The sequence below is a fragment of the Coregonus lavaretus genome, assembly GCF_964263955.1.
Source record: "Coregonus lavaretus genome assembly, chromosome: 34".
Classification (NCBI taxonomy): Eukaryota; Metazoa; Chordata; class Actinopteri; order Salmoniformes; family Salmonidae; genus Coregonus; species Coregonus lavaretus.
In genome coordinates this window covers 3,512,472-3,656,650 of record NC_140021.1, presented here as the reverse complement: position 1 = coordinate 3,656,650, position 144,179 = coordinate 3,512,472, and the positions used below count along the sequence as shown (strand labels likewise).

The following is a 144,179-nucleotide window of genomic DNA, read 5'->3' as shown; positions in this document are numbered from 1 at the left end:
GAGAGAAGAGAGAAAGTATGGACTATTGGACACTACACTATGCTGATGCTGCAATATGGTGGGGATGGGGATATGGTGGGACTGACAGAAAAGGGACTAACAAGCTCATTTCAGTTTGGTGGAAACTGCTTTTCCTATATGTGGGTAAAATGTAAAATAAATAATAATAATTTGCCATTTAGCAGACGCTTTTATCCAAAGCGACTTACAGTCATGCGTGCATAATTTTTTTTGTGTATGGGTGGTCCTGGGGATCGAACCCACTACCTTGGCGTTACAAGCGCCGTGCTCTACCAGCTGAGCTACAGAGGACCACCAAATAATACGATGAAAAGACTTGTCTGTATGCAGTTCAGGCTACCGAACACTGTCAATGGATATGTGAGTAGGTATTAGGTGATAGATCAGAACAACGTTTAACAGCATCTTACTGACATCTTGCAATGAAGTATACAGTGCCTTCAGAAAGTATTGATACCCAATAATAACAAAGTGAAAATATGTTTTAGAAATGTTTGCACATTCATTGAAAATGAAATACAAAAATATCTGATTCATATAAGTATTCACACCCCTGAATCAATACATGACTGAATCACCTTTGGCAGCGATTACAGCTGTGAGTCTTTCTGGGTAAGTCTCTAAGAGCTTTGCACACCTGGATTGTACAATAGTTGCACATTATTTTCAATAATGAGCCCCGTGTAGCTCAGTTGGTAGAGCATGGCTCTTGCAATGCCAGGGTTGTGGGTTCGATTCCCACAGAGGGCCAGTATGAAAATAAAATAAAAATGTAAGCACTCACTAACTGTAAGTTGCTCTGGATAAGAGCGTCTGCTAAAAGACTGAAATATAAATAAATAAAATCTTCAAGCTCTGTCAAGTTGATTGTTTATCATTGCTAGACAGCCATTTTCAAGTCTTGCCATAGATTTTCAAGCCGATATAAGTCAAAACTGTAACTAGGCCACTCAGGAACATTCAATGTCATCTTGGTAAGCAACTTCACTGTATATTTGGCCTTGTGTTTTAGGTTATTGTCCTGCTGAAAGGTGAATTTTTTTACCAATGTCTTTTGAAAAGCAGACTGAACCAGGTTTTCCTCCAGCATTTTTCCTGTGCTTAGCATATTTCCTAAAATACTTGATGTCAAGCGTAGCTATAAAATGGTGCAGCCATCACCATGCTTGAAAATATGAGAGTGGTACTCAGTGATGTGTTGGATTTGCCCAAAACATAAGACTTTGTATTCAGGCCATATGGCCATCAGGCCATGTCTTTGCAGTTTTACTTTAGTGCTTTATTGCAAACAGAATGCATGTTTTGGGCCCTAGCTGCCCACACTGTGTGTGTTAGCCACTGATTGAACAGCTTTATATGGCCTATACATTTCATTTCTGCCAGATATGAAACAGTTATACATAAGATGTTTTTCATGGTGGGATGATCATAATAATAGCAGTTTATGTAGAGGGGGGGGGGGGGGGGGGTAAATGTCCCTTTTTGGGGGTAGAAGAACACCTCAACAGCATTTTGAAACAGGCCCCCAAATTGCTAAATCCGCCCCTGAGACATCTATAAATATAAAAAAGGAAACTTTAGGTAATATAACCATCTCCCTCTCCCCTGTCTCCCAGGCTTCAATGGGAATGTATGCGGATATTCTTTTTTAATTGAGCTAAATCATAAACCAAAATCCACTATTCATTTCACACAAGACAGAAAAAGAAAGTTACATTTGAGTTTGATACAAAACAAATTATTGTCACATCATTTTTCAACTGAAAAACAGACTTGGTATGAAACAAAGTAACTGTAATTGCATCTGACTGATTCTAACACACCACTCAACTTCTCCTTCAATAACTTCCTGTTTTTCTTGCTTCACTTCCTCTTTGGAGTCTATTTGCCAAGCAGAGCCTGGTGGGCTGGATACCACATAGAAACATTATTTTCACGCCACTTCGATACGGAATTGACTTTTTCGTTGTTTTCTGTCGTTTTCAAGTTAGGAGGATTACAGTTAAGGGTTATGGTTAGTGAAAATGCTCTCCTAACCAGGGCCGGACTACGGCATTTGGGGCACCGCGGCACAACCCCCCCCCCCCCTTTACTTACTGCATTTCAACCCATTTTGTCATGGTGCAGAGAGCATTTCAACCCATTTTGTCATGGTGCAGAGAGCATTTCAACCCATTTTGCCATGGTGCAGAGAGCATTTCAACCCATTTTGTCATGGTGCAGAGAGCATTTCAACCCATTTTGCCATGGTGCAGAGAGCATTTCAACACATTTTGCCATGGTGCAGAGAGCATTTCAACCCATTTCGTCATGGTGCAGAGAGCATTTCAACCCATTTTGTCATGGTGCAGAGAGCATTTCAACCCATTTTGTCATGGTGCAGAGAGCATTTCAACCCATTTTGCCATGGTGCAGAGAGCATTTCAACCCATTTTGTCATGGTGCAGAGAGCATTTCAACCCATTTTGTCATGGTGCAGAGAGCATTTCAACCCATTTTGTCATGGTGCAGAGAGCATTTCAACCCATTTTGTCATGGCGCAGAGAGCATTTCAACCCATTTTGTCATGGTGCAGAGAGCATTTCAACCCATTTTGTCATGGTGCAGAGAGCATTTCAACCCATTTTGTCATGGTGCAGAGAGCATTTCAACCCATTTTGTCATGGTGCAGAGAGCATTTCAACCCATTTTGTCATGGTGCAGAGAGCATTTCAACCCATGCAATATGGTGGGATGGGGATATGGTGGGACTGACAGAAAAGGGACTAACAAGCTAATTTCAGTTTTGTGGAAACTGCTTCGCCTATATGTGGTTAAAATGTATGAAATTACAATGAAACGACCTGTCTGCATGCAGTTCAGGCTACCACTCACTGTCAATGGATATATGAGTAGGTATTAGGTGATAGATCAGAACCAACGTTTAACAGTATCTTACTGCGCTTTCCATGACATAGACTGACCAGGTGAATCCAGGTTAAATCTATGATGCCTTATTGATGTCACTTGTTAAATCCACTTCAATCAGTGTAGATGAAGGGGAAGAGGCAAGTTCAAGAAGGATTTTTAATCCTTGAGACAATTGAGACATGGATTGTGTATGTGTGCCATTTAGATGGTGATTGGGCAAGACAAACATGTTTAAATGTCTTTGAACGACGTGTGGTAGTAGGTGCAAGGTGCACCGGTTTGTGTCAAGAACTGCAACACTGCTGGGTTTTTTCACACTAAACAGTATCCTGTGTGTATCAACAATGATCCTCCATCTAAAGGACATCCAACCAACTTGACACAACTGTGGGAAGCATTGGAGTCAACATGGGCCAGCATCTCTGTGGAACGCTTTCGACACCTTGTTGAGTCCATGCCCCGATGAATTGAGGCTGTTCTGAAGGCAAAAGGGGGTGCAACTCAATATTAGGAAGGTGTTCCTAATTTTTGGTATACTCAGTGCCTTCAGAAAGTATTCATACCCCTTGACTTATTCCACATTTTGTTGTGTTAATGCCTGAATAAAACATTGAGTAAATGGATTGGTTTTCTCACCCATTTACACACAATACCCCATAATAACAAAGTGAAAATATGTTTTTAGAAATGTTTGGAGATTTATTGAAAATGAAATACAGAAATATCTAACTTACATAGGTATTCACACCCCTGAGTCAATGCATTTTAGTGTCAAAGGCGGCTGATGTGGATGTGGTGGAGGAGTCACACGCAGGACACAAAAGCTCAGACTAACCAACTTTACTGATCACAAAATAAACAGATCCTGGCCTCAACAACATAGGAGGCGGACTATGCGCAACAGTGCGCAAAACACAGGATATCCAAGGCGCACGAAAACAAATACAGTGCTACGACCGGAATATAACAAAATACTAAATGACGAGCCGCACCAGTAGACAGGCGAACAATAACACACATGACTAACAAAACGAGAACTTATAGGAGACATAATCAACCAAAAAAGGAAACAGGTGTACACAATCAGACAAAACCAAACAAACATCGAAAACATCAAATGGTGATAGCTAGTACTCCGGGGACGACGACCGCCGAAGCCTGCCCGAGCAAGGAGGAGGAGCAGCCTCGGCCGAAACCGTGACAGTTAGAATCACTTTTTGCAGCGATTACAGCTGTGAGTCCTTCTGGGTAAGTCTAAGAGCTTTGCACACCTGGATTGTACAATGTTGTCTCAGTAAGTAACTCTGGTGTATATTTGGCCGTACAGTACCCCTCCCTTGATGCGCGGCTCCAGCCGTGCGCCGACCCCGGCCTCGGGGACGACCAGGAGGACGCGGAGCAGGGCGCGTAGGTTGTCCACGGTGGAACTCCGTCAGGAGGGACTGGTCTAGGATGTTCTGGGCCATCTCGGCCCAGGGGACATACCTCGCCCACTCCTCCGGCCGGCCCTGGCAATACAATCTAAGAAACCTTCCCACATCCTGGTTCACACGTTCCACCTGCCCATTACTCTCCGGGTGGTAACCCGAGGTCAGGCTCACCGAGACCCCCAAACGCTCCATAAACGCCCTCCAGACTCTGGAGGTAAACTGGGGACCTCGATCAGACACTATATCCTCGGGTACCCCGTAGTGCCGGAAAACGTGGGTGAATAGTGCTTCGGCGGTCTGTAGGGCAGTAGGAAGACCCGGCATTGGGAGCAGACGACAGGCCTTAGAGAACCGATCCACAACGACCAGTATATTAGTATTCCCCTGCGAAGGGGGAAGGTCTGTGACGAAATCCACCGAGAGGTGAGACCATGGTCGTTGTGGAACGGGCAGGGGTTGTAACTTTCCCCTGGGCAGGTGTCTAGGCGCCTTACACTGGGCGCACACCGAGCAGGAGGAGACATAAACCCTCACATCCCTGGCTAACGTTGGCCACCAGTACTTAGCGCTAAGGCAGTGCACAGTCCGGCCAATACCAGGATGTCCAGAGGAGGGTGACGTGTGAGCCCAATATATCAGTCGATCCCGAACCTCGAGCGGAACGTACGTCTGACCCACCGGGCACTGTGGAGGACTACGGTCGGTACGCAACGCCCACTCGATTTCAGCATCGACCTCCCACACTACTGGTGCCACCAGACAAGACTCCGGCAGTATGGGAGTGGGCTCAACGGACCTCTCCTCTGTGTCATACCGCCGAGACAGTGCGTCTGCCTTACCGTTCTGGGACCCAGGGATGTACGTGATCTTAAATACGAACCGGGCTAAAAACATGTTCCACCGCGCCTGGCGAGGGTTCAATCTCCTAGCTGCCCGGATGTACTCCAGGTTACGGTGGTCAGTCAAAATGAGAAAAGGGTGTTGAGCCCCCTCAAGCCAATGCCTCCACACCTTTAGGGCCTGTACCACGGCTAACAGCTCCCTGTCCCCTACGTCATAATTACGCTCCGCCGGGCTGAGCTTTTTGGAGTAAAAAGCACAGGGGCGGAGTTTAGGTGGCGTGCCGGACCGTTGCGAAAGTACGGCCCCAATACCGGCCTCTGACGCGTCAACCTCTACCTGAAATGGTAAAGCGGGATCCGGATGCGCCAGCACCGGAGCCGAAGTAAACAGGTCCTTCAGTCTCCCAAAAGCCCTGTCCGCCTCGGCTGACCACTGCAAACGCACCGGACCCCCCTTCAACAGAGACGTTATGGGAGCTGCCACCTGTCCAAAACCCCGGATAAACCTCCGGTAGTAATTTGCAAACCCCAAAAACTGCTGCACCTCTTTAACAGTGGTTGGAGTTTGCCAATTACGCACGGCTGACACTCGGTCAACCTCCATCTTCACCCCTGACGCAGACAACTGATAACCCAAAAAGGAGATCGACTCCTGGAAAAACAGACATTTCTCTGCCTTGACATACAGGTCGTGCTCCAACAGCCTCCTCAACACTCGGCGCACCAGGTCTACATGCTCGGCTCGGGTAGATGAGTACACAAGAATGTCATCTATGTACACGACCACACCCTGCCCCTGCATGTCCCTGAAGATCTCATCCACGAAGGATTGGAAGACTGAAGGAGCGTTCATCAACCCATAGGGCATGACGAGATACTCGTAATGACCTGAGGTGGTACTAAATGCTGTCTTCCATTCATCGCCCTCTCTAATGCGCACCAAGTTGTATGCGCTCCTGAGATCTAGTTTTGTGAAGAAACGCGCCCGTGCAATGACTCCGTCATAGTCGCAATCAGAGGGAGTGGATAACTGTATTTCACCGTGATCTGATTGAGACTACGGTAATCAATGCACGGGCGCAAACCTCCATCCTTTTTCTTCACAAAAAAGAAGCTCGAGGACGCAGGGGAAGTGGATGGCCGTATGTATCCTTGTCTCAGAGATTCGGCTATGTAAGTATCCATAGCTCTCTTCTCCTCTTGAGACAGAGGATACACATGGCTCCGTGGAAGCGCTGCTCCTGCCTGGAGATCTATCGCACAATCCCCCTGCCTATGAGGAGGCAACTGCGTCGCCCTCGATTTACTGAACACGATTGCCAAATCCTCATACTCAGGGGGAATGCGCAGTGCGGGCACCTGGTTTGGACTCTCCACCGAGGTCGCCCCCACGGAAACACCTAGACATCGCCCCACACACTGGGCAGACCACTCCTTAAGAGCCCTCTGTTGCCACGAAATAGAAGGATTATGGGTAATCAACCAGGGAAGCCCCAACACCACCGGATACGCAGGAGAGTCAATCAGATATAGCTGAATAGTTTCCTCATGACCCCCCTGCGTCCTCATCCTAAGTGGCGCGGTGACTTCCCTAATCAACCCCGATCCCAATGGACGGCTGTCTAAAGCATGGACAGGAAATGGGGCGTCGACAGGAAGAAGGGGAATTCCTAGTTTTACACAAAAATGTCGATCAACAAAATTCCCAGCTGCGCCTGAATCTACTAGCGCCTTATGCTGGGAATGAGGTGCAACCTGTGGAAAATGTACAGGTAAACAGACGTGCATAACAGAGAGCTCTGGGTAAGTGGGACGCCTACTCACCTGGAATGACTCCCCAGTGCGTGGCCTGTTGTCCTCTCCCCTAGGAGACCCTCCCCAGCACCTAGCCGCAGTGTGCCCTCCACGGCCACAGTTGGTGCAGGGGACAGCCCCCCTCGGGCTCCTCCTCCTCCTCTCTCTAGCGCCAGCACCTCCGAGCTCCATAGGGCTCGGCTCGGAGGTGCTGGAGGGTGGAATGGACGACCCCCACTCGGAACGTCCGCGGGTTGCCAGCAGGGTATCAACCCGGATGGACATGTCCACCAGCTGGTCGAAGGTGAGGTGGGCATCCCTGCAGGCCAACTCTCGACGGACGTCCTCCCGTAGACTACATCGATAGTGGTCGATGAGGGCCCGCTCATTCCACCCTGCATCCGCCGCTAGAGTCCAGAACTCGAGGGCGAACTCCTGTGCGCTCCTCTTCCCCTGTCGGAGGTAGAATAGACGCTCCCCCGCCGCTTTCCCCTCAGGTGGATGGTCGAACACGGCCCTGAAGCTGCGGGTGAACTCTGCGTAGGTGATGGTAGCAGCGTCTATCCTCCTCCATTTGGCGTTGGCCCACTCCAACGCCTTGCCGGTGAGACAGGAGATGAGGGCGGAGACGCTCTCGTGTCCCGAGGGCGCCGGGTGTACGGTGGCCAGGTAGAGTTCCACCTGCAGGAGGAACCCCTGACACCCGGCAGCAGTGCCATCATACGCCCTCGGGAGCGAGAGCCGAATCCCACTGGGTTCCGGAATACCGATGGGAGGACTGACCGATGGTGATGGTAGGGTAGGCGGAGGCGTGGGTACCCCTCTGGTCTCCCATCGGTGCAGAGTGTTAATTACGTCCTGCAGGGCAGTCCCGAGTTGATGGATCCGATCATCCTGCCCGCGGACGCGCTCCTCCAAAGACTCGGGTGCTGCTGCTGCTCCTGCTGACTCCATAAGGTGTGTTATTCTGTCAAAGGCGGCTGATGTGGATGTGGTGGAGGAGTCACACGCAGGACACAGAAGCTCAGACTAACCAACTTTACTGATCACAAAATAAACAGATCCTGGCCTCAACAACATAGGAGGCGGACTATGCGCAACAGTGCGCAAAACACAGGATATCGAAGGCGCACGAAAACAAATACAGTGCGACGACCGGAATATAACAAAATGACGAGCCGCACCAGTAGACAGGCGAACAATAACACACAACACATGACTAACAAAACAAGAACTTATAGGAGACATAATCAACCAAAAAAGGAAACAGGTGTACACAATCAGACAAAACCAAACAAACATCGAAAACATCAAACGGTGATAGCTAGTACTCCGGGGACGACGACCGCCGAAGCCTGCCCGAGCAAGGAGGAGGAGCAGCCTCGGCCGAAACCGTGACAGTTAGAATCACTTTTTGCAGCGATTACAGCTGTGAGTCCTTCTGGGTAAGTCTAAGAGCTTTGCACACCTGGATTGTACAATGTTGTCTCAGTAAGTAACTCTGGTGTATATTTGGCCTTGTGTTTTAGGTTATTGTCCTGCTGAAAAGTGAATTTGTCTCCGTGTCTTTTGAAAAGCAGACTGAACCAGGTTTTCCTCTAGCGTTTTGCCTCTGCTTAGCTCTATTCCATTTATTTTATCCTAAAAAACTTGATGACAAGCATAAACATAACATGGTGCAGCCATCACCATGCTTGAAAATATGAATAGTGGTATTCAGTTATGTGTTGTGTTGGATTTGCCCCAAACATAACACTTTGTATTCAGGACATGTAGTTAATTTCTTAGCAAAACGTTTTGCAGTTTTACTTCAGTGCCTTATTGCAAACAGAATGAATGTTTTGGAATATGTTTATTCTGTAAATGTTTCCTTCTTTTCACTCTGTCATTTAGGGTAGTATTGTGGAGTAACAACAACGTTGTTGATCCATCCTCAGCCATTAAACTTTGTAACTGTTTTAAAGTCACCAATGGCCTTATGGTGAAATCAGTGGAGGCTGCTGAGGGGAGGACGGCTCATAATAATGGCTGGAACGGTCCAAATGGAATGGCATGAAACACATTACCACGAGCGAAACTGAGTTAGGAATGAAGCCTGTATCTTTTTAGTGACTGGGTGTATTGATAAACAATCCAAAATGTAATTAATAACTTCACCATGCTCAAAGGGATACACCCATCTTCCAATAGGTGCCCTTCTTTGTGAGGCATTGGAAAAGCTCCCTGGTCTTCGTGGTTGAATCTGTTTGAAATTCGCTGCTCGACTGAGGGACATTACAGATAATTGTATGCGTTGGGTACAGAGATGAGGTAGTCATTCTAAAATCATGTTAAACACTAGTATTGCACACAGAGTGAATCAATGCAACTTATGTGACTTGTTATGCAAATCTTACTCCTGAACTTATTTAGGCTTGCCTTAAGAAAGGGGTTGAAAACATATTGACTTGAGAAAGTTCCGCTTTTCATTTTGTATTTTTTTTATGTCTAAAAACATTATGGGGTTGTGTGTAGGCCAGTGACACAACATCTCAATGTATTCCATTTTAATGAGATATGTAAAATGTTGGACCAATAAGACCAATAGATTTCATGGAAATTGATTGTAAATGTTTTGATTACAGTGCAATTAATAAACAACCTTAAATTCAGTCCCAATTGTTTGTCTGGTTTAACACTCAACATAAAAACTGACACAATAACTTCTAAATATATATAAAGTTAAAATAGATAATATTATTATTCTGGTAACTGCACAAAAGATGCAGAGAAACAGTGACTAGTAGATGTTAACACCATTCTGCCGTCATGTAGACTTACTTCACCAACTTCCTGTCTTGTATCAGACCACTGTCTCTCCAACTAACTGTGTCTTCTCTCCTCAGTCATCATTGACTTTATATGGTCTTAAACTGCCTTCAGTAAGATAGTTGAACTCAGCAGTTCCTCTATACTGGAACCCATTAAACGGATGCTCTGTGAACTCAACACTCAAAATGAATTGGCTAAAATAAATTATACAAAGTGCAGATAAACTAAGAGCACACAATTATAAATGTATCAAAAGTACCAACAGAAAACAAATACACAACGACAATACTGTATGTAAAAACATTTACTACACATTGGCAAAATACTTAAAATGTACCTATTTTATTCACTTGTGCATAAAGCCCATCTAATCAAATCAAATGAAATCAAATCAAATTTTATTGGTCACATGCGCCAAATACAACAGGTGCAGACATTGCAGTGAAATGCTTACTTACAGCACTTAACCAACAGTGCATTTATTTTAAACAAAAAAAGTAAGAATAAAACAACAACAACAAAAAAGTGTTGAGAAAAAAAGAGCAGAAGTAAAATAAAGTGACAGTAGGGAGGCTATTTGCTGTTATAACAGCCTCCACTGTAGCATTAAGATTTCCCTTCACTGGAACTAAGGGTTCTAGCCCGAACCATGAAAATCAGCTCCAGACCATTATTCCTCCTCCACCAAACTTTACAGTTGGACCTATGCATTGGGGAAGGTAGCGTTCTCCTGGCATCCGTCAAACCCAGATTTGTCCGTCGGACTGCCAGATGGTGAAGCAGGATTCATCACTCCAGAGAACCGGTTTCCTATTCTCCAGAGTCCAATGGCGGTGAGCCTTACACCACTCCAGACGATTCTTGGCATTGCGCTTGTTGATCTTAGGCTTGTGTGCGGCTGCTCGGCCATGGAAACCCATTTCATGAAGCTCCCCACAAATAGTTATAGTGCTGACGTTGCTTCCAGAGGCAGTTTGGAACTCGGTAGTAAATGTTGCAACTGAGGTCAGATGTTATTTACGAACTATGCGCTTCAGCACTCAGCTGTCCCGTTTTCTGAGCTTGTGTGGCTTACCGGTTCGCGGCTGAGATGTTGTTGCTCCTAGAACATTCCACTTCACAATAACAGCACTTACAGTGGACCGGGTTAGCCATAGCAGGGCAGAAATTTGACAAACTAACTTGTTGGAAAGGTGGAATCCTACGACAGTGCCTCGTTGAAAGTCACTGAGCTCTTGAGTAAGGCCATTCTACTACCAGTGTTTGAGTATGGAGATTGCATGGCTGTGTGTTCGATTTTATACACCTGTCAGCAACGGGTGTGGCTGAAATAACCAAATCTACTAATTTGAAGGGGTGTCCACATACTCTTGTATATATAGTGTATATCTAATCTAAGTTTGTGCCCGACATGCCCGTTTTACCTTTAATAGCCAGCTTCTCTTCCTCTGACTTCCCACGGCCGTGACTATTTATTGCTTCACAGTAGTACAGTCCTCCATCACCAACAGTCACATTGAGGGTGTAACTCTGTCCAGATGCTACCTGTGTTGGTTTACCCCCACTGATCTGGAACCAGGTGAAGTTTGTCACAGGAGGGTTGGCTGTACTGCTGCAGGTCAGATTAACACAGCTGCCCACTAATACTGGACCAGCTGGACTGATGGAGGCTGAGGTGTCCTTAGGAGAGACTGAGGGAGAAGTGTTCGTTTAGAATGTATCTGGATGTGGTATATTGAATAATCTAATTAAAACCACTCTATGACAATCATCAGTGAAAACATGATAGAATGATCTATTCTACAGGAAACTGTGACTAAATCTTACATGAAACGTTAAGCATCATGGTATGTTCAGCTGTCTTGTTGCTTGTCCCTACTGGGTAGACTGCAGTACAAGTGATGTTCTTCTCATGATGAAGGTATGATGGAGTGAAGTTCAACGTGGAGAGAACTGATTTGGTTTGGTCTGGATTCTCCTGCAGTTGGTTCTCAGGTGTGAACTGTGTTAGGAGAGTCCATATCAACTCAGGGGTGTGTTCGGGACAGGGAGCGACAGCAGAGCAGTTCAAACTGACAGGGGTCCCTTCCATCACCTCACCTGAGACAGTAATGATGGGACTGGGAGGCAAATCTGTAATACATTGAATATAAATATATTTTACTCTGACAGACACACTGCCTACTTGGTCTTATTCTACTCATATCATTTTAGAAAAGTTTATAAAAGTTAAATAGTCTCTGTCTTCTTACCCCTGACATCTATATTACTAATAGCTAAACTGTCCACTTGTTCTACTCTTATCTTTGATGCAAGGAATCTAAACTGGATAAAATAGTTGGTAAACAGTTAAATTGTCTCTTACCCCTGACATCTATATTAACAGACTTGTCTGGGTCTGTTGCACGGTATGGTTGACTTTCAATCCTGAAGAAGTATTTATCAGAGTAACTGGTGGTTACATTGAAGAAGACTGTGGTGCAGTTCTTCTGGGACATGTTTCCAGTTATGTTCCCTTGATATCTGTTAACCGTCTTACTACTGTGAAATATCACATTGTCCTGACCTTCACCAAATTTTGTTGATCCTTTCAACCACACTCCAGACGATTGTGCTGTTAAATTTATAGTCATTTTGGTCAGGAATATAAAATGCACATGGGATTTGCACACAGGAGCCAGTCAGTACATCCAGTCTATCTGGCATTGTGGCGATCAAATATCGTTGGCCAAAACAGGCCAAAACACCTGCAACATAAAGGACAACATCAGGGAGGTTATGTGATCTTTTCCGTACAGTCACTCTCTCCCAATATTCTGCCTCTGCAGCAAAAAATATGAACTCATTTCAATGTACAGGTGATTCCTGATGTTGTGACTCCATGCCCTAAACTGGAGCATGGATATATCTGGAGCAAATAATGTTTGAATCCAGAATATTAAACTGTACTTATCAGGAGTCAACTGTACACTTTTCTACACATTGAGACAGATGGGAATATAGCTCATACCATGAAATATCATGACTTGTGCTTATTCCTCTGTCTGATTCATAACTAGTTGTTGCTGTGTGGAAGACTCACCTGACATAAAGAGGCCAATGAGAAAAAACATGTTCTCAGGACAAGCCATGTGAGAACTCACACACTTCTGATCACCTGAAACAGGACAAACACACACTTACTGGTAGAATATCTTAACTCACACAACACATTGCATTGAACAATCCCCATATCAAATACAGTATGTCTTTCAGTTGTGAAGCTAATACATGAACGAATTGCAGTACTTTTACCATATTAAATCTAATTTCTTGTAAATAAGTTCCTTTAATTTATGTTGAACATTCAAATTAACAGAAAATATAGTGAAGAAGTCCATACTTGCCTTGGACGGTAACGTAAACTGTCTACAGAAGAGACTATCACACACCCATAGTGTGGTCTGACTAAAGTGATTAAATTCATGTGGCACATCTCACATCTAATCAGTGACGTACTTCATAATAAGAGTGTGAGAAACACTGTCTGAAAACATACAGTGGGGAGAACAAGTATTTGATGCACTGCCGATTTTGCAGGTTTTCCTACTTACAAAGCATGCAGAGGTCTGTAATTTTTATCATAGGTACACTTCAACTGTGAGAGACGGAATCTAAAACAAAAATCCAGAAAATCACATTGTATGATTTTTAAGTAATTCATTTGCATTTTAGTATTTGATATATCAGAAAAGCAGAACCTAATATTTGGTACAGAAACCTTTGTTTGCAATTACAGAGATCATACATTTCCTGTAGGTCTTGACCAGGTTTGCACACACTGCAGCAGGGATTTTGGCCCACTCCTCCATACAGACCTTCTCCAGATCCTTCAGGTTTCGGGGCTGTCGCTGGGCAATATGGACTTTCAGCTCCCTCCAAAGATTTTCTATTGGGTTCAGGTCTGGAGACTGGCTAGGCCACTCCAGGACCTTGAGATGCTTCTTACGGAGCCACTCCTTATCAAATCAAATCAAATTGTATTTGTCACATGCGCCGAATACAACAGGTGCAGACATTACAGTGAAATGCTTACTTACAGCCCTTAACCAACAGTGCATTTATTTTTAACAAAAAAAGTAAAAATAAAACAACAACAAAAAAAGTGTTGAGAAAAAAAGAGCAGAAGTAAAATAAAATAACAGTAGGGAGGCTATATATACAGGGGGGTACCGGTGCAGAGTCAATGTGCGGGGGCACCGGCTAGTTGAGATAGTTGAAGTAATATGTACATGTGGGTAGAGTTAAAGTGACTATGCATAAATAATTAACAGAGTTGCAGCAGCGTAAAAAGGATGGGGTGGGGGGGCAGTGCAAATAGTCCGGGTAGCCATGATTAGCTGTTCAGGAGTCTTATGGCTTGGGGGTAGAAGCTGTTGAGAAGTCTTTTGGACCTAGACTTGGCACTCCGGTACCGCTTGCCGTGCGGTAGCAGGGAGAACAGTCTATGACTAGGGTGGCTGGAGTCTTTGACAATTTTGAGGGCCTTCCTCTGACACCGCCTGGTATAGAGTTCCTGGATGGCAGGAAGCTTGGCCCCAGTGATGTACTGGGCCGTACGCACTACCCTCTGTAGTGCCTTGCGGTCGGAGGCCAAGCAGTTGCCATACCAGGCGGTGATGCAACCAGTCAGGATGCTCTCGATTGTGCAGTTGTATAATTTTTTGAGGATCTGAGGACCCATGCCAAATCTTTTCAGTCTCCTGAGGGGGAATAGGCTTTGTCGTGCCCTCTTCACGACTGTCTTGGTGTGTTTGGACCATGATAGTTCGTTGGTGATGTGGACACCAAGGAACTTGAAGCTCTCAACCTCTCAACCTCTTCAATGCTCTTACTGAGGGATGGAGGTTGTTGGCCAAGATCTCGCGATACATGGCCCCATCCATCTTCCCCTAAATACGGTGCAGTCATCCTGTCCCCTTTGCAGAAAAGCATCCCCAAAGAATGATGTTTCCACCTCCATGCTTCACGGTTGGGATGGTGTTCTTGGGGTTGTACTCATCCTTCTTCTTCCTCCAAACACGGCGAGTGGAGTTTAGACCAAAAAGCTCTATTTTTGTCTCATCAGACCACATGACCTTCTCCCATTCCTCCTCTGGATCATCCAGATGGTCATTGGCAAACTTCAGACGGGCCTGGACATGCGCTGGCTTGAGCAGGGGGACCTTGCGTGCGCTGCAGGATTTTAATCCATGACGGCGTAGTGTGTTACTAATGGTTTTCTTTGAGACTGTGGTCCCAGCTCTCTTCAGGTCATTGACCAGGTCCTGCCGAGTAGTTCTGGGCTGATCCCTCACCTTCCTCATGATCATTGATGCCCCACGAGGTGAGATCTTGCATGGAGCCCCGGACCGAGGGTGATTGACCGTCATCTTGAACTTCTTCTATTTTCTAATAATTGCGCCAACAGTTGTTGCCTTCTCACCAAGCTGCTTGCCTATTGTCCTGTAGCCCATCCCAGCCTTGTGCAGGTCTACAATTTTATCCCTGATGTCCTTACACAGCTCTCTGGTCTTGGCCATTGTGGAGAGGTTGGAGTCCGTTTGATTGAGTGTGTGGACAGGTGTCTTTTATACAGGTAACGAGTTCAAACAGGTGCAGTTAATACAGGTAATGAGTGGAGAACAGGAGGGCTTCTTAAAGAAAAACTAACAGGTCTGTGAGAGCCGGAATTCTTACTGGTTGGTAGGTGATCAAATACTTATGTCATGCAATAAAATGCAAATTAATGACTTAAAAATCATACAATGTGATTTTCTAGATTTTTGTTTTAGATTCCGTCTCTCACAGTTGAAGTGTACCTATGATAAAAATTACAGACCTCTACATGCTTTGTAAGTAGGAAAACCTGCAAAATCGGCAGTGTATCAAATACTTGTTCTCCCCATTGTAAGTGCTATGAACATTGACATTTTCTAATGAACCTTCTACTTTTGCACAATTTGTTTCAGTCACTTGAGACATTGGAGAGATGGCCTTAGCCATGTTTCACCAGTTTCAAATGAAATGGGCCTCAGCTGCCCACTGACTGATTCTTAACACAAAGTGGGGGGAGGGGGGAGGGGTAAATCCCTTTTTGGGGTTAGGACAAGACAACAGCTTTTTGAAACAGGACCCCAAATCGCTAAGTAAAAGGCAATTTTGACAAAACCTGTATCCCTTCTGAACAAAACCCTCTTGGACCTGCCCAAGGCCTTCTGGGAGAAGGAGACCCAGGAGCTGAGGGCGTACTTTACCCTGCAGTTGAGGGCCAACCTCCCCCAACAGGTGGAGGGAGAGCTGAAGGCTCTGGAGGACAGGGTCAGGAATTGAGAGGTGGAGGGACCAGATGATTCAGAGAGAGAAGAGAGAAAGTATGGACTATTGGACACTACACTATGCTGATGCTGCAATATGGTGGGGATGGGGATATGGTGAGACTGACAGAAAAGGGACTAACAAGCTCATTTCAGTTTGGTGGAAACTGCTTCTCCTATATGTGGGTAAAATGTAAAATAATACGATGAAAAGACTTGTCTGTATGCAGTTCAGGCTACCGAACACTGTCAATGGATATATGAGTAGGTATTAGGTGATAGATCAGAACAATGTTTAACAGCATCTTACTGACATCTTGCAATGAAGTATACAGTGCCTTCAGAAAGTATTGATACCCAATAATAACAAAGTGAAAATATGTTTTAGAAATGTTTGCACATTCATTGAAAATGAAATACAAAAATATCTGATTCATATAAGTATTCACACCCCTGAATCAATACATGACTGAATCACCTTTGGCAGCGATTACAGCTGTGAGTCTTTCTGGGTAAGTCTCTAAGAGCTTTGCACACCTGGATTGTACAATAGTTGCACATTATTTTCAATAATGAGCCCCGTGTAGCTCAGTTGGTAGAGCATGGCTCTTGCAACGCCAGGGTTATGGGTTCGATTCCCACGGAGGGCCAGTATGAAAATAAAATAAAAATGTAAGCACTCACTAACTGTAAGTTGCTCTGGATAAGAGCATCTGCTAAAAGACTGAAATATAAATAAATAAAATCCTCAAGCTCTGTCAAGTTGATTGTTTATCATTGCTAGACAGCCATTTTCAAGTCTTGCCATAGATTTTCAAGCCGATATAAGTCAAAACTGTAACTAGGCCACTCAGGAACATTCAATGTCATCTTGGTAAGCAACTTCACTGTATATTTGGCCTTGTGTTTTAGGTTAATGTCCTGCTGAAAGGTGAATTTTTTTACCAATGTCTTTTGAAAAGCAGACTGAACCAGGTTTTCCTCCAGCATTTTTCCTGTGCTTAGCATATTTCCTAAAATACTTGATGTCAAGCGTAGCTATAAAATGGTGCAGCCATCACCATGCTTGAAAATATGAGAGTGGTACTCAGTGATGTGTTGGATTTGCCCAAAACATAAGACTTTGTATTCAGGCCATATGGCCATCAGGCCATGTCTTTGCAGTTTTACTTTAGTGCTTTATTGCAAACAGAATGCATGTTTTGGGCCCTAGCTGCCCACACTGTGTGTGTTAGCCACTGATTGAACAGCTTTATATGGCCTATACATTTCATTTCTGCCAGAAATGAAACAGTTATACATAAGATGTTTTTCATGGTGGGATAATCATAATAATAGCAGTTTATGTAGAGGGGGGGGGGGGGGGGTAAATGTCCCTTTTTGGGGGTAGAAGAACACCTCAACAGCATGTTGAAACAGGCCCCCAAATTGCTAAGTCCTCCCCTGATACATCAATAAATTTAATAAAGGAAACTTTAGGTAATATAACCAACTCCCTCTCCCCTGTCTCCCAGGCTTCAATGGGAATGTATGTGGATATTTTTTTTTTAATTGAGCTAAATCATAAACCAAAATCCACTATTCATTTCACACAAGACAGAAAAAGAAAGTTACATTTGAGCTCAATACAAAACAAATTATTGTCACATCATTTTTCAACTGAAAAACAGACTTGGTATGAAACAAAGTAACTGTAATTGCATCTGACTGATTCTAACACACCACTCAACTTCTCCTTCAATAACTTCCTGTTTTTCTTGCTTCACTTCCTCTTTGGAGTCTATTTGCCAAGCAGAGTCTGGTGGGCTGGATACCACATAGAAACATTATTTTCACGCCACTTCGATACGGAATGGACTTTTTCGTAGTTTTCAGTCGTTTTCAAGTTAGGAGGATTACAGTTAAGGGTTATGGTTAGTGAAAATGCTCTCCTAAACAGGGCCGGACTACGGCATTTGGGGCCGCTGCCCCCCCACCCCCCCCCCCCCCCCCCTTTACTTACTGCATTTCAACCCATTTTGCCATGGTGCAGAGAGCATTTTGCCATGGTGCAGAGAGCATTTCAACCCATTTTGCCATGGTGCAGGGATAAGTATTTACAGTTTTATAATGCTATTCTACACATTTTGTCATGAAGCTGACAGAAAATGTTGCAGCTTTAAAGCTAATTTCCTGCTATTCTACACATTTTGCTATCATATGCTGTCTGGGGCCATTCAGTAATCCAGCCCTGCTCCTGACCTGCTACCAAAATCACTTCTTATTGAAGTGGCTTGAAAAGAGTGTCCCGGGTTCCACAGGAGAGAGCCAGCGACCTGCAGGGCATGAGCGGCAAAGTGGACATGGTCGCCCTTTCAGTAATGTCTAGATGGGATACAGCTTTTGTCAAATTGATGTCAAAAGTTGAATTTGTTTAGCATTTTAGCTAACCATAACCCTTTCTCTTACCTTAATCTCATTTTCCTAAACCTGCCACGTTAATTATCCGAACCTGCTGCATAAGTTCTCCTAAACCTGCTAGTAAAAGTCAATTTTGACAAAAGCTGTATCCTTTCTAGACAAAAACCTCATCAAACTTTTGGGAGAAGGAGACCTAGGAGCCGAGGGCGTACTTTACCCTGCTGTTGAGAGCCAACCTCCCCCAACAGGTGGAGGGAGAGCTGAAGGCTCTGGAGGACAGGGTCAGGAAATGAGAGGTGGAGGGACCAGATGATTCAGAGAGAGAAGAGAGAAAGTATGGACTATTGGACACTACACTATGCTGATGCTGCAATATGGTGGGGATGGGGATATGGTGGGACTGACAGAAAAGGGACTAACAAGCTAATTTCAGTTTTGTGGAAACTGCTTCTCCTATATGTGGGTAAAATGTATGAAATTACAATGAAACGTCTTGTCTGCATGCAGTTCAGGCAACCACTCACTGTCAATGGATATATGAGTAGGTATTAGTTGATAGATCAGAACCAACGTTTAGCAGTATCTTACTGCGCTTTTCATGACATAGACTGACAAGGTGAATCCAGGTTAAATCTATGATGCCTTATTGATGTCACTTGTTTAACCCACTTCAATCAGTGTAGATGAAGGGGAGGAGACAAGTTCAAGAAGGATTTTTAAGCCTTGAGACAACTGAGACATGGATTGTGTATGTGTGCCATTTATAGGGTGATCAGGCAAGACAAAAAAATGTAAGTGCCTTTGAACGACGTGTGGTAGTAGGTGCAAGGCGCACCAGTTTGTATCAAGAACTGCAACACTGTTGTTTTTTTTCGCACTTAACAGTTTCCTGTGTGTATCAACAATGATCCTCCATCTAAAGGACATCCAGCCAACTTGACACAACTGTGGGAAGCATTGGAGTCAACATGGGCCAGCAACCCTGTGGAACGCTTTCGACACCTTGTTGAGTCCATGCCCCGATGAATTGAGGCTGTTCTGAAGGCAAAAGGGGGTGCAACTCAATATTAGGAAGGTGTTCCTAATGTTTGGTATACTCAGGGCCTTCAGAAAGTATTCATACCCCTTGACTTATTCCACATTTTGTTGTGTTAATGCCTGAATAAAACATTGATTATGTATTTGTTTTCTCACCCATTTACACCCAATAACCCATAATAACAAAGTGAAAATATGTTTTTAGAAAAGTTTGGAGTTTTATTGAAAATGAAATACAGAAATATTTAATTTGCTTAAGCTTTCACACCCCTGAGTCAATGCACTTTTTGCAGCGATTACAGCTGTGAGTCTTTCTGGGTAAGTCTCTAAGAGCTTTGCACACCTGGATTGTACAACATTTGCACATCATTCTTAAAACAATTTTTCAAGCTCTTTCAATTTGGTTGTTAATCATTGCTAGACAGCCATTTTCAAGTCTTGCAATAGATTTTCATTCCGATCGAAACTGTAACAATGCCACTTAGGAACATTCAATGTTGTCTTAGTAAGCAACTCTGGTGTATATTTGGCCTTGTGTTTTAGGTTATTGTCCTGCTGAAAAGTGAATTTGTCTCCCAGTGTCTTTTGAAAAGCAGACTGAACCAGGTTGTAACTGCCTCTGTCGCCAGTTTATTTCATGTATTTGCACTTTTTATTATTTAATTTCTTCTGAATTGTAAGTTTACAGCAAGACGGAACTAATTATTGGTTCCGCCCGAGTGTTGTCACCCGAGCGCCTTTAGCGACGCACCGAGGAAACTTTACCGCAAAAAAAAGCGAATTATTTTTCCACTGTTATCGTGTTTAAGTGCATACTTACAAAGAAAGTTTACAGAAGAAGATAAAGGACATTTAAAAGGATGTTTAGCACCTCTGTGTGATAAGCAGCAATGATTTCTCACGGGTTGACCAGCATTAAAGCCCTGTATTCAAATCAAGACCTCTTGCCTCATGCCTGTCACTGGAGGAGCTACACAGGTTTTCCTCTTGCGTTTTGCATGTGCAAAAGTGTAATTAATAACTTCACCATGCTCAAAGGGATATTAAATGTCAGATTTGTTTTCTTTTTACCAATCTACCATTGGTGCCCTTTTTTGCGAGGCATTGGAAAAGCTCCCTGGTCTTTGTGGTTGAATCTGTTTGAAATTCGCTGCTCTACTGAGGGACCTTTTAAGATAATTGTATGCAGGGGCGGTGTGTTCAATAGGGCGATATGGGCGACGCACTGCCAAACGGGAAAAGGAAGGGATTTTTTTTCTAATCAATTATATCACGGCAACAGTAGTTATCAGTGTTGTAATCTAGACGTCTGATCTGCCACAGTGCCACACTGCCACTAAATGTCCAATCAGGCTAAAGTCGTGCTTCAAATGCCCCCCCCCCCCCCCCCCCTTTTGGGGCGATTTCAGTCAGGTTGAAAATCGCCCAGAAGTCTGTCATAGACTCCCATGTAAAATCTATTTTTTTCAAATTTCAGAGCTTTCAATACAATCTCTATGGGTTTCTGAGGGCTTGCACTTACGCGCTTTCGTCATACGTAACGTAACCATGAACGTAACTAAGAAAAGAGCGGGTATTAGCATCAATCAATTCACGTACTACTATCAAGATGGCTATAGCGTTCAGTGCAACTCGATTGTCTCTTTGAAAGAAGTTCACATCAAAGAGACAACCACAAAGTGCAGGAGCGCTTTTTTGAGTTCCTTCCCATCTCGGAATCAACCTCAGTCTCAATCGCCAGTGTGCTTTTGGAGAGACTGAACGGTCTTTTTGCCGACGACGTGAAAGTCAAACTCATTGCGCAAGCTTACGATGGAGCCAGTGTGATGAGGCGAGAGAAGGCAAAAGGTGCGTGAGCATTTCAAGAAAGGCCATTACGTGCATTGCTATGCGCATCAGCTGAATTTGATCATGCAGCAAGCTAAAAAGTAACTAGTAAACTAGTCCTCAGCATGCCTGATTTCAATGAGAAAGTCATTGACCGCTTTGCTGCATTGAAAGAGAGAAGAGAACAGTTTCAGTACAAGTAATGTAGCCTCTCTCTCTCTTTGTCCCTCCCTGTCTGTCTCTTTAACACACACACGCCCAAATCAGTTCACAGTTGATGTTGTTTAAAATAGTTATTTTTCATTTTAAAAAAAGTAAACAATTTTTTTTACAAATCTATACAATTGGCCAGAATATGGTTGTTCATATTTACAAAGCCATACAGATAGCTGTGTTTACCTTTTCTATAAATTATTTTCAAATTCTGTTTTCAGGCAAAATGTCTATCACTGTTCATTTTCACAAATCTATACAAGAGGGCAGAATATGGAAGTCTATAAAAATGTCTTATTACCAATAACTTGCATCAATGTTTTCAGTAGCCTCTATCAAAAGCTCCTGCTTGCTCAGGTGCACATATTTCCAATTCAACCATGAGGCCTTTTTGAAGCAAGTAATGTGTATATCAGTATTGACTTATATGCTGCCCCTGTCTTCATGTTGTTGCTGGACATATCTTTTTTAAAATGTGTGTAGGTCACCTAAATCATCAGAAAAATTGCCCCCCCTGAGAATTTTTTCAGGAGCCGCCACTGATTGTATGTGTGGGGTACAGAGATGAGGTAGTCATTCAAAAATCATGTTAAACACTATTATTGCACAGAGAGTGAGTGCATGCAACTTATTATGTGACTTGTTAAGCAAATCTTTACTCCGGAAAGAATTTAGGCTTGCCATAAGAAAGGGGTTGAGGAAAGGGGTTGAATACTTATTGACTTGTAAAAATGTTTTAAAACATAATTCCACATTATGGGGTATTGTGTGTAGGCCAGTGACACAAAATCTCAATGTAATCAATTTAAATTAGATATGTAAAAGGTTGGACCAATAAAATCCAAAAGAATTAGTTGAAGTTGAATGTTAAGTTTTATTTGTATGAATTAACAATAGTAAAATCAGCCTAAATTGTTTGTCTTGTTTAAAACTCAACATAAAACTGACACAATAACTTCTAAATAGATATAAAGTTAAAATAGATAATATTATTATTCTGGTAACTGCACAAAAGATGCAGAGAAATAGTGACTAGTAGATGTTAACACCATTCTGCCGTCATGTAGACATACTTCACCAACTTCCTGTCTTGTATCCGACCACTGGCTCTCCAACTAACTGTGTCTTCTCTCCTCAGTCATAATTTACTTTATATGGTCTTAAACTGCCTTCAGTAAGATAGTTGAACTCAGCAGTTCCTCTATACTGGAACCCATTAAACGGATGCTCTGTGAACTCAACACTCAAAATGAATTGGCTCAAAATAAATTCTACAAATATGCAGATAATCAAAGAGCACACAAATATAAAGTAACTAAAGTACCAATAGAAAACAGATACAATAATGACATTAATCTACATAAACACTTAATACCCTTTGGCAAAATACTTAAAATGCACCTCTTTTATTCACTTGTGCATCAAGCCCATCTAGGCAGTTAAGTGGTGGTTCCTGGTCCCCTCTCCCGACCGTGGCCTGGTTAGAGAACACCCTCCCAACCGGGGAGTTCTGAGGAGAGAACACAGAGAAAGGAACAGGTGTCAGGACAGACACTTCAGAAGAAGAATGACTTCATAGTTACAGTTGGTTATACAACACAGTATACATTCAATTCTTCCTTAAATGCACATTCTAGATGGGTTTTAAAAGATGACTCTAACATTCCCACCTGTCCCTATGAACTGTCTGTTGTTTCAAACCCATTGGAGAGTCTAGATGTTCTCCTCCTCCTGGAAGACAAGAATGAAGGTATTTTGACATAATTTAGGTTTTCATATACAAAAGCACAAACAGCATGATATATATGTTTGCAATGAGACTGGGAATAGCTTATTACCATGCAAAGAACACGATCAGGCTGAAAAGGAAAAACAACGGCAAGGTTTTTCCTATAATCTCATAAACCTTTGGGTTAACAGGCTCATCTTGCCCTGTAAATAAAGCACATATTATGGTCATCTGTTCCAAAAAGAGGAAACATTTTGCACATTGTCTAATATTACAAATTACACGTGTACTGTAGATGTACAGATGTAAGATCTTAATTTGACCAGTATTGTTGCAGCAAAATAATCCTGCAGCAAAAGTATTTTAACGTTTAGTCCATAATGTTGTTCCATTGGTGGTTAGGCTATTAGCTCTCCAAAATAAGGATACATGAAAAGTGCAATACTATTAATATAACCACTTTTTTTGGTGCAGGTGTTTAGTGAATTTATGTAAATCACAAAGCTTATCTGCGTTTCCCGCGGTGAAAGAAACTTCTCAGCAACAAAATAGTGATCAAATTAAGATCCTACAACTGTATCATACCTATATAGCAGGCATGCTTTATCTGGTCTGTTCCACAAAAACAAGTATATCTCTTCTTCATTATATATACATTTGGGGAAAAAAGTATTTAGTCAGCCATCAATTGTGCAAGTTCTCCCACTTAAAAAGATGAGAGAGGCCTGTAATTTTCATCATAGGTACACGTCAACTATGACAGACAAAATGAGATTTTTTTTCCTCCAGAAAATCACATTGTAGGATTTTTTATGAATTTATTTGCAAATTATGGTGGAAAATAAGTATTTGGTCAAGAACAAAAGTTTCTCAATAATTTGTTGTATACCCTTTGTTGGCAATGACACAGGTCAAACGTTTTCTGTAAGTCTTCACAAGGTTTTCACACACTGTTGCTGGTATTTTGGCCCATTCCTCCATGCATATCTCCTCTAGAGCAGTGATGTTTTGGGGCTGTCGCTGGGCAACACGGACTTTCAACTCCCAAGATTTTCTATGGGGTTGAGATCTGGAGACTGGCTAGGCCACTCCAGGATCTTGAAATGCTTCTTACGAAGCCACTCCTTCGTTGCCCGGGCGGTGTGTTTGGGATCATTGTCATGCTGAAAGACCCAGCCACGTTTCATCTTCAATGCCCTTGCTGATGGAAGGAGCTTTTCAGTCCCTTTTCCTGGTCCCTTTGCAGAAAAACAGCCCCAAAGCATGATGTTTCCACCCCCATGCTTCACAGTAGGTATGGTGTTCTTTGGATGCAACTCAGCATTCTTTGTCCTCCAAACACGACGAGTTGAGTTTTTACCAAAAAGTTCTATTTTGTTTTCATCTGACCATATGACATTCTCCCAATCCTCTTCTGGATCATCCAAATGCACTCTAGCAAACTTCAGACGGGCCTGGACATGTACTGGCTTAAGCAGGGGGACACCTCTGGCACTGCAGGATTTGAGTCCCTGGCGGCGTAGTGTGTTACTGATGGTAGGCTTTGTTACTTTGGTCCCAGCTCTCTGCAGGTCATTCACTAGGTCCCCCCGTGTGGTTCTGGGATTTTTGCTCACCGTTCTTGTGATCATTTTGACCCCACGGGGTGAGATCTTGCGTGGAGCCCCAGATCGAGGGAGATTATCAGTGGTCTTGTCAAGGTTGGCTGTAGGTGTGTGTATGGGTGGAATCAAGCGCAAGGACACCGAAGTCAATAATCCAAAAGACTTTAGTCAAAATACCAATAAGGCAAACAGGAAAACTCGCCCGAAGGCGGAACGACGCACGTAGGCGACCAAAATAAAGGCGCACGAAAACAGGTGCGTAAATACGCTCCAGCGCAGTGGAGTAGTAAGCTCAACCGAGCGAAATAGTCAAACGACCAGCAAATACGACAGTACACGAAACAATAACACACAACACCTGACAAACACAACGAGAACTAAATAGGACACCAATGACACTAAACGATAACAGGTGTGAACACAATCAGACAAAAGCAAACGAACATGAAACATACAACAGTGGCAGCTAGTATTCCGGAGACAACGAACGCCGAAGCCTGCCCGAACAAGGAAGAGAGGCAGCCTGATAGGCTTTCTTTTAAAAAAACATGTTACTGAATTGGGAAAAAAGCTCAAATTCAAGATAGGGTTCCTTTACAGAAACAGGGCTTGTCTGTCCTCCGTAAATAGAAAACAAATTGTGCAGGCTACTTTTATGTCCGTTTTAGATTATGGTGATATTATCTATATGCATGCATCGGCAAACACATTAAAACCACTGGATGCTATTTACCATTGTGCACTCAGGTTTATCACGGGTGATAGTTACAAAACTCATCACTGTATCCTATATCAACATGTGGGTTGGGGTCCTCTATCTGTGAGGCGAGAGCAACATGCTCTCTTGTTTATTTATAAAGCACTTCTTTTAAAATTACCTCCATATATATCATCATTAATGTCCACTAGATATACTAATTTTAAAACCAGATCACAGATGTGGATTACATTAGAGACTTCTGTGGTCTCCACAGAGTTGGGTAGGACTGCCTTCAGTTCCTTTGCACCTTATTTATGGAACAAACTGCAGATCCAACTTAAGTTAGACACTCTGGTATCCCTTGCCCATTTAAAAAATGTTATGGAGGATCAATATGATGTTGTCTGTGATTGTTTCTGTTGAATTGTGTTTTTCGTTTTGTATGTTTAAAATGTTCTTGTCTGTATGTCTAAAACTGTGCATGTCAACATGTTTACACAGGGCACAGCCGTAAAAGAGATTCACGTCTCAGTCTGTTTTTCCCTGTTAAAATAAATATTTAAAAAATATATATATATTGAATGTGCCACTGCTTCTACCTTTAATAGCCAGCTGCACTTCCGTTGACTTCCCACGGCCGTTACTATTTCTTGCTTCACAGTAGTACAGTCCTCCATCACCAACAGTCACATTGAGGGTGTAACTCAGTCCAGATGCTTCCTGTGTTGGTTTACCCCCACTGATCTGGAACCAGGTGAAGTTTGTCACAGGAGGGTTGGCTGTACTGCTGCAGGTCAGATTAACACAGCTGCCCACTAATACTGGACCAGCTGGACTGATGGAGGCTGAGGTCCTTAGGAGAGACTGAGGGAGAGGGGCTCATTTAGAATGTACAGTGAGGGAAAAAAGTATTTGATCCCCTACTGGTTTTGTACGTTTGCCCACTGACAAATAAATGATCAGTCTATAATTTTAATGGTAGGTTTATTTGAACAGTGAGAGACAGAATAACAACAAAAAAATCCAGAAAAACGCATGTCAAAAATGTTATAAATTGATTTGCATTTTAATGAGGGAAATAAGTATTTGACCACTCTGCAAAACATGACTTAGTACTTGGTGGCAAAACCCTTGTTGGCAACCACAGAGGTCAGACGTTTCTTGTTGGTCAGACGTTTCAGGTTTGCACACATCTCAGGAGGGATTTTGTCCCACTCCTCTTTGTAGATCTTCTCCAAGTCATTAAGGTTTTGAGTCTGACGTTTGGCAACTCAAACCTTCAGCTCCCTCCACAGATTTTCTACGGGATTAAGGTCTGGAGACTGGCTAGGCCACTCCAGGACCTTAATGTGCTTCTTCTTGAGCCACTCCTTTGTTGCCTTGGCCATGTGTTTTGGGTCATTGTCATGCTGGAATACCCATCCACAACCCATTTTCAATGCCCTGGCTGAGGGAAGGAGGTTCTCACCCAAGATTTGACGGTACATGGCCCCGTCCATCGTCCCTTTGATGCGGTAAAGTTGTCCTGTCCCCTTAGCAGAAAAACACCCCCAAAGCATAATGTTTCCACCTCCATGTTTGACGGTGGGGATGTTGTTCTTGGGGTCATAGGCAGCATTCCTCCTCCTCCAAACACGGCGAGTTGAGTTGATGCCATAGAGATCGATTTTGGTCTCATCTTACCACAACACTTTCACCCAGTTCTCCTCTGAATCATTCAGATGTTCATTGGCAAACTTCAGACGGGCATGTATATGTGCTTTCTTGAGCAGGGGGACCTTGCGGGCGCTGCAGGATTTCAGTCCTTCATGGCGTAGTGTGTTACCAATTGTTTTCTTGCTGACTATGGTCCCAGCTACCTTGAGATCATTGACAAGATCCAATGATATGTATTAACACTAGATGACTGACAGGGTCCGCTGTTTGGAAGCCACCGCACACCCATATTTTTACTCCTCTTTTGTAAAAAAGATTTTGGAAGCTATAGAAATGCATTTTTTAATGTCTACATTTGTTTTTGACAAGTATATTCTATTGCAGACAATGCAAACGTTTGTATTATATTTTTTGACCTGCAATACTTCCTTCAGCAGAGAGACCCTACCCTTGCTCCATCTAATGATTGCATCTTGCAACTCACTGAACTGGTATTATCCAATAACTGCTTCATCTTTGAGTCAGACTTTTTCCTTTAAATTCGGGGTGTAGTCATGGGTTCCCCCTTTGCCCAACTATGCGAACCTGTATGTGGGACAATTTGAGGAAGCACTCATTTACAAAATAGAGACACACCCCCTACTTTCTAGAACATCCTCCTATGGAAGAGATACATAGATGTCTTTGTGCTCTGGGAAGGAAGTCAGCAGGAACTAAATTAATTCTAAACTCTGCTAAACGAGAGCTCTGAATATCTCAAGTTCACCATGCAGTCTGATGAGAGAATAATAATCTACCTGGATGTATGGATCATCAAAGAGAATGATGCATTACATATAGACTTATACACAAAGCCAACAGACTGCAATACCTTGCTACGTGCGGATAGTATGCATCCTCCTCCCCTCAAGAATGGTCTACCATATAGCCAGTTATGCAGGGTTAAACGAATCAGATTTTGACAGCAATGCTAAGGAAATGACAGATAAATTCAAAATGAGAGGCTACAAGGACAAAACTCTTGATGCTGCAATGATGAAAATATCTCAAAAACCAAGAGAGGAATTGCTAAAAACTAAACCAAAGAAGAAAAACAACGCAACAGTGTTGACCCAAGTGTTCAGAGAAAATGAAAGCAATCCTGAAAAAGCACTGGCATATTCTGCAATCAGACAAAAAAATTGCACACCTCTTCAAGGAACCCCCACTGGTGGTCTGTAAGCGTGGTCGCAATATTGGGGATAGCTTGGTGAGATCTGACCTGCCCCCTGAGCCCACTCAGACACTCTTGACACCCCATTCCAAATGGGAACTACAAATGTGGCTCATGCGCACAGTGCAATAGCACTACAAAAACATCCATCTTCAGACACCCACATACAGGTCGAAAACTCCCTGTTAGGGTTATCATCTCATGCAAGACAAAGGGAGTAATCTATCTCATCACCTGTTCATGTTGGAAAGCCTACATAGGACAAACGAAAAGACAATTAAAACAACGCATAGCTGAACACCGCAGCTCATTCACGTGTAAGAACACTTTGTTGAAGCTAACCATCCCACCTCCTCCCTCAAATACACAGTCATTTTCTATGAACAAGTCTTATAAATGAATATATTCTTTCTACAGCTTATCAGCGTACACCCAATATGTTCCCCCTGTTGATGATGCTTATTATGCATTATGGTTGAACCAAAAGATTACATGTAACAACATTTAATGAAATTGGAAACAATTACATATATGTGAAATTAAATTAAACAATAATGTATGTTGATGCTAATGTTATGCTAAAGTTAATGATAACAATAGCCTAATATATTCAATATGCTGTAAACTATTGTCTTTTAACAGTTTCACTCAATTCATTCTATTTAACCTCATAATTATGACACACCCCTCACTATTGTCAATGGTTGCACTAATTGCGCTGTTTGTCTACATCACCTGGTTCAAACATTCATGACATTACCCTGAAGAAGGCACAGTAATGTTTTTAGAACTATTCAGACCCTTTACTCAGTACTTTGTTGAAGCACCTTTGGCAGCGATTACAGCATTGACTTATCTTGGGTATGACGCTACAAGTTTGGCACATCTGTATTTGGGGAGTGTCTCCCATTCTTCTCTGCAGATCCTCTCAAGCTCTGTCATGTTGGATGGGGAGCGTTGCTGCACAGCTATTTTCAGGTCTCTCCAGAGATGTTCAATCGGGTTCAAGTCCGAGCTCTGGCTGGGCCACTAAAGGACATTCAGCGACTTGTTCCGAAGCCACTCCTGCGTTGTCTTGGCTGTGTGCTTAGGGTCGTTGTTCTGTTGGAAGGTGAACCTTTGCCCCAGTCTGAGGTCCTGAGCACTCTTGAGAAGGTTTTAATCAAGCATCTCTCTGTACTTCGCTCTGTTAATCTTTGCCTCAGTCCTGAGTAGTCTCCCAGTCCCTGCCCCTGAAAAACATCCCCACAGCAATGATGCTGCCACCACTATGCTTCACCGTAGAGATGGTACAAGGTTTCCTCCAGGCGTGACGCTTGGCATTCAGGCCAAAGAGTTCAGTCTTGGTTTCATCAGACCAGAGACTCTTGTTTCTCATGGTCTGAGAGTCTTTAGTTGCCTTTTGGAAAACTCCAAGCAGGCTGTCATGTGCCTTTTACTGAGGAGTGGCTTCCGTCTGGCCACTCTACTATAAAGACCTTATTGGTGGGGTGCTGCAGAGATGGTTTTTCTTCTGGAAGTTTCTCCCATCTCCACAGAGGAACTCTAGAGCTCTGTCAGAGTGACCATATGGTTCTTGGTCACCTCCCTGACCAAGGCCCTTCTCCCCCGATCGCTCAGGTTGGCCGGGCGGTCAGCTCTAGGAAGAGTCTTGGTGGTTCCAAACTTCTTCCATTTAAGAATGATGGAGGCCACTGTGTTCTTGGGGACCTTGAATGCTGCAGACATTTTTCTTACCCTTCCCCAGATCTGTGCCTCGACACAATCTCGTCTCAGAGCTCTACGGACAATTTCTTCGACCTCATAGCTTGGTTTTTTCTATGACATGCACTGTCAACTGTGGGACCTTATATAGGCAGGTGTGTGTGCCTTTCCAAATCATGTCCAATGAATTGAATTTACCACAGGTGGACTCCAATCAAGTTGTAGAAACATCTCAAGGATGATCAATGGAAACAGGATGCACCTGAGCTCAATTTCGAGTCTCATAGCAAAGGGTCTGAATACTTACGCAAATAAGGTATTTCTGTTTTTAATTTTTAATACATTTGCTAAAATTTCGAAAAAACTGTTTCCGCTTTCTCATTATGGGGTATTGTTGTAACGTAACAAAATGTGAAAAAGTCAAAGGGTCTGAATACTTTCCGAAGGCACTGTATGTATAGTGTGAAACTCTATTTGTTTTTGTATCTTCCAGTTTATTCTCTGTTAGTCAGCACCTCAGTAATTCTCTCTGGGTGTGACAGCTCATGCTTTTTATATGACCTGAACATTAAAAATAAAAAAAGAAACATGTAAAGACATTAAAGTATTTTTTTTATAGAGTACTAATTTTACCGTCCCCTCTACAACAAAATAATTAAATACATGTAATTTTGTCCTTGAAACATATGATTTAAATAGTGTAGAATTTCATTAATTCTTATGGAGGATGCTTCTTCTGGGGGTACCAATATAGCGACCGGTGGTTTCAAAGCCTCTCATTGGCCGTTACATAGCATCAGCGATCCAGGTTTTTTATTTTTAATTTTTTTAATTTCACCTTTATTTAACCAGGTAGGCCAGTTGAAAACAAGTTCTCATTTACAACTGCGACCTGGCCAAGATAAAGCAAAGCAGTGCGATACACATCATTGCTACAGTTTCTCCCAATAATAATAACATTAACTTATTTCAATGTACAGGTGATTTTTCAATTTGTTGGTATGTTGTCAAGGAGTGCGATGACGTGTGTTTGCGAGCAGATGACCACTAGGTTGATCCCGGTATGGGGATAGGGACAGTGGAGGAAGCAATACTGTTAGCAGCATACTGACGTTGGTTTCACGTGTAGAATTTCATTAATTCTTATGGAGGATGCATAATATTAATATGATAATAATATTAACTTATTTCAATGTACAGGTGATTTTTCAATTGGTTAGTATGTTGTCAATTAGTGCGATGAATGCTATGGTGCAATGGACCTCTCTCTCCACCAGGAGGCTAAAGCACTGGTACACTTTTGTGTACAAAGTATTGATAGGACAACTCCCTTTGTATTTCTGTTCCTTACTGACCAGATCAGTCACTCAATACAGTCTTCGTTTACAGTCGCTGCTGTCCTTGTCTGTTCCTAAGGCTAGAACTGAGATGGGGAAACAGTATTTTTCCCATAATGCCCCTTCATCCTGGAACATGCTTCAAAAGATATTAAAGTTCAGGGAGTTAGTGTCCTTGCCTGTTTTTAAGACTCTGGTCGACAACACTGTTTGTGATAGCTGCAGTTGTTTCTAATCTTCAATTGTATCTGTAACTTGTGACACTTTGTCTTTTGTGTGTATTTTGTATTTTTCTGTACTATTTTATTTACACGCTGCTATTTCCCTGTTTTGCCTTCTTGCCAGGTCGCCCTCGCAAAATAGGTTTTTAACCTCAATGGGTCTTACCTGGTTAAATAAAGGTTAAATAAAATAAAATAAATTCTCCCTCTCCTCTATCTCCCAGGCTTGAATGGGAATGTGTGTGGGATTTTAACAAATGTAGCTAAATCATAAACCAAAATATATCCAATTTACCTAGTTAAATTTGAGTTCAGTAAATGATACCCAGTTCTCACATTATCTTTCAACACGTAAAATAGACTTTGTCAGAAACAGAGTAACTGTAATTGTAGCTGACGGATTATCACACACTCCTCAATTTCTCCTGCACACACTTCCTCTTTCATTGCTTCACTTCTATCTGCCAGGAAGAGCATGGTGGGCTGGGAGCCACAGGAGGGAGCCATCGACCTGCAGGGCCTGGTCAGCAAGGTGGACATGGGCACCCTCTTCAACGGTCATGTCTAGATGGGATACAGCTTTTGTCAAATTGACGTCAAAAGTTGATTACATTTTTTATTTTAGCTAACCATGAACCTTTTCCTTACCTTAATCTAAGTATCCTAACCTGCCACATAAATTATCCTAACCTGCTAAACAAGTTCTCCTAAATTTGCTAGGAAAAGAAAATTTTAACAAAAGCTGTATCCCTTCTATTTAAAAACCCTCTTCAACCTGCCCAAGGCCTTCTGGGAGAAGGAGACCCAGGAGCTGAGGGCGTACTTTACCCAGCAGGTGGGAGCTGACCTCCCCCAACACGAGGAGGGAGAGCTGAAGGCTCTGGAGGACAAGGTCAGGAATGAATTGAATCAGAAGGGAATGTTTGAAGAGAGAAAGCTATGACTATTGGACACTACATTACACACTGATGCTGCAATATGTTGGGGATGGGGATAGGGTGGGACTGATAAAAACAATCACTGACAAGCACATTGCAATTTTGCATTGAGTATATGTGGGTATTTAAATGTAAGAACATACAATGAAACAAGGTGTCTGCATGCAGTTCATGCTACCACTCACTGTCAGTGGCTATATGAGTAGATATTAGGTGATAGAGCAGAATCAGTGTTTAGCAGTACCTTAATGACATCGTGCAATGAAGTATAAAGGCATTGGATGTTTACAAGTTATAGCCCAAAGAATCATCTAATCATGACAAGCTTTAATATCCATATTAATTTCAACATTTCTTGCAGAATGTTACCTCAATATCCTTTTATTTGCTCACTAGTCCCTGGGATTACTGAATGACCATTGGCTTGGACCATGTGGAGGAAATACATCTGGTTGGCTCAGGGGGAAAGATTCATTAGCATTTCTTCTCACTTTTGTATTATTTCCAATAAAAATGATTATGATCTAATGATGCAACATGTTGGACCAATAAAACTGAGACTTCATGGAAATTTAATGTAAAGTTTTTATTACAGTGCAATTAATAAACAAACATCAATTTCAGCCTCAATTGTGTCTCTTGATCAACACAACATAAAAACTGACATAACTCCCCAAAATATATACATTAAAAATATGTATGTAATGGAATATTTAAGATGAATAAAGTTCACATTCAGGTTAGAGTACATTTACATTTACATTTACGTCATTTAGCAGACGCTCTTATCCAGAGCGACTTACAAATTGGTGCATTCACCCTATAGCCAGTGGGATAACCACTTTACAATTTTTTTTTTGGGGGGGGGGGGGGTAGAAGGATTACTTTATCCTATCCCAGGATAAGTAATTAACATAATAAGAGTAATTAACATAATGTTTGCAATATTGATATAGTTTCCCTTTCTGTAACACATGATTTCCAGTATTCTGTTTCTAACACTCGGGATGATGGTCACTAGAATCAATGCTGCATGTTATGGATTAAACTCATAACTGTTGATAGTGCTCGACTCCAGACTATAGGTCCAAGGACCGAGGACACACTGATTATTATTGTATTCTGTGAAACACTGATTCTGTAGTAGCTGACAAAGCCACTGCCTTTTCTTTTGACTTCCTACAAGCCTCTCAAGCTGGTGTTGACAGAACATTTGTGTGTCTGATTAGGATATAAAGGGCTGGACTCCAAGAGGCCAGTTAGACATTATCTCTGCTTCTATGCTGGAAGTTGTCTCCCTGTTGCAACTTGTATTAATCCAGATTGATTTATGATTGACTTTATCAATGATTTCTCTTCTCTTTTGTTCAGAGAGTCACAAATATCATACCCCCAAGACATGCTAACCTTTCACCATTGCAATAACATGGGAGGTTAGCATTTTGGGGGGGGGGGGGGGGGGGGGGGGGGGGTGGAGTATGATATTTTCTCACTCATCATTTTTCACAATTAATTTAGGATTATGCGTCATCGTGGTAGCATCCACATTAATGTACAGTAGAAGTGTTTAGAAACATATTCTATTCTTATTTACAATAAAAGTGACTGCAGAATGACACAATACATTATTTACCATTCATTTCTATTGGGCACAAAATAAGCTGAAACACAACCAAAACAAACAGCAAATGCATCCAAGAAGTTTGTAGAGTCACAGGCTTGATGATGTCATTGCTAATATGGGACCAAATACTACACTTTTTACTACTTTAATAAACATAAGTGAATTTGTCCCAATACTTTTGGTCCCCTAAAATGGGGGGACTATGTACAAAACGTGCTGTAATTTCTAAACAGTTCACCCGATATGGATTAAAATACCCTGGAATTAAAGCTGACAGTATACATTTTAACTTCATAGTCAATGTTTCATTTCAAATCAAAAGTTCTGGAGAACGGATTCTAAAAAGTTAAATAAATGGCACTGTCCCAGTACTGTTGGAGCTCAGTGCACACAAGACATACTGTATATACCCCAAATACTTAAAATGCACCTCTTTTATTCACTTGTGCATAAAGCCCATCTATGTAGTTAAGGTGTGGTTCCTGGGGCCCTCTCCTGGTCACATTGACTTCAGCGTACTCACTCTCCTGCCCCTGGACCCTGTTCCCGTCCTGGGCTGCAGCTGGGGTCTCTTTGGGCCGTAGTTTGGAGAAGTCTATGTCACCGTAGTGGATCTCTTCAGGCTGGTCTTCTGCAGGTTCCTCTGGTTTCTCTCCGGATCTGGTCTGGTTAACACACACCGTCCCAACCGGGGAGTTCTGTGGAGAGAACACAGAGAGAGGAACAGGTGTAAAGTTCTAAGCTCAGTCATTTGTAAAACTCTAAAGTCAGCAGGTTACACAACACATACTGAGAGGATGTCAATGACAATGTCAATTAAACTGACAGAAGAAAATAATTACATTTTGACAACAAATGAGCTCCAATCTACAGAAAACATTGTCAAAGTCCAACAGCTATTCTGTTATCATTTGATGTTCTCACAAGACGTAGCATTGCTATCAGTGTGGTCATCTCCCCGTGAACTTCCTCTAAAATGATGTTAACCTCATGGCTTTGGATAGTTTCATCATTAATTCAGTTCTTCCTTAGATACACTTTGTAGATGTGTTATGAAAGTTGAGCCTTATACCCACCTGTCCCTGTGGATTGTCCGTCCTTTCAAGTCCATCGGGGAGCCTAGAGTTTCTCCTCCTGGAAGACATTTAGAAAGGTATTCTGAATGCACTGAAAGGGTTTTCATATGCAAAAGCACAAACACAACATAAATAGATAGTTTTGAATTGATGCCAGGAATAGTTTTTACCATCCATAAAGACTGATCAGGCTGATAAGCAGAAAGACCCCCAGAGTTCCTGCTGCAACCCCAAAAACCATTCGGTTAACAGGCTCTTCTTGTCCTGAAAATACAGCACACATTATGGTCATTTCTAACTAAAAGATCACTAAAGTACACAACATGAACAAAAGTATGTGGACACCTGCTCGTCAAACATCTCATTCCAAAATCATGGGCATTAATATGGAGTTGGTCCCCCCTTTGCTGTTATAACAGCCTCCACTGTAGCATTAAGATTTCCCTTCACTGGAACTAAGGGTTCTAGCCCGAACCATGAAAATCAGCTCCAGACCATTATTCCTCCTCCACCAAACTTTACAGTTGGACCTATGCATTGGGGAAGGTAGCGTTCTCCTGGCATCCGTCAAACCCAGATTTGTCCGTCGGACTGCCAGATGGTGAAGCAGGATTCATCACTCCAGAGAACCGGTTTCCTATTCTCCAGAGTCCAATGGCGGTGAGCCTTACACCACTCCAGACGATTCTTGGCATTGCGCTTGTTGATCTTAGGCTTGTGTGCGGCTGCTCGGCCATGGAAACCCATTTCATGAAGCTCCCCACAAATAGTTATAGTGCTGACATTGCTTCCAGAGGCAGTTTGGAACTCGGTAGTGAATGTTGCAACTGAGGTCAGATGATATTTACGAACTATGCGCTTCAGCACTCAGCTGTCCCGTTTTCTGAGCTTGTGTGGCTTACCGCTTCGCGGCTGAGATGTTGTTGCTTCTAGAACATTCCACTTCACAATAACAGCACTTACAATTGACCGGGTTAGCTCTGGCAGGGCAGAAATCTGACGAACTAACTTGTTGGAAAGGTGGAATCCTACGACAGTGCCACGTTGAAAGTCACTGAGCTCTTGAGTAAGGCCATTCTACTACCAGTGTTTGAGTATGGAGATTGCATGGCTGTGTGCTCGATTTTATACACCTGTCAGCAACGGGTGTGGCTGAAATAACCAAATCTACTAATTTGAAGGGGTGTCCACATACTCTTGTATATACAGTGTATATCTAATCTAAGATTGTGCCCAACGAGCCCGTTTTACCTTTAATAGCCAGCTTCTCTTCCTTTGACTTCCCACGGCCTTGACTATTTCTTGCTTCACAGTAGTACAGTCCTCCATCACCAACAGTCACATTGATGGTGTAACTCTGTCCAGATGCTACCTGTGTTGGTTTACCCCCATTGATCTTGAACCAGGTGAAGTTTGTCACAGGAGGGTTGGCTGTACTGCTGCAGGTCAGATTAACACAGCTGCCCACTAATAATGGACCAGCTGGACTGATGGAGGCTGAGGTGTCCTTAGGAGAGACTGAGGGAGAGGGGTTCATTTAGAATGTATCTGGATGTGGTATATTGAATAATCTAATCAAAACCACTCTATGACAATCATCAGTGAAAACATGATAGAATGATCTATTCTACAGGAAACTGGGACTAAATCTTACATGAAACATTAAGCATCATGGTATGTTCAGCTGTCTTGTTGCTAGTCCCTACTGGGTAGACTGCAGTACAAGTGATGTTCTTCTCATGATGAAGGTATGACAGAGTGAAGGTCACCGTGGAGAGAACTGATTTGGTTTGGTCTGGAATCTCCTGCAGTTGGTTCTCAGGTGTGAACTGTGTTGGGAGAGTCCATATCAGCTCAGGGGGGTGTTTGGGACAGGGAGCGACAGCAGAGCAGTTCAAACTGATAGGGGTCCCTTCCTTCACCTCACCTGAGACAGTAATGATGGGACTGGGAGGCAAATCTGTAATACATTAAAAATAATTATATTTTACTCTGACAGACACACTGTCTACTTGGTCTTATTCTACTCATATCATTTTAGAAAAGTTGAAAAAAGTTAAATAGTCTCTGTCTTCTTACCCCTGACATCTATATTACTAATAGCTAAACTGTCCACTTGTTCTACTCTTATCTGTGATGCAAGGAATCTAAACTGGATAAAATAGTTGGTAAACAGTTAAATTGTCTCTTACCCCTGACATCTATATTAACAGACTTGTCTGGGTCTGTTGCACGGTATGGTTGACTTTCAATCCTGAAGAAGTATTTATCAGAGTAACTGGTGGTTACATTGAAGAAGACTGTGGTGCAGTTCTTCTGGGACATGTTTCCAGTTATGTTCCCTTGATATCTGTTAACCGTCTTACTACTGTGAAATATCACATTTTCCTGACCTTCACCAACTTTTGTTGATCCTTTCAACCACACTCCAGACGTAAGTATTGTGCTGTTAAATTTATAGTAATTTTGGTTTGCAATATCAAATGCACATGGGATTTGCACACAGGAGCCAGTCAGTACATTCAATTTGTCTGGCATTGTGGCGATCAAATGTCGTTGGCCAAAACAGGCCAAAACACCTGCAACATAAAGGACAACATCAGGGAGGTTATATGATCTTTTCAGTACAGTCACTCTCTCCCAATATTCTGCCTCTGCATCAAAACATATGAACTAATTTCAATGTACAGGTGATTCCTGATGTCCTGACTCCATGCCCTAAACTGGATTATGGACATATCTGGAGCAAAGAATGTTTGAATCCAGAATATTAAACTGTACTTATCAGGAGTCAACTGTACACTTTTCTACACATTGAGACAGATGGGAATATAGCTCATACCATGAAATATCATGACTTGTGCTTATTCCTCTGTCTGATTCATAGCTAGTTGTTGCTGTGTGGAAGACTCACCTGACATAAAGAGGCCAATGAGAAAAAACATTTTCTCAGGACAAGCCATGTGAGAACTCACACACTACTGATCACCTGAAACAGGTCAAACACACACTTACTGGTAGAATATCTTAACTCACACAACACATTGCATTGCACAATCCCCGTATCAAATACACTATATACACATAAGTATGTGGACACCCCAACAAATGAGTGGATTTGGCTATAAATTGAGCACACAACCATGCAATCTCCATAGACAAACGTTGGCAGTAGAATGGCAATGCTGAAGAGCTCAGTGTCTTTCAACGTGGCACCGTCATAGGTCCGTTGGACTCTGGAACAGTGGAAACGCGTTCTCTGGAGTGATGAATCACGCTTCACCATCTGGCAGTCTGACGGACGAATCTGGGTTTGACGGATGCCAGGAGAACGCTACCTGACCAAATGCCTAGTGCCAACTGTAAAGTTTGGTGGAGGAGTAATAAAGGTCTGGGGCTGTTTTTCATGGTTCGGGCTAGGCCCCTTAGTTCCAGTGAACAGAAATCTTAAAGCTACAGCATACAATGACGACTCTGTGCTTCCAACTTTGTGGCAACAGTTTGGGAATTGCCCTTTCCTTTTTCAGCATGACAATGCCCCCGTGCACAAAGCGAGGTCCATACAGAAATGGTTTGTTGAGATCGGTGTGGAAGAACTTGACTGACCTGCACAAAGCCCTGACCTCAAACCCATTGAAACCCTTTGGGATGAATTAGAACGCCGACTGCGAGCCAGGCCTAATTGCCTAACATCAATGCCCGACATCACTAATGATGTTGTTGCTGAATGGAAGCAAGTCCCCGCAACAATGTTCCAACATCTACTGGAAAGCCTTCCCAGAAGAGTGGAGGTTGTTATAACAGCAAAGGGGGGACCAACTCCATATTAATGCCCATGATTTTGGAATGAGATTTTTGATGAGCAGGTGTCCACATACTTTTGGTCATGTTGTGTATGTATTTCAGTTGTGAAGCTAAAACATGAACGGATAACAGTACTTTGAACATATTGAATCTCATTACTTGTAATTAATTTCCTAAATTTAATCTGAACATTAAAATGTAAAGATAAGATAGTGAAGAAGTCGACACTTGCCTTCCAATGATGTACACGGTCCACAGGAGAGACTATCACACACCCATAGTGTGGTCTGACAAGATAAAGTGCTGAAATATATGTGGCACATCTCACATCTCATCAGTGACGTACTTCCTAATAAGAGTGTGAGAAATTATTTCAAAAGAATACTACAGTATTTGTAAAACAGGATGCTTGAATAGTCTATGTACTGGGTGTCCTTATCAGCTGTGAAAACACTGTATGCATAAATAAGTGCTAAGAACATTTCCATTTTCTAATGAACCTTCTGCTCTGCTAATGAACCTTCTGTTTCTGTCACTTGAGACATTGCAGAGGTGGCCTTAATCATGTTCCACCAGTTTCAAATGAAATGGTTCTAAAGACAAATTATGTTTTATCCACTGATTCAACAGCTTCATATGGCGTATACATTTAATTAAATGTGACTTAATGGGGGTAGAAGAACACCTCAACAGCATTTTGAAACAGGCCCCCAAATTGCTAAGTCCGCCCCTGAGACATCTATAAATATAATAAAGGAAACTTTAGGTAATATAACCATCTCCCTCTCCCCTGTCTCCCAGGCTTCAATGCGAATGTATATTGATTTTTTATTTTATTTTAAATGAGCTAAATCATAAACCAAAATCCACTATTCATTTTACACAAGACAGAAAAAGAAAGTTACATTTGAGTTCGATACAAAACAAATTGTTGTCACATAATTTCTTCTAAATGAAAATCAGACTTGGTATGAAACAAAGTAACTGTAATTGTATCTGACTGATTCTCACACACCACTCAACTTCTCCTTCAATAACTTCCTATTTTTCTTGCTTCACTTCCTCTTTGGAGTCTATTTGCCAAGCAGAGCCTGGTGGGCTGGATGCCACATAGAAACACTCTTTTCACGCCACTTCGATATGGAATGGACATTTTCGTAGTTTTCAGTCGTTTTCAAGTTAGGAGGATTACAGTTAAGGGTTATGGTTAGTGAAAATGCTCTCCTAACCAGGGCCGGACTACGGCATTTGGGGCACCGCGGCACAACCCCCCCCCCTTTACTTACTGCATTTCAACCCATTTCGCCATGGTGCAGAGAGCATTTCAACCCATTTTACCATGGTGCAGAGAGCATTTCAACCCATTTTGCCATGGTGCAAAGAGCATTTCAACCCATTTTGCCATGGTGCAGAGAGCATTTCAACCCATTTTGCCATGGTGCAGAGAGCATTTCAACCCATTTTGCCATGGTGCAGAGTGCATTTCAACCCATTTTGCCATGGTACAGAGTGCATTTCAACCCATTTTGCCATGGTGCAGGGATAAGTATTTACAGTTTTATGATGCTATTCTACACATTTTGTCATGAAGCTGACAGAAAATGTTGCAGCTTTAAAGCTAATTTCCTGCTATTCTACACATTTTGCTATCATATGCTGTCTGGGGCCATTCAGTAATGCAGCCCTGCTCCTAACCTGCTACCAAAATCACTTCTTATTGAAGTGGCTTGAAAAGAGTGTCCCGGGTTCCACAGGTGAGAGCCAGCGACCTGCAGGGCATGAGCGGCAAGGTGGACATGGTCGCCCTTTCAGTAATGTCTAGATGGGATACAGCTTTTGTCAAATTGATGTCAAACGTTGAATTTGTTTAGCATTTTAGCTAACCATAACCCTTTCTCTTACCTTAATCTAATTTCCCTAACCTGCCACGTTAATTATCCGAACCTGCTGCATATGTTCTCCTAAACCTGCTAGTAAAAGTCAATTTTGACAAAAGCTGTATCCCTTCTAGAAAAAAACCTCATCAAACTTTTGGGAGAAGGAGACCCAGGAGCCGAGGGCGTACTTTACCCTGCAGTTGAGAGCCAACCTCCCCCAACAGGTGGAGGGAGAGCTGAAGGCTCTGGAGGACAGGGTCAGGAATTGAGAGGTGGAGGGACCAGATGATTCAGAGAGAGAAGAGAGAAAGTATGGACTATTGGACACTACACTATGCTGATGCTGCAATATGGTGGGGAGGGGGATATGGTGGGACTGACAGAAAAGGGACTAACAAGCTCATTTCAGTTTTGTGGAAACTGCTTTGCCTATATGTGAGTAAAATGTATGAAATTACAATAAAACGACTTGTCTGCATGCAGTTCAGGCTACCACTCACTGTCAATGGATATATGAGTAGGTATTAGGTGATAGATCAGAACCAACATTTAGAAGTATCTTACTGCGCTTTCCATGACATAGACTGACCAGGTGAATCCAGGTGAAATTTATAATGCCTTATTGATGTCACTTGTTAAATCCACTTCAATCAGTGTAGATGAAGGGGAAGAGACAAGTTCAAGAAGGATTTTTAATCCTTGAGACAATTGAGACATGGATTGTGTATGTGTGCCATTTATAGGGTGATTGGGCAAGACAAAAAAATGTAAGTGCCTTTGAACGACGTGTGGTAGTAGGTGCAAGGCGCACCGGTTTGTATCAAGAACTGCAACACCGCTGGGTTTTTTCACACTAAACAGTTTCCTGTGTGTATCAACAATGATCATCCATCTAAAGGACATCCAGACAACTTGACACGACTGTTGGAAGCATTGGAGTCAACATGGGCCAGCATCTCTGTGGAACGCTTTCGACACCTTGTTGAGTCCATGCCCCGATGAATTGAGGCTGTTCTGAAGGGAAAAGGGGGTGCAACTCAATATTAGGAAGGTGTTCCTAATTTTTGGTATACTCAGTGCCTTCAGAAAGTATTCATACCCCTTGACTTATTCCACATTTTGTTGTGTTAATGCCTGAATAAAACATTGATTAAATGGATTGGTTTTCTCACCCATTTACACACAATACCCCATAATAACAAAGTGAAAATATGTTTTTAGAAATGTTTGGAGATTTATTGAAAACGAAATACAGAAATTTCTAATTTACATAAGTATTCACACCCCTGAGTCAATGCATGTTAGAATCACTTTTTGCAGCGAATACAGCTGTGAGTCTTTCTGGGTAAGTCTCTAAGAGCTTTGCACACCTGGATTTTACAATGTTGTCTTAGTAATTAACTCTGGTGTATATTTGGCCCTGTGTTTTAGGTTATTGTCCTGCTGAAAAGTGAATTTGTCTCCCAGTGTCTTTTGAAAAGCAGACTGAACCAGGTTATCCTCTTGCGTTTTGCCTCTGCTTAGCTCTATTGCATTTATTTTATCCTAAAAAACTTGATGACAAGCATAACCATAACATGGTGCAGCCATCACCATGCTTGAAAATATGAATAGTGGTATTCAGTTATGTGTTGTGTTGGATTTGCCCCAAACATAACACTTTGTATTCAGGAAATATAGTTAATTTCTTAGCAAAACGTTTTGCAGTTTTACTTCAGTGCCTTATTGCAAACAGAATGAATGTTTTGGAATATGTTGATTCTGTAAATGTTTCCTTCTTTTCACTCTGTCATTTAGGGTAGTATTGTGGAGTAACAACAACGTTGTTGATCCATCCTCAGCCATTAAACTTTGCAACTGTTTTAAAGTCACCAATGGCCTAATGGTGAAATCAGTGGAGGCTGCTGAGGGGAGGACGGCTCATAATAATGGCTGGAACGGTCCAAATGGAATGGCATGAAACACATTACCACGAGCGAAACTGAGTTAGGAATGAAGCATGTATCTTTTTAGTGACTGGGTGTATTGATAAACGATCCAAAGTGTAATTAATAACTTCACCATGCTCAATGGGATACACCCATCTTCCAATAGGTGCCCTTCTTTGTGAGGCATTGGAAAAGCGCCCTGGTCTTCGTGGTTGAATCTGTTTGAAATTCGCTGCTCGACTGAGGGACATTACAGATAATTGTATGTGTGGGGTACAGAGATGAGGTAGTCATTCTAAAATCATGTTAAACACTAGTATTGCACACAGAGTGAATCAATGCAACTTATGTGACTTGTTATGCAAATCTTACTCCTGAACTTATTTAGGCTTGCCTTAAGAAAGGGGTTGAAATCATATTGACTCGAGAAAGTTTCGCTTTTCATTATGTATTTTTTTTATGTCTAAAAACATTATGGGGTTGTGTGTAGGCCAGTGACACAACATCTCAATGTATTCCATTTTAATGAGATATGTAAAATGTTGGACCAATAAGACCAAAAGATTTCATGGGAATTGAATGTAAAGGTTTTGATTACAGTGCAATTAATAAACAACCTTGAATTCAGTCCCAATTGTTTATCTGGTTTAACACTCAACATAAAACTGACACAATAACTTCTAAATATATATAAAGTTAAAATAGATAATATTATTATTCTGGTAACTGCACAAAAGATGCAGAGAAACAGTGACTAGTAGATGTTAACACCATTCTGCCGTCATGTAGACATACTTCACCAACTTCCTGTCTTGTATCAGACCACTGTCTCTCCAACTAACTGTGTCTTCTCTCCTCAGTCATCATTGACTTTATATGGTCTTAAACTGCCTTCAGTAAGATAGTTGAACTCAGCAGTTCCTCTATACTGGAACCCATTAAACGGATGCTCTGTGAACTCAACACTCAAAATGAATTGGCTCAAAATAAATTCTACAAATATGCAGATAATCAAAGAGCACACAAATATAAAAGTAACTAAAGTACCAATTGAAAACGGATACATAATGACATTAATCTACATAAACACTTAATACCTATTGGCAAAATACTTAAAATGCACCTCTTTTATTCACTTGTACATAAAGCCCATCTAGGCAGTTAAGTGGTGGTTCCTGGTCCCCTCTCCCGACCGTGGCCTGGTTAGAGAACACCGTCCCAACCGGGGAGTTCTGAGGAGAGAACACAGAGAAAGGAACAGGTGTCAGGACAGACACTTCAGAAGAAGAATGACTTCATAGTTACAGTTGGTTATACAACACATTTTTCATTCAATTCTTCCTTAAATGCACATTCTAGATGGGTTTTAAAAGATGACTCTAACATTCCCACCTGTCCCTATGAACGGTCTGTCATTTCAAACCCATTGGAGAGTCTAGATGTTCTCCTCCTCCTGGAAGACAATAATAAATAATTTAGGTTTTCATATACAAAAGCACAAACAGCATGATAAATATGTTTGCATTGAGGCTTGGAATAGCTTATTACCATGCAAAGAACACGATCAGGCTGAAAAGGAAAAGCAACGCCAAGGTTTTTCCTATAATCTCATAAACCTTTGGGTTAACATCTCGCCCTGTAAATAAAGCACATATTGTATGGTCATCTGTTCCAAAAAGAGGAAACATTTTGCACATTGTCTAATATTACAAATTACACGTGTACTGTAGATGTACAGATGTAAGATCTAAATTTGACCAGTATTGTTGCAGCAAAATAATCCTGCAGCAAAAGGAATTGAACGTTTAGTCCATAATGTTGTTCCATTGGTGGTTAGGCTATTAGCTGGCCAAAATAAGGCTACATGAAAAGTGCAATACTATTAATACAACCATGTTTTGGTGCAGGTGTTCTGTGAATTTATGTAAATCACAAAGCTTATCTGCATTTCCCACGGTGCAAGAAACTTCTCAGCAACAAAATAGTAATCAATTTAAGATCCTACAACTGTATCATGCCTAGATACATATAGCAGGCATGCTTTATCTGCTCTGTTCCACAAAAACAAGTATATCTCTTCTACATCATATCTATCTATCTCTATATTGTTCTTAATGTTGTGTCATATTGAATGTGCCACTGCTTCTACCTTTAATAGCCAGCTGCACTTCCTTTGACTTCCCACGGCCGTGACTATTTCTTGCTTCACAGTAGTACAGTCCTCCATCACCAACAGTCACATTGAGGGTGTAACTCTGTCCAGATGCTACCTGTGTTGGTTTACCCCCACTGATCTGGAACCAGGTGAAGTTTGTCACAGGAGGGTTGGCTGTACTGCTGCAGGTCAGATTAACACAGCTGCCCACTAATAATGGACCAGCTGGACTGATGGAGGCTGAGGTGTCCTTAGGAGAGACTGAGGGAGAGGGGTTCATTTAGAATGTATCTGGATGTGGTATATTGAATAATCTAATCAAAACCACTCTATGACAATCATCAGTGAATACATGATAGAATTTTCTATTCTACAGGAAACTTTGACTAAATCTTACATGAAATGTTAAGCATCATGGTATGTTCAGCTGTCTTGTTGCTTGTCCCTACTGGGTAGACTGCAATACAAGTGATGTTCTTCTCATGATGAAGGTATGATGGAGTGAAGATCACTGTGGAGAGAACTGATTTGGTTTGGTCTGGATTCTCCTGCAGTTGGTTCTCAGGTATGAAATGTGTTGGGAGAGTCCATATCAACTCAGGGGGGTGTTCGGGACAGGGAGCGACAGCAAAACAGTTCAAACTGACAGGGGTCCCTTCCTTCACCTCACCTGAGACAGTAATGATGGGACTGGGAGGCAAATCAATAATACATTAAAAATAAATATATTTTACTCTGACAGACACACTGTCTACTTGGTCTTATTCTACTCATATCATTTTAGAAAAGTTGATAAAAGTTAAATAGTCTCTGTCTTCTTACCCCTGACATCTATATTACTAATAGGTAAACTGTCCACTTGTTCTACTCTTATCTTTGATGCAAGGAATCTAAACTGGATAAAATAGTTGGTAAACAGTTAAATTGTCTCTTACCCCTGACATCTATATTAACAGACTTGTCTGGGTCTATTGCACGGTATGGTTGACTTTCAATCCTGAAGAAGTATTGATCAGAGTAACTGGTGGTTACATTGAAGAAGACTGTGGTGCAGTTCTTCTGGGACATGTTTCCAGTTATCTTCCCTTGATAGCTGTTAACCGTCTTACTACTGTTAAATATCACATTGGCCAGATTGTAACCAAACCGTGGTGATTCTTTAATCCACACTGCAGAGGTAAGTATTGAGCTGTTAAATCTATAGTCATTTTGGTCAGGAATATCAAATGCACATGGGATTTGCACACAGGAGCCAGTCAGTACATCCAGTCTATCTGGCATTGTGGTGATCAAACCTCGTTGGCCAAAACAGGCCAAAACACCTGCAACATAAAGGACAACATCAGGGAGGTTATGTGATCTTTTCAGTACAGTCACTCTCTCCCAATATTCTGCCTCTGCATCAAAACATATGAACTCATTTCAATGTACAGGTGATTCCTGATGTCGTGACTCCATGCCCTAAACTGGAGCATGGACATATCTGGAGCAAAGAATGTTTGAATCCAGAATATTAAACTGTACTTATCAGGAGTCAACTGTACACTTTTCTACACATTGAGACAGATGGGAATATAGCTCATACCATGAAATATCATCACTTGTGCTTATTCCTCTGTCTGATTCATAACTAGTTGTTGCTGTGTGGAAGACTCACCTGACATAAAGAGGCCAATGAGAAAAAACATGTTCTCAGGACAAGCCATGTGAGAACTCACACACTACTGATCACCTGAAACAGGACAAACACACACTTACTGGTAGAGTAGCTTAACTCACACAACACATTGCATTGAACAATCCCCATATCCTCATATCAGCTGTGAAGCTAATACATGAACGAATTGCAGTACTTTGAACATATTAAATCTAATTTCTTGTAAATAATTTCCTTTAATTTATTTTGAACATTCAAATTAACAGAAAATATAGTGAAGAAGTCGATACTTACCCTAGACGGTAACGTAAACTGTCTACAGGAGAGACTATCACACACCCATAAAGTGGTCTGACAAACTAATGTGATGAAATTCATGTGACACATCTCACGTCTCATCAGTGACGTACTTCCTGATAAGTGTATGAGACATTATTTCAAAAGAATGCTACAGTATTTCTATAACAGGATCCTTGAATAATCTATGTGCTGGGCTTCCTTATCAGTTGTGAAAGCATTGTTTTAACATTTAAGTGCTAAGAACATTGTCATTTTCTAATGAACCTTCTGCTCTTGCACAATTTGTTTCAGTCACTTGAAACATTGCAGAGGTGGCCTTAGCCATGTTTCACCAGTTTCAAATGAAATGGGCCCTAGCTGCCCACTGACTGATTCACAACACAAAGTGAGTGTTAGCCACTGATTCAACAGCTTTATATGGCCTATACATTTAATTACGCCAGGAATGAAACTGTTATACAAAATAGGTTTTTAATTGTGGGATAATCATAATAAAAGCAGTTTATTTGGGGTGGGGGGGTAAATGTCCCTTTTTGGGGTTAGGAAAGTCAACAGCATTTTGAAACAGGCCCCCAAATTGCTAAGTCCGCCCCTGATACATCTACAAATATAATAAAGGAAACTTTAGGTAATATAACCATCTCCCTCTCCCCTGTCTCCCAGGCTTCAATGGAAATATCTGTGGAATTTGTTGTTGATCTATCCCCAGCCATTAAACTTTGTAACTGTTTTAAAGTCACCAATGGCCTTATGGTGAAATCAGTGGAGGCTGCTGAGGGGAGGACAGCTCATAATAATGGCTGGAACGGACCAAATGGAATAGCATGAAACACATGGAAACCATGTGTTTCATGGATTTGATACCATTCCACCTATTCCACTCCAGCCATTACCACAAGCCCATTCTCCCCAATGAAGGTGCCACCAACCTCCTGGGGGTGAAATCCCTGAGCGGTTTCTTTCCTCTTCGGCAACTGAGTTAGGAAGGAGTTAAATTCAGTCCCAAATGTTTGTCTGGTTTAACACTCAACATAAAAACTGACACAATAACTTATAAATAGATATAAAGTTAAAATAGATAATATTATTATTCTGTTAATGTGACAGGTTAAAGGACATATTCATAGCTTGTTATACACTAAAAAGTATTAGTAAGTTCATGGTATGTAAGGATCTTAAAATATCTAAGGTTAAAAAGATCATGCATTCAGTACTAGTTCATAGAGATTGATAAAATTCATAATTGTGTTAGAATCCGTCAAGTGTAAAAGGGTAAATATTGTAAGAGGAATGTGTAAACGTTATATTGACTACTTTATTTTGTGGTGCCTAATTTAAGGGTAAAAGTGTTAATCTGTGATCTACTAAATGCTCTTAATCTATGAGCCTGAGATCGATTGCTCTGGTCTCCACCCAACTTCCTGGGGAAATCGCGGTCTTTTTTCCTCATTATACTAAAGTTTTCAGTGAGGAAACATAACTGCATCACTCTCGTGATTATTTCTCCCCTTTTTCAGGTACGTTATTGATATAAAACGAGTTAATTTGAATGTAATAACTTGCTAACATGTCAAGAGAGTTTAAGGTATGTGTTAGTAACATCTTGAGTAAGTTAGAGTTAAGTTGAAGAGAGTAATAGGTGCGTGTGTGAGTGAAACCTGCTTGGTTGCAGCGAAGAATAGCTTCGTACTGAGAGTAGCTGCCATTTAATGTTAATTGTGAATGAACATGTGCGCTGTTAATAATATATTTGGGGTTATTTGTATAATGTGTTTCGAATACTTTGTTGACATGGTTGATAAATGTAGTTATGGGTTACTGAGCTAAAGCTACTTTGTGTTTGACAGTTATATTGAAACATTTGTATATGTTTTAGTGAATTACAGTTTATGCTGTTGTGACTTGAATAAGCTTTGTACCCTACAAAACTCTGGTTCCTGTAGATCTGTTGTTCTGTAAAATGTGGTATTTTTGTAAAAGGATTATACTAAAGTTTTCAGTGAGGAAACATAACTGCATCAATCTCGTGATTATTTCTCCCCTTTTTCAGGGGCGTAACATTTTGGAGGCACCGCTGAGATTGCTGCTCAGATGTCCGGCTTCCACATCCTGGTCGCTGAATTCCGAGCCAGCTAAATCCCTACATAACAACCCAGGCAGGCTGCAATGAGGAAAGTGTTGCTGTTCGAGGGGAGCTGGAAGTTGGGGGTTAAGTACGTGTCAACTGAGGCCGTTGAGAGACCATCAGAGACAGTAAGGACCATCTAATTCAGAGTCAACTCCTGCACAGTAAAGGTTCCTCCTGTCCTGTCAACATGACAACCGCCTTGGAAGAACTACAGGAAGAGGTAGTAGGAGAATTGCACACCCTGACTAAAGACAAGTTACTAGACGTATGTGATTTCCTTGACATATCAGGCGAACAGAGAAGAGTTGTTCAAGACAAATCCTGCATATCATTGATGACTCACATTATGATGTTCCTTGAAAGAGAGGAAGTTGAAAGAGTTAGAAGATGGCGGCATGTCGGAATTATTGTTACTTAAAGACAAAATGACAGAGATGATCAGTGGCATAGATAGCAAGACAGGGCAAACTGACCATGACATTGAAACAGCCAGAACACATCACATAATCGAGGGACTGAGAACTGTAACCCCACAACAAGGGGTGGGAACTGAGCAGAGTACTGCAGACAAAGCCAGTGATTCTCTGCGCCAGCCCCAACCCCCTGCCCATCTTCAGAGGAGCATGCAGCCCGGCTCATACTGGCGCAAAGAGTTAAACATTTCTGGTCAGATAGGTGAACCGGGCCAGAAAGATAAACTGACTTTTTCCAGCCTTGCGCATCAGATTGAGAATGGACTTAACAGAGGCTATCCTGAGGTAGAAATAGTAGACGCAGTAATCAGGGCTATTTCTCCAGGCTCACAGCTACGCAGCTACTTGGAAGGTAAACCCCAGCTAACTCTTCCCACACTTAGATGCATCCTGCGTTCCCACTTCCAAGAGAAGAGTGCAACAGAGCTTTACAAACAGCTAGCTTCAGAAGCACAGCATAGCAAGGAGACCCCTCAAAGCTTCCTGATGCGCGTCTTAGATTTGAGGCAGAAAGTACTATTTGCGTCCCAGGAGTCAGAATCAGGGCTTAAGTATGACCCTGCTCTAGTCCAGCGCATGTGTTTACACACAGTCCTTACAGGTCTCCAGAGTGACAGTATCAGGATAGACATGCAGCCTCTCCTGCTTGATAGCGAAACATCAGATGAGGTTTTGCTAGAGAAGCTTAACATTGCTTGTGCTAATGAGATAGAAAGACGAAACAAAAAGCGTTTTAATGCCCCACAGCCTGCTACAACTGTAAGTGTAGTCCAGTTAGAAGATACGCCATCTGCAAAGTGTCCTGTGAAGGAAGCCAAAGCTAAGATACCCGCAGAACTGTTAACAGAGTTAGCTGAACTTAAGACAGGTGTAGCTTCCCTAAAAGGTCTCAGTGCAGAGATTGCTCAGATTAAGGAGACATTACAGCAGCCTATGTTTCAGTCATCGCCTTATGCCCATGCCCCACTTCCAGTTAGGAGGCCAGATAGGGACCCCCAGCCACCTGTTTCCCAGCAGCAGTATTACAGCAACTACAGTCAGCCCCAAGCACCTGACCCTGCGCAGTATCAATACGCACCTAACCTGTCTACCAACCGCTCTGCTCAAGCTCCAAGGAGGTGTTTTGTCTGCCAGCAGGCCAGAACAGATGCACGCTGCACACACTGCTTCCGATGTGGGAATGGAGAAAATTTTCAAGCTGGATGTAAAATCCGGGGAGTCAGACCATCAAAAGAGGCCCCTTTAAACGGGGAAGGGTTACCACTGAGGGACAAGTGTTAACCGTAGCTACCAAAAAGTCCCAGGAATGTGCAAATTGTGCAAGAGAAGATTCATTTGAGAACCTGAAACAATGTTCATCATGTAAAGAGACACTGTACTGTTCCAAAGGATGTCAAAACCAACATTGGACTAAACATAAGGAAAAATGCACTCACCTGAAAATTGACTCTACCTGTGAAAATATTTCCTGTACAGAAGAAAATGCTCACTCTTTACCATCCCTAGCTCAAGGTTGCCACCCCCATAAGGTCACCTCGCTAGTCGGTAGACAGTGCCTTGTTGAGTGTCACCTGAATCGCCACCACCTCCAAGCCCTATGGGACACAGGCTCTCAGGTATCGGTCATTGATGAACGATGGAAAGCGGAATCTCTCCCAAACGCAAGGCTGAGGGATGTTTCAGAAATTCTAGACTCACCTGATGATCTAAGATTGACGGCAGCAAATGGGACTGAAATGCCGTACCTGGGATGGATTGAAACAACTTTTCGGCTAGCCTCTGAAACTGACCAAACAAAGGAACTGATCATCCCAGTGCTGGTAATGAAAGGCTGTCACCTATCTCATCCCATCATAGGTTTCAATGTTATTGAGCACATCCTGACAAGGACCGAAAAGACTAAACGGTACAGTACAGTGAAAAAAGCTTTCCCAAGCCTCAAAATAAATAAGGTGAGGGCTTGTATACAGGCTGTTAGAGCAGAACAGACAGATGAATATGCAGTGAAAACCAAGAAAGAGAAGGTTGCTGTACCAAAACACAGTAGCATTCAGATTGAGTGCCGTGTAGCTTCCAAGCCTTTCAAAGACGACATGACAATGCTTTTCCAGCCAGACCTGAACCCGCAGTGGCCAGATGAACTTGAGTTCTTTGACACACTAGTCAGAGTTAGGAAAGGTGTTTTACCAGTTATCATGCTTGATGTCTCTAACCCCACTGACCACGACATTGCCCTGCTAGGACGCACCATAATCGGTACAGTACAAACCATTATGACTGTGTTACCTGCCCAAGTCTTTGAAAAAGCTGTCACCCCAGCCACAGTGAATCACACTAGTGTTCAAACCCCATGTACTGCTACTGAACAGTGGGATCCACCAGTAGGTTTAAGTCACCTAACTGAAGAACAGAGAGAGGTTGTTAGGAAAATGCTTAGAGAAGAGTGTCACTCCTTCTCCAGATCAGACAATGACATTGGCTGCATTGAACGATTGAAAATGACTATTTCTCTAAAGGACTATGAACCAGTCAAGCGCACATACATGTCCGTGCCCAGGCCACTGTATCAGGAGATGAAGGGTTACCTTCATGATCTCATAGCCCAGGGTTGGGTTAGGAAGTCAAACTCTTCATATTCTTCACCTGTCGTTTGCGTTAGGAAGAAGGACGGGACCCTCCGGTTGTGTATAGATTACAGAGACCTGAACAGAAAGACACATCCCGACCGCCAGCCCATCCCTCGGGTCCAGGACATCATGGACAGTTTAGGTGGTAATTCCTGGTTCTCCCTTTTAGATCAGGGAAAAGCATATCACCAAGGGTTCATCTCTGAAGAAAGCAGATCACTGACAGCATTTGTGACCCCATGGGGACTCTATGAGTGGATACGTATGCCATTCGGCCTCATGAACGCTCCTGCAGCTTTTCAGCGTTGTATGGAGGAATGTTTGGAAGGGCTCCGGGACAACATCTGCATTCCTTATCTGGACGACACGCTAGTTTTCAGTAAAACTTTCGACAGCCGTGTGAATGATGTGCAAAAGGTTTTGCAGCGTCTCAGAGAGTATGGCATCAAACTCAAGCCAAGTAAGTGTGATCTCTTTAAACCCCAGGTCCGTTATTTGGGCAGAATAGTGTCTGCAGACGGCAGCAAAGTTGACCCAGCCGATTTTGAAGCAGTAAGAGCATTGAAAGAGATCAGACCACAGACTGTGGGCCAGCTCAGAAAAATGCTTGGTTTACTCACTTACTACAGAGAGTACATCAAATACTTTTCTAGGAGGGCCAGCTGTCTGTATGACCTCCTGAAAGTAGATTCAGAGAAATTACCTGACCACCCACGGAAAGCAAAAACAAAGAAAGTAAGTAATGTGGTGCCCTCAAACAAGCCAATCCTGTGGACTGACCAGCATCAACAGGCACTTGAACAGCTGATTGAGTGTCTGCTTCACCCACCAGTCTTAGGTTTCCCTGACTTCACTCAGCCATTTGTTGTACACACTGATGCGTCACACCAAGGCTTGGGAGCAGTTCTTTATCAAGAGCAAAATGGGAAGCTTAGGGTCATTGCTTATGGCTCTCGAACCTTAACAGCAGCTGAGAAGAACTATCACTACCACTCTGGCAAGCTAGAATTTCTAGCTCTAAAATGGGCAATCACTGATAGGTTCCATGATTATTTGTACTATGCTCCGACCTTCACTGTATACAGCCGATAACAACCCGCTCAGCTACATTCTGTCTACTGCCAAACTGAACGCAACCACTTCCAGGTGGGTTGCAGAATTGGCTGATTTCCACTTTACAATAAAGTACAGGCCAGGCAGAGAGAACAGTGATGCAGATGCTTTTTCGAGGATGCCACTGGATGTAGAGTCACTGATGAGAGAATGTTCTGAGGAGCTTCCACCAGACACCATTGCAGCCACGATACAAGCAGTAGAGGTACAGAAAGAGCCTTTTGTGCCTTGGTCAATTTCAGCTGAATCTATGTCAGTATCAGCTGAAGGTGAGACAACTACAGCAACAATCAGCTCGATCCCAAAAGAGGGGATAAGAGAGGCACAAGAGTCTGATCCGGTCATCCGGTCATCCGTCCTGTGCTCGATTTCAAGCTGTCTGGTTCCAAACCGCCAGTTAAAGAGCAAAAGGAATTCAGTCCAAAGACAAAATGCCTATTCAGAGAATGGGACAAATTGACAATCGACAGTGATGGTATTCTTTACAGAATCACTACAGCCCGCAAGCAGTTAGTTCTACCAGAGCAGTACAAAGGTGAAGTGATGGAAGAGTTGCACAATAACATGGGACACCAAGGTACTGACCACACTGTATCACTAGTACGTGACCGCTTCTTCTGGCCAGATATGCAATCTGACATCGAGCACTATGTGACTAAAACTTGTAGCTGTGTCAAGCAGAAAAAGCCAGGCCATGAAACAAGAGCTCCTCTGACAAACATTGTGACAACACAGCCATTTGAACTGGTATGTATAGATTTCCTCCATCTCGACAGATGCAAAGGGGGATATGAGTACATCCTCGTGATTGTTGATCATTTTACACGTTTCACTCAAGCCTACGCCACCACATCAAAGTCAGGAAAAACTGCTGCAAATCTCATCTTCAATGACTTTGCCCTGAAGTTTGGGTTCCCCTCCCGCATCCACCATGACCAAGGGGGAGAATTCGAAAATCAGTTGTTCCATCAGTTAAAGAAACTCAGTGGCATGGCGGGGTCCAGAACAACACCCTACCATCCGATGGGAAACGGTCAAGTGGAACGAATGAACAGAACATTGTTGCAAATGCTAAAGACACTAACTGAGACACAAAAGTCAAACTGGAAGGAGTCTCTAAACAAACTGGTTTATGCCTATAACTGCACCCGTTGCGAAGTGACTGGCTATTCACCATTTTATCTTCTGTTTGGGAGATCACCCAGGCTTCCAGTTGATATGTTCTTTGGATTGTGCACAGAGGCAGGTTCCAGTAACCAGCGAGACTACGTGGAGAACTGGAAACGAGGAATGGAAGAAGCATACGCCATTGCAAATGAAAATGCTCAGAAAGCTGCTGAAAGAAGTAAGAAGTACTATGACACTAAAGTTAGGAGTTCAGTGCTACAGCCTGGCGAGCGAGTTCTGATTAAAAATCTGACACCAAGAGGAGGACCAGGCAAACTCCGTAACTATTGGGAAGATCAAATTCACACAGTAGTGAGACAAATGGGTTCGGACCTGCCGATTTATGAGTTGAGACCAGAAAAGGGTAGGGGACGCTCCAGGGTCCTGCACAGAAACCTGCTCATGTCCTGTGACTACTTACCTTTTGAGAGAAAACCAGAAATGACTAAAGATGACAAAAGTAAGAAAAAGAGACATCAGCCTGGATCACAGCCTCTAGATTCTGATGAAGACAGCGGGGATAAATATGATCTTCATCATGAGCCGCTACAGGTCCCCACATCTCCTACAGTACCTGAGAGGTATGCTGAACTAGCGAGAGAGTCGGAAAACAGGCCCCCACCAGTGAAACAGACAGTTGCGGTGCCAGTTCCTGATACGCTAACAGCACAGCCTCTTGTTGAAAATCAGCTGGAGGAGAAAACAACAGTTAAAGAACTGCCTGCTGAGGAGATGAACTTGCCTGCTGAAAATGTGCTTGATGATCGTCCACTAAGTGCCTTTCCTTCATTAACTGCTGCTGCTGAACCTGAGGAACCAGCTTACCAGCTGCCACAAAGAGAGAGACACCCTCCAAGACGTATCACCTATGATCAGCTTGGTATCCCTTCCTGCTACAGTATCCAGACACAGTTGTTCCCTGTCTACCCTGCACCAGGACTGGTTCCATGGCTGCCATCACTACAGCGATATTACCTTCAGCCACCCTACATGTATGGACTTCAGCAAACTTGAGGCTACAGAGTTGACATGTTTGACCATGGACTACTGACTGATTTCACAGACTTTCACGAGACAATTAGCAGACTGTGCATATAGATCATTAAAACTGATGGACTGTTGACAATAGTATGAGAAAAGACTGCTTATGGACTGTTTATACAGCTGGTCAACAGATATGGACTGTGAATATAACTTCTTGGTTCTATTTGAACTGTGAACTTTGACCTCTGCTCAAGGACTAGCTTACAGAAGAGGATTTTCTACGTCCAGTGCTTATAGACTGTTGAAGAAGACAATGTTGGTAATGTTGGGACAACATTTATTTTGTCGGGGAGAGTGTGACAGGTTAAAGGACATATTCATAGCCTGTTATACACTAAAAAGTATTAGTAAGTTCATGGTATGTAAGGATCTTAAAATATCTAAGGTTAAAAAGATCATGCATCCAGTACTAGTTCATAGAGATTGATAAAATTCATAAATGTGTTAAAATCCGTCAAGTGTAAAAGGGTAAATATTGTAAGAGGAATGTGTAAACGTTATATTGACTACTTTACTTTGTGGTGCCTAATTTAAGGGTAAAAGTGTTAATCTGTGATCTACTAAATGCTCTTAATCTATGAGCCTGAGATCGATTGCTCTGGTCTCCACCCAACATTCTGGGGAAATCGCAGTCTTTTTTCCTCATTATACTAAAGTTTTCAGTGAGGAAACAACTGCATCACTCTCGTGATTATTTCTCCCCTTTTTCAGGTACGTTATTGATATAAAACGAGTTAATTTGAATGTAATAACTTGCTAACATGTCAAGAGAGTTTAAGGTATGTGTTAGTAACATCTTGAGTAAGTTAGAGTTAAGTTGAAGAGAGTTATTAGGTGCGTGTGTGAGTGAAATCTGCTTGGTTGCAGCGAAGATTAGCTTCGTACTGAGAGTAGCTGCCATTTTATGCTAATTGTGAATGAACATGTGCGCTGTTAATAATATATTTGGGGTTATTTGTATAATGTGTTTCGAATACTTTGTTGACATGGTTGATAAATGTAGTTATGGGTTACTGAGCTAAAGCTACTTTGTGTTTGACAGTTATATTGAAACATTTGTATATGTTTTAGTGAATTACAGTTTATGCTGTTGTGACTGGAATAAGCTTTGTACCCTACAAAACTCTGGTTCCTGTAGATCTGTTGTTCTGTAAAATGTGGTATTTTTGTAAAAGCTCTTTATACTAAAGTTTTCAGTGAGGAAACAACTGCGTCACTCTCGTGATTATTTCTCCCCTTTTTCAGGGGCGTAACACTAATACATGAATGAATAGCAATACTATGAACACAATAAATCTAATTTCTTGTAAAGAATTTCCTTAAATTTATTTTGAACATTGAAATTAACAGAGAATATAGTGAAGAAGTCGATACTTACCCTAGACGGTAACGTAAACTGTCTACAGGAGAGACTATCACACACCCATAGTGTGGTGTTACAAACTAAAGTGCTGAAATTCATGTGGCACATCTCACATCTCATCAGTGACGTACTTCATAATAAGAGTGTGAGAAACACTGTCTGAAAACATACAGTGGGGAGAACAAGTATTTGATACACTGCCGATTTTGCAGGTTTTCCTACTTACAAAGCATGCAGAGGTCTGTAATTTTTATCATAGGTACACTTCAACTGTGAGAGACGGAATCTAAAACAAAAATCCAGAAAATCACATTGTATGATTTTTAAGTAATTCATTTGCATTTTATTGCATGACATAAGTATTTGATCACCTACCAACCAGTAAGAATTCCGGCTCTCACAGACCTGTTAGTTTTTCTTTAAGAAGCCCTCCTGTTCTCCACTCATTACCCCCCCCCCCCCTTTACTTACTGCATTTCAACCCATTTTGCCATGGTTCAGAGAGCATTTTGCCATGGTGCAGAGAGCATTTCAACCCATTTTGCCATGGTGCAGGGATAAGTATTTACAGTTTTATAATGCCATTCTACACATTTTGTCATGAAGCTGACAGAAAATGTTGCAGCTTTAAAGCTAATTTCCTGCTATTCTACACATTTTGCTATCATATGCTGTCTGGGGCCATTCAGTAATCCAGCCCTGCTCCTGACCTGCTACCAAAATCACTTCTTATTGAAGTGGCTTGAAAAGAGTGTCCCGGGTTCCACAGGAGAGAGCCAGCGACCTGCAGGGCATGAGCGGCAAGGTGAACATGGTCGCCCTTTCAGTAATGTCTAGATGGGATACAGCTTTTGTCAAATTGATGTCAAAAGTTGAATTTGTTTAGCATTTTAGCTAACCATAACCCTTTCTCTTACCTTAATCTCATTTTCCTAAACCTGCCACGTTAATTATCCGAACCTGCTGCATAAGTTCTCCTAAACCTGCTAGTAAAAGTCAATTTTGACAAAAGCTGTATCCTTTCTAGACAAAAACCTCATCAATCTTTTGGGAGAAGGAGACCCGGGAGCCGAGGGCGTACTTTACCCTGCAGTTGAGAGCCAACCTCCCCCAACAGGTGGAGGGAGAGCTGAAGGCTCTGGAGGACAAAGTCAGGAATTGAGAGGTGGAGGGACCAGATGATTCAGAGAGAGAAGAGAGAAAGTATGGACTATTGGACACTACACTATGCTGATGCTGCAATATGGTGGGGATGGGGATATGGTGGGACTGACAGAAAAGTGACTAACAAGCTCATTTCAGTTTTGTGGAAACTGCTTCTCCTATATGTGGGTAAAATGTATGAAATTACAATGAAACGTCTTGTCTGCATGCAGATCAGGCAACCACTCACTGTCAATGGATATATGAGTAGGTATTAGGTGATAGATCAGAACCAACGTTTAGCAGTATCTTACTGCGCTTTTCATGACATAGACTGACAAGGTGAATCCAGGTTAAAGCTATGATGCCTTATTGATGTCACTTGTTTAATCCACTTCAATCAGTGTAGATGAAGGGGAGGAGACAAGTTCAAGAAGGATTTTTAAGCCTTGAGACAACTGAGACATGGATTGTGTATGTGTGCCATTTATAGGTTGATCGGGCAAGACAAAAAAATGTAAGTGCCTTTGAACAAGGTGTGGTAGTAGGTGCAAGGCGTACCGGTTTGTATCAAGAACTGCAACACTGTTGGGTTTTTTCGCACTAAACAGTTTCCTGTGTGTATCAACAATGATCCTCCATCTAAAAGACATCCAGCCAACTTGACACAACTGTGGGAAGCATTGGAGTCAACATGGGCCAGCAACCCTGTGGAACGCTTTCGACACCTTGTTGAGTCCATGCCCCGATGAATTGAGGCTGTTCTGAAGGCAAAAGGGGGTGCAACTCAATATTAGGAAGGTGTTCCTAATGTTTGGTATACTCAGGGCCTTCAGAAAGTATTCATACCCCTTGACTTATTCCACATTTTGTTGTGTTAATGCCTGAATAAAACATTGATTATGTATTTGTTTTCTCACCCATTTACACACAATAACCCATAATAACAAAGTGAAAATATGTTTTTAGAAAAGTTTGGAGTTTTACTGAAAATGAAATACAGAAATATTTAATTTGCTTAAGCATTCACACCCCTGAGTCAATGCACTTTTTGCATCGATTACAGCTGTGAGTCTTTCTGGGTAAGTCTCTAAGAGCTTTGCACACCTGGATTGTACAACATTTGCACATCATTCTTAAAACAATTCTTCAAGCTCTTTCAATTTGGTTGTTAATCATTGCTAGACAGCTATTTTCAAGTCTTGCAATAGATTTTCATGCCGATCGAAACTGTAACAATGCCACTTAGGAACATTCAATGTTGTCTTAGTAAGCAACTCTGGTGTATATTTGGCCTTGTGTTTTAGGTTATTGTCCTGCTGAAAAGTGAATTTGTCTCCCAGTGTCTTTTGAAAAGCAGACTGAACCAGGTTGTAACTGCCTCTGTCGGCAGTTTATTTCATGTATTTGCACTTTTTATTATTTAATTTCTTCTGAATTGTACGTTTACAGCAAGACGGAACTAATTATTGGTTCCGCCCGAGTGTTGTCACCCGAGCGCCTTTAGCGACGCACCGAGGAAACTTTACCGCAAAAAAAAGCGAATTATTTTTCCACTGTTATCGTGTTTAAGTGCATACTTACAAAGAAAGTATACAGAAGAAGATAAAGGACATTTAAAAGGATGTTTAGCACCTCTGTGTGATAAGCAGCAATGAGTTCTCACGGGTTGACCAGCGTTAAAGCCCTGTATTCAAATCAAGACCTCTTGCCTCATGCCTGTCACTGGAGGAGCTACAGTGAGAACTCATCTGCTCTGCATGAGTAGACGAGGAAGACAGTACCAAAGAGCCGTGATCCATGGACAAGAAGGGACATCTCTACATCCAAGAGTGTGCATCTGCTCCTGACATTTACACAGCCGCAGCATCCACAGAAGAATCCAGGCGCCTTACCATGAATCCAGCTGATGCAAAGAAGCTTAAACTATTTCCCACAAGAGACTGACACATTTTTGCCTTCATATTCATACGGTATAGTTGTGTGTATGTTTAAGTGTTAACTAAGCTACAAACAAGAGACTGAATTTTGCATTTCATAGAACAACGTGATATTGATTGATGTGAATATGTTCTAAAAAATAATATTAGTGGTAAAAATAGTATAAATGTGAATAGCTAATGGGAGCTGAATCACTTAGCTACAGGCCAAATTAGATTTAACCCAAATTTAAGTACACCAAGTAACAATGTCAGAGCCTAGTCTTACCTCTGGGAGAAAGCAGGTTAATGTAGGTGAAAGTATAGAGCAGCAGTGCATAGACATGCAACCACAGGCTACTAGAGGCACAAGAGCTAATGACCACACTTCCTCACAAGAACCACGAAGAAGCCAAAGAGACCGAAAGTTAACAGAAAAGGGCCAAGAACTGTACAATGAGCAAATAAGAAGATTTGCTCACCGTTTCACTGTGAGCTATGAGGAGGGGAAGGCTATTGCCAAAGACGCCAAGCAAGCTTTGAGTGGACAATGCTCAAACAACCTGCTACATGAACACATAAGCAAAATAAGTGCTGCCTCAGAGAATCTGAACATTGCTTATGATGAGTTAAGGCGCATAGACAACCCTGACCATGACACACGTCGCAGAATTGACACCTGTGATGCAGTAACCAGGAAGATCATCCAAACTGCAAAAGATCGTTTGGAGACAGCAGATAACGGTGGAGGAGATGAACAACGAGGCAACAGGGCGACATCGTCTATATTCAAGTATGTAGCCTCAGACAAGATAAGTATCAAATCCCAATGCACTAAGTCCTCTCATGCTCAAAGCAGCTCCAGACATTCAAGTCGGATTTCTGTTAGCAGACAAGATGCCGCTGCTGAAGTTGCTGCCAATGAGGCTACTCTAGAAGTACTACTACAACAAGAGTGTTGCATTGAGGAATTGGAAAGGCTTGAAGCTGAAGCTGCAGAGAGACAAAATGTGCTAGATGCAAAGCGGAGACAACTGGAGCGACTAGAGACAGTTAAAAGGTTAAAGGCTGCTAAGGCACGTCAGCGAGTGTATGATCAGAGTGAGTGCTCAGATAAAGAAATAAGCAGTCTACTCCATCAAAGTGTCTGTATGAAGGAAAATGAAGAAGTTAAACATGAAAATAATCTGTTGCAGCACCATTCTTCACCACAAGACCGGGCACATTCAAAGCAGGATGACAGCACAGCAGCTCTTGTTAGAGCACTTGCAGAGTCCATCAGTGCAGGTCGTCTTCCTATACCTGAACCAACAATATTCAATGGCGACCCACTCAGATTCAATGACTGGAAGGTTTCATTTCAGACACTCATTGATCGGAAAAACATTCCAGCCGAAGAAAATATATATTACTTGCGAAAGTATGTGGGTGGACCTGCTAAAAAGGCTATAGAGAGCTACTTCCTGCTTGGTTCAGAGTCAGCCTATCACACAGCATGGAGGATTCTCGAGGAAAGATATGGAAATCCATTCCTCATAGCCAAAGCATTCAGAGATAAGCTGGAGGCATGGCCCAAGATAAGCTCCAAAGGCAGTATCGAACTTCAAGAGTTTGCTGATTTTCTTCGGAGCTGTGAGGCTGCTATGACTCAGATCAGAGGCCTCGAAGTACTTAATGACTGCAATGAGAACCAGAAGTTACTTGCAAAGCTTCCAGACTGGCTGACCTCGAGATGGAACAGAAAGGTCATAGAAGTGGAGGAAGAAAGTCACACATTCCCAAGCTTCCAGCAGTTTGTAAAGTTTCTCACACGTGAAGCTAAGATTGCTAATAACCCAATAACATCTCTCCATGCTCTGAAACCTGCTGAAGGTGAGCAGATCAAGGTTTTAAAGAACAGAGCTCTCGGAGCAAAGGTACTAGCAACTAACTCAGATGAAAAAGCTTCCTCCACAAGCTGTGTTTTTTGTGAGAAGTCAGGTCACAGTCTACACAAGTGTTGGAAATGTATGAATAAAACCATCTCTGAGCGAGTCAAGTTTGTTCAAGGGATGAAGTTGTGCTTTGGCTGTCTGAAGCCTGGCCATCGCTCAAAGGAGTGTGAAAATAGAAGGATCTGTGATACTTGTGAGAAAGGACATCCAACCTGCCTACACGATAATCGCAGCAAAGAAAGAGGAATGTCAACAAGGACTGATGGAGAAATGGAGAGTGACAAGTCAAGAGAAGGAACGACAGATCGTTCACAAGAGAGGGTGACAAAACCACCACGCGAGGTAACATCTAACAGAGTTATCCAGAATGTTAAAGGCACCCATACATCCTCAGTCATTCCTGTGTGGTTGTCCACTACAAGTAAGCCAAATCATGAAGTTCTTGTGTACGCTCTTCTAGATACACAGAGTGACACGACCTTCATCCTTGAAGAGACAGCAAAGGTGCTTCACACTAAAAATGAACCAGTCCAGTTAAAACTCTCCACAATGGCTTCAAGAAATACAGTGGTGCCTAGCAGAAGGCTGACTGATCTACAAATAAGAGGATTCTACTCCGATAAGATAATCTACCTGCCAGTAACTTACTCAAGAGAATTCATCCCTGCAAACAGAGATCATATTCCCACACCAGAGACTGCCAAGGCATGGTCTCATCTTGAGCACATTGCAGATGAAATTGCTCCTCTGCAGAGCTGTGACATCGGCCTACTAATTGGCTACAACTGTCCACTTGTACCAAGACAAGTGGTTGCTGGAGAAGAAAATGAGCCCTTTGCTCAGAGAACAGACTTGGGTTGGAGTGTAGTCGGCTATGGCAACCCATGTCTTGACTTTGGAGATGCCTTTGGAATAAGCCATCAAGTCATTGTGAAGCAAGTGACATCAGTTCTTCCAAATCTCCCAAACGAAGTGCACTATGTCTGTAGAACACAGATCAAAGAAGTAGTCCTTCCAACAGACGTCATCAAGGTGTTGGAATCTGATTTTGTAGAAAGGGCTTCAGAAGATGAACACCTTTCTCAAGAGGATCTCCAGTTCATGTCAATTATGGAGAGTGGCATCAGACTCAAGGATGATGGGCACTATGAAATGCCACTTCCCTTCAAGAAAGGAAGACCGAACTTACCAGATAACAAGGTATGTGGCATCCACCGTCTCAGATGTCTGGAGAAGAAGTTAAAGGGAAATGAGCAGTACTGCAGAGACTATAAGACCTTTATGGATGAGACATTAGCTTGTGGAGACGCCAAGCTTGTCCCTGAAGAGGATATTAGCAAGACCCCAGCGTGGTACATCCCCCACCATGGGGTGTATCATCCCCAAAAGCCTGGTAAGATCCGTGTCATTTTTGACTGCTCTGTAAGGTTTCAAGGGACAGCCTTGAATGACCATCTCCTGACTGGCCCAGAGTTAACAAACACCTTGGTGGGAGTTTTGTGTCGGTTCAGAAAGGGTCGTGTGGCAGTTATGTGTGACATAGAACGTATGTTCCACCAGTTCCATGTTAAGCCAGAGGACCAAGATTACCTCAGATTCTTGTGATGGAAGGATGGAGATCTTAAAGCCCAGCCCTCCATCTATCGAATGAAGGTCCACTTGTTCGGTGCAGCTTCATCACCTGGATGTGCTAACTATGGCCTGAAGCACCTTGCCGCTCAAGGACAAGGACGCTTTAGAGAAGAAACCATCAGGTTCATCCAGAAGAACTTCTACGTCGATGATGGATTGGCAAGTGTAGAATCTGAAAACCAAGCAATCCAACTAGTGAAGGAAGCAAGAGAGCTTTGTCGCACAGGCAAACTTCGATTGCACAAGTTCATCTCCAACAGCAAAGAAGTCTTAGCCACAATTCCTGAGGAAGAGTGTGCTAAAGCCGTCAAGGACCTGACCATGATGTTGGGAGAACCACACATGGAAAGAGCACTAGGAGTACAGTGGTGTGTAACTTCTGATGAGCTGCAGTTCAGAGTGGTTGTCAAAGAAAATCCACAATCATTCTCCCTCCTCCTGGAAAGTTTGTCAAGGAGGATCTCTACCTCCGCAAAAGATGGCGCAGAGTTCAACTCTTAACCAACAACTTTTGGGTACGATGGAAAAAGAAGTATCTCCTGAATCTCCAACACAGACAGAAGTGGACCAAAGATCGCAGAAATGCAAAGGTCGGTGACATTGTTCTGTTACAAGATGCTGCCACACCACGAAACCAATGGAAGCTAGCAAGAGTCATCGAGGTGTATCCTGGAAGTGATGAAAGAGTGAGGAGACTCAAGTTACTCATCAGTGACTCCTCCCTGGATGGAAGAGGAAAGCGTACAGCCAAACCTGTTTACCTGGAGAGACCCATTCAGAAAACAGTTACATTGCTAGAAGCAGACTGATGGTTTTATCATACACTCACACACAGTTTATTAGTTGTTTATTAGGACAGAGTTTCATTTAATTTATTCATGCAGTAGGTTTGTCTCCAAGTTTTAAGAAATCACTTGTGATTTGGTGGGAGTGTAACTGCCTCTGTCGCCAGTTTATTTAATGTATTAGCACTTTAGTTATTTCATGTATTTGCACGTTTTATTATTTAATTTCTTCTGAATTGTACGTTTACAGCAAGACGGAACTAATTATTGGTTCCGCCCGAGTGTTGTCACCCGAGCGCCTTTAGCGACGCACCGAGGAAACTTTACCGCAAAAAAAAGCGAATTATTTTTCCACTGTTATCGTGTTTAAGTGCATACTTACAAAGAAAGTATACAGAAGAAGATAAAGGACATTTAAAAGGATGTTTAACACCTCTGTGTGATAAGCAGCAATGATTTCTCACGGGTTGACCAGCATTAAAGCCCTGTATTCAAATCAAGACCTCTTGCCTCATGCCTGTCACTGGAGGAGCTACACAGGTTTTCCTCTTGCGTTTTGCATGTGCAAAAGTGTAATTAATAACTTCACCATGCTCAAACGGATATTAAATGTCAGATTTGTTTTCTTTTTACCAATCTACCATTGGTGCCCTTTTTTGTGAGGCATTGGAAAAGCTCCCTGGTCTTTGTGGTTGAATCTGTTTGAAATTCGCTGCTCTACTGAGGGACCTTTAAGATAATTGTATGTGTGGGGTACAGAGATGAGGTAGTCATTCAAAAATCATGTTAAACACTATTATTGCACAGACAGTGAGTGCATGCAACTTATTATGTGACTTGTTAAGCAAATCTTTACTCCGGAAAGAATTTAGGCTTGCCATAAGAAAGGGGTTGAGGAAAGGGGTTGAATACTTATTGACTTGTAAAAATGTTTTAAAACATAATTCCACATTATGGGGTATTGTGTGTAGGCCAGTGACACAAAATCTCAATTTAATCAATTTAAATTAGATATGTAAAAGGTTGGACCAATAAAATCCAAAAGATTTAATTGAAGTTGAATGTTACGTTTTTATTTGTATGAATTAACAATATTAAAATCAGCCTAAATTGTTTGTCTTGTTTAAAATTCAACATAAAACTGACACAATAACTTCTAAATAGATATAAAGTTAAAATAGATAATATTATTATTCTGGTAACTGCACAAAAGATGCAGAGAAACAGTGACTAGTAGATGTTAACACCATTCTGCCGTCATGTAGACTTACTTCACCAACTTCCTGTCTTGTATCCGACCACTGTCTCTCCAACTAACTGTGTCTTCTCTCCTCAGTCATCATTGACTTTATATGGTCTTAAACTGCCTTCAGTAAGATAGTTGAACTCAGCAGTTCCTCTATACTGGAACCCATTAAACGGATGCTCTGTGAACTCAACACTCAAAATGAATTGGCTCAAAATAAATTCTACAAATATGCAGATAATCAAAGAGCACACAAATATAAAAGTAACTAAAGTACCAATAGAAAACAGATACAATAATGACATTAATCTACATAAACACTTAACACCCATTGGCAAAATACTTAACATGCACCTCTTTTATTCACTTGTACATAAAGCCCATCTAGGTAGTTAAGTGGTGGTTCCTGGTCCCCTCTCCCGACCGTGGCCTGGTTAGAGAACACCGTACCAACCGGGGAGTTCGGAGGAGAGAACACAGAGAAAGGAACAGGTGTCAGGACAGACACTTCAGAAGAAGAATGACTTCATAGTTACAGTTGGTTATACAACACAGTATTCAATCAATTCTTCCTTAAATGCACATTCTAGATGGGTTTTAAAAGATGACTCTAACATTCCCACCTGTCCCTATGAACTCTCTGTCATTTCAAACCCATTGGAGAGTCTAGATGTTCTCCTCCTCCTGGAAGACAAGAATGAAGGTATTTTGACATCATTTAGGTTTTCATATGCAAAAGCACAAACAGCATGATATATATGTTTGCAATGAGACTGGGAATAGCTTATTACCAGTGGCGGCTCCTGAAAAAATTCTCAGGAGGGGCAATTTTTCTGATGATTTAGGTGACCTACACACATTTAAAAAAAGATATGTCCAGCAACAACATGAAGACAGGGGCAGCATATAAGTCAATACCAGAAGCATTTATTGACTGATCTGGGGAGATGGATTCCAGTTTCTGTGACAGATTATAAATAATCTCTGATGCCTTTGTTATATTAGCTTTTGGTTGAATGTACTGTCGTAGTAAATATATAATGTTATAGCTTGGTCTGACTAAAATCTTGTGCATGACCCATTTTGTGTTGGGCCTTTGTATTCAATACAATGAACAAGAGTCCTATCTTGTCAGCCTTGTCAGCAGGTGGCTAAGGATAACACCCACGCCATAGGTCTCTCAGTTCTTCCAACTCACGAGTTCTTGCCCTGAGGACACACACACACACACACACACACACACATCATCACTGATAAACACACACACACACACACACACACACATCATCACTGATAACAAACACACACACACACACACACACACACACACACACACACACACACACACTGATAACAAACACACACACACACACACACACACACAAATCCTCTTCTCTTAGGCTGAACATCTGAAGACAGAGAACCCGACTCAGAGCCAATGCAACAGTGACACTAGCCTGGAGGTGACCTCGCCCAACTCATCAGGACCAATCAGAAGATCAGAACTACTAGATTCAACCTACTTCATTTTATTGTCTAAAATGTCAGCACACAATGTTTAGGGGCTCTTCTGATAAACTCCCTACGAGTTTGACGAACGGGTCCGTGCACGCGATTCCAGATATCTTTACCTCTGAATAAACTGCCTTATATTATACAATTATCCACCTTGTCCAAAAGTCTCTACTTGGTCTCCGTTCTCCAGTAAACTTGTTTTATCAACAATAGTAAGGTTCAATGACACAGAAAGCAGTTCAATGTCGGGGTACAGAGTCGCTCTCTTACCAGGATCGCGGTCCGCTCTGACCAGGGTGAAGGTGGCCGGCTCCACCTCTCTGTCCGGGACTCTGTCATCCAGCCAAGTCTCCCAGCTGTATTGGGATTCCGCTGCCAGCAGCGTTTTCATTATTTAGTCCGTTCGTAGCGGGTATGTACACGATCAACAAGATCAGTCCAAAACCGAAGATCAGTCCAAAGCAGAATGTTTGCAGAATGTTTGTAAACTAAGTCTACAAATTAAAAACATAAAATAACGCCACACTGCAGGTCGCAACATAGACGCTGCTAGCCGCCATTGTCTTAGTTACGTTCAACGTTACGTCACGTATGACGAAAGCGCGTAAGTGCATGCCCACAGACACCCATAGAGAATGTATTGAAAGCTTTGAAATGTGAAAAAAATAGATTTTACATGACAGGCTATGAGAGACTTCTGGGCGATTTTCAACTTGACTGAAATCGCCCCAAAAACGGGTGGGGCCATTTGAAGCACGACTTTAGCCTGATTTGACATTTAGTGGCTGGCAGATCAGACGTGAACACTGATAACTACTGTTGCCGTGATATAATTGATTAGAAAAAAAATCCCTTCCTTTTCCCGTTTGGCAGTGCGTCGCCCATATCGCCCTATTGAACAGGCCGCCCATGCTTATTACCATGCAAAGAAAACGATCAGGCTGAAAAGGAAAAACAACGGCAAGGTTTTTCCTATAATCTCATAAACCTTTGGGTTAACAGGCTCATCTTGCCCTGTAAATAAAGCACATATTATGGTCATCTGTTCCAAAAAGAGGAAACATTTTGCACATTGTCTAATATTACAAATTACACGTGTACTGTAGATGTACAGATGTAAGATCTTAATTTGACCAGTATTGTTGCAGCAAAATAATCCTGCAGCAAAAGTATTTTAACGTTTAGTCCATAATGTTGTTCCATTGGTGGTTAGGCTATTAGCTCTCCAAAATAAGGCTACATGAAAAGTGCAATACTATTAATATAACCACTTTTTTGGTGCAGGTGTTTAGTGAATTTATGTAAATAACAAAGCTTATCTGCATTTCCCGCGGTGCAAGAAACTTCTCAGCATCAAAATAGTGATCAAATTAAGATCCTACAACGGTATCATGCCTAGATACATATAGCAGGCATTTTTTATCTGGTCTGTTCCACAAAAACAAGTATATCTCTTCTTCATTATATATACAGTGGGGGAAAAAAGTATTTAGTCAGCCATCATTTGTGCAAGTTCTCCCACTTAAAAAGATGAGAGAGGCCTGTAATTTTCATCATAGGTACACGTCAACTATGACAGACAAAATGAGATTTTTTTTCTCCAGAAAATCACATTATAGGATTTTTTATGAATTTATTTGCAAATTATGGTGGAAAATAAGTATTTGGTCAATAACAAACGTTTCTCAATACTTTGTTGTATACCCTTTGTTGGCAATGACACAGGTCAAACGTTTTCTGTAAGTCTTCACAAGGTTTTCACACACTGTTGCTGGTATTTTGGCCCATTCCTCCATGCATATCTCCTCTAGAGCAGTGATATTTTGGGGCTGTCGCTGGGCAACACGGACTTTCAACTCCCTCCAAAGATTTTCTATGGGGTTGAGATCTGGAGACTGGCTAGGCCACTCCAGGACCTTGAAATGCTTCTTACGAAGCCACTCCTTCGTTGCCCGGGCGGTGTGTTTGGGATCATTGTCATGCTGAAAGTCCCAGCCACGTTTCATCTTCAATGCCCTTGCTGATGGAAGGAGGTTTTCAGTCCCTTTTCCTGGTCCCTTTGCAGAAAAACAGCCCCAAAGCATGATGTTTCCACCCCCATGCTTCACAGTAGGTATGGTGTTCTTTGGATGCAACTCAGCATTCTTTGTCCTCCAAACACGACGAGTTGAGTTTTTACCAAAAAGTTCTATTTTGGTTTCATCTGACCATATGACATTCTCCCAATCCTCTTCTGGATCATCCAAATGCACTCTAGCAAACTTCAGACGGGCCTGGTCATGTACTGGCTTAAGCAGGGGGACACCTCTGGCACTGCAGGATTTGAGACCCTGGCGGCGTAGTGTGTTACTGATGGTAGGCTTTGTTACTTTGGTCCCAGCTCTCTGCAGGTCATTCACTAGGTCCCCCCGTGTGGTTCTGGGATTTTTGCTCACCGTTCTTGTGATCATTTTGACCCCACGGGGTGAGATCTTGCGTGGAGCCCCAGATCGAGGGAGATTATCAGTGGTCTTGTATGTCTTCCATTTCCTAATAATTGCTCCCACAGTTGATTTCTTCAAACCAAGCTGCTTACCTATTGCAGATTCAGTCTTCCCAGGCTGGTGCAGGTCTACAATTTTGTTTCTGGTGTCCTTTGACAGCTCTTTGGTCTTGGCCATAGTGGAGTTTGGAGTGTGACTGTTTGAGGTTGTGGACAGGTGTCTTTTATACTGATAACAAGTTCAAACAGGTCCCATTAATACAGGTAACGAGTGGAGGACAGAGGAGCCTCTTAAAGAAGAAGTTACAGGTCTGTGAGAGCCAGAAATCTTGCTTGTTTGTAGGTGACCAAATACTTATTTTCCACCATAATCCACCATGATTCATTAAAAATCCTACAATGTGATTTTCTGGATTTTTTTCCCTCAATTTGTCTGTCATAGTTGACGTGTACCTATGATGAAAATTACTGGCCTCTCTCATCTTTTTAAGTGGGAGAACTTGCACAATTGGTGGCTGACTAAATACTTTTTTTCCCCACTGTATCTATCTCTATATTGTTCTTAATGTTGTGCCATTGGTGATGATGTCAGATATTGTAAATTCCATTTATATGCAGATGACACAGTGATGTACTCTATTGCTCCAACAGCGGACCAAGCTTTAATGCAGTTGGAGTCTGATTTTAGGATACTACAGGGGTCTCTTTTACAGCTTAAACTTGTTTTAAACGCTAAGAAAACAAATGTCATGTTTTTTTCTAGGTCTAAACTCTCAATTAGAAACACTTTTGTAATCACTAGCTTGGATGGTACTCAAATCAAACAGGTCTCTGCATATAAATACTTAGGGGTATGGTTAGATGATAGGCTTTCTGTTAAAAAACATGTTACTGAATTGGGAAAAAAGCTCAAATTCAAGATAGGGTTCCTTTACAGAAACAGGGCTTGTCTGTCCTCCGTAAATAGAAAACAAATTGTGCAGGCTACTTTTATGTCCGTTTTAGATTATGGTGATATTATCTATATGCATGCATCGGCAAACACATTAAAACCACTGGATGCTATTTACCATTGTGCACTCAGGTTTATCACGGGTGATAGTTACAAAACTCATCACTGTATCCTATATCAACATGTGGGTTGGGCCTCTCTATCTGTGAGGCGAGAGCAACATGCTCTCTTGTTTATTTATAAAGCACTTCTTTTAAAACTACCTCCATATATATCATCATTAATGTCCACTAGATATACTAATTTTAAAACCAGATCACAGATGTGGATTACATTAGAGACTTCTGTGGTCTCCACAGAGTTGGGTAGGACTGCCTTCAGTTCCTTTGCACCTTATTTATGGAACAAACTGCAGATCCAACTTAAGTTAGACACTCTGGTGTCCCTTGCCCATTTTAAAAATGTTATGGAGGATCAATATGATGTTGTCTGTGATTGTTTCTGTTGAATTGTGTTTTTCGTTTTGTATGTTTGAAATGTTCTCGTCTGTATGTCTAAAACTGTACATGTCAACATGTTTACACAGGGCACAGCCGTAAAAGAGATCCACGTCTCAGTCTGTTTTTCCCTGTTAAAATAAAGATAAAAATATATATATATATTGAATGTGCCACTGCTTCTACCTTTAATTGCCAGCTGCACTTCCGTTGACTTCCCACGGCCGTGACTATTTCTTGCTTCACAGTAGTACAGTCCTCCATCACCAACAGTCACATTGAGGGTGTAACTCAGTCCAGATGCTTCCTATGTTGGTTTACCCCCACTGATCTGGAACCAGGTGAAGTTTGTCACAGGAGGGTTGGCTGTACTGCTGCAGGTCAGATTAACACAGCTGCCCACTAATACTGGATCAGCTGGACTGATGGAGGCTGAGGTGTCCTTAGGAGAGACTGAGGGAGAGGGGCTCATTTAGAATGTACAGTGAGGGAAAAAAGTATTTGATCCCCTGCTGGTTTTGTACGTTTGCCCACTGACAAAGAAATGATCAGTCTATAATTTTAATGGTAGGTTTATTTGAACAGTGAGAGACAGAATAACAACAAAAAAATCCAGAAAAACGCATGTCAAAAATGTTATAAATTGATTTGCATTTTAATGAGGGAAATAAGTATTTGACCACTCTGCAAAACATGACTTAGTACTTGGTGGCAAAACCCTTGTTGGCAACCACAGAGGTCAGACGTTTCTTGTTGGTCAGACGTTTCAGGTTAGCACACATCTCAGGAGGGATTTTGTCCCACTCCTCTTTGTAGATCTTCTCCAAGTCATTAAGGTTTCGAGTCTGACGTTTGGCAACTCAAACCTTCAGCTCCCTCCACAGATTTTCTACGGGATTAAGGTCTGGAGACTGGCTAGGCCACTCCAGGACCTTAATGTGCTTCTTCTTGAGCCACTCCTTTGTTGCCTTGGCCGTGTGTTTTGGGTCATTGTCATGCTGGAATACCCATCCACAACCCATTTTCAATGCCCTGGCTGAGGGAAGGAGGTTCTCACCCAAGATTTGACGGTACATGGCCCCGTCCATCGTCCCTTTGATGCTGTAAAGTTGTCCTGTCCCCTTAGCAGAAAAACACCCCCAAAGCATAATGTTTCCACCTCCATGTTTGACGGTGGGGATGTTGTTCTTGGGGTCATAGGCAGCATTCCTCCTCCTCCTCCAAACACGGCGAGTTGAGTTGATGCCATAGAGCTCGATTTTGGTCTCATCTTACCACAACACTTTCACCCAGTTCTCCTCTGACTCATTCAGATGTTCATTGGCAAACTTCAGATGGGCATGTATATGTGCTTTCTTGAGCAGGGGGACCTTGCGGGCACTGCAGAATTTCAGTCCTTCATGGCGTAGTGTATTACCAATTGTTTTCTTGGTGACTATGGTCCCAGCTGCCTTGAGATCATTGACAAGATCCAATGATATGTATTAACACTAGATGACTGACAGGGTCCGCTGTTTGGAAGCCACTGCACACCCATATTTTTACTCCTCTATTGTAAAAAAGATTTTGGAAGCTACAGAAATGCATTTTTTTATGTTTACATTTGTTTTTGACAAGTATATTCTATTGCAGACAATGCAAACGTTTGTATTATATTTTTTGACCTGCAATACTTCCTTCAGCAGAGAGACCCTACCCTTGCTCCATCTAATGATTGCATCTTGCAACTCACTGAACTGGTATTATCCAATAACTGCTTCATCTTTGAGTCAGACTTTTTCCTTTAAATTCGGGGTGTGGTCATGTGTTCCCCCTTTGCCCAACTATGCGAACCTGTATGTGGGACAATTTGAGGAAGCACTCATTTACAAAATAGAGACACACCCCCTACTTTCTAGAACATTCTCCTATGGAAGAGATACATAGATGTCTTTGTGCTCTGGGAAGGAAGTCAGCAGGAACTAAATGAATTCTAAACTCTGCTAAACGAGAGCTCTGAATATCTCAAGTTCACCATGCAGACTGATGAGAGAAAAATAATCTACCTGGATTTATGGATCCTCAAAGAGAATGATGCATTACATACAGACTTATACACAAAGCCAACAGACCGCAATACCTTGCTACGTGCGGATAGTATGCATCCTCCTCCCCTCAAGAATGGTCTACCATATAGCCAGTTATGCAGGGTTAAACAAATCTGATTTTGACAGCAATGCTAAGAAAATGACAGATAAATTCAAAATGAGAGGCTACAAGGACAAAACTCTTGATGCTGCAATGATGAAAATATCTCAAAAACCAAGAGAGGAATTGCTAAAAACTAAACCAAAGAAGAAAAACAACGCAACAGTGTTTTGTACTAAGTACACCAAGTGTTCAGAGAAAATGAAAGCAATCCTGAAAAAGCACTGGCATATTCTGCAATCAGACAAAAAAATTGCACACCTCTTCAAGGAACCCCCACTGGTGGTCTGTAAGCGTGGTCGCAATATTGGGGGTAGCTTGGTGAGATCTGACCTGCCCCCTGAGCCCACTCAGACACTCTTGACACCCCATTCCAAATGGGAACTACAAATGTGGCTCATGCGCACAGTGCAATAGCACTACAAAAACATCCATCTTCAGACACCCACATACAGGTCGGAATCTCCCTGTTAGGGTTATCATCTCTTGCAAGACAAAGGGAGTAATCTATCTCATCACCTGTTCATGTTGGAAAGCCTACATAGGACAAACGAAAAGACAATTAAAACAACGCATAGCTGAACACCGCAGCTCATTCACGTGTAAGAACACTTTGTTGAAGCTAACCATCCCACCTCCTCCCTCAAATACACAGTCATTTTCTATGAACAAGTCTTATAAATGAATATATTCTTTCTACAGCTTGTCAGCGTACACCCAATATGTTCCCCCTGTTGATGATGCTTATTATGCATTATGGTTAAACCAAAAGATTACATGTAACAACATTTAATGAAATTGGAAACAATTACATATATGTGAAATTAAATTAAACAATAATGTATGTTGATGCAAATTTTATGCTAAAGTTAATGATAACAATAGCCTTATATATTCAATATGCTGCAAACTATTGTCTTTTAACAGTTTCACTCAATTAATTCTATTTAACCTCATAATTATGACACACCCCTCACTATTGTCAATGGTTGCACTAATTGCGTTGTTTGTCTACATCACCTGGTTCAAACATTCATGACATTACCCTGAAGAAGGCACAGTAATATTTTTTAGAACTATTCAGACCCTTTACTCAGTACTTTGTTGAAGCACCTTTGGCCGCGATTACAGCATTGAGTTATATTGGGTATGACGCTACAAGTTTGGCACATCTGTATTTGGGGAGTGTCTCCCATTCTTCTCTGCAGATCCTCTCAAGCTCTGTCATGTTGGATGGGGAGCGTTGCTGCACAGCTATTTTCAGGTCTCTCCAGAGATGTTCAATCGGGTTCAAGTCCGAGCTCTGGCTGGGCCACTAAAGGACATTCAGAGACTTGTTCCGAAGCCACTCCTGCGTTGTCTTGGCTGTGTGCTTAGGGTCGTTGTTCTGTTGGAAGGTGAACCTTTGCCCCAGTCTGAGGTCCTGAGCGCTCTTGAGAAGGTTTTAATCAAGGATCTCTCTTTACTTCACTCTGTTAATCTTTGCCTCAATCCTGTCTCCCAGTCCCTGCCCCTGAAAAACATCCCCACAGCAATGATGCTGCCACCACTATGCTTCACCGTAGAGATGGTACAAGGTTTCCTCCAGACATGACGCTTGGCATTCAGGCCAAAGAGTTCAGTCTTGTTTTCATCAGACCAGAGACTCTTGTTTCTCATGGTCTGAGAGTCTTTAGTTGCCTTTTGGCAAACTCCAAGCAGGCTGTCATGTGCCTTTTACTGAGGAGTGGCTTCCGTCTGGCCACTCTACTATAAAGACTTTATTGGTGGAGTGCTGCAGAGATGGTTGTTCTTCTGGAGGTTTCTCCCATCTCCACAGAGGAACTCTAGAGCTCTGTCAGAGTGACCATTGGGTTCTTGGTCACCTCCCTGACCAAGGCCCTTCTCCCCCGATCGCTCAGGTTGGCCGGGCGGTCAGCTCTAGGAAGAGTCTTGGTGGTTCCAAACTTCTTTCATTTAAGAATGATGGAGGCCACTGTGTTCTTGGGGACCTTGAATGCTGCAGACATTTTTCTTACCCTTCCCCAGATCTGTGCCTCGACACAATCTCGTCTCAGAGCTCTACGGACAATTTCTTCGACCTCATAGCTTGGTTTTTGCTATGACATGCACTGTCAACTGTGGGACCTTACATAGGCAGGTGTGTGTGCCTTTCCAAATCATGTCCATTGAATTGAATTTACCACAGGTGGACTCCAATCAAGTTGTAGAAACATCTCAAGGATGATCAATGGAAACAGGATGCACCTGAGCTCAATTTCGAGTCTCATAGCAAAGGGTCTGAATTCTTACGCAAATAAGGTATTTCTGTTTTTAATTTTTAATACATTTGCAAAAATTTCTAAAAAACTGTTTCCGCTTTCTCATTATGGGGTATTGTTGTAACGCAACAAAATGTGAAAAAGTCAAAGGGTCTGAATACTTTCCGAAGGCACTGTATGTATAGTATGAAACTCTATATTTGTTTTTGTATCTTCCAGTTTATTCTCTGTTAGTCAGCACCTCAGTAATTCTCTCTGGGTGTGACAGCTCATGCTTTGTATATGACCTGAACATTAAAAATAAAAAAATAAACATGTAAAGACATTTAAGTATTTTTTTTATAGAGTACTAATTTTACCGTCCCCTCTACAACAAAATATTTAAAAACATGTAATTTTGTCCTTGAAACACAACAAATAGTGTAGAATTTCATTAATTCTTATGGAGGATGCTTCTTCTGGGGGTACCAATATAGCAACCGGTGGTTTCAAAGCCTCTCATTGGCCGTTACATAGCATCAGCGATCCAGGTTTTTTATTTTTTATTTTTTTATTTCACCTTTATTTAACCAGGGTAGGCCAGTTGAAAACAAGCTCTCATTTACAACTGCGACCTGGCCAAGATAAAGCAAAGCAGTGCGATACACATCATTGCTACAGTTTCTCCCAATAATAATAACATTAACTTATTTCAATGTACAGGTGATTTTTCAATTGGTTGGTATGTTGTCAAGGAGTGCGATGACGTGTGTTTGGGAGCAGATGACCACTAGGTTGATCCCGGTATGGGGATAGGGACAGTGGAGGAAGCTATACTGTTAGCAGCATACTGACGTTGGTTTCACGTGTAGAATTTCATTAATTCTTATGGAGGATGCATAATATTAATATGATAATAACATTAACTTATTTCAATGTACAGGTGATTTTTCAATTGGTTAGTATGTTGTCAATTAGTGCGATGAATGCTATGGTGCAATGGACCTCTCTCTCCACCAGGAGGCTAAAACACTGGTTCACTTTTGTGTACAAAGTATTGATAGGACAACTCCCTTTGTATTTCTGTTCCTTACTGACCAGATCAGTCACTCAATACAGTCTTCGTTCACAGTCGCTGCTGTCCTTGACTGTTCCAAAGGCTAGAACTGAGATGGGGAAACAGTATTTTTCCCATAATGCCCCTTCATCCTGGAACATGCTTCAAAAGATATTAAAGTTCAGGGAGATAGTGTCCTTGCCTGTTTTTAAGACTCTGATCGACAACACTGTTTGTGATAGCTGCAGTTGTTTCTAATCTTCAATTGTATCTGGAACTTGTGACACTTTGTCTTTTGTGTGTATTTTGTATTTTTCTGTAATATTTTATGCACACGCTGCTATTTCCCTGTTTTGCCTTCTTGCCAGGTCGCCCTCGCAAAAGAGGTTTTTAACCTCAATGGGTCTTACCTGGTTAAATAAAGGTTAAATCAAATAAATTAAAATAAAATCTCCCTCTCCTCTATCTCCCAGGCTTGAATGGGAATGTGTGTGGGATTTTAACAAATGTAGCTAAATCATAATCCAAAATATATCCAATTTACCTAGTTAAATTTGAGTTCAGTAAAAGATACCCAGTTCTCACATTATCTCTCAACACGTAAAATAGACTTTGTCAGAAACAGAGTAACTGTAATTGTAGCTGAAGGATTATCACACACTCCTCAATTTCTCCTGCACACACTTCCTCTTTCATTGCTTCACTTCTATCTGCCAGGAAGAGCATGGTGGGCTGGGAGCCACAGGAGGGAGCCATCGACCTGCAGGGCCTGGTCAGCAAGGTGGACATGGGCACCCTCTTCAACGGTCATGTCTAGATGGGAAACAGCTTTTGTCAAATTGACGTCAAAAGTTGATTACATGTTTTATTTTAGCTAACCATGAACCTTTTCCTTACCTTAATCTAAGTATCCTAACCTGCCACATAAATTATCCTAACCTGCTAAACAAGTTCTCCTAAATTTGCTAGGAAAAGTCAATTTTAACAAAAGCTGTATCCCTTCTATTTAAAAACCCTCTTCAACCTGCCCAAGGCCTTCTGGGAGAAGGAGACCCAGGAGCTGAGGGCGTACTTTACCCAGCAGGTGGGAGCTGACCTCCCCCAACAGGAGGAGGGAGAGCTGAAGGCTCTGGAGGACAAGGTCAGGAATGAATTGAATCAGAAGGGAATGTTTGAAGAGAGAAAGCTATGACTATTGGACACTACATTACACACTGATGCTGCAATATGTTGGGGATGGGGATAGGGTGGGACTGATAAAAACAATCACTGACAAGCACATTACAATTTTGCGTTGAGTATATGTGGGTATTTAACCCAAAGATTCTAAAATGTAAGAACATACAATGAAACGAGGTGTCTGCATGCAGTTCATGCTACCACACACTGTCAGTGGCTATATGAGTAGATATTAGGTGATAGAGCAGAATCAGAGTTTAGCAGTACCTTACTGACATCTTGCAATGAAGTATAAAGGCATTGGATGTTTACAAGCCATAGCCCAAAGAATCATATCTAATCATGACAAGCTTTAATATCCATATTAATTTCAACATTTCTTGCAGAATGTTACCTCAATATCCTTTTATTTGCTCACATGTCCCTGGGATTACTAAATGGCCATTGGCTACGAACATGTGGAGGAAATACATCTGGTTGGCTCAGGGGGAAAGATTCATTAGCATTTCTTTTCACTTTTGTATTATTTCCAATAAAAATCATTATGATCTAATGAGACATGCAACATGTTGGACCAATAAAACTGAGACTTCAGTGTAGTTAAGGTGTGGTTCCTGGGGCCCTCTCCTGGTCACATTGACTTCAGCGTACTCACTCTCCTGCCCCTGGACCCTGTTTTTGTCCTGGGCTGCAGCTGGGGTCTCTTTGGGCCGTAGTTTGGAGAAGTCTATGTCACCATAGTGGATCTCTTCAGGCTGGTCTTCTGCAGGTTCCTCTGGTTTCTCTCCGGCTGTGGTCTGGTTAACACACAGCGTCCCAACCGGGGAGTTCTGTGGAGAGAACACAGAGAGAGGAACAGGTGTAAAGTTCTAAGCTCAGTCATTTGTAAAACTCTAAAGTCAGCAGGTTACACAACACATACTGAGGGGATGTCAATGACAATGTCAATTAAACTGACAGAAGAAAATAATTACATTTTGACAACAAATGAGCTCCAATGTACAGAAAACATTGTCAAAGTCCAACAGCTATTCTGTTCTCACAAGACGTAGCATTGCCATCAGTGTGGTCATCTCCCCGTGAACTTCCTCTAAAATGATGTTAACCTCATGGCTTTGGATAGTTTCATCATTAATTTAGTACTTCCTTAGATACACTTTGTAGATGTGTTTTGAAAGTTGAGCCTTATACCCACCTGTCCCTGTGGATTGTCCGTCCTTTCAAGTCCATCGGGGAGCCTAGAGTTTCTCCTCCTGGAAGACATTTAGAAAGGTATTCTGAATGCACTGAGAGGGTTTTCATATGCAAAAGCACAAACACAACATAAATAAATAGTTTTGCATTGATGCCAGGAATAGTTTTTACCATCCATAAAGACTGATCAGGCTGATAAGCAGAAAGACCCCCAGAGTTCCTGCTGCAACCCCAAACACCATTGGGTTAACAGGCTCTTCTTGTCCTGAAAATACAGCACACATTATGGTCATTTCTAACTAAAAGATCTCTAAAGTACACAACATGAACAAAAGTATGTGGACACCTGCTCGTCGAACATCTCATTCCAAAATCATGGGCATTAATATTAATTTGGAGTTGGTCCCCCCTTTGCTTTTATAACAGCCTCCACTGTAGCATTAAGATGTTCCTTCACTGAAACTAAGGGATCTAGCCCAAACCATGAAAATCAGCTCCAGACCATTATTCCTCCTCCACCAAAACGTAACAGCTGGACCTATGCATTGGGGAAGGTAGCGTTCTCCTGGCATCCGTCAAACCCAGATTTGTCCGTCGGACTGCCAGATGGTGAAGCAGGATTCATCACTCCAGAGAACCGGTTTCCTATTCTCCTGAGTCCAATGGCGGTGAGCCTTACACCACTCCAGACGATTCTTGGCATTGCGCTTGTTGATCTTAGGCTTGTGTGCGGCTGCTCGGCCATGGAAACCCATTTCATGAAGCTCCCCACAAATAGTTATAGTGCTGCCGTTGCTTCCAGAGGCAGTTTGGAACTCGGTAGTGAATGTTGCAACTGAGGTCAGATGATATTTACGAACTATGCGCTTCAGCACTCAGCTGTCCTGTTTCCTGAGCTTGTGTGGCTTACCGCTTCGCGGCTGAGATGTTGTTGCTCCTAGAAGATTCCACTTCACAATAACAGCACTTACAGTGTACCGGGTTAGCTCTGGCAGGGCATAAATTTAACAAACTGACTTGTTGGAAAGGTGGAATCCTATGACAGTGCCTCGTTGAAAGTCACTGAGCTCTTGAGTAAGGCCATTCTACTACCAGTGTTTGAGTATGGAGATTGCATGGCTGTGTGCTCGATTTTATACACCTGTCAGCAACGGGTGTGGCTGAAATAACCAAATCTACTAATTTGAAGGGGTGTCCACATACTCTTGTATATATAGTATATATCTAATCTAAGATTGTGCCCGACATGCCCGTTTTACCTTTAATAGCCAGCTTCTCTTCCTCTGACTTCCCACGGCCGTGACTATTTATTGCTTCACAGTAGTACAGTCCTCCATCACCAACAGTCACATTGAGGGTGTAACTCAGTCCAGATGCTACCTGTGTTGGCAATAGGCAATATGGACTTTCAGCTCCCTCCAAAGATTTTCTATTGGGTTCAGGTCTGGAGACTGGCTAGGCCACTCCAGGACCTTGAGATGCTTCTTACGGAGCCACTCCTTAGTTGCCCTGGCTGTGTGTTTCGGGTCGTTGTCATGCTGGAAGACCCAGCCATGACCCATCTTCAATGCTCTTACTGAGGGAAGGAGGTTGTTGGCCAAGATCTCGCGATACATGGCCCCATCCATCCTCCCCTAAATACGGTGCAGTCGTCCTGTCCCCTTTGCAGAAAAGCATCCCCAAAGAATGATGTTTCCACCTCCATGCTTCACGGTTGGGATGGTGTTCTTGGGGTTGTACTCATCCTTCTTCTTCCAAACACGGCGAGTGGAGTTTAGACCAAAAAGCTCTATTTTTGTCTCATCAGACCACATGACCTTCTCCCATTCCTCCTCTGGATCATCCAGATGGTCATTGGCAAACTTCAGACGGGCCTGGACATGCGCTGGCTTGAGCAGGGGGACCTTGCGTGCGCTGCAGGATTTTAATCCATGACGGCGTAGTGTGTTACTAATGGTTTTCTTTGAGACTGTGGTCCCAGCTCTCTTCAGGTCATTGACCAGGTCCTGCCGAGTAGTTCTGGGCTGATCCCTCACCTTCCTCATGATCATTGATGCCCCACGAGGTGAGATCTTGCATGGAGCCCCAGACCGAGGGTGATTTTTTAAAATATTTTTTTTATTTCACCTTTATTTAACCAGGTAAGCCAGTTGAGAACAAGTTCTCATTTACAACTGCGACCTGGCCAAGATAAAGCAAAGCAGTGCGATAAAAACAACACAGAGTTACATATGGGGTAAAAAACATAAAGTCAAAAATACAACAGAAAATATATATACAGTGTGTGCAAATGTAGCAAGTTATGGAGGTAAGGCAATAAATAGGCTATAGTGCAAAAGAATTACAATAGTATTAACACTGGAATGCTAGATGTGCAAGAGATTATGTGCAAATAGAGATACTGGGGTGCAAAAGAGCAAAATAAATAACAATAGAGGGATGAGGTAGTTGGGTGGGCTAATTTCAGATGGGCTGTGTACAGGTGCAGTGATCAGTAAGGTGCTCTGACAACTGATGCTTAAAGTTAGTGAGGGAGATAAGAGTCTCCAGCTTCAGAGATTTTTGCAATTCATCCAGTCATTGGCAGCAGAGAACTGGAAGGAATGGCGGCCAAAGGAGGTGTTGGCTTTGGGAATGACCAGTGAGATATACCTGCTGGAGCGCAGACTACGGGTGGGTGCTGCTATGGTGACCAATGAGCTAAGATAAGGCGGGGATTTGCCTAGCAGTGATTTATAGATGGCCTGGAGCCAGTGGGTTTGACGACGAACATGTAGTGAGGACCAGCCAACAAGAGTGTACAGGTCACAGTGGTGGGTAGCGTATGGGGCTTTGGAGACAAAACGGATGGCACTGTGATAGACTACATCCAATTTGCTGAGTAGAGTGTTGGAGGCTATTTTGTAAATGACATCGCCGAAGTCAAGGATCGGTAGGATAGTCAGTTTTACGAGGGCATGTTTGGCAGCATGAGTGAAGGAGGCTTTGTTGCGAAATAGGAAGCCGATTCTAGATTTAACTTTGGATTGGAGATTCTTTATGTGAGTCTGGAAGGAGAGTTTACAGTCTAACCAGACACCTAGGTATTTGTAGTTGTCCACATACTCTAGGTCAGACCCGTCGAGAGTGGTGATTCTAGTCGGGTGGGCGGGTGCCAGCAGCGTTCGATTGAAAAGCATGCATTTAGTTTTACTAGTGTTTAAGAGCAGTTGGAGGCTACTGAAGGAGTGTTGTATGGCATTGAAGCTTGTTTGGAGGTTTGTTAACACAGTGTCCAATGAAGGGCCAGATGTATACAAAATGGTGTCGTCTGCGTAGAGGTGGATCTGAGAGTCACCAGCAGCAAGAGCGACATCATTGATATACACAGAGAAAAGTGTCGGCCCAAGAATTGAACCCTGTGGCACCCCCATAGAGACTGCCATAGGTCCAGACAACAGGCCCTCCGATTTGACACACTGAACTCTATCTGAGAAGTAGTTGGTGAACCAGGCGAGGCAGTCATTTGAGAAACCAAGGCTATTTAGTCTGCCAATAAGAATGCGGTGGTTGACAGAGTCGAAAGCCTTGGCCAGGTCGATGAAGACGGCTGCACAGTACTGTCTATTATCAATCGCGGTTATAATATCGTTTAGGAACTTGAGCGTGGCTGAAGTGCACCCATGACCACCTCGGAAACCGGATTGCATAGCGGAGAAGGTACGGTGGTATTCGAAATGGTCGGTGATCTGTTTGTTAACTTGGCTTTCAAATACTTTCAAAAGGCAGGGCAGGATGGATATAGGTCTGTAGCAGTTTGGATCTAGAGTGTCACCCCCTTTCAAGAGGGGGATGACCGCGGCAGCTTTCCAATCTCTGGGGATCTCAGACGTTATGAAAGAGAGGTTGAACAGACTAGTAATAGGGGTTGCGACAATTTCGGCGGCTAGTTTTAGAAAGAAAGGGTCCAGATTGTCTAGCCCGGCTGATTTGTAGGGGTCCAGATTTTGCAGCTCTTTCAAAACGTCAGCTGTCTGAATTTGTGTGAAGGAGAAGCGGGGGGGGCATGGGCAAGTTTCATCGGAGGGTGCAGAGTTGGTGGCCGGGGTAGTGGTAGCCAGATGGAAAGCATGGCCAGCTGTAGCAAAATGCTTGTTGAAATTCTCGACTATTGTAGATTTATCGGTGGTGATAGTGTTTCCTAGCCTCAGTGCAGTGGGCAACTGGGAGGAAGTGCTCTTATTCTCCATGGACTTTACAGTGTCCCAAAACTTTTTGGAGTTAGTGCTACAGGATGCACATTTCTGTTTGAAAAAGTTTGCCTTTGCTTTCCTGACTGCTTGTGTATATTGGTTCCTAACTTCCCTGAAAAGTTGCATATCGCGGGGGCTATTTGATGCTAATGCAGTACGCCACAGGATGTTTTTGTGCTGGTCAAGGGCAGTCAAGTCTGAGGAGAACCAGGGGCTATATCGGTTCTTAGTTCTGTATTTTTTGAATGGGGCATGTTTATTTAAGATTGAGAGGAAATTACTTTTAAGGAACAACCAGGCATCCTCTACTGACGGAATGAGATCTATATCCATCCAGGATACCTGTGCCAGGTCAATTAGGAAGGCCTGCTCGCTAAAGTGTTTTAGGGAGCGTTTGACAGTGATGAGGGGTGGTCGTTTGACCGCGGACCCGTTACGGACGCAGGCAATAAGGCATTGATCGCTGAGATCCTGGTTGAAGACAGCTGAGGTGTATTTAGAGGGTATGTTAGTCAGGATGATATCTATGAGGGTACCCATGTTTACGGATTTAGGGTTGTACCTGGTAGGTTCGTTGATAATTTGCGTGAGGTTGAGGTAATCTAGTTTGGATTGTAGGATGGCCGGGGTATTAAGCATATCCCAATTTAGGTCACCAAGCAGTACGAACTCTGAGGATAAATGGGGGGCAATCAATTCACATATGGTGTCCAGGGCACATCTGGGGGCTGAGGGGGGTCTGTAGCAAGCGGCAACAGTGAGAGACTTATTTCTGGAAAGGTGGATTTTTTGAAGTAGAAGCTCAAACTGTTTGGGCACAGACCTGGATAGTATGATAGAGCTCTGCAGGCTATCTCTACAGTAGATTGCAACTCCACCCCCTTTGGCAGTTCTATCTAGACGGAAAATGTTATAGTTGGGGATGGAAATTTCAGAATTTTTGGTGGCCTTCCTGAGCCAGGATTCAGACACTACTAGAACATCAGGGTTGGCGGAGTGTGCTAACGCAGTGAATAACTCAAACTTAGGAAGTAGACTTCTGATGTTTACGTGCAAGAAACCAAGACTTTTGCGATTACAGAAGTCAGCAAATGATAGCACCTGGGGAGTAGGAGTGATACTGAGGGCTGCAGGGCCTGGGTTAGCCTCTACATCACCAGAGGAACAGAGGAGGACTAGAATAAGGATACGGCTAAAGGCTTTAAGAACTGGTCTTCTAGTGCGTTGGGTACATAGAATAAAGGGGGCAGATTTCCGGGTGTTGTAGAAAAGATTCAGGGCATTATGTACAGACAAGGATATGGAAGGATATGAGTAAAGTGGGGGTAAACCTAAGCGTTGGGTAACAATGAAAGAGATAGTATCACTAGAGGCACCAATTGAGTCGGTCTCTGCGTGTATATGGGGTGGGACAAAGGAGCTATCTAAGGCAGGTTTAGCTGGGCTGGGGGATCTACAGTGAAATAGTACAATTAGAAATAACCGAAACAACAATAAGCTAACCATGTTTGGGCTGAGGCTAAACATAAACAGGATGTAGTACCGTAAAAAGGAACAGTCCAGCAGACATCAGCTGTATAGCTGAGTTATCATAAGGTCCGGTGAACAGCAATAGGATAGTTCGGAGGCTGCTAAAGCACTAGCAGGTAAGAGGCCACGGCTAGCGTGTGCTAGCGGGCCGGGGCTAGCAGATGGAATCTTCGTGGTCGACGTCGTCTAACCACATCAGACGATTTCGTCGGCAGACCAGTCGTGTAGGATCGGCGGGGCTCCGTGTCAACACTAGGTGGTCCCGTCCGGTTGACAGAGAGGTAGATAGCCGGGAGATGGGCCTAGCTCAGGATGATTAGCCAGACCACAGCGTCCATTTAGTTGAAGCTAGCTGGTAGCGATGAATCCGGAGTTAAAGGTCCAGTGATTCAGTGATTCCGGCAGAAAAACTGATATGTTCTGGGTCGATAACGCGCTGTGCAGACTGGCCGAATATCCGGTGATTAATATCCAGTGATTAAATTAATCCCGCGGGAAAAAAATCCAATGTTCTGGGTGAAATACCGCTAACTGTGGCTAATAGCAAGTAGCTAGTTAGCTGGCTAGCTAGTTTCAACTGGAGATTCTAGATAAAAGGTAAGTCAATAATAGAATCCGTTCCACATTGAGTGAGGCAGGTTGCAGGAAAGTATATTTTGTAGAAGGATGAAAAGTCTGATAGGGAAATATGTACGAAAAATACAAAAAAAACTGGGTATTTACAGGCTATTTACAGACACACGACAAAAACAGAACTGCACTACTTCGTCATCTTGAACTTCTTCCATTTTCGAATAATTGCGCCAACAGTTGTTGCCTTCTCACCAAGCTGCATGCCTATTGTCCTGTAGCCCATCCCAGCCTTGTGCAGGTCTACAATTTTATCCCTGATGTACTTACACAGCTCTCTGGTCTTGGCCATTGTGGAGAGGTTGGAGTCCGTTTGATTGAGTGTGTGGACAGGTGTCTTTTATACAGGTAACGAGTTCAAACAGGTGCAGTTAATACAGGTAATGAGTGGAGAACAGAAAAACTAACAGTTCTGTGAGAGCCGGAATTCTTACTGGTTGGTAGGTGATCAAATACTTATGTCATGCAATAAAATGCAAATGAATTACTTAAAAATCATATAATGTGATTTTCTGGATTTTTAGATTCCGTATCTCACAGTTGAAGTGTACCTATGATAAAAATTACAGACCTCTACATGCTTTGTAAGTGGGAAAACCTGCAAAATCGGCAGTGTATCAAATACTTGTTCTCCCCACTGTAAGTGCTATGAACATTGACATTTTCTAATTAACCTTCTACTTTTGCACAATTTGTTTCAGTCACTTGAGACATTGCAGAGGTGGCCTTAGCCATGTTTCACCAGTTTCAAATGAAATGGGCCTCAGCTGCCCACTGACTGAATCTTAACACAAAGTGGGGGGAGGGGGGAGGGGTAAATCCCTTTTTGGGGTTAGGACAAGACAACAGCTTTTTGAAACGGGACCCCAAATCGCTAAGTAAAAGGCAATTTTGACAAAAGCTGTATCCCTTCTGAACAAAACCCTCTTGGACCTGCCCAAGCCCTTCTGGGAGAAGGAGACCCAGGAGCTGAGGGTGTCCTTTACCCAGCAGGTGAAAGCCGACCTCCCCCAACAGATGGAGGGAGAGCTGAAGGCTCTGGAGGACAGGGTCAGGAATTGAGAGGTGGAGGGACCAGATGATTCAGAGAGAGAAGAGAGAAAGTATGGACTACTGGACACTACACTATGCTGATGCTGCAATATGGTGGGGATGGGGATATGGTGGGACTGACAGAAAAGGGACTAACAAGCTCATTTCAGTTTGGTGGAAACTGCTTTTCCTATATGTGGGTAAAATGTAAAATAATACGATGAAAAGACATGTCTGTATGCAGTTCAGGCTACCGAACACTGTCAATGGATATGTGAGTAGGTATTAGGTGATAGATCAGAACAGCATCTTACTGACATCTTGCAATGAAGTATACAGTGCCTTCAGAAAGTATTGATACCCAACAATAACAAAGTGAAAATATGTTTTTAGAAATGTTTGCACATTCATTGAAAATGAAATACAAAAATATCTGATTTATATAAGTATTCACACCCCTGAGTCAATACATGACTGAATCACCTTTGGCAGCGATTACAGCTGTGAGTCTTTCTGGGTAAGTCTCTAAGAGCTTTGCACACCTGGATTGTACAATAATTGCACATTATTTTCAATAATGAGCCCTGTGTAACTCAGTTGGTGGAGCATGGCACTTGCAACGCCAGGGTTGTGGGTTCGATTCCCATGGGGGGCCAGTATGAAAATAAATAAAAAATGTAAGCACTCACTAACTGTAAGTTGCTCTGGATAAGAGCGTCTGCTAAATGACTGAAATATAAATAAATAAAATCTTCAAGCTCTGTCAAGTTGATTGTTTATCATTGCTAGACAGCCATTTTCAAGTCTTGCCATAGATTTTCAAGCCGATATAAGTCAAAACTGTAACTAGGCCACTCAGGAACATTCAATGTCATCTTGGTAGCAACTTCACTGTATATTTGGCCTTGTGTTTTAGGTTATTGTCCTGCTGAAAGGTGAATTTGTCTCACAGTGTCTTTTGAAAAGCAGACTGAACCAGGTTTTCCTCCAGCATTTTTCCTGTGCTTAGCATAATAGCAGTTTATGTAGAGGGGGGGGGGGGGTAAATGTCCCTTTTTGGGGGTAGAAGAACACCTCAACAGCATGTTGAAACAGGCCCCCAAATTGCTAAGTCCTCCCCTGTTACATCAATAAATATAATAAAGGAAACTTTAGGTAATATAACCATCTCCCTCTTCCCTGTCTCCCAGGCTTCAATGGGAATGTATGTGGACTTTTTTTTTTAATTGAGCTAAATCATAAACCAAAATCCACTATTAATTTTACACAAGACAAAAAAAGAAAGTTAACTTTGAGTTCGATACAAAACACATTGTTCTCACATCATTTTTCAAACTGAAAAACAGACTTGGTATGAAACAAAGTAACTGTAATTGTATCTGACTGATTCTCACACACTCAACTTCTCCTTCAATAACTTCCTGTTTTTCTTGCTTCCCTTCCTCTTTGAAGTCTATTTGCAGAGCAGAGACTGGTGGGCTGGATGCCACATAGAAACACTCTTTTCACGCCACTTCGATATGGAATGGACATTTTCGTAGTTTTCAGTCGTTTTCAAGTTAGGAGGATTACAGTTAAGGGTTATGGTTAGTGAAAATGCTCTCCTAACCAGGGCTGGACTACGGCATTTGGGGCACCGCGGCACAACCCCCCCCCCCACCCATCCCTTTACTTACTGCATTTCAACCCATTTCGCCATGGTGCAGAGAGCATTTCAACCCATTTTGCCATGGTGCAGAGAGCATTTCAACCCATTTTGCCATGGTGCAAAGAGCATTTCAACCCATTTTGCCATGGTGCAGAGCATTTCAACCCATTTTGCCATGGTGCAGAGATAAGTATTTACAGTTTTATAATGCTATTCTACACATTTTGTCATGAAGCTGACAGAAAATGTTGCAGCTTTAAAGCTAATTTCCTGCTATTCTACACATTTTGCTATCATATGCTGTCTGGGGCCATTCAGTAATCCAGCCCTGCTCCTAACCTGCTACCAAAATCACTTCTTATTGAAGTGGCTTGAAAAGAGTGTCCCGGGTTCCACAGGAGAGAGCCAGCGACCTGCAGGGCATGAGCGGCAAGGTGGACATGGTCGCCCTTTCAGTAATGTCTAGATGGGATACAGCTTTTGTCAAATTGACGTCAAAAGTTGAATTTGTTTAGCATTTTAGCTAACCATAACCCTTTCTCTTACCTTAATCTCATTTTCCTAACCTGCCACGTTAATTATCCGAACCTGCTGCATATGTTCTCCTAAACCTGCTAGTAAAAGTCAATTTTGACAAAAGCTGTATCCCTTCTAGACAAAAACGTCATCAAACTTTTGGGAGAAGGAGACCCAGGAGCCGAGGGCATACTTTACCCTGCAGTTCAGAGCCAACCTCCCCCAACAGGTGGAGGGAGAGCTGAAGGCTCTGGAGGACAGGGTCAGGAATTGAGAGGTGGAGGGACCAGATGATTCAGAGAGAGAAGAGAGAAAGTATGGACTATTGGACACTACACTATGCTGATGCTGCAATATGGTGGGGATGGGGATATGGTGGGACTGACAGAAAAGGGACTAACTAGCTCATTTCAGTTTTGTGGAAACTGCTTCTCCTATATGTGGGTAAAATGTATGAAATGACAATGAAACGTCTTTTCTGCATGCAGTTCAGGCTACCACTCACTGTCAATGGATATATGAGTAGGTATTAGGTGATAGATCAGAACCAACGTTTAGCAGTATCTTACTGCGCTTTCCATGACATAGACTGACCAGGTGAATCCAGGTTAAATCTATGATGCCTTATTGATGTCACTTGTTTAATCCACTTCAATCAGTGTAGATGAAGGGGAGGAGACAAGTTCAAGAAGGATTTTTAATCCTTGAGACAATTGAGGCATGGATTGTGTATGTGTGCCATTTATAGGGTGATTGGGCAATACAAACATGTTTAAGTGCCTTTGAACGACGTGTGGTAGTAGGTGCAAGGCGCACCGGTTTGTGTCAAGAACTGCAACACTGCTGGGTTTTTTCACACAAACAGTTTCCTGTGTGTATCAACAATGATCCTCCATCTAAAGGACATCCAGCCAACTTGACACAACTGTGGGAAGCATTGGAGTCAACATGGGCCAGCATCTCTGTGGAACGCTTTCGACACGTTGTTGAGTCCATGCCCCGATGAATTGAGGCTGTTCTGAAGGCAAAAGGGGGTGCAACTCAATATTAGGAAGGTGTTCCTAATTTTTGGTATACTCAGTGCCTTCAGAAAGTATTCATACCCCTTGACTTATTCCACATTTTGTTGTGTTAATGCCTGAATAAAACATTGATTAAATAGATTGGTTTTCTCACCCATTTACACACAATAACCCATAATAACAAAGTGAAAATATGTTTTTAGAAATGTTTGGAGATTTATTGAAAATGAAATACAGAAATATCTAATTTACATAAGTATTCACACCCCTCAGTCAATGCATGTTAGAATCACTTTTTGCAGCGATTACAGCTGTGAGTCTTTCTGGGTAAGTCTCTAAGAACTTTGCACACCTGGATTGTACAATGTTGTCTTAGTAATTAACTCTGGTGTATATTTGGCCCTGTGTTTTAGGTTATTGTCCTGCTGAAAAGTGAATTTGTCTCCCAGTGTCTTTTGAAAAGCAGACTGAACCAGGTTTTCCTCTTGCGTTTTGCCTCTGCTTAGCTCTATTCCATTTATTTTATCCTAAAAAGCTTGATGACAAGCATACCCATAACATGGTGCAGCCATCACCATGCTTGAAAATATGAATAGTGGTATTCAGTTATGTGTTGTGTTGGATTTGCCTCAAACATAACACTTTGTATTCAGGACATATAGTTAATTTCTTAGCAAAACGTTTTGCAGTTTTACTTCAGTGCCTTATTGCAAACAGAATTAATGTTTTGGAAAATGTTGATTCTGTAAATGTTTCCTTCTTTTCACTCTATCATTTAGGGTAGTATTGTGGAGTAACAACAACGTTGTTGATCCATCCTCAGCCATTAAACTTTGTAACTGTTTTAAAGTCACCAATGGCCTTATGGTGAAATCAGTGGAGGCTGCTGAGGGGAGGACGGCTCATAATAATGGCTGGAACGGTCCAAATGGAATGGCATGAAACACATTACCACGAGCGAAACTGTGTTAGGAATGAAGCCTGTATCTTTTTAGTGACTGGGTGTATTGATAAACCATCCAAAGGGTAATTAATAACTTCACCATGCTCAAAGGGATACACCCATCTTCCAATAGGTGCCCTTCTTTGTGAGGCATTGGAAAAGCTCCCTGGTCTTCGTGGTTGAATCTGTTTGAAATTCGCTGCTCGACTGCGGGACATTACAGATAATTGTATGTGTGGGGTACAGAGATGAGGTAGTCATTCTAAAATCATGTTAAACACTAGTATTGCACACAGAGTGAATCAATGCAACTTATGTGACTTGTTATGCAAATCTTACTCCTGAACTTATTTAGGCTTGCCTTAAGAAAGGGGTTGAATACATATTGACTCGAGAAAGTTTCGCTTTTCATTTTGTATTTTTTTAATGTCTAAAAACATTGTGGGGTTGTGTGTAGGCCAGTGACACAACATCTCAATGTATTCCATTTTAATGAGATATGTAAAATGTTGGACCAATAAGACCAAAACATTTCATGGGAATTGAATGTAAAGGTTTTGATTACAGTGAAAATAATAAACAACCTTGAATTCAGTCCCAATTGTTTATCTGGTTTAACACTCAACATAAAACTGACACAATAACTTCTAAATAGATATAAAGTTAAAATAGATAATATTATTATTCTGGTAACTGCACAAAAGATGCAGAGAAACAGTGACTAGTAGATGTTAACACCATTCTGCCGTCATGTAGACATACTTCACCAACTTCCTGTCTTGTATCAGACCACTGTCTCTCCAACTAACTGTGTCTTCTCTCCTCAGTCATCATTGACTTTATATGGTCTTAAACTGCCTTCAGTAAGATAGTTGAACTCAGCAGTTCCTCTATACTGGAACCCATTAAACATATGCTCTGTGAACTCAACACTCAAAATAAATTGGCTCAAAATAAAGAGTAGCCTACATCATCGTATCACCACTATAGTAGCAGTTAAACACTTTTCATCCCAGCAAATTCTACAAATATGCAGATAATCAAAGAGCACACAAATATAAAAGTAACTAAAGTACCAATAGAAAACTGATACATAATGACATTTATCTACATAAACACTTAATACCTATTAGCAAAATACTTAAAATGCACCTCTTTTATTCACTTGTACATAAAGCCCATCTAGGTAGTTAAGTGGTGGTTCCTGGTCCCCTCTTCCGACCGTGGCCTGGTTAGAGCACACCGTCCCAACCGGGGATTTCTGAGGAGAGAACACAGAGAAAGGAACAGGTGTCAGGACAGACACTTCAGAAGAAGAATGACTTCATAGTTACAGTTGGTTATACAACACATTTTTCATTCAATTCTTCCTTAAATGCACATTCCAGATGGGTTTTAAAAGATGACTCTAACATTCCCACCTGTCCCTATGAACGGTCTGTCATTTCAAACCCATTGGAGAGTCTGGATGTTCTCCTCCTCCTGGAAGACAAGAATAAATAATTTAGGTTTTCATATACAAAAGCACAAACAGCATGATAAATATGTTTGCATTAAGGCTTGGAATAGCTTATTACCATGCAAAGAACACGATCAGGCTGAAAAGGAAAAGCAACGCCAAGGTTTTTCCTATAATCTCATAAACCTTTGGGTTAACAGGCTCATCTTGCCCTGTAAATAAAGAACATATTATGGTCATCTGTTCCAAAAAGAAGAAACATTTTGCACATTGTCTAATATTACAAATTACACGTGTACTGTAGATGTACAGATGTAAGATCTTAATTTGACCAGTATTGTTGCAGCAAAATAATCCTGCAGCAAAAGGATTTGAACGTTTAGTCCATAATGTTGTTCCATTGGCGGTTAGGCTATTAGCTGGCCAAAATAAGGCTACATGAAAAGTGCAATACTATTAATACAACAATGTTTTGGTACAGGTGTTCTGTGAATTTATGTAAATCACAAAGCTTATCTGTATTTCCCACGGTGCAAGAAACTTATCGGCAACAAAATAGTGATCAATTTAAGATCCTACAACTGTATCATACCTAGATACATATAGCAGGCATGCTTTATCTGGTCTGTTCCACAAAAACAAGTATATCTCTTCTACATAATATATATCTATCTCTATATTGTTCTTAATGTTGTGTCATATTGAATGTGCCACTGCTTCTACCTTTAATAGCCAGCTTCTCTTCCTCTGACTTCCCAAGGCCTTGACTATTTCTTGCTTCACAGTAGTACAGTCCTCCATCACCAACAGTCACATTGAGGGTGTAACTCTGTCCAGATGCTACCTGTGTTGGTTTACCCCCACTGATCTGGAACCAGGTGAAGTTTGTCACAGGAGGGTTGGCTGTACTGCTGCAGGTCAGATTAACACAGCTGCCCACTAATACTGGACCAGCTGGACTGATGGAGGCTGAGGTGTACTTAGGAGAGACTGAGGGAGAGGGGCTCATTTAGAATGTATCTGGATGTGGTATATTGAATAATCTAATTAAAACCACTCTATGACAATCATCAGTGAAAACATGATATAATTATCTATTGTACAGGAAACTGTGACTAAATCTTACATGAAACGTTAAGCATCATGGTATGTTCAGCTGTCTTGTTGCTTGTCCCTACTGGGTAGACTGCAGTACAAATGATGTTCTTCTCATGATGAAGGTATGACGGAGTGAAGGTCACTATGGAGATAACTGATTTGGTTTGGTCTGGATTCTCCTGCAGTTGGTTCTCAGGTGTGAACTGTGTTGGGAGAGTCCATGTCAGCTCAGGGGGGTGTTCGGGACAGGGAGCGACAGCAGAGCAGTTCAAACTGACAGGGGTCCCTTCCTTCACCTCACCTGAGACAGTAATGATGGGACTGGGAGGCAAATCTGTAATACATTAAAAATAAATATATTTTACTCTGACAGTCACACTGTCTACTTGGTCTTATTCTACTCATATCATTTTAGAAAAGTTGATGAAAGTTAAATAGTCTCTGTCTTCTTACCCCTGACATCTATATTAACATACTTTTCTGGGTCTGTTAACCAGAATTTTCGACTTTCAATCCTGAAGAAGTATTTATCGGAGTAACTTGTGGTTACATTGAAGAAGACTGTGGTGCAGTTCTTCTGGGACATGTTTCCAGTTATCTTCCCTTGATATCTGTTGACCTTCTTACTACTGTGAAATACAACATTGTCCGGACTCTGAGGAAACTGTGGTGATTCTTTAATCCACACTCCAAAGGTAAGCATTGTGCTGTCAAATGTATAGTAATTTGGAATATAGTCAGGAATATAAAATGCACATGGGATTTGCACACAGGAGCCAGTCAGTACATCCAGTCTATCTGGCATTGTGGCGATCAAATGTCGTTGGCCAAAACAGGCCAAAACACCTGCAACACAAAGGACAACATCAGGGAGGTTCTGTGATCTTTTCAGTACAGTCACTCTCTCCCAATATTCTGCCTCTGCAGCAAAACATATGAACTCATTTCAATGTACAGGTGATTCCTGATGTCGTGACTCCATGCCCTAAACTGGAGCATGGACATATCTGGAGCAAATAATGTTTGAATCCAGAATATTAAACTGTACTTATCAGGAGTCAACTGTACACTTTTCTACACATTGAGAGATGGGAATATAGCTCATACCATGAAATATCATCACTTGTGCTTATTCCTCTGTCTGATTCATAACTAGTTGTTGCTGTGTGGAATACTCACCTGACATAAAGAGGCCAATGAGAAAAAACATGTTCTCAGGACAAGCCATGTGAGAACTCACACACTACTGATCAGCTGAAACAGGACAAACACACACTTACTAGTAGAATATCTTAACTCACACAACACATTGCATTGAAAAATCCCCATATCAAATTCAGTATGTCTTTCAGTTGTGAAGCTAATAAATGAACGATTTGCAGTACTTTGAACATATTACATCTAATTTCTTGTAAATAAGTTCCTTTAATTTATTTTGAACATTCAAATTAACAGAAAATATAGTGAAGAAGTCGATACTTACGCTAGACGGTAACGTAAACTGTCTACAGAAGAGACTATCACACACCCATAGTGTGGTCAGACTAAAGTGATGAAATTCATGTGGCACATCTCATATCTCATCAGTGACGTACTTCCTAATAAGTGTATGAGACATTATTTCAAAAGAATAGTACAGTATTTATATAACAGGATGCTTGAATAATCTATGTGCTGGGCTTCCTTATCAATTGTGAAAGCATTGTTTTTACATTTAAGTGCTAACATTGCATTTCTCTAATGAACCTTCTGCTCTTGCACAATTTGTTTCAGTCACTTGAGACATTGCAGAGGTTGCCTTAGCCATGTTCCACCAGTTTCAAATGAAATGGGCCCTAGCTGCACACTGACTGATTCTCAACACAAAGTGAGTGTTAGCCACTGATTCAACAGCTTTATATGGCCTATACATTTAATTACGCCAGGAATGAAACTGTTATACAAAATAGGTTTTTAATTGTGTGATAATCATAATAAAAGCAGTTTATTTGGTGTGGGGGGTAAATGTACCTTTTTGGGGTTAGGAAAGTCAACAGCATGTTGAAACAGGCCCCCAAATTGCTAAGTCCGCCCCTGATACATCTATAAATATAATAAAGGAAACTTTAGGTAATATAACCATCTCCCTCTCCCCTGTCTCCCAGGCTTCAATGGAAATATTTGTGGGATTTGTAAAGTGTTTTAGCTAAATCATAAACTAAAATCCACTATTATTTTAGGTTTAGGACAAGACAACAGCATTTTGAAACGGGACACCAAATTGCTAAGTCAGCCCCCGATACATTGTTAAATACAAAAAAGGAAACTCTCCCCTATCTCCCAGGCTTGAATGTGAACCAAAATCCACTATTAATTTTACACAAGACAGAAAAAGAAAGTTACATTTGAGTTCGATACAAAACAAATTGTTGTCACATCATTTTTCAACATGAAAATCAGACTTGGTATGAAACAGAGTAACTGTAATTGTATCTGACTGATTCTCACACACCACTCAACTTCTCCTTCAATAACTTCCTATTTTTCTTGCTTCCCTTCCTCTTTGGAGTGTATTTGCAGAGCAGAGCCTGGTGGGCTGGATGCCACATAGAAACACTCTTTTCACGCCACTTCGATACGGAATGGACTTTTCCGTAGCAGGCAAGGTAAATGTGTGCAGCAAGTTAGGAGAATTATGGTTACGGGTTATGGTTAGCGAAAATGCTCTCCTAACCGTTGTCAGACTACGGCATTTGGGGCCCCGAGGCACAACCAACAACGTTTAGAAGTATCTTACTGCGCTTTCCATGACATAGATTGGCCAGGTGAATCCAGGTTAAAGCTATGATGCCTTATTGATGTCACTTGTTAAATCCACCTCAATCAGTGTAGATGAAGGGGAGGAGACAAGTTCAAGAAGGATTTTTAAGCCTTGAGACAACTGAGACATGGATTTTGTATGTTCCATTTATAGGGTGATTGGGCAAGACAAAAATTTTTAAGTGCCTTTGAACGACGTGTGGTAGTAGGTGCAAGGCGCACCGGTTTGTATCAAGAACTGCAACACTGTTGGTTTTTTTCGCACTTAACAGTTTCCTGTGTGTATCAACAATGATCCTCCATCTAAAGGACATCCAGCCAACTTGACACAACTGTGGGAAGCATTGGAGTCAACATGGGCCAGCATCCCTGTGGAACGCTTTCGACACATTACATTTACATTTACATTTTAGTCATTTAGCAGACGCTCTTATCCAGAGCGACTTACAGTTAGTGAATACATATATATATATTTTTTTAATACTGCCCCCCCCGTGGGAATTGAACCCACAACCCTGGTGTTGCAAACGCCATGCTCTATCAACTGAGCTACATCCCTGCAGGCCATTCCCTCCCCTAACCTGGACGACGCTGGGCCAATTGTGCGCCGCCCATGTGTCTCCCGGTCGCGGCCGGCTGCGACAGAGCCTGGACACCTTGTTGAGTCCATGCCCCGATGAATTGAGGCTGTTCTGAAAGCAAAAGGGGGTGCAACTCAATATTAGGAAGGTGTTCCTAATTTTTGGTATACTCAGGGCCTTCAGAAAGTATTCATAACCCTTGACTTATTCCACATACATTTACGTCATTTAGCAGACGCTCTTATCCAGAGCAACTTACAGTTAGTGAATACATCTTTTTTTTTTTTTTTATACTGGCCCCCCGTGGGAATCGAACCCACAACCCTGGCGTTGCAAACGCCATGCTCTATCAACTGAGCTACATCCCTGCCGGCCATTCCCTCCCCTACCCTGGACGACGCTGGGCCAATTGTGCAGCGCCCATGAGTCTCCCGGTCGCAGCCTGCTGCGACATAGCCTGGATTCGAACCAGGATCTCTAGTGGCACAGTTAGCACTGCGATGCAGTGCCTTAGACCACTGCGCCACTCAGGAGCACACATTTTGTTGTGTTAATGCTTGAATAAAAAATGTATTAAATGTATTTGTTTTCTCACCCATTTACACACAATAACCCATAATAACAAAGTGAAAATATGTTTTTAGAAATGTTTGGAGATTTATTGACAATGAAATACAGAAATATCTCATTTAAATAAGCATTCACACACCTGAGTCAATGCATGTTAGAATCACTTTTTGCAGTGATTACAGCTGTGAGTCTTTCTGGGTAAGTCTCTAAGAGCTTTGCACACATGGATTGTACAACATTTACACATAATTATTAAAAAAATTCTTCAAGCTCTTTCAAGTTGGTTGTTAATCATTGCTAGACAGCCATTTTCAAGTCTTGCCATAGATTTTCATGCCGATCGAAACTGTAACTAGGCCATTTAGGAACATTCAATGTTGTCTTAGTAAGTAACTCTGGTGTATATTTGGCCTTGTGTTTTAGGTTATTGTCCTACTGAAAAGTGAATTTGTCTCCCAGTGTCTTTTGAAAAGCAGACTGAACCAGGTTTTCCTCTTGCGTTTTGCCTCTGCTTAGCTCTATTCCATTTATTTTATCCTAAAAAACTTGATGACAAGCATAAACATAACATGGTGCAGCCATCACCATGCTTGAAAATATGAATAGTGGTATTCAGTTATGTGTTGTGTTGGATTTGCACCAAACATAACCCTTTGTATTCAGGACATGTAGTTAATTTCTTAGCCAAAGGTTTTGCAGTTTTACTTTAGTGCCTTATTGCAAACAGAATGAATGTTTTGGAATATGTTTATTCTGTAAATGTTTCCTTCTTTTCACTCTGTCATTTAGGTTAATATTGTGGAGTAACAACAATGTTGTTGATCAATCTTCAGCCATTTGTCACGGTTTCGGCCGAGGCTGCTCCTCCTCCTTGTTCGGGCAGGTTTCGGCGGTCGTCGTCTCCCGAGTACTAGCTGCCACCGATCTATGTTTCATGTTCGTTTGGTTTTGTCTTGATGTTGTACACCTGTGTCTAGTTAGTCCTCGTTAGTGTCCTATTTAGTTCTCGTTGTGTGTGTATGGTGTTGTGTGTGATTGCTCTTCTGTTTTGGTGTTCTGAGCTACGTACTTCCCTCTGTTGTTTGGAGAAGTTTTCGCACATGTTCGTGCGCCTTTTGTTTGACGCCTGTGTGCGCCTTTATTTCGCCACCGGGCTTATTGTGCTTGTGTACTACGTGAATAATTTTCACTAAAGTCTTCCAATAGGTGCCCTTCTTTGTGAGGCATTGGAAAAGCTCCCTGGTCTTTGTGGTTTAATCTGTTTGAAATTCGCTGCTCGACTGAGGGACATTACATATTATTGTATGTGTGGGGTACAGAGATGAGGTAGTCATTCAAAAATCATGTTAAACACTCGTATTGCACACAGAGTGAATCAATGCAACTTATGTGACTTGTTATGCAAATCTTTACTCCTGCACTTATTTAGGCTTGCCATAAGAAAGGGGTTGAATACATATTGACTCGAGACAGTTCAGCTTTTCATTTTGTATTTTTTTAATGTCTAAAAACATTATTCCACATTATGGGGTATTGTGTGTAGGCCAGTGACACAACATCTCAATATATTCCATTTTAATGAGATATGTAAAATGTTGGACCAATAAGACCAAAAGATTTCATGGAAATTTAATGTAAAGGTTTTTATTACAGTGCAATTAATAAACAACCTTAAATTCAGTCCCAATTGTTTCTCTGGTTTAACACTCAACATAAAAACTGACACAATAACTTCTAAACAGATATACAGTTAAAATATATAATATTATTATTCTGGTAACTGCACAAAAGATGCAGAGAAACAGTGACTAGTAGATGTTAACACCATTCTGCCGTCATGTAGACTTACTTCACCAACTTCCTGTCTTGTATCAGACCACTGTCTCTCCAACTAACTGTGTCTTCTCTCCTCAGTCATCATTGACTTTATATGGTCTTAAACTGCCTTCAGTAAGATAGTTGAACTCAGCAGTTCCTCTATACTGGAACCCATTAAACAGATGCTCTGTGAACTCAACACTCAAAATAAATTGGCTAAAATAAATTATACAAAATGCATATAATCAAAGAGCACACAAATATAAAGTAACTAAAGTACCAATAGAAAACTGATATAATAATGACATTAATCTACATAAACACTTAATACCCATTGGCAAAATACTTAAAATGCACCTCTTTTATTCACTTGTGCATAAAGCCCATCTAGGCAGTTAAGTGGTGGTTCCTGGTCCCCTCTCCCGACCGTGGCCTGGTTAGAGAACACCGTCCCAACTGGGGAGTTCTGAGGAGAGAACACAGAGAAAGGAACAGGTGTCAGGACAGACACTTCAGAAGAAGAATGACTTGATAGTAAATAAATCATTTAGGTTTTCATATACAAAAGCACAAACAGCATGATAAATATGTTTGCATTGAGGCTTGGAATAGCTTCTTACCATGCAAAGAACACGATCAGGCTGAAAAGGAAAAGCAACGCCAAGGTTTTTCCTATAATCTCATAAACCTTTGGGTTAACAGGCTCATCTTGCCCTGTAAATAAAGCACATATTGTATGGTCATCTGTTCCAAAAAGAAGAAACATTTTGCACATTGTCTAATATTACAAATTACACGTGTACTGTAGATGTACAGATGTAAGATCTTAATTTGACCAGTATTGTTGCAGCAAAATAATCCTGCAGCAAAAGGATTTTAACGTTTAGTCCATAATGTTGTTCCATTGGTGGTTAGGCTATTATCTCTCCTATATAAGGCTACATGAAAAGTGCAATACTATTAATATAACCACTTTTTTGGTGCAGGTGTTTAGTAAATTTATGTAAATCACAAAGCTTATCTGCATTTCCTGCGGTGCAAGAAACTTATCAGCAACAAAATAGTGATCAAACTAAGATCCTACAACTGTATCATACCTAGATACATATAGCAGGCATGCTTTCTCTGGTCTGTTCGACAAAAACAAGTATATCTCTTCTTCATTATATATACAGTGGGGGAAAAAAGTATTTAGTCAGCCATCAATTGTGCAAGTTCTCCCACTTAAAAAGATGAGAGAGGCCTGTAATTTTCATCATAGGTACACGTCAACTATGACAGACAAAATGAGATTTTTTTTCTCCAGAAAATCACATTGTAGGATTGTTAATGAATTTATTTGCAAATTATGGTGGAAAATAAGCAAATGGTCAATAACAAAAGTTTCTCAATACTTTGTTATATACCCTTTGTTGGCAATGACACAGGTCAAACGTTTTCTGTAAGTCTTCACAAGGTTTTCACACACTGTTGCTGGTATTTTGGCCCATTCCTCTATGCATATCTCCTCTAGAGCAGTGATGTTTTGGGGCTGTCGCTGGGCAACACAGACTTTCAACTCCCTCCAAAGATTTTCTATGCGGTTGAGATCTGGAGACTGGCTAGGCCACTCCAGGACCTTGAAATGCTTCTTACGAAGCCACTCCTTCGTTGCCCGGGCGGTGTGTTTGGGATCATTGTCATGCTGAAAGACCCAGCCACGTTTCATCTTCAATGCCCTTGCTGATGGAAGGAGGTTTTCAGTCCCTTTTCCTGGTCCCTTTGCAGAAAAACAGCCCCACAGCATGATGTTTCCACCCCCATGCTTCACAGTAGGTATGGTGTTCTTTGGATGCAACTCAGCATTCTTTGTCCTCCAAACACGACGAGTTGAGTTTTTACCAAAAAGTTATATTTTGGTTTCATCTGACCATATGACATTCTCCCAATCCTCTTCTGGATCATCCAAATGCACTCTAGCAAACTTCAGACGGGCCTGGACATGTACTGGCTTAAGCAGGGGGACACCTCTGGCACTGCAGGATTTGAGTCCCTGGTGGCGTAGTGTGTTACTGATGGTAGGCTTTGTTACTTTGGTCCCAGCTCTCTGCAGGTCATTCACTAGGTCCCCCCGTGTGGTTCTGGGATTTTTGCTCACCGTTCTTGTGATCATTTTGACCCCACGGGGTGAGATCTTGCGTGGAGCCCCAGATCGAGGGAGATTATCAGTGGTCTTGTATGTCTTCCATTTCCTAATATTTGCTCCCACAGTTGATTTCTTCAAACCAAGCTGCTTACCTATTGCAGATTCAGTCTTCCCAGCCTGGTGCAGGTCTACAATTTTGTTTCTGGTGTCCTTTGACAGCTCTTTGGTCTTGGCCATAGTGGAGTTTGGAGTGTGACTGTTTGAGGTTGTGGACAGGTGTCTTTTATACTGATAACAAGTTCAAACAGGTGCCATTAATACAGGTAACGAGTGGAGGACAGAGGAGCCTCTTAAAGAAGAAGTTACAGGTCTGCTCTAGAGAAGATCTGCATAGAGGAATGGGCCAAAATACCAGCAACAGTGTGTGAAAACCTTGTGAAGACTTACAGAAAACGTTTGACCTGTGTCATTGCCAACAAAGGGTATATAACAAAGTATTGAGAAACTTTTGTTATTGACCAAATACTTATTTTCCACCATAATTTGCAAATAAATTCATTAAAAATCCTACAATGTCATTTTCTGGATTTTTTTCCTCATTTTGTCTGTCATAGTTGACGTGTACCTATGATGAAAATTACAGGCCTCTCTCATCTTTTTAAGTGGGAGAACTTGCACAATTGGTGGCTGACTAAATACTTTTTTCCCCCACTGTATATCATCATTAATGTCCACTAGATATACTAATTTTAAAACCAGATCACAGATGTGGATTACATTAGAGACTTCTGTGGTCTCCACAGAGTTGGGTAGGACTGCCTTCAGTTCCTTTGCACCTTATTTATGGAACAAACTGCAGATCCAACTTAAGTTAGACACTCTGGTGTCCCTTGCCCATTTTAAAAATGTTATGGAGGATCAATATGATGTTGTCTGTGATTGTTTCTGTTGAATTGTGTTTTTCGTTTTGTATGTTTGAAATGTTCTTGTCTGTATGTCTAAAACTGAACATGTCAACATGTTTACACAGGGCACAGCCGTAAAAGAGATCCACGTCTCAGTCTGTTTTTCCCTGTTAAAATAAAGATAAAAATATATATATATTGAATGTGCCACTGCTTCTACCTTTAATAGCCAGCTTCTCTTCCTTTGACTTCCCAAGGCCGTGACTATTTCTTGCTTCACAGTAGTACAGTCCTCCATCACCAACAGTCACATTGAGGGTGTAATTCTGTCCAGATGCTACCTGTGTTGGTTTACCCCCACTGATCTGGAACCAGGTGAAGTTTGTCACAGGAGGGTTGGCTGTACTGCTGCAGGTCAGATTAACACAGCTGCCCACTAATACTGGACCAGCTGGACTGATGGAGGCTGAGGTGTCCTTAGGAGAGACTGAGGGAGAGGGGCTCATTTAGAATGTATCTGGATGTGGTATATTGAATAGTCTAATCAAAACCACTCTATGACAATCATCAGTGAAAACATGATAGAATGATCTATTCTACAGGAAACTGTGACTAAATCTTACATGAAACGTTAAGCATCATGGTATGTTCAGCTGTCTTGTTGCTTGTCCCTACTGGGTAGACTGCAGTACAAGTGATGTGCTTCTCATGATGAAGGTATGATGGAGTGAAGGTCACTGTGGAGAGAACTGATTTGGTTTGGTCTGGATTCTCCTGCAGTTGGTTCTCAGGTGTGAACTGTGTTGGTAGGGTCCATGTCAGCTCAAGGGTATATAACAAATTATTGAGAAACTTTTGTTATTGACCAAATACTTATTTTCCACCATAATTTGCAAATAAATTCATTAAAAATCCTACAATGTGATTTTCTGGATTTTTCTTTCTCATTTTGTCTGTCATAGTTGACGTGTACCTATGATGAAAATTACAGGCCTCTCTCATCTTTTTAAGTGGGAGAACTTGCACAATTGGTGGCTGACTAAATACTTTTTTTCCCCACTGTACACTGTCCAACGAAATTCTCGACAATGCAACAACATAAGAAATTATAAAAGATTAGAATACGAACATAAAGTAAATGGCTCAGTAGAATGTACAGTGAGGGAAAAAAGTATTTGATCCCCTGCTGGTTTTGTACGTTTGCCCACTAACAAAGAAATGATCAGTCTATAATTTTAATGGTAGGTTTATTTGAATAGTGAGAGACAGAATAACAACAAAAAAATCCAGAAAAACGCATGTCAAAAATGTTATAAATTGATTTGCATTTTAATGAGGGAAATAAGTATTTGACCCCTCTGCAAAACATGACTTAGTACTTGGTGGCAAAACCCTTGTTGGCAACCACAGAGGTCAGACGTTTCTTGTTCGTCAGACGTTTCAGGTTTGCACACATCTCAGGAGGGATTTTGTCCCACTCCTCTTTGTAGATCTTCTCCAAGTCATTAAGGTTTCGAGTCTGCCGTTTGGCAACTCAAACCTTCAGCTCCCTCCACAGATTTTCTACGGGATTAAGGTCTGGAGACTGGCTAGGCCACTCCAGGACCTTAATGTGCTTCTTCTTGAGCCACTCCTTTGTTGCCTTGGCCGTGTGTTTTGGGTCATTGTCATGCTGGAATACCCATTCACAACCCATTTTCAATTCACTGGCTGAGGGAAGGAGGTTCTCACCCAAGATTTGACGGTACATGGCCCCGTCCATCGTCCCTTTGATGCGGTAAAGTTGTCCTGTCCCCTTAGCAGAAAAACACCCCCAAAGCATAATGTTTCCACCTCCATGTTTGACGGTGGGGATGTTGTTCTTGGGGTCATAGGCAGCATTCCTCCTCCTCCAAACACGGCGAGTTGAGTTGATGCCATAGAGCTCGATTTTGGTCTCATCTTACCACAACACTTTCACCCAGTTCTCCTCTGAATCATTCAGATGTTCATTGGCAAACTTCAGACGGGCATGTATATGTGCTTTCTTGAGCAGGGGGACCTTGCGGGCGCTGCAGGATTTCAGTCCTTCATGGCGTAGTGTGTTACCAATTGTTTTCTTGGTGACTATGGTCCCAGCTGCCTTGAGATCATTGACAAGATCCAATGATATGTATTAACACTAGATGACTGACAGGGTCCGCTGTTTGGAAGCCACCGCACACCCATATTTTTACTCCTCTATTGTAAAAAAGATTTTGGAAGCTATAGAAATGCATTTTTTAATGTCTACATTTGTTTTTGACAAGTATATTCTATTGCAGACAATGCAAACGTTTGTATTATATTTTTTGACCTGCAATACTTCCTTCAGCAGAGAGACCCTACCCTTGCTCCATCTAATGATTGCATCTTGCAACTCACTGAACTGGTATTATCCAATAACTGCTTCATCTTTGAGTCAGACTTTTTCCTTTAAATTCGGGGTGTAGTCATGGGTTCCCCCTTTGCCCAACTATGCGAACCTGTATGTGGGACAATTTGAGGAAGCACTCATTTACAAAATAGAGACACACCCCCTACTTTCTAGAACATCCTTCTATGGAAGAGATACATAGATGTCTTTGTGCTCTGGGAAGGAAGACAGCAGGAACTAAATTAATTCTAAACTCTGCTAAACGAGAGCTCTGAATATCTCAAGTTCACCATATAGTCTGATGAGAGAATAATAATCTACCTGGATTTATGGATCATCAAAGAGAATGATGCATTACATACAGACTTATACACAAAGCCAACAGACTGCAATACCTTGCTACATGCGGATAGTATGCATCCTCCTCCCCTCAAGAATGGTCTACCATATAGCCAGTTATGCAGGGTTAAACGAATCAGATTTTGACAGCAATGCTAAGGAAATGACAGATAAATTCAAAATGAGAGGCTACAAGGACAAAACTCTTGATGCTGCAATGATGAAAATATCTCAAAAACCATGAGAGGAATTGCTAAAAACTAAACCAAAGAAGAAAAACAACGCAACAGTGTTACACCAAGTGTTCAGAGAAAATGAAAGCAATCCTGAAAAAGCACTGGCATATTCTGCAATCAGACAAAAAAATTGCACACCTCTTCAAGGAACCCCCACGGGTGGTCTGTAAGCGTGGTCGCAATATTGGGGATAGCTTGGTGAGATCTGACCTGCCCCCTGAGCCCCCCTGAACAAGTCTTATAAATGAATATATTATTTCTACAGCTTGTCAGCGTACACCCAATATGTTCCCCCTGTTGATGATGCTTATAATGCATTATGGTTGAACCAAAAGATTACATGTAACAACATTTAATGAAATTGGAAACAATTACATATATGTGAAATTAAATTAAACAATAATGTATGTTGATGCTAATGTTATGCTAAAGTTAATGATAACAATAGCCTAATACATTCAATATGCTGTAAACTATTGTCTTTTAACAGTTTCACTCAATTCATTCTATTTAACCTCATAATTATGACACACCCCTCACTATTGTCAATGGTTGCACTAATTGCGCTGTTTGTCTACATAACCTGGTTCAAACATTCATGACATTACCCTGAAGAAGGCACAGTAATGTGTTTTAGAACTATTCAGACCCTTTACTCAGTACTTTGTTGAAGCACCTTTGGCAGCGATTACAGCATTGATTTATCTTGGGTATGACGCTACAAGTTTGGCACATCTGTATTCTGGGAGTGTCTCCCATTATTCTCTGCAGATCCTCTCAAGCTGTCAGGTTAGATGGGGAGCGTTGCTGCACAGCTATTTTCAGGTCTCTCCAGAGATGTTCAATCGGGTTCAAATCCGAGCTCTGGCTGGGCCACTAAAGGACATTCAGAGACTTGTTCCGAAGCCACTCCTGCGTTGTCTTGGCTGTGTGCTTAGGGTCGTTGTTCTGTTGGAAGGTGAACCTTTGCCCCAGTCTGAGGTCCTGAGCGCTCTTGAGAAGGTTTTAATCAAGGATCTCTCTGTACTTCGCTCTGTTAATCTTTGCCTCAATCCTGACTAGTCTCCCAGTCCCTGCCCCTGAAAAACATCCCCACAGCAATGATGCTGCCACCACTATGCTTCACCGTAGAGATGGTACAAGGTTTCCTCCAGACGTGACGCTTGGCATTCAGGCCAAAGAGTTCAGTCTTGGTTTCATCAGACCAGAGACTCTTGTTTCTCATGGTCTGAGAGTCTTTAGTTGCCTTTTGGCTCCAAGCAGGCTGTCATGTGCCTTTTACTGAGGAGTGGCTTCCGTCTGTCCACTCTACTATAAAGACCTTATTGGTGGAGTGCTGCAGAGATGGTTGTTCTTCTGGAAGTTTCTCCCATCTCCACAGAGGAAATCTAGAGCTCTGTCAGAGTGACCATTGGGTTCTTGGTCACCTCCCTGACCAAGGCCCTTCTCCCCCGATCGCTCAGGTTGGCCGGGCGGTCAGCTCTAGGAAGAGTCTTGGTGGTTCCAAACTTCTTCCATTTAAGAATGATGGAGGCCACTGTGTTCTTGGGGACCTTGAATGCTGCAGACATTTTTCTTACCCTTCCCCAGATCTGTGCCTCGACACAATCTCGTCTCAGAGCTCTACGGACAATTTCTTCGACCTCATAGCTTGGTTTTTGCTATGACATGCACTGTCAACTGTGGGACCTTATATAGGCAGGTGTGTGTGCCTTTCCAAATCATGTCCAATTAATTGAATTTACCACAGGTGGACTCCAATCAAGTTGTAGAAACATCTCAAGGATGATCAATGGAAACAGGATGCACGTGAGCTCAATTTCGAGTCTCATAGCAAAGGGTCTGAATTCTTACGCAAATAAGGTATTTCTGTTTTTAATTTTTAATACATTTGCTAAAATTTCTAAAAAACTGTTTCTGCTTTCTCATTATGGGGTATTGTTGTAATGTAACAAAATGTGAAAAAGTCAAAGGGTCTGAATACTTTCCGAAGGCACTGTATGTATAGTGTGAAACTCTATTTGTTTTTGTATCTTCCAGTTTATTCTCTGTTAGTCAGCACCTCAGTAATTCTCTCTCGGTGTGACAGCTCATGCTTTTTATATGACCTGAACATTAAAAAGAAAAAAAGAAACATGTAAAGACATTAAAGTTTTTTTTTTATAGAGTACAAATTTTTCCGTCCCCTCTACAACAAAATACTTAAATACATGTAATTTTGTCCTTGAAACATATGATTTAAATAGTGTAGAATTTCATTAATTCTTATGGAGGATTCTTCTTCTGGGGGTACCAATATAGCGACCGGTGGTTTCAAAGCCTCTCATTGGCCGTTACATAGCATCAGCGATCCAGGTTATTTTTTTTATTTTTTATTTTTTTTCACCTTTATTTAACCAGGTAAGCCAGTTGAAAACAAGTTCTCATTTACAACTGCGACCTGGCCAAGATAAAGCAAAGCAGTGCGATACACATCATTGCTACAGTTTCTCCCAATAATAATAACATTAACTTATTTCAATGTACAGGTGATTTTTCAATTGGTTGGTATGTTGTCAAGGAGTGCGATGACGTGTGTTTGGGAGCAGATGACCACTAGGTTGATCCCGGTATGGGGATAGGGACAGTGGAGGAAGCTATACTGTTAGCAGCATACTGACGTTGGTTTCACTTGTAGAATTTCATTAATTCTTATGGAGGATGCATAATATTAATATGATAATAACATTAACTTATTTCAATGTACAGGTGATTTTTCTATTGGTTAGTATGTTGTCAATTAGTGCGATGAATTCCATGGTGCAATGGACCTCTCTCTCCACCAGGAGGCTAAAGCACTGGTACACTTTTGTGTACAATTTATCGATAGGACAACTCCCTTTGTATTTCTGTTCCTTACTGACCAGATCAGTCACTCAATACAGTCTTCGTTCACAGTCGCTGCTGTCCTTGTCTGTTCCTAAGGCTAGAACTGAGATGGGGAAACAGTATTTTTCCCATAATGCCCCTTCATCCTGGAACATGCTTCAAAAGATATTAAAGTTCAGGGAGTTAGTGTCCTTGCCTGTTTTTAAGACTCTGGTCGACAACACTGTTTGTGATAGCTGCAGTTGTTTCTAATCTTCAATTGTATCTGGAACTTGTGACACTTTGTCTTTTGTGTGTATTTTGTATTTTTCTGTACTATTTTATTTACACGCTGCTATTTCCCTGTTTTGCCTTCTTGCCAGGTCGCCCTCGCAAAATAGGTTTTTAACCTCAATGGGTCTTACCTGGTTAAATAAAGGTTAAATAAAATAAAATAAATTCTCCCTCTCCTCTATCTCCCAGGCTTGAATGGGAATGTGTGTGGGATTTTAACAAATGTAGCTAAATCATAAACCAAAATATATCCAATTTACCTAGTTAAATTTGAGTTCAGTAAATGATACCCAGTTCTCACATTATCTTTCAACACGTAAAATAGACTTTGTCAGAAACAGAGTAACTGTAATTGTAGCTGACGGATTATCACACACTCCTCAATTTCTCCTGCACACACTTCCTCTTTCATTGCTTCACTTCTATCTGCCAGGAAGAGCATGGTGGGCTGGGAGCCACAGGAGGGAGCCATCGACCTGCAGGGCCTGGTCAGCAAGGTGGACATGGGCACCCTCTTCAACGGTCATGTCTAGATGGAATACAGCTTTTGTCAAATTGACGTCAAAAGTTGATTACATTTTTTATTTTAGCTAACCATGAACCTTTTCCTTACCTTAATCTAAGTATCCTAACCTGCCACATAAATTATCCTAACCTGCTAAACAAGTTCTCCTAAATTTGCTAGGAAAAGAAAATTTTAACAAAAGCTGTATCCCTTCTATTTAAAAACCCTCTTCAACCTGCCCAAGGCCTTCTGGGAGAAGGAGACCCAGGAGCTGAGGGCGTACTTTACCCAGCAGGTGGGAGCTGACCTCCCCCAACACGAGGAGGGAGAGCTGAAGGCTCTGGAGGACAAGGTCAGGAATGAATTGAATCAGAAGGGAATGTTTGAAGAGAGAAAGCTATGACTATTGGACACTACATTACACACTGATGCTGCAATATGTTGGGGATGGGGATAGGGTGGGACTGATAAAAACAATCACTGACAAGCACATTGCAATTTTGCATTGAGTATATGTGGGTATTTAAATGTAAGAACATACAATGAAACGAGGTGTCTGCATGCAGTTCATGCTACCACTCACTGTCAGTGGCTATATGAGTAGATATTAGGTGATAGAGCAGAATCAGTGTTTAGCAGTACCTTAATGACATCGTGCAATGAAGTATAAAGGCATTGGATGTTTACAAGTTATAGCCCAAAGAATCATCTAATCATGACAAGCTTTAATATCCATATTAATTTCAACATTTCTTGCAGAATGTTACCTCAATATCCTTTTATTTGCTCACTAGTCCCTGGGATTACTGAATGACCATTGGCTTGGACCATGTGGAGGAAATACATCTGGTTGGCTCAGGGGGAAAGATTCATTAGCATTTCTTCTCACTTTTGTATTATTTCCAATAAAAATGATTATGATCTAATGATGCAACATGTTGGACCAATAAAACTGAGACTTCATGGAAATTTAATGTAAAGTTTTTATTACAGTGCAATTAATAAACAAACATCAATTTCAGCCTCAATTGTGTCTCTTGATCAACACAACATAAAAACTGACATAACTCCCCAAAATATATACATTAAAAATATGTATGTAATGGAATATTTAAGATGAATAAAGTTCACATTCAGGTTAGAGTACATTTACATTTACATTTACGTCATTTAGCAGACGCTCTTATCCAGAGCGACTTACAAATTGGTGCATTCACCCTATAGCCAGTGGGATAACCACTTTACAATTTTTTTTTGGGGGGGGGGGGGGGGGTAGAAGGATTACTTTATCCTATCCCAGGATAAGTAATTAACATAATAAGAGTAATTAACATAATGTTTGCAATATTGATATAGTTTCCCTTTCTGTAACACATGATTTCCAGTATTCTGTTTCTAACACTCGGGATGATGGTCACTAGAATCAATGCTGCATGTTATGGATTAAACTCATAACTGTTGATAGTGCTCGACTCCAGACTATAGGTCCAAGGACCGAGGACACACTGATTATTATTGTATTCTGTGAAACACTGATTCTGTAGTAGCTGACAAAGCCACTGCCTTTTCTTTTGACTTCCTACAAGCCTCTCAAGCTGGTGTTGACAGAACATTTGTGTGTCTGATTAGGATATAAAGGGCTGGACTCCAAGAGGCCAGTTAGACATTATCTCTGCTTCTATGCTGGAAGTTGTCTCCCTGTTGCAACTTGTATTAATCCAGATTGATTTATGATTGACTTTATCAATGATTTCTCTTCTCTTTTGTTCAGAGAGTCACAAATATCATACCCCCAAGACATGCTAACCTTTCACCATTGCAATAACATGGGAGGTTAGCATTTTGGGGGGGGGGGGGGGGGGTGGAGTATGATATTTTCTCACTCATCATTTTTCACAATTAATTTAGGATTATGCGTCATCGTGGTAGCATCCACATTAATGTACAGTAGAAGTGTTTAGAAACATATTATATTCTTATTTACAATAAAAGTGACTGCAGAATGACACAATACATTATTTACCATTCATTTCTATTGGGCACAAAATAAGCTGAAACACAACCAAAACAAACAGCAAATGCATCCAAGAAGTTTGTAGAGTCACAGGCTTGATGATGTCATTGCTAATATGGGACCAAATACTACACTTTTTACTACTTTAATAAACATAAGTGAATTTGTCCCAATACTTTTGGTCCCCTAAAATGGGGGGACTATGTACAAAACGTGCTGTAATTTCTAAACAGTTCACCCGATATGGATTAAAATACCCTGGAATTAAAGCTGACAGTATGCATTTTAACTTCATAGTCAATGTTTCATTTCAAATCAAAAGTTCTGGAGAACGGATTCTAAAAAGTTAAATAAATGGCACTGTCCCAGTACTGTTGGAGCTCAGTGCACACAAGACATACTGTATATACCCCAAATACTTAAAATGCACCTCTTTTATTCACTTGTGCATAAAGCCCATCTATGTAGTTAAGGTGTGGTTCCTGGGGCCCTCTCCTGGTCACATTGACTTCAGCGTACTCACTCTCCTGCCCCTGGACCCTGTTCCCGTCCTGGGCTGCAGCTGGGGTCTCTTTGGGCCGTAGTTTGGAGAAGTCTATGTCACCGTAGTGGATCTCTTCAGGCTGGTCTTCTGCAGGTTCCTCTGGTTTCTCTCCGGATCTGGTCTGGTTAACACACACCGTCCCAACCGGGGAGTTCTGTGGAGAGAACACAGAGAGAGGAACAGGTGTAAAGTTCTAAGCTCAGTCATTTGTAAAACTCTAAAGTCAGCAGGTTACACAACACATACTGAGGGGATGTCAATGACAATGTCAATTAAACTGACAGAAGAAAATAATTACATTTTGACAACAAATGAGCTCCAATCTACAGAAAACATTGTCAAAGTCCAACAGCTATTCTGTTATCATTTGATGTTCTCACAAGACGTAGCATTGCTATCAGTGTGGTCATCTCCCCGTGAACTTCCTCTAAAATGATGTTAACCTCATGGCTTTGGATAGTTTCATCATTAATTCAGTTCTTCCTTAGATACACTTTGTAGATGTGTTATGAAAGTTGAGCCTTATACCCACCTGTCCCTGTGGATTGTCCGTCCTTTCAAGTCCATCGGGGAGCCTAGAGTTTCTCCTCCTGGAAGACATTTAGAAAGGTATTCTGAATGCACTGAAAGGGTTTTCATATGCAAAAGCACAAACACAACATAAATAGATAGTTTTGAATTGATGCCAGGAATAGTTTTTACCATCCATAAAGACTGATCAGGCTGATAAGCAGAAAGACCCCCAGAGTTCCTGCTGCAACCCCAAAAACCATTCGGTTAACAGGCTCTTCTTGTCCTGAAAATACAGCACATATTATGGTCATTTCTAACTAAAAGATCACTAAAGTACACAACATGAACAAAAGTATGTGGACACCTGCTCGTCAAACATCTCATTCCAAAATCATGGGCATTAATATGGAGTTGGTCCCCCCTTTGCTGTTATAACAGCCTCCACTGTAGCATTAAGATTTCCCTTCACTGGAACTAAGGGTTCTAGCCCGAACCATGAAAATCAGCTCCAGACCATTATTCCTCCTCCACCAAACTTTACAGTTGGACCTATGCATTGGGGAAGGTAGCGTTCTCCTGGCATCCGTCAAACCCAGATTTGTCCGTCGGACTGCCAGATGGTGAAGCAGGATTCATCACTCCAGAGAACCGGTTTCCTATTCTCCAGAGTCCAATGGCGGTGAGCCTTACACCACTCCAGACGATTCTTGGCATTGCGCTTGTTGATCTTAGGCTTGTGTGCGGCTGCTCGGCCATGGAAACCCATTTCATGAAGCTCCCCACAAATAGTTATAGTGCTGACATTGCTTCCAGAGGCAGTTTGGAACTCGGTAGTGAATGTTGCAACTGAGGTCAGATGATATTTACGAACTATGCGCTTCAGCACTCAGCTGTCCCGTTTTCTGAGCTTGTGTGGCTTACCGCTTTGCGGCTGAGATGTTGTTGCTTCTAGAACATTCCACTTCACAATAACAGCACTTACAATTGACCGGGTTAGCTCTGGCAGGGCAGAAATCTGACGAACTAACTTGTTGGAAAGGTGGAATCCTACGACAGTGCCACGTTGAAAGTCACTGAGCTCTTGAGTAAGGCCATTCTACTACCAGTGTTTGAGTATGGAGATTGCATGGCTGTGTGCTCGATTTTATACACCTGTCAGCAACGGGTGTGGCTGAAATAACCAAATCTACTAATTTGAAGGGGTGTCCACATACTCTTGTATATACAGTGTATATCTAATCTAAGATTGTGCCCAACGAGCCCGTTTTACCTTTAATAGCCAGCTTCTCTTCCTTTGACTTCCCACGGCCTTGACTATTTCTTGCTTCACAGTAGTACAGTCCTCCATCACCAACAGTCACATTGATGGTGTAACTCTGTCCAGATGCTACCTGTGTTGGTTTACCCCCATTGATCTTGAACCAGGTGAAGTTTGTCACAGGAGGGTTGGCTGTACTGCTGCAGGTCAGATTAACACAGCTGCCCACTAATAATGGACCAGCTGGACTGATGGAGGCTGAGGTGTCCTTAGGAGAGACTGAGGGAGAGGGGTTCATTTAGAATGTATCTGGATGTGGTATATTGAATAATCTAATCAAAACCACTCTATGACAATCATCAGTGAAAACATGATAGAATGATATATTCTACAGGAAACTGGGACTAAATCTTACATGAAACATTAAGCATCATGGTATGTTCAGCTGTCTTGTTGCTAGTCCCTACTGGGTAGACTGCAGTACAAGTGATGTTCTTCTCATGATGAAGGTATGACGGAGTGAAGGTCACCGTGGAGAGAACTGATTTGGTTTGGTCTGGATTCTCCTGCAGTTGGTTCTCAGGTGTGAACTGTGTTGGGAGAGTCCATATCAGCTCAGGGGGGTGTTTGGGACAGGGAGCGACAGCAGAGCAGTTCAAACTGATAGGGGTCCCTTCCTTCACCTCACCTGAGACAGTAATGATGGGACTGGGAGGCAAATCTGTAATACATTAAAAATAATTATATTTTACTCTGACAGACACACTGTCTACTTGGTCTTATTCTACTCATATCATTTTAGAAAAGTTGAAAAAAGTTAAATAGTCTCTGTCTTCTTACCCCTGACATCTATATTACTAATAGCTAAACTGTCCACTTGTTCTACTCTTATCTGTGATGCAAGGAATCTAAACTGGATAAAATAGTTGGTAAACAGTTAAATTGTCTCTTACCCCTGACATCTATATTAACAGACTTGTCTGGGTCTGTTGCACGGTATGGTTGACTTTCAATCCTGAAGAAGTATTTATCAGAGTAACTGGTGGTTACATTGAAGAAGACTGTGGTGCAGTTCTTCTGGGACATGTTTCCAGTTATGTTCCCTTGATATCTGTTAACCGTCTTACTACTGTGAAATATCACATTTTCCTGACCTTCACCAACTTTTGTTGATCCTTTCAACCACACTCCAGACGTAAGTATTGTGCTGTTAAATTTATAGTAATTTTGGTTTGCAATATCAAATGCACATGGGATTTGCACACAGGAGCCAGTCAGTACATTCAATTTGTCTGGCATTGTGGCGATCAAATGTCGTTGGCCAAAACAGGCCAAAACACCTGCAACATAAAGGACAACATCAGGGAGGTTATATGATCTTTTCAGTACAGTCACTCTCTCCCAATATTCTGCCTCTGCATCAAAACATATGAACTAATTTCAATGTACAGGTGATTCCTGATGTCCTGACTCCATGCCCTAAACTGGATTATGGACATATCTGGAGCAAAGAATGTTTGAATCCAGAATATTAAACTGTACTTATCAGGAGTCAACTGTACACTTTTCTACACATTGAGACAGATGGGAATATAGCTCATACCATGTAATATCATGACTTGTGCTTATTCCTCTGTCTGATTCATAGCTAGTTGTTGCTGTGTGGAAGACTCACCTGACATAAAGAGGCCAATGAGAAAAAACATGTTCTCAGGACAAGCCATGTGAGAACTCACACACTACTGATCACCTGAAACAGGTCAAACACACACTTACTGGTAGAATATCTTAACTCACACAACACATTGCATTGCACAATCCCCGTATCAAATACACTATATACACATAAGTATGTGGACACCCCAACAAATGAGTGGATTTGGCTATAAATTGAGCACACAACCATGCAATCTCCATAGACAAACGTTGGCAGTAGAATGGCAATGCTGAAGAGCTCAGTGTCTTTCAACGTGGCACCGTCATAGGTCCGTTGGACTCTGGAACAGTGGAAACGCGTTCTCTGGAGTGATGAATCACGCTTCACCATCTGGCAGTCTGACGGACGAATCTGGGTTTGACGGATGCCAGGAGAACGCTACCTGACCAAATGCCTAGTGCCAACTGTAAAGTTTGGTGGAGGAGTAATAAAGGTCTGGGGCTGTTTTTCATGGTTCGGGCTAGGCCCCTTAGTTCCAGTGAACAGAAATCTTAAAGCTACAGCATACAATGACGACTCTGTGCTTCCAACTTTGTGGCAACAGTTTGGGAATTGCCCTTTCCTTTTTCAGCATGACAATGCCCCCGTGCACAAAGCGAGGTCCATACAGAAATGGTTTGTTGAGATCGGTGTGGAAGAACTTGACTGACCTGCACAAAGCCCTGACCTCAAACCCATTGAAACCCTTTGGGATGAATTAGACTGCCGACTGCGAGCCAGGCCTAATTGCCTAACATCAATGCCCGACATCACTAATGATGTTGTTGCTGAATGGAAGCAAGTCCCCGCAACAATGTTCCAACATCTACTGGAAAGCCTTCCCAGAAGAGTGGAGGTTGTTATAACAGCAAAGGGGGGACCAACTCCATATTAATGCCCATGATTTTGGAATGAGATTTTTGATGAGCAGGTGTCCACATACTTTTGGTCATGTTGTGTATGTATTTCAGTTGTGAAGCTAAAACATGAACGGATAACAGTACTTTGAACATATTGAATCTCATTACTTGTAATTAATTTCCTAAATTTAATCTGAACATTAAAATGTAAAGATAAGATAGTGAAGAAGTCGACACTTGCCTTCCAATGATGTACACGGTCCACAGGAGAGACTATCACACACCCATAGTGTGGTCTGACAAGATAAAGTGCTGAAATATATGTGGCACATCTCACATCTCATCAGTGACGTACTTCCTAATAAGAGTGTGAGAAATTATTTCAAAAGAATACTACAGTATTTGTAAAACAGGATGCTTGAATAGTCTATGTACTGGGTGTCCTTATCAGCTGTGAAAACACTGTATGCATAAATAAGTGCTAAGAACATTTCCATTTTCTAATGAACCTTCTGCTCTGCTAATGAACCTTCTGTTTCTGTCACTTGAGACATTGCAGAGGTGGCCTTAATCATGTTCCACCAATTTCAAATGAAATGGTTCTAAAGACAAATTATGTTTTATCCACTGATTCAACAGCTTTATATGGCGTATACATTTAATTAAATGTGACTTAATGGGGGTAGAAGAACACCTCAACAGCATTTTGAAACAGGCCCCCAAATTGCTAAGTCCGCCCCTGAGACATCTATAAATATAATAAAGGAAACTTTAGGTAATATAACCATCTCCCTCTCCCCTGTCTCCCAGGCTTCAATGCGAATGTATGTGGATTTTTTATTTTATTTTAAATGAGCTAAATCATAAACCAAAATCCACTATTCATTTTACACAAGACAGAAAAAGAAAGTTACATTTGAGTTCGATACAAAACAAATTGTTGTCACATAATTTCTTCTAAATGAAAATCAGACTTGGTATGAAACAAAGTAACTGTAATTGTATCTGACTGATTCTCACACACCACTCAACTTCTCCTTCAATAACTTCCTATTTTTCTTGCTTCACTTCCTCTTTGGAGTCTATTTGCCAAGCAGAGCCTGGTGGGCTGGATGCCACATAGAAACACTCTTTTCACGCCACTTCGATATGGAATGGACATTTTCGTAGTTTTCAGTCGTTTTCAAGTTAGGAGGATTACAGTTAAGGGTTATGGTTAGTGAAAATGCTCTCCTAACCAGGGCCGGACTACGGCATTTGGGGCACCGCGGCACAACCCCCCCCCCTTTACTTACTGCATTTCAACCCATTTCGCCATGGTGCAGAGAGCATTTCAACCCATTTTACCATGGTGCAGAGAGCATTTCAACCCATTTTGCCATGGTGCAAAGAGCATTTCAACCCATTTTGCCATGGTGCAGAGAGCATTTCAACCCATTTTGCCATGGTGCAGAGAGCATTTCAACCCATTTTGCCATGGTGCAGAGTGCATTTCAACCCATTTTGCCATGGTACAGAGTGCATTTCAACCCATTTTGCCATGGTGCAGGGATAAGTATTTACAGTTTTATAATGCTATTCTACACATTTTGTCATGAAGCTGACAGAAAATGTTGCAGCTTTAAAGCTAATTTCCTGCTATTCTACACATTTTGCTATCATATGCTGTCTGGGGCCATTCAGTAATGCAGCCCTGCTCCTAACCTGCTACCAAAATCACTTCTTATTGAAGTGGCTTGAAAAGAGTGTCCCGGGTTCCACAGGTGAGAGCCAGCGACCTGCAGGGCATGAGCGGCAAGGTGGACATGGTCGCCCTTTCAGTAATGTCTAGATGGGATACAGCTTTTGTCAAATTGATGTCAAACGTTGAATTTGTTTAGCATTTTAGCTAACCATAACCCTTTCTCTTACCTTAATCTAATTTCCCTAACCTGCCACGTTAATTATCCGAACCTGCTGCATATGTTCTCCTAAACCTGCTAGTAAAAGTCAATTTTGACAAAAGCTGTATCCCTTCTAGAAAAAAACCTCATCAAACTTTTGGGAGAAGGAGACCCAGGAGCCGAGGGCGTACTTTACCCTGCAGTTGAGAGCCAACCTCCCCCAACAGGTGGAGGGAGAGCTGAAGGCTCTGGAGGACAGGGTCAGGAATTGAGAGGTGGAGGGACCAGATGATTCAGAGAGAGAAGAGAGAAAGTATGGACTATTGGACACTACACTATGCTGATGCTGCAATATGGTGGGGAGGGGGATATGGTGGGACTGACAGAAAAGGGACTAACAAGCTCATTTCAGTTTTGTGGAAACTGCTTTGCCTATATGTGGGTAAAATGTATGAAATTACAATAAAACGACTTGTCTGCATGCAGTTCAGGCTACCACTCACTGTCAATGGATATATGAGTAGGTATTAGGTGATAGATCAGAACCAACATTTAGAAGTATCTTACTGCGCTTTCCATGACATAGACTGACCAGGTGAATCCAGGTGAAATTTATAATGCCTTATTGATGTCACTTGTTAAATCCACTTCAATCAGTGTAGATGAAGGGGAAGAGACAAGTTCAAGAAGGATTTTTAATCCTTGAGACAATTGAGACATGGATTGTGTATGTGTGCCATTTATAGGGTGATTGGGCAAGACAAAAAAATGTAAGTGCCTTTGAACGACGTGTGGTAGTAGGTGCAAGGCGCACCGGTTTGTATCAAGAACTGCAACACCGCTGGGTTTTTTCACACTAAACAGTTTCCTGTGTGTATCAACAATGATCATCCATCTAAAGGACATCCAGACAACTTGACACGACTGTGGGAAGCATTGGAGTCAACATGGGCCAGCATCTCTGTGGAACGCTTTCGACACCTTGTTGAGTCCATGCCCCGATGAATTGAGGCTGTTCTGAAGGGAAAAGGGGGTGCAACTCAATATTAGGAAGGTGTTCCTAATTTTTGGTATACTCAGTGCCTTCAGAAAGTATTCATACCCCTTGACTTATTCCACATTTTGTTGTGTTAATGCCTGAATAAAACATTGATTAAATGGATTGGTTTTCTCACCCATTTACACACAATACCCCATAATAACAAAGTGAAAATATGTTTTTAGAAATGTTTGGAGATTTATTGAAAACGAAATACAGAAATTTCTAATTTACATAAGTATTCACACCCCTGAGTCAATGCATGTTAGAATCACTTTTTGCAGCGAATACAGCTGTGAGTCTTTCTGGGTAAGTCTCTAAGAGCTTTGCACACCTGGATTGTACAATGTTGTCTTAGTAATTAACTCTGGTGTATATTTGGCCCTGTGTTTTAGGTTATTGTCCTGCTAAAAAGTGAATTTGTCTCCCAGTGTCTTTTGAAAAGCAGACTGAACCAGGTTATCCTCTTGCGTTTTGCCTCTGCTTAGCTCTATTGCATTTATTTTATCCTAAAAAACTTGATGACAAGCATAACCATAACATGGTGCAGCCATCACCATGCTTGAAAATATGAATAGTGGTATTCAGTTATGTGTTGTGTTGGATTTGCCCCAAACATAACACTTTGTATTCAGGAAATATAGTTAATTTCTTAGCATAACGTTTTGCAGTTTTACTTCAGTGCCTTATTGCAAACAGAATGAATGTTTTGGAATATGTTGATTCTGTAAATGTTTCCTTCTTTTCACTCTGTCATTTAGGGTAGTATTGTGGAGTAACAACAACGTTGTTGATCCATCCTCAGCCATTAAACTTTGCAACTGTTTTAAAGTCACCAATGGCCTAATGGTGAAATCAGTGGAGGCTGCTGAGGGGAGGACGGCTCATAATAATGGCTGGAACGGTCCAAATGGAATGGCATGAAACACATTACCACGAGCGAAACTGAGTTAGGAATGAAGCATGTATCTTTTTAGTGACTGGGTGTATTGATAAACGATCCAAAGTGTAATTAATAACTTCACCATGCTCAAAGGGATACACCCATCTTCCAATAGGTGCCCTTCTTTGTGAGGCATTGGAAAAGCGCCCTGGTCTTCGTGGTTGAATCTGTTTGAAATTCGCTGCTCGACTGAGGGACATTACAGATAATTGTATGTGTGGGGTACAGAGATGAGGTAGTCATTCTAAAATCATGTTAAACACTAGTATTGCACACAGAGTGAATCAATGCAACTTATGTGACTTGTTATGCAAATCTTACTCCTGAACTTATTTAGGCTTGCCTTAAGAAAGGGGTTGAAATCATATTGACTCGAGAAAGTTTCGCTTTTCATTATGTATTTTTTTAATGTCTAAAAACATTATGGGGTTGTGTGTAGGCCAGTGACACAACATCTCAATGTATTCCATTTTAATGAGATATGTAAAATGTTGGACCAATAAGACCAAAAGATTTTAATGGGAATTGAATGTAAAGGTTTTGATTACAGTGCAATTAATAAACAACCTTGAATTCAGTCCCAATTGTTTATCTGGTTTAACACTCAACATAAAACTGACACAATAACTTCTAAATATATATAAAGTTAAAATAGATAATATTATTATTCTGGTAACTGCACAAAAGATGCAGAGAAACAGTGACTAGTAGATGTTAACACCATTCTGCCGTCATGTAGACATACTTCACCAACTTCCTGTCTTGTATCAGACCACTGTCTCTCCAACTAACTGTGTCTTCTCTCCTCAGTCATCATTGACTTTATATGGTCTTAAACTGCCTTCAGTAAGATAGTTGAACTCAGCAGTTCCTCTATACTGGAACCCATTAAACGGATGCTCTGTGAACTCAACACTCAAAATGAATTGGCTCAAAATAAATTCTACAAATATGCAGATAATCAAAGAGCACACAAATATAAAAGTAACTAAAGTACCAATTGAAAACGGATACATAATGACATTAATCTACATAAACACTTAATACCTATTGGCAAAATACTTAAAATGCACCTCTTTTATTCACTTGTACATAAAGCCCATCTAGGCAGTTAAGTGGTGGTTCCTGGTCCCCTCTCCCGACCGTGGCCTGGTTAGAGAACACCGTCCCAACCGGGGAGTTCTGAGGAGAGAACACAGAGAAAGGAACAGGTGTCAGGACAGACACTTCAGAAGAAGAATGACTTCATAGTTACAGTTGGTTATACAACACATTTTTCATTCAATTCTTCCTTAAATGCACATTCTAGATGGGTTTTAAAAGATGACTCTAACATTCCCACCTGTCCCTATGAACGGTCTGTCATTTCAAACCCATTGGAGAGTCTAGATGTTCTCCTCCTCCTGGAAGACAATAATAAATAATTTAGGTTTTCATATACAAAAGCACAAACAGCATGATAAATATGTTTGCATTGAGGCTTGGAATAGCTTATTACCATGCAAAGAACACGATCAGGCTGAAAAGGAAAAGCAACGCCAAGGTTTTTCCTATAATCTCATAAACCTTTGGGTTAACATCTCGCCCTGTAAATAAAGCACATATTGTATGGTCATCTGTTCCAAAAAGAGGAAACATTTTGCACATTGTCTAATATTACAAATTACACGTGTACTGTAGATGTACAGATGTAAGATCTAAATTTGACCAGTATTGTTGCAGCAAAATAATCCTGCAGCAAAAGGAATTGAACGTTTAGTCCATAATGTTGTTCCATTGGTGGTTAGGCTATTAGCTGGCCAAAATAAGGCTACATGAAAAGTGCAATACTATTAATACAACCATGTTTTGGTGCAGGTGTTCTGTGAATTTATGTAAATCACAAAGCTTATCTGCATTTCCCACGGTGCAAGAAACTTCTCAGCAACAAAATAGTAATCAATTTAAGATCCTACAACTGTATCATGCCTAGATACATATAGCAGGCATGCTTTATCTGCTCTGTTCCACAAAAACAAGTATATCTCTTCTACATCATATCTATCTATCTCTATATTGTTCTTAATGTTGTGTCATATTGAATGTGCCACTGCTTCTACCTTTAATAGCCAGCTGCACTTCCTTTGACTTCCCACGGCCGTGACTATTTCTTGCTTCACAGTAGTACAGTCCTCCATCACCAACAGTCACATTGAGGGTGTAACTCTGTCCAGATGCTACCTGTGTTGGTTTACCCCCACTGATCTGGAACCAGGTGAAGTTTGTCACAGGAGGGTTGGCTGTACTGCTGCAGGTCAGATTAACACAGCTGCCCACTAATAATGGACCAGCTGGACTGATGGAGGCTGAGGTGTCCTTAGGAGAGACTGAGGGAGAGGGGTTCATTTAGAATGTATCTGGATGTGGTATATTGAATAATCTAATCAAAACCACTCTATCAATCATCAGTGAATACATGATAGAATTTTCTATTCTACAGGAAACTTTGACTAAATCTTACATGAAATGTTAAGCATCATGGTATGTTCAGCTGTCTTGTTGCTAGTCCCTACTGGGTAGACTGCAGTACAAGTGATGTTCTTCTCATGATGAAGGTATGATGGAGTGAAGATCACTGTGGAGAGAACTGATTTGGTTTGGTCTGGATTCTCCTGCAGTTGGTTCTCAGGTGTGAAATGTGTTGGGAGAGTCCATATCAACTCAGGGGGGTGTTCGGGACAGGGAGCGACAGCAAAACAGTTCAAACTGACAGGGGTCCCTTCCTTCACCTCACCTGAGACAGTAATGATGGGACTGGGAGGCAAATCAATAATACATTAAAAATAAATATATTTTACTCTGACAGACACACTGTCTACTTGGTCTTATTCTACTCATATCATTTTAGAAAAGTTGATAAAAGTTAAATAGTCTCTGTCTTCTTACCCCTGACATCTATATTACTAATAGGTAAACTGTCCACTTGTTCTACTCTTATCTTTGATGCAAGGAATCTAAACTGGATAAAATAGTTGGTAAACAGTTAAATTGTCTCTTACCCCTGACATCTATATTAACAGACTTGTCTGGGTCTATTGCACAGTATGGTTGACTTTCAATCCTGAAGAAGTATTGATCAGAGTAACTGGTGGTTACATTGAAGAAGACTGTGGTGCAGTTCTTCTGGGACATGTTTCCAGTTATCTTCCCTTGATAGCTGTTAACCGTCTTACTACTGTTAAATATCACATTGGCCAGATTGTAACCAAACCGTGGTGATTCTTTAATCCACACTGCAGAGGTAAGTATTGAGCTGTTAAATCTATAGTCATTTTGGTCAGGAATATCAAATGCACATGGGATTTGCACACAGGAGCCAGTCAGTACATCCAGTCTATCTGGCATTGTGGTGATCAAACCTCGTTGGCCAAAACAGGCCAAAACACCTGCAACATAAAGGACAACATCAGGGAGGTTATGTGATCTTTTCAGTACAGTCACTCTCTCCCAACATTCTGCCTCTGCATCAAAACATATGAACTCATTTCAATGTACAGGTGATTCCTGATGTCGTGACTCCATGCCCTAAACTGGAACATGGACATATCTGGAGCAAAGAATGTTTGAATCCAGAATATTAAACTGTACTTATCAGGAGTCAACTGTACACTTTTCTACACATTGAGACAGATGGGAATATAGCTCATACCATGAAATATCATCACTTGTGCTTATTCCTCTGTCTGATTCATAACTAGTTGTTGCTGTGTGGAAGACTCACCTGACATAAAGAGGCCAATGAGAAAAAACATGTTCTCAGGACAAGCCATGTGAGAACTCACACACTACTGATCACCTGAAACAGGACAAACACACACTTACTGGTAGAGTAGCTTAACTCACACAACACATTGCATTGAACAATCCCCATATCCTCATATCAGCTGTGAAGCTAATACATGAACGAATTGCAGTACTTTGAACATATTAAATCTAATTTCTTGTAAATAATTTCCTTTAATTTATTTTGAACATTCAAATTAACAGAAAATATAGTGAAGAAGTCTATACTTACCCTAGACGGTAACGTAAACTGTCTACAGGAGAGACTATCACACACCCATAAAGTGGTCTGACAAACTAATGTGATGAAATTCATGTGACACATCTCACGTCTCATCAGTGACGTACTTCCTGATAAGTGTATGAGACATTATTTCAAAAGAATGCTACAGTATTTCTATAACAGGATCCTTGAATAATCTATGTGCTGGGCTTCCTTATCAGTTGTGAAAGCATTGTTTTAACATTTAAGTGCTAAGAACATTGTCATTTTCTAATGAACCTTCTGCTCTTGCACAATTTGTTTCAGTCACTTGAAACATTGCAGAGGTGGCCTTAGCCATGTTTCACCAGTTTCAAATGAAATGGGCCCTAGCTGCCCACTGACTGATTCACAACACAAAGTGAGTGTTAGCCACTGATTCAACAGCTTTATATGGCCTATACATTTAATTACGCCAGGAATGAAACTGTTATACAAAATAGGTTTTTAATTGTGGGATAATCATAATAAAAGCAGTTTATTTGGGGTGGGGGGGTAAATGTCCCTTTTTGGGGTTAGGAAAGTCAACAGCATTTTGAAACAGGCCCCCAAATTGCTAAGTCCGCCCCTGATACATCTACAAATATAATAAAGGAAACTTTAGGTAATATAACCATCTCCCTCTCCCCTGTCTCCCAGGCTTCAATGGAAATATCTGTGGAATTTGTTGTTGATCTATCCCCAGCCATTAAACTTTGTAACTGTTTTAAAGTCACCAATGGCCTTATGGTGAAATCAGTGGAGGCTGCTGAGGGGAGGACAGCTCATAATAATGGCTGGAACGGACCAAATGGAATAGCATGAAACACATGGAAACCATGTGTTTCATGGATTTGATACCATTCCACCTATTCCACTCCAGCCATTACCACAAGCCCATTCTCCCCAATGAAGGTGCCACCAACCTCCTGGGGGTGAAATCCCTGAGCGGTTTCTTTCCTCTTCGGCAACTGAGTTAGGAAGGAGTTAAATTCAGTCCCAAATGTTTGTCTGGTTTAACACTCAACATAAAAACTGACACAATAACTTATAAATAGATATAAAGTTAAAATAGATAATATTATTATTCTGTTAATGTGACAGGTTAAAGGACATATTCATAGCTTGTTATACACTAAAAAGTATTAGTAAGTTCATGGTATGTAAGGATCTTAAAATATCTAAGGTTAAAAAGATCATGCATTCAGTACTAGTTCATAGAGATTGATAAAATTCATAATTGTGTTAAAATCCGTCAAGTGTAAAAGGGTAAATATTGTAAGAGGAATGTGTAAACGTTATATTGACTACTTTATTTTGTGGTGCCTAATTTAAGGGTAAAAGTGTTAATCTGTGATCTACTAAATGCTCTTAATCTATGAGCCTGAGATCGATTGCTCTGGTCTCCACCCAACTTCCTGGGGAAATCGCGGTCTTTTTTCCTCATTATACTAAAGTTTTCAGTGAGGAAACATAACTGCATCACTCTCGTGATTATTTCTCCCCTTTTTCAGGTACGTTATTGATATAAAACGAGTTAATTTGAATGTAATAACTTGCTAACATGTCAAGAGAGTTTAAGGTATGTGTTAGTAACATCTTGAGTAAGTTAGAGTTAAGTTGAAGAGAGTAATAGGTGCGTGTGTGAGTGAAACCTGCTTGGTTGCAGCGAAGAATAGCTTCGTACTGAGAGTAGCTGCCATTTAATGTTAATTGTGAATGAACATGTGCGCTGTTAATAATATATTTGGGGTTATTTGTATAATGTGTTTCGAATACTTTGTTGACATGGTTGATAAATGTAGTTATGGGTTACTGAGCTAAAGCTACTTTGTGTTTGACAGTTATATTGAAACATTTGTATATGTTTTAGTGAATTACAGTTTATGCTGTTGTGACTTGAATAAGCTTTGTACCCTACAAAACTCTGGTTCCTGTAGATCTGTTGTTCTGTAAAATGTGGTATTTTTGTAAAAGGATTATACTAAAGTTTTCAGTGAGGAAACATAACTGCATCAATCTCGTGATTATTTCTCCCCTTTTTCAGGGGCGTAACATTTTGGAGGCACCGCTGAGATTGCTGCTCAGATGTCCGGCTTCCACATCCTGGTCGCTGAATTCCGAGCCAGCTAAATCCCTACATAACAACCCAGGCAGGCTGCAATGAGGAAAGTGTTGCTGTTCGAGGGGAGCTGGAAGTTGGGGGTTAAGTACGTGTCAACTGAGGCCGTTGAGAGACCATCAGAGACAGTAAGGACCATCTAATTCAGAGTCAACTCCTGCACAGTAAAGGTTCCTCCTGTCCTGTCAACATGACAACCGCCTTGGAAGAACTACAGGAAGAGGTAGTAGGAGAATTGCACACCCTGACTAAAGACAAGTTACTAGACGTATGTGATTTCCTTGACATATCAGGCGAACAGAGAAGAGTTGTTCAAGACAAATCCTGCATATCATTGATGACTCACATTATGATGTTCCTTGAAAGAGAGGAAGTTGAAAGAGTTAGAAGATGGCGGCATGTCGGAATTATTGTTACTTAAAGACAAAATGACAGAGATGATCAGTGGCATAGATAGCAAGACAGGGCAAACTGACCATGACATTGAAACAGCCAGAACACATCACATAATCGAGGGACTGAGAACTGTAACCCCACAACAAGGGGTGGGAACTGAGCAGAGTACTGCAGACAAAGCCAGTGATTCTCTGCGCCAGCCCCAACCCCCTGCCCATCTTCAGAGGAGCATGCAGCCCGGCTCATACTGGCGCAAAGAGTTAAACATTTCTGGTCAGATAGGTGAACCGGGCCAGAAAGATAAACTGACTTTTTCCAGCCTTGCGCATCAGATTGAGAATGGACTTAACAGAGGCTATCCTGAGGTAGAAATAGTAGACGCAGTAATCAGGGCTATTTCTCCAGGCTCACAGCTACGCAGCTACTTGGAAGGTAAACCCCAGCTAACTCTTCCCACACTTAGATGCATCCTGCGTTCCCACTTCCAAGAGAAGAGTGCAACAGAGCTTTACAAACAGCTAGCTTCAGAAGCACAGCATAGCAAGGAGACCCCTCAAAGCTTCCTGATGCGCGTCTTAGATTTGAGGCAGAAAGTACTATTTGCGTCCCAGGAGTCAGAATCAGGGCTTAAGTATGACCCTGCTCTAGTCCAGCGCATGTGTTTACACACAGTCCTTACAGGTCTCCAGAGTGACAGTATCAGGATAGACATGCAGCCTCTCCTGCTTGATAGCGAAACATCAGATGAGGTTTTGCTAGAGAAGCTTAACATTGCTTGTGCTAATGAGATAGAAAGACGAAACAAAAAGCGTTTTAATGCCCCACAGCCTGCTACAACTGTAAGTGTAGTCCAGTTAGAAGATACGCCATCTGCAAAGTGTCCTGTGAAGGAAGCCAAAGCTAAGATACCCGCAGAACTGTTAACAGAGTTAGCTGAACTTAAGACAGGTGTAGCTTCCCTAAAAGGTCTCAGTGCAGAGATTGCTCAGATTAAGGAGACATTACAGCAGCCTATGTTTCAGTCATCGCCTTATGCCCATGCCCCACTTCCAGTTAGGAGGCCAGATAGGGACCCCCAGCCACCTGTTTCCCAGCAGCAGTATTACAGCAACTACAGTCAGCCCCACGCACCTGACCCTGCGCAGTATCAATACGCACCTAACCTGTATACCAACCGCTCTGCTCAAGCTCCAAGGAGGTGTTTTGTCTGCCAGCAGGCCAGAACAGATGCACGCTGCACACACTGCTTCCGATGTGGGAATGGAGAAAATTTTCAAGCTGGATGTAAAATCCGGGGAGTCAGACCATCAAAAGAGGCCCCTTTAAACGGGGAAGGGTTACCACTGAGGGACAAGTGTTAACCGTAGCTACCAAAAAGTCCCAGGAATGTGCAAATTGTGCAAGAGAAGATTCATTTGAGAACCTGAAACAATGTTCATCATGTAAAGAGACACTGTACTGTTCCAAAGGATGTCAAAACCAACATTGGACTAAACATAAGGAAAAATGCACTCACCTGAAAATTGACTCTACCTGTGAAAATATTTCCTGTACAGAAGAAAATGCTCACTCTTTACCATCCCTAGCTCAAGGTTGCCACCCCCATAAGGTCACCTCGCTAGTCGGTAGACAGTGCCTTGTTGAGTGTCACCTGAATCGCCACCACCTCCAAGCCCTATGGGACACAGGCTCTCAGGTATCGGTCATTGATGAACGATGGAAAGCGGAATCTCTCCCAAACGCAAGGCTGAGGGATGTTTCAGAAATTCTAGACTCACCTGATGATCTAAGATTGACGGCAGCAAATGGGACTGAAATGCCGTACCTGGGATGGATTGAAACAACTTTTCGGCTAGCCTCTGAAACTGACCAAACAAAGGAACTGATCATCCCAGTGCTGGTAATGAAAGGCTGTCACCTATCTCATCCCATCATAGGTTTCAATGTTATTGAGCACATCCTGACAAGGACCGAAAAGACTAAACGGTACAGTACAGTGAAAAAAGCTTTCCCAAGCCTCAAAATAAATAAGGTGAGGGCTTGTATACAGGCTGTTAGAGCAGAACAGACAGATGAATATGCAGTGAAAACCAAGAAAGAGAAGGTTGCTGTACCAAAACACAGTAGCATTCAGATTGAGTGCCGTGTAGCTTCCAAGCCTTTCAAAGACGACATGACAATGCTTTTCCAGCCAGACCTGAACCCGCAGTGGCCAGATGAACTTGAGTTCTTTGACACACTAGTCAGAGTTAGGAAAGGTGTTTTACCAGTTATCATGCTTGATGTCTCTAACCCCACTGACCACGACATTGCCCTGCTAGGACGCACCATAATCGGTACAGTACAAACCATTATGACTGTGTTACCTGCCCAAGTCTTTGAAAAAGCTGTCACCCCAGCCACAGTGAATCACACTAGTGTTCAAACCCCATGTACTGCTACTGAACAGTGGGATCCACCAGTAGGTTTAAGTCACCTAACTGAAGAACAGAGAGAGGTTGTTAGGAAAATGCTTAGAGAAGAGTGTCACTCCTTCTCCAGATCAGACAATGACATTGGCTGCATTGAACGATTGAAAATGACTATTTCTCTAAAGGACTCTGAACCAGTCAAGCGCACATACATGTCCGTGCCCAGGCCACTGTATCAGGAGATGAAGGGTTACCTTCATGATCTCATAGCCCAGGGTTGGGTTAGGAAGTCAAACTCTTCATATTCTTCACCTGTCGTTTGCGTTAGGAAGAAGGACGGGACCCTCCGGTTGTGTATAGATTACAGAGACCTGAACAGAAAGACACATCCCGACCGCCAGCCCATCCCTCGGGTCCAGGACATCATGGACAGTTTAGGTGGTAATTCCTGGTTCTCCCTTTTAGATCAGGGAAAAGCATATCACCAAGGGTTCATCTCTGAAGAAAGCAGATCACTGACAGCATTTGTGACCCCATGGGGACTCTATGAGTGGATACGTATGCCATTCGGCCTCATGAACGCTCCTGCAGCTTTTCAGCGTTGTATGGAGGAATGTTTGGAAGGGCTCCGGGACAACATCTGCATTCCTTATCTGGACGACACGCTAGTTTTCAGTAAAACTTTCGACAGCCGTGTGAATGATGTGCAAAAGGTTTTGCAGCGTCTCAGAGAGTATGGCATCAAACTCAAGCCAAGTAAGTGTGATCTCTTTAAACCCCAGGTCCGTTATTTGGGCAGAATAGTGTCTGCAGACGGCAGCAAAGTTGACCCAGCCGATTTTGAAGCAGTAAGAGCATTGAAAGAGATCAGACCACAGACTGTGGGCCAGCTCAGAAAAATGCTTGGTTTACTCACTTACTACAGACAGTACATCAAATACTTTTCTAGGAGGGCCAGCTGTCTGTATGACCTCCTGAAAGCAGATTCAGAGAAATTACCTGACCACCCACGGAAAGCAAAAACAAAGAAAGTAAGTAATGTGGTGCCCTCAAACAAGCCAATCCTGTGGACTGACCAGCATCAACAGGCACTTGAACAGCTGATTGAGTGTCTGCTTCACCCACCAGTCTTAGGTTTCCCTGACTTCACTCAGCCATTTGTTGTACACACTGATGCGTCACACCAAGGCTTGGGAGCAGTTCTTTATCAAGAGCAAAATGGGAAGCTTAGGGTCATTGCTTATGGCTCTCGAACCTTAACAGCAGCTGAGAAGAACTATCACTACCACTCTGGCAAGCTAGAATTTCTAGCTCTAAAATGGGCAATCACTGATAGGTTCCATGATTATTTGTACTATGCTCCGACCTTCACTGTATACAGCCGATAACAACCCGCTCAGCTACATTCTGTCTACTGCCAAACTGAATGCAACCACTTCCAGGTGGGTTGCAGAATTGGCTGATTTCCACTTTACAATAAAGTACAGGCCAGGCAGAGAGAACAGTGATGCAGATGCTTTTTCGAGGATGCCACTGGATGTAGAGTCACTGATGAGAGAATGTTCTGAGGAGCTTCCACCAGACACCATTGCAGCCACGATACAAGCAGTAGAGGTACAGAAAGAGCCTTTTGTGCCTTGGTCAATTTCAGCTGAATCTATGTCAGTATCAGCTGAAGGTGAGACAACTACAGCAACAATCAGCTCGATCCCAAAAGAGGGGATAAGAGAGGCACAAGAGTCTGATCCGGTCATCCGGTCATCCGTCCTGTGCTCGATTTCAAGCTGTCTGGTTCCAAACCGCCAGTTAAAGAGCAAAAGGAATTCAGTCCAAAGACAAAATGCCTATTCAGAGAATGGGACAAATTGACAATCGACAGTGATGGTATTCTTTACAGAATCACTACAGCCCGCAAGCAGTTAGTTCTACCAGAGCAGTACAAAGGTGAAGTGATGGAAGAGTTGCACAATAACATGGGACACCAAGGTACTGACCGCACTGTATCACTAGTACGTGACCGCTTCTTCTGGCCAGATATGCAATCTGACATCGAGCACTATGTGACTAAAACTTGTAGCTGTGTCAAGCAGAAAAAGCCAGGCCATGAAACAAGAGCTCCTCTGACAAACATTGTGACAACACAGCCATTTGAACTGGTATGTATAGATTTCCTCCATCTCGACAGATGCAAAGGGGGATATGAGTACATCCTCGTGATTGTTGATCATTTTACACGTTTCACTCAAGCCTACGCCACCACATCAAAGTCAGGAAAAACTGCTGCAAATCTCATCTTCAATGACTTTGCCCTGAAGTTTGGGTTCCCCTCCCGCATCCACCATGACCAAGGGGGAGAATTCGAAAATCAGTTGTTCCATCAGTTAAAGAAACTCAGTGGCATGGCGGGGTCCAGAACAACACCCTACCATCCGATGGGAAACGGTCAAGTGGAACGAATGAACAGAACATTGTTGCAAATGCTAAAGACACTAACTGAGACACAAAAGTCAAACTGGAAGGAGTCTCTAAACAAACTGGTTTATGCCTATAACTGCACCCGTTGCGAAGTGACTGGCTATTCACCATTTTATCTTCTGTTTGGGAGATCACCCAGGCTTCCAGTTGATATGTTCTTTGGATTGTGCACAGAGGCAGGTTCCAGTAACCAGCGAGACTACGTGGAGAACTGGAAACGAGGAATGGAAGAAGCATACGCCATTGCAAATGAAAATGCTCAGAAAGCTGCTGAAAGAAGTAAGAAGTACTATGACACTAAAGTTAGGAGTTCAGTGCTACAGCCTGGCGAGCGAGTTCTGATTAAAAATCTGACACCAAGAGGAGGACCAGGCAAACTCCGTAACTATTGGGAAGATCAAATTCACACAGTAGTGAGACAAATGGGTTCGGACCTGCCGATTTATGAGTTGAGACCAGAAAAGGGTAGGGGACGCTCCAGGGTCCTGCACAGAAACCTGCTCATGTCCTGTGACTACTTACCTTTTGAGAGAAAACCAGAAATGACTAAAGATGACAAAAGTAAGAAAAAGAGACATCAGCCTGGATCACAGCCTCTAGATTCTGATGAAGACAGCGGGGATAAATATGATCTTCATCATGAGCCGCTACAGGTCCCCACATCTCCTACAGTACCTGAGAGGTATGCTGAACTAGCGAGAGAGTCGGAAAACAGGCCCCCACCAGTGAAACAGACAGTTGCGGTGCCAGTTCCTGATACGCTAACAGCACAGCCTCTTGTTGAAAATCAGCTGGAGGAGAAAACAACAGTTAAAGAACTGCCTGCTGAGGAGATGAACTTGCCTGCTGAAAATGTGCTTGATGATCGTCCACTAAGTGCCTTTCCTTCATTAACTGCTGCTGCTGAACCTGAGGAACCAGCTTACCAGCTGCCACAAAGAGAGAGACACCCTCCAAGACGTATCACCTATGATCAGCTTGGTATCCCTTCCTGCTACAGTATCCAGACACAGTTGTTCCCTGTCTACCCTGCACCAGGACTGGTTCCATGGCTGCCATCACTACAGCGATATTACCTTCAGCCACCCTACATGTATGGACTTCAGCAAACTTGAGGCTACAGAGTTGACATGTTTGACCATGGACTACTGACTGATTTCACAGACTTTCACGAGACAATTAGCAGACTGTGCATATAGATCATTAAAACTGATGGACTGTTGACAATAGTATGAGAAAAGACTGCTTATGGACTGTTTATACAGCTGGTCAACAGATATGGACTGTGAATATAACTTCTTGGTTCTATTTGAACTGTGAACTTTGACCTCTGCTCAAGGACTAGCTTACAGAAGAGGATTTTCTACGTCCAGTGCTTATAGACTGTTGAAGAAGACAATGTTGGTAATGTTGGGACAACATTTATTTTGTCGGGGAGAGTGTGACAGGTTAAAGGACATATTCATAGCCTGTTATACACTAAAAAGTATTAGTAAGTTCATGGTATGTAAGGATCTTAAAATATCTAAGGTTAAAAAGATCATGCATCCAGTACTAGTTCATAGAGATTGATAAAATTCATAAATGTGTTAAAATCCGTCAAGTGTAAAAGGGTAAATATTGTAAGAGGAATGTGTAAACGTTATATTGACTACTTTACTTTGTGGTGCCTAATTTAAGGGTAAAAGTGTTAATCTGTGATCTACTAAATGCTCTTAATCTATGAGCCTGAGATCGATTGCTCTGGTCTCCACCCAACATTCTGGGGAAATCGCAGTCTTTTTTCCTCATTATACTAAAGTTTTCAGTGAGGAAACAACTGCATCACTCTCGTGATTATTTCTCCCCTTTTTCAGGTACGTTATTGATATAAAACGAGTTAATTTGAATGTAATAACTTGCTAACATGTCAAGAGAGTTTAAGGTATGTGTTAGTAACATCTTGAGTAAGTTAGAGTTAAGTTGAAGAGAGTTATTAGGTGCGTGTGTGAGTGAAATCTGCTTGGTTGCAGCGAAGATTAGCTTCGTACTGAGAGTAGCTGCCATTTTATGCTAATTGTGAATGAACATGTGCGCTGTTAATAATATATTTGGGGTTATTTGTATAATGTGTTTCGAATACTTTGTTGACATGGTTGATAAATGTAGTTATGGGTTACTGAGCTAAAGCTACTTTGTGTTTGACAGTTATATTGAAACATTTGTATATGTTTTAGTGAATTACAGTTTATGCTGTTGTGACTTGAATAAGCTTTGTACCCTACAAAACTCTGGTTCCTGTAGATCTGTTGTTCTGTAAAATGTGGTATTTTTGTAAAAGCTCTTTATACTAAAGTTTTCAGTGAGGAAACAACTGCGTCACTCTCGTGATTATTTCTCCCCTTTTTCAGGGGCGTAACACTAATACATGAATGAATAGCAATACTATGAACACAATAAATCTAATTTCTTGTAAAGAATTTCCTTAAATTTATTTTGAACATTGAAATTAACAGAGAATATAGTGAAGAAGTCGATACTTACCCTAGACGGTAACGTAAACTGTCTACAGGAGAGACTATCACACACCCATAGTGTGGTGTTACAAACTAAAGTGCTGAAATTCATGTGGCACATCTCACATCTCATCAGTGACGTACTTCATAATAAGAGTGTGAGAAACACTGTCTGAAAACATACAGTGGGGAGAACAAGTATTTGATACACTGCCGATTTTGCAGGTTTTCCTACTTACAAAGCATGCAGAGGTCTGTAATTTTTATCATAGGTACACTTCAACTGTGAGAGACGGAATCTAAAACAAAAATCCAGAAAATCACATTGTATGATTTTTAAGTAATTCATTTGCATTTTATTGCATGACATAAGTATTTGATCACCTACCAACCAGTAAGAATTCCGGCTCTCACAGACCTGTTAGTTTTTCTTTAAGAAGCCCTCCTGTTCTCCACTCATTACCCCCCCCCCCCTTTACTTACTGCATTTCAACCCATTTTGCCATGGTTCAGAGAGCATTTTGCCATGGTGCAGAGAGCATTTCAACCCATTTTGCCATGGTGCAGGGATAAGTATTTACAGTTTTATAATGCCATTCTACACATTTTGTCATGAAGCTGACAGAAAATGTTGCAGCTTTAAAGCTAATTTCCTGCTATTCTACACATTTTGCTATCATATGCTGTCTGGGGCCATTCAGTAATCCAGCCCTGCTCCTGACCTGCTACCAAAATCACTTCTTATTGAAGTGGCTTGAAAAGAGTGTCCCGGGTTCCACAGGAGAGAGCCAGCGACCTGCAGGGCATGAGCGGCAAGGTGGACATGGTCGCCCTTTCAGTAATGTCTAGATGGGATACAGCTTTTGTCAAATTGATGTCAAAAGTTGAATTTGTTTAGCATTTTAGCTAACCATAACCCTTTCTCTTACCTTAATCTCATTTTCCTAAACCTGCCACGTTAATTATCCGAACCTGCTGCATAAGTTCTCCTAAACCTGCTAGTAAAAGTCAATTTTGACAAAAGCTGTATCCTTTCTAGACAAAAACCTCATCAATCTTTTGGGAGAAGGAGACCCGGGAGCCGAGGGCGTACTTTACCCTGAAGTTGAGAGCCAACCTCCCCCAACAGGTGGAGGGAGAGCTGAAGGCTCTGGAGGACAAAGTCAGGAATTGAGAGGTGGAGGGACCAGATGATTCAGAGAGAGAAGAGAGAAAGTATGGACTATTGGACACTACACTATGCTGATGCTGCAATATGGTGGGGATGGGGATATGGTGGGACTGACAGAAAAGTGACTAACAAGCTCATTTCAGTTTTGTGGAAACTGCTTCTCCTATATGTGGGTAAAATGTATGAAATTACAATGAAACGTCTTGTCTGCATGCAGATCAGGCAACCACTCACTGTCAATGGATATATGAGTAGGTATTAGGTGATAGATAAGAACCAACGTTTAGCAGTATCTTACTGCGCTTTTCATGACATAGACTGACAAGGTGAATCCAGGTTAAAGCTATGATGCCTTATTGATGTCACTTGTTTAATCCACTTCAATCAGTGTAGATGAAGGGGAGGAGACAAGTTCAAGAAGGATTTTTAAGCCTTGAGACAACTGAGACATGGATTGTGTATGTGTGCCATTTATAGGTTGATCGGGCAAGACAAAAAAATGTAAGTGCCTTTGAACAAGGTGTGGTAGTAGGTGCAAGGCGTACCGGTTTGTATCAAGAACTGCAACACTGTTGGGTTTTTTCGCACTAAACAGTTTCCTGTGTGTATCAACAATGATCCTCCATCTAAAAGACATCCAGCCAACTTGACACAACTGTGGGAAGCATTGGAGTCAACATGGGCCAGCAACCCTGTGGAACGCTTTCGACACCTTGTTGAGTCCATGCCCCGATGAATTGAGGCTGTTCTGAAGGCAAAAGGGGGTGCAACTCAATATTAGGAAGGTGTTCCTAATGTTTGGTATACTCAGGGCCTTCAGAAAGTATTCATACCCCTTGACTTATTCCACATTTTGTTGTGTTAATGCCTGAATAAAACATTGATTATGTATTTGTTTTCTCACCCATTTACACACAATAACCCATAATAACAAAGTGAAAATATGTTTTTAGAAAAGTTTGGAGTTTTACTGAAAATGAAATACAGAAATATTTAATTTGCTTAAGCATTCACACCCCTGAGTCAATGCACTTTTTGCATCGATTACAGCTGTGAGTCTTTCTGGGTAAGTCTCTAAGAGCTTTGCACACCTGGATTGTACAACATTTGCACATCATTCTTAAAACAATTCTTCAAGCTCTTTCAATTTGGTTGTTAATCATTGCTAGACAGCTATTTTCAAGTCTTGCAATAGATTTTCATGCCGATCGAAACTGTAACAATGCCACTTAGTGTCATGAGCCCTCTCACTCCACCGGGTTACCACCTTAATTTGTTTCCACTATCTTCCACTCTGCTCACCACTCTCTCTACTCAGCCTAACTAGCTCCACCTGTCCCTGCTCTGCTCTGCTCTAATTACTCTGCCAGCTGCGCTGCATTACCCACTAACCTCTCCCAGTATTTAAAGCCCTGTCTTTCAGCTCTCCTTTGTCAGATCGTCTGCAAAGCTCACACCCGGAACCTGTTTGCTCACGCTTCTGGCTCACCCTTGTTTTGTGACCCCGGACCTGCCTGATTCTTGGATACTCTTCTGCCCCAGGAAAACCAGACCTGCTTTCTGCTATAACGACTCCTGACTACTCTTCAATCCCGGTAACTCTGACCAGCCTTCTGCCTTGCTACAACGTATTTGGATTTCCCTTGAACTGTACTGCTGCCTTGTTTCATCCGCCCCGTTGTGTCTGTGTTTCCCCCCCCAGGACTTCTGGACCACCCACCACCGGCGTCATAGGACGCATCGCTGCCACTGGGGGGGGCACAGACCCAGCACATTGGACGGGATCCCTGTTACCCCTGGAGCCTTCACTCACTCCCTACTTCCCTTTTCCCTTAAGTTTTAATAAACTTTCTGGTGTGACGCAATTGTGGTCCTCTGGTCGTCTGTCTGAACCGTGACAGTACGATCTGACCATCATGGACTCAGCGCACACTTCCCCCGACATGGAAACCGACGAACCTGAGCAACCCACTGCCATGCTACGCCTGGAACACACTGAGAGAGGGCTAGCCCGCATGAGCGGCGACATCACCTCTCTGCTTCAGGTCGGCCACCAACAGCATCAGCAGTTCCAGCAGCACCAGCAGCAGTTCCAGCAGCAGCAACAACAACTCGCCATGATCATCCAACTCCTCACCAACCTTACCCCAGCCACTCCGCCCACCGGCCCGGTTCCAGGCAGTCTGCCCACCAGCCCTGCCTCCGAGTTACCTGCCCCGGTCATTGCAGCCGCTGCTCCGGAACCCAAGATTGGAAACCCCGAGCGGTTCAACGGCGATTCTACCCAGGTCCGGCCATTCCTGACTAGCTGCCGACTTCAGTTCTCCTTGCAGCCAAGGACCTTCGCCACGGAGGGGGCTAAAGTTGGGTATGCCATCACTCACCTGACGGGCCGAGCTCGACTCTGGGGAACAGCAGAGTTCGAACGTCAAACCCCCGCATGTGCAACCTTCGACCTGTTTGCTGAGGAGATGCTGAAGGTGTTTGACCTGGATTCACCAACCGCAGAGGCGTCTCGTGAACTGTTCAGTATTCGACAAGGCAGACGAACAGTCGCAGACCATTCCATCGACTTCCGAACCCTGGCAAGACGAAGTTCTTGGAACACACCATCGTTGGTGGACGCGTTCTTCCATAGCTTGGCTGACTATATCAAGGACGAGTTGGTCTCCCATGAACTGCCTTCCACTCTTGATGAAGCCATCGCACTGACTGTCCGGATCGACAGAAGGATACAGACCCGTCGTCGTGAGAGGGGGCGCCAAGGTCCACCAACTACCGGCATTCGGAGAGATCCGACTGGGCTCCTGTCATTTACTGCCACTCACCCAAGTCAGCTTGATCAGTCTGAGCCTATGGAGATTGGGCGAGCCTCTCTCACTCCTGCAGAGCGCCAGCGCCGCTTCACCTCAAACCTCTGCCTCTATTGTGGAGGTGATGGACATCGTGTGGTAACCTGCCCTTTAAAAGCCGAAGCTCACCGGGCATAGGGGGAGTCCGGTTGAGCTCAATGACCATCCAGTCCTCCGACCGCAAACCCCTGCTGCAAGTTCACCTCCGCCTCTCTGACTCAACTCACACCCTGGCTGCTCTGGTGGATTCTGGCGCCGAAGCCAACATAATGGACATCAAGCTGGCACGCCAACTGGGACTGGAGAACCTCCGTTTGACACCTCCTATTCCTGCCCGGGCACTGGACGGACACTTACTCGGGTCGGTCACTCATGTCACGGCCCCGGTCTCGATGGGTCTGTCCGGAAACCATCAAGAAACTATCCAGTTTCACCTGCTCCCCTCTCCAGGCCAACCCCTCATCCTGGGTTACCCATGGCTCCGCTGGCACAACCCTCAGCTCGACTGGGTGACCGGGGTGATCAGGGAGTGGGGAGAGGACTGCCACCGAACCTGCCTGCTTGCTGCCGCACTACCCCCTCGGCCAGTACCTACTAACTCCGCTCCTGACCTCTCCAATGTCCCAGAATGCTACCATGGTCTCAGAGAAGTGTTTAACAAAGCTAGAGCCACATCTCTGCCCCCTCACCGACCGTACGACTGTGCCATCGACCTCCTCCCTGGAACAGCCCCTCCAAAGGGCCGTCTTTATTCGTTGTCTGCTCCTGAAAGAAAGTCCATGGAGGACTACATCAATGACTCTCTGTCCGCAGGATTAATCCGTTCATCTTCATCTCCTGCTGGTGCTGGCTTCTTCTTTGTGGGGAAGAGGGACGGATCTCTTCGCCCCTGCATCGACTACAGGGGACTCAACGACATCACAGTGAAAAACCATTACCCTCTGCCTCTGCTCACCTCTGCTTTTGAGTTGCTCCAGGGAGCCACTGTTTTTACCAAGTTGGATCTCAGAAACGCTTACCACCTAGTGCGGATCCGGGAGGGAGATGAATGGAAAACCGCATTCAATACACCAACAGGCCACTACGAGTATCTGGTTATGCCTTTTGGCCTCACCAATGCTCCTGCTGTGTTCCAGGCTCTAGTGAATGATGTACTGCGGGACATGTTAAACAAGTTTGTCTTCGTTTACCTGGATGACATCTTAATCTACTCCAGAAACCTGTCTGAACACACCCGCCATGTCCAGCAAGTCCTTCATCGTCTTCTGGAGAATTCCCTCTACGCCAAGGCAGAGAAATGTGAGTTTCACGTCAAGACAGTGGCCTTCCTGGGGTACATAGTGGCAGAGGGAAGTATCCAAATGGATCCTGCCAAAGTATCAGCAGTCACTTCATGGCCAGTTCCGGAGAACAGAAAGAAGCTGCAACAGTTTCTGGGGTTTGCTAACTTCTATAGAAAGTTTATCCGGAACTACAGTACCGTTGCTGCCCCTCTCACTGCTCTAACCAGCACCAAGCAACCCTTCACCTGGACCCCAGCAGCCGACAAAGCCTTCAGTACCCTCAAGGTAAGGTTCACCTCCGCTCCCATCCTCCAGATGCCTGATGTGGACCGGCAATTCATTGTGGAGGTGGACGCCTCGGATGTGGGAGTTGGTGCTGTGATTTCTCAGTGGGCTGCGGAGGATAGGAAGCTCCATCCCTGTGCCTTTTTCTCACGTCGGTTGTCCCCCTCTGAGTGCAATTACGACATAGGGAACCGAGAGCTGCTGGCTGTGAAGCTTGCCTTGGAGGAGTGGCGTCACTGGCTGGAGGGGTCCACCATTCCATTTCTCGTTTGGACCGATCATAAGAACTTGGAGTACATCCGCACGGCCAAACGGTTGAACTCCAGGCAGTCCCGCTGGGCCCTGTTCTTCACCAGGTTTAATTTCACTCTGTCATATCGGCCTGGATCACGCAACACCAAGCCAGACGCCCTCTCCCGTCAATTCCAGAAGGATGACAGCCCCTCCAAGGATCCTGTGTCGATTCTGCCAAGTCCCTGCATCGTAGCAGCTCTGACCTGGGATGTTGAGGAACAGGTGCTGGAAGCTCTCCGTAACCAGCCAGGTCCCAGCACTTGCCCAGCTGACCGCCTTTTTGTCCCCGAAAACCTGAGGTCCCAGGTCGTTCAGTGGGGACATGACTCCCGCCTAGCTTGTCACCCTGGCTCCACCCGCACTTACAACCTGCTCGCCCAGAGGTTCTGGTGGCCCTCTCTGAGAAAGGATGTACGGGAATTCGTCCAAGCCTGCCCCATCTGCAACCAACACAAGTCGTCCTGCCAGCCCCCAGCCGGATTGCTGCAGCCCCTGCCTGTGCCCAGACGTCCCTGGTCTCACATCGCCCTTGACTTTGTCACGGGGCTGCCCCCTTCAAGTGGCATGACCGTCATTCTCACCATAGTTGACCGATTCAGCAAGATGGCACACTTCATTCCCCTCCCCAAGCTCCCAACCGCCAAGGAGACCGCCCAGGTGGTCCTGGAACACGTCTTCCGGATCCACGGACTGCCAAAGGATGTAGTTTCTGACCGTGGTCCACAATTCTCCTCCGCTTTTTGGAAGGAGTTCTGTCACCTGCTGGGAGCCACAGTCAGTCTGACTTCCGGATTCCATCCCCAATCCAATGGGCAGTCAGAGCGGGCAAATCAGGAGCTCGAGAAGGCACTGCGATGCATGACTTCACGCAACCCCCACTCCTGGTCGCAGCAATTGACATGGGTGGAGTACGCACACAATTCTCTGACCTGCTCTGCCATCGGTATGTCCCCTTTCCAATGTGTTTATGGATACCAGCCTCCTCTATTTGCCAGCCAGGAAGGGGAGGTTACTTGCCCATCTGCACTTGCTTTTGCCCGTCGATGTCGCCGCACCTGGTCACAAGCCCGAGCCACACTCCTCAGATCCGTTGCCAGCTACACTACCGGGGCCAACCGTCGGAGAATTCCTGCTCCCACCTACCATGTTGGTCAAAGGGTGTGGTTGTCATCGAAGAACCTGCCACTCAGGGTGGAGTCGCAAAAGCTGGCACCTCGGTTCATTGGCCCATTCCCTATTATAAGAGTGATTAGCCCAACTGCTGTCCGGCTCCAACTGCCTAATTCCATGAGGGTGCACCCCACTTTCCATGTGTCTAAGATTAAGCCCATTCATGAGAGTCCGCTGGTCCCTGCTGCGCCTTGTCCTCCTCCTCCACGGCTCGTCGATGGTGGTCTGGTTTACACCGTCCGCCGCCTGCTTCGGTCCAGACGGAGGGGTAGGGGTCTCCAGTACCTCATTGACTGGGAGGGTTATGGACCTGAGGAAAGGACCTGGGTGCCAGCTAGTCGGATTGTGGATAGGACTCTCATCACCGCCTTCCACCAACGGCATCCTGATCAACCTGCAATCCGTAGGGGCCGCCCCAGAGGGGTCCCTAACCGTCCTGCCCGCTCGGCTTCCTGTCCTGTGCCTGATCCTGTCTCGGGACCTGTCCCATCTCCCGACCACGGCCCTCCGGCTTCCTCCGAGGATGAGGACGTTCACTCGGACCGTTCGGAGGAGTTCTAGCCCTCCTCCGGCTCCCCTCCTCCCGCCCGGCGTGGTGTTGCTCTTGGGACTTCTGGGGCCGTCCCTTGGGGGGGGGGTTCTGTCATGAGCCCTCTCACTCCACCGGGTTACCACCTTAATTTGTTTCCACTATCTTCCACTCTGCTCACCACTCTCTCTACTCAGCCTAACTAGCTCCACCTGTCCCTGCTCTGCTCTGCTCTAATTACTCTGCCAGCTGCGCTGCATTACCCACTAACCTCTCCCAGTATTTAAAGCCCTGTCTTTCAGCTCTCCTTTGTCAGATCGTCTGCAAAGCTCACACCCGGAACCTGTTTGCTCACGCTTCTGGCTCACCCTTGTTTTGTGACCCCGGACCTGCCTGATTCTTGGATACTCTTCTGCCCCAGGAAAACCAGACCTGCTTTCTGCTATAACGACTCCTGACTACTCTTCAATCCCGGTAACTCTGACCAGCCTTCTGCCTTGCTACAACGTATTTGGATTTCCCTTGAACTGTACTGCTGCCTTGTTTCATCCGCCCCGTTGTGTCTGTGTTTCCCCCCCCAGGACTTCTGGACCACCCACCACCGGCGTCATAGGACGCATCGCTGCCACTGGGGGGGGCACAGACCCAGCACATTGGACGGGATCCCTGTTACCCCTGGAGCCTTCACTCACTCCCTACTTCCCTTTTCCCTTAAGTTTTAATAAACTTTCTGGTGTGACGCAATTGTGGTCCTCTGGTCGTCTGTCTGAACCGTGACACTTAGGAACATTCAATGTTGTCTTAGTAAGCAACTCTGGTGTATATTTGGCCTTGTGTTTTAGGTTATTGTCCTGCTGAAAAGTGAATTTGTCTCCCAGTGTCTTTTGAAAAGCAGACTGAACCAGGTTGTAACTGCCTCTGTCGGCAGTTTATTTCATGTATTAGCACTTTAGTTATTTCATGTATTTGCACTTTTTATTATTTAATTTCTTCTGAATTGTACGTTTACAGCAAGACGGAACTAATTATTGGTTCCGCCCGAGTGTTGTCACCCGAGCGCCTTTAGCGACGCACCGAGGAAACTTTACCGCAAAAAAAAGCGAATTATTTTTCCACTGTTATCGTGTTTAAGTGCATACTTACAAAGAAAGTATACAGAAGAAGATAAAGGACATTTAAAAGGATGTTTAGCACCTCTGTGTGATAAGCAGCAATGAGTTCTCACGGGTTGACCAGCGTTAAAGCCCTGTATTCAAATCAAGACCTCTTGCCTCATGCCTGTCACTGGAGGAGCTACAGTGAGAACTCATCTGCTCTGCATGAGTAGACGAGGAAGACAGTACCAAAGAGCCGTGATCCATGGACAAGAAGGGACATCTCTACATCCAAGAGTGTGCATCTGCTCCTGACATTTACACAGCCGCAGCATCCACAGAAGAATCCAGGCGCCTTACCATGAATCCAGCTGATGCAAAGAAGCTTAAACTATTTCCCACAAGAGACTGACACATTTTTGCCTTCATATTCATACGGTATAGTTGTGTGTATGTTTAAGTGTTAACTAAGCTACAAACAAGAGACTGAATTTTGCATTTCATAGAACAACGTGATATTGATTGATGTGAATATGTTCTAAAAAATAATATTAGTGGTAAAAATAGTATAAATGTGAATAGCTAATGGGAGCTGAATCACTTAGCTACAGGCCAAATTAGATTTAACCCAAATTTAAGTACACCAAGTAACAATGTCAGAGCCTAGTCTTACCTCTGGGAGAAAGCAGGTTAATGTAGGTGAAAGTATAGAGCAGCAGTGCATAGACATGCAACCACAGGCTACTAGAGGCACAAGAGCTAATGACCACACTTCCTCACAAGAACCACGAAGAAGCCAAAGAGACCGAAAGTTAACAGAAAAGGGCCAAGAACTGTACAATGAGCAAATAAGAAGATTTGCTCACCGTTTCACTGTGAGCTATGAGGAGGGGAAGGCTATTGCTAAAGACGCCAAGCAAGCTTTGAGTGGACAATGCTCAAACAACCTGCTACATGAACACATAAGCAAAATAAGTGCTGCCTCAGAGAATCTGAACATTGCTTATGATGAGTTAAGGCGCATAGACAACCCTGACCATGACACACGTCGCAGAATTGACACCTGTGATGCAGTAACCAGGAAGATCATCCAAACTGCAAAAGATCGTTTGGAGACAGCAGATAACGGTGGAGGAGATGAACAACGAGGCAACAGGGCGACATCGTCTATATTCAAGTATGTAGCCTCAGACAAGATAAGTATCAAATCCCAATGCACTAAGTCCTCTCATGCTCAAAGCAGCTCCAGACATTCAAGTCGGATTTCTGTTAGCAGACAAGATGCCGCTGCTGAAGTTGCTGCCAATGAGGCTACTCTAGAAGTACTTCTACAACAAGAGTGTTGCATTGAGGAATTGGAACGGCTTGAAGCTGAAGCTGCAGAGAGACAAAATGTGCTAGATGCAAAGCGGAGACAACAGGAGCGACTAGAGACAGTTAAAAGGTTAAAGGCTGCTAAGGCACGTCAGCGAGTGTATGATCAGAGTGAGTGCTCAGATAAAGAAATAAGCAGTCTACTCCATCAAAGTGTCTGTATGAAGGAAAAGGAAGAAGTTAAACATGAAAATAATCTGTTGCAGCACCATTCTTCACCACAAGACCGGGCACATTCAAAGCAGGATGACAGCACAGCAGCTCTTGTTAGAGCACTTGCAGAGTCCATCAGTGCAGGTCGTCTTCCTATACCTGAACCAACAATATTCAATGGCGACCCACTCAGATTCAATGACTGGAAGGTTTCATTTCAGACACTCATTGATCGGAAAAACATTCCAGCCGAAGAAAATATATATTACTTGCGAAAGTATGTGGGTGGACCTGCTAAAAAGGCTATAGAGAGCTACTTCCTGCTTGGTTCAGAGTCAGCCTATCACACAGCATGGAGGATTCTCGAGGAAAGATATGGAAATCCATTCCTCATAGCCAAAGCATTCAGAGATAAGCTGGAGGCATGGCCCAAGATAAGCTCCAAAGGCAGTATCGAACTTCAAGAGTTTGCTGATTTTCTTCGGAGCTGTGAGGCTGCTATGACTCAGATCAGAGGCCTCGAAGTACTTAATGACTGCAATGAGAACCAGAAGTTACTTGCAAAGCTTCCAGACTGGCTGACCTCGAGATGGAACAGAAAGGTCATAGAAGTGGAGGAAGAAAGTCACACATTCCCAAGCTTCCAGCAGTTTGTAAAGTTTCTCACACGTGAAGCTAAGATTGCTAATAACCCAATAACATCTCTCCATGCTCTGA

The 144,179-nt window shown here is 42.4% G+C and overlaps 3 protein-coding genes across 3 annotated transcripts; all 3 read right to left on the bottom strand.

Annotated features, from left to right (window-relative positions):
• Nucleotides 1-34,709: 34,709 nt before the first annotated feature.
• LOC311109218 (sialic acid-binding Ig-like lectin 13) lies at nucleotides 34,710-46,255 on the bottom strand (the record flags this gene model as incomplete). The annotated part of the gene is made up of 9 exons (XM_084152066.1): nucleotides 34,710-35,045; nucleotides 35,424-35,481; nucleotides 35,594-35,687; nucleotides 36,675-36,941; nucleotides 37,078-37,383; nucleotides 37,616-38,002; nucleotides 44,156-44,264; nucleotides 45,303-45,448; nucleotides 46,123-46,255. The coding sequence occupies 9 exons, from the start codon at nucleotides 46,253-46,255 to the stop codon at nucleotides 34,767-34,769; spliced, it is 1,779 nt and encodes a 592-aa protein (XP_084008192.1). The 3' UTR covers nucleotides 34,710-34,766.
• Nucleotides 46,256-66,061: 19,806 nt separating this feature from the next.
• LOC311109217 (sialic acid-binding Ig-like lectin 13) lies at nucleotides 66,062-94,317 on the bottom strand (the record flags this gene model as incomplete). The annotated part of the gene is made up of 8 exons (XM_084152065.1): nucleotides 66,062-66,148; nucleotides 78,463-78,657; nucleotides 79,023-79,080; nucleotides 79,193-79,286; nucleotides 92,757-93,023; nucleotides 93,160-93,465; nucleotides 93,585-93,977; nucleotides 94,311-94,317. The coding sequence occupies 8 exons, from the start codon at nucleotides 94,315-94,317 to the stop codon at nucleotides 66,062-66,064; spliced, it is 1,407 nt and encodes a 468-aa protein (XP_084008191.1).
• A 16,434-nt stretch (nucleotides 94,318-110,751) lies between these two features.
• On the bottom strand, nucleotides 110,752-122,466 carry LOC311109216 (sialic acid-binding Ig-like lectin 13; the record flags this gene model as incomplete). Its single annotated transcript, XM_084152064.1, has 9 exons — nucleotides 110,752-111,257; nucleotides 111,636-111,693; nucleotides 111,806-111,899; nucleotides 112,887-113,153; nucleotides 113,290-113,595; nucleotides 113,828-114,214; nucleotides 120,369-120,477; nucleotides 121,516-121,661; nucleotides 122,334-122,466. The coding sequence occupies 9 exons, from the start codon at nucleotides 122,464-122,466 to the stop codon at nucleotides 110,979-110,981; spliced, it is 1,779 nt and encodes a 592-aa protein (XP_084008190.1). The 3' UTR covers nucleotides 110,752-110,978.
• Nucleotides 122,467-144,179: the final 21,713 nt, after the last annotated feature.